The sequence below is a fragment of the Echeneis naucrates genome, chromosome 1, assembly GCF_900963305.1.
Source record: "Echeneis naucrates chromosome 1, fEcheNa1.1, whole genome shotgun sequence".
Taxonomy (NCBI): domain Eukaryota; kingdom Metazoa; phylum Chordata; class Actinopteri; order Carangiformes; family Echeneidae; genus Echeneis; species Echeneis naucrates.
In genome coordinates, this window is record NC_042511.1 from 5,026,405 (window position 1) to 5,132,996 (window position 106,592).

Sequence of the window (106,592 nt, forward strand, 5' to 3'; positions counted from 1 at the left end):
TTTGACTTCTATACTGGAGCACCTGTAAAGAACTGAATTTCCCCAGAGATTTAAGTATCTCTGATTTAGTTGTCTAAAGTCCTGCTATATCATAAAGCTCTCTGTTATGGCCGGAGATGTCAGGTAACTGAACTGCAGTGTTCTGGTTCAGGTCTCTGCAGCAAATTCTGTCCTGAGTTAAAGTTGTGCAGTGACAGTCTGTGGAGGATCAATGCTCCCCTGAGTATCTCTGGACTCGTACAGCTCTAAAAGCTCACAGGTGGACCTCAGTCCATCTCATCAATCTAAATCTCTCATATAGGAAATCTCCCGAGGGACCAAACGACTTTTGTTGATTCCTGAAAAATCTTGATTTTCTGATGCTCTGTGCTCCATTGGTTCACCTTTGGACGATGATGTCATTTTTTAGAGCGACTTGATTGTTTAAAGGGTGGTGCTTCGCCAACATAATCTGCTCTGGAGCAGGTATACGTTAACCTTGATAACATATCCGTCTTTGTGGTACAGGCCCCTGGTCTGAGCAGGATACTGTTATCTATCCACAGATTACAAAATCCTTCTGACAGGAGTCAAGAATGGACAAAAATTACAAGTAAACATGTTGGAGGAGAAAGGTCTTTCTCCTTTCTTTCTTCTCCTTTCTTCACTCTTACAACTTGTGCAGTTTGTGTCTTGTGCCCAGTTTTTGCAGAAATTAGATGCCCATTTACCTCCATCATGTGAGATACTGCCGCCTGGTGGGGCAGAAGGGTATTTTCACTGAAGCTAGCTGAACTGCAGTTGTTGAAATGAAGTCTATCGATGCTCAGCCCGAGCATCGTTAGACTGATGTACAGCAGTGATGCGAAATGTTATCAGAAAAAATAGGAAACATTGACTTTAAGAAGTGATTACTACATTTATTTAACCAACAGAGCTGAAGTGGAATAAGGTAAAATATTCACATCTTTCTTTGTGTTTCACAGAAAACAGTGAGCGTGCTCTGAACTAACAAGACCAAGCTGATATTTGTCTGTCAAACACTTCATGGAGGAGTAGGTCATGTGACATTTTGGTGAGCGTCATGGTGAAGTAAAGGCTACAACACGCCCCAAACAGTTCACTCATGCTCACATGAAGTATGTCTGCAGTTCACCACATCAGAAACACAACAAGCTGCCTCTCAACTGAACATCCCACAAATGACCGAGCCAGTGTGCTGCTTTTGATGAGCCAATCAGTACAGGGGGGTGGGCCTTTGTATAAAAGATCAGATTAAAAGGTCATAGTAAAGAGGTGAATCAAAATCAACTCTTCTGTGACCGTGAGGTTGTGTAAGTGAAATGCACTGACAGCTGTGACAGGCAGGCAGACACCCTAAAGCGCTGGGAGTCTGATGGTCTAAAGATTTGGGGGTCTGAGCGTCTAAAGGTCTGAGGGTGTGAAGGTCTACAGGTCTGGGGGTGTAAGGGTCTACAGGTCTGGGGGTGTGAAGGTCTACAGGTCTGGGGTCTGGGGGTGTGAGGGTCTACAGGTCTGGGGTCTGGGGGTGTGAGGGTCTACAGGACTGGGGGTGTGAGGGTCTACAGGTCTGGGGGTGTGAAGGTCCACAGGTCCAGGGCTCTGAGTGGATTGTGGCTTGTCTGAGTTTGAAGAACTTGATTGTGATCAGGTTAACAGAAAAAGTATTTGTCTCCACGTGTCTGTGTCTATCTACCTGTGCCTGTATGTTTCTGTCCATCTGTATCTGTCTGTGTCCATCTGCATGTCTCTGTCTATCTGTGTCCATCTGCATGTCTCTGTCTGCGTCCATCTGCATGTCTCTGTCTATCTGTGTCCATCTGCATGTCTCTGTCTGCGTCCATCTGCATGTCTCTGTCTATCTGTGTCCATCTGCATGTCTCTCTCTGTTTGTGTAGTTAATCGTGTCTGTGTCTCTGTCTCTCTGTAGCTGTGTGTGTCTGTCTCTACTGTTTGTGTACATCTTCGTGTCTCAGGATCTTGTAGAGGACCCAGTAGAAGATGTTGAAGAAGAGGAAGGCCAAGGGGAATCCGGCCCTGGATACAGTATCAATCTTTTTGGCTCGATCAATGAATATCTTCCTCATCTCCTCTGTCCCTCTTCCTACTGTGCCAGCTGCCACCCCGAGGGCATTCTGAGCAGCGTTTGCTGAGGACCCCTGGATGTTCAAAGCAGTTCCTGTGTTGTTAGCGCTGGCCTTGGATTCCTTACTGTTGCTGGGAGTGGAGGTCACAGCGACTGTGGAGGTCGGCCTGCTCTCCTGCACTTCCCCCTCCTGTGGGTAAGAGAACGGGGGGTTAATTTATTTTTAGATGATGATGACAAGGCCAATACAAAATCAGCACAGGACCTGGAGTCAGTGTCAGAGAGCAGTGCAGATGAGATGGAGGGATGGAACCTCGGGGAGAGCTGAACCAATGAGGACGTGGTGACTGCAAAGACGATTGTCTCAGACCTGAATCTCAAGACTCTGGTCAATTCACTCAATGATGGCCAGACTGGACGAGAGTGCCACAGTCAGGGGCAACTACTACCCCCAGTAAACACCAGCTGATCGATCGATCTGCTGTCACTCCTCCTGAAAAACATTGCCCTTCATCAACCCCACTACATACCTCTTCGTTGTGACATCAAAAGCGGTTGTCGTCTGGTTTTAAGGTTCAGTTTTTCAACATGAATGGACCTTTAGACCATAAGGACTTTTAACATCTACCTTCACACTGCATGGACCTTTATTCTTGATTTTACTGATGTGTTCTCCTTCTTTATTGTCATAACTGTTGAAATGGTTGATACCACTTTCCTTCAGCCCACCCACCATCCCTTAACAGGAAGTCATGCAAGTGACATTGACATAAACACATGCAAACATGCCTGAACACAACCACACACATGAACATACAAACAACACAGGTGTGCTGTGCATTACCCTGTGGTTGCTGGTGTAGATGTTGCTCATAGATCCATTCAGAGGGTCTGGTGGTCTGAGGCCGTTGTCAGTGTTGACACAGCGGAGGGACTCAGCTAGCTCTCCAGGATCAACTGCACCGCCACTGCTCTATGGGCCGGCAGCATGCACAGCACACAGATCAGAGGGAGAACAGACAGCATCCAGAACAGGGTTGGGATGTACTTATTCAGTCAATGAGTGCCATACGTCAGCTACAGTGACTGACAGTGCAGACTGATACATGCTGAAATCAGACAGTTCATTATAATGACTAACTCACCGCTGTACAGGTAGAACCCACCTGTTAAACTGTCCACTAAAGTCATTCTTCCTGTGTAATAAATCATCTGACGTCCATGTAGATACAAGGAGCCAACCTGGTCCAAATATTCTCCATCAACTATCTGACCATAGGACGCCCCTAGTAAGCTTTAATCAGAATGGCTTTGTGAGCTAGATTGTTACCAAAGCAAGCTAGTATAGCAGTCATTGCAGAAAATGGCAGCCATCTTGGAACAGTGGCCATTTTGAATTTCTTTCCCCCAGGTTATTTGCACTAGAGGGAGAAAAGGAAATTTTGGTGCTTAACTGGTGATTCCAGTCCTCTTAGGAACTGACCATTTTTCAGGACTCGCATTAGGACTAGACTTTGTCCAGCTGGACCACCACCTGAAAGTCTGTCAGGTAACAGGTATTTCATATGAAACTGGCCAATTACTTAAATTTTCAGTTCCCATATTTAAGCCGCAGGAAACGTGAAAGTGAGTTGACTGAATGCTGAGTTCATTCATCGCAGTCCACAGAGATCTTCATCATGCACCAACAGCAGACTCATTCTCAGTGTCAATCAAATCAAAAAGGAATTAGCCATGCTGAAGCATGCAGGAGCACAGTGAGTGAAATCTGGAGCTTCAGACGCGAACATGCAGCGACACCTTGGCTCCTCCTTCCTCTCTCATCATGCTGCACTGACCACATGTCACAACACGATGGCAGCCTCAGACCGTGGTGCTCTGCAGCAGCTTGTCCAGGTATGGTCATGTGTTGTGCTGTTTGTGTGTACCTTGCTCTTGTGATGCCGTCTAAACCGCAGCAGCTCCTTGTGTTGTCTCGACACAAAGTTGACAGCAGCATATTCAAGCAGTGCTGAGAACACGAAGAGCAGACACACGGCCATCCAGATGTCTATGGCCTTCACATAGGAGACCTACAGAAATACAGACGAGAGGCCTTTTGACTTTAATGCAAGATGTTCACGCCTTTGATGATGAAGAGCTGTAAACCAAGCATCTACGACAGATTTTATTTAGTCCAGAATAAACACCATCACATTAAAATATTTAAATATACACTATGTTACAGTCAAATAATCTCCCTCTGGAGGTGCTTCACAGGAAACTGACTGCAGCTCTCTTCACAGCCACCGGGGGGAGCTAATAATGTATCTCCACACATGCAAATTGTCTACACAGCTTATCTGTGCAGGGTCACGGTCTGAAGCCGCATCCAAAAATGATATTTTTATATTCTCTGAGCAAATGTCTCTGTAATGTTTAAAGGTCCAGACTTAATATGAAAGGGCCTCAATTTAGAGAAGTCCATATTTTATAATAAAGGTCCATGTCCATGTTCATATTTATATTGAATGTCAACAATTTACACTAAAAGTCCATGTTTATATTAAAGCTCCATTTGTTCACATGTATATTGGATTTACAAATGGCGCTTATTTTAACAGTCATGATTTTAACTTCTCCAGTCCTTTCTTTTTAATACTTGATTTCCATTAGAACAGTGTAGATTTCCATCTCCTCTCAGGCTTCCCTCTTGAGCTCTGGTAATAAGTTGAAGCTTCTCTCTTCAGCAGTATTGTGCTGTTGGGCCAAGGTGTTATCAGGTCACCTGTAAAAAGGTCATGGTCCAGTCGTCGGCCTGAGCTCTGTGGTTGGTAACCACTGACTCAGGACTAAGCAGAGACCCTGACCATAAATGTAAGAACCATAAGCCTATGAACCTGGACGTGGACTCTGATGTGAAGAGCCTTTAACCTTCATTCTATCTAATGATCATCGTGGTTTTAAAGAGAAGTCTGATGTTATTGATGTCTATGGGAAAAATATCCCTCCTTTTCCCTTTATTTAACATTTTCCTAGTGAGTTTATGGTCTCAGTCTCAAGTTTCGAGACTTCAATACAACATGATATTCAAAGTCAAAAGGTGGAGAATAGACCAAAAAGCAGGGGATGCCATTATCAGGCTTCCTGACAGATCAGTCCCAGGTCCAGAGGCCCGCATCATAGTTATAGATAAGGATGATGTTTCTAAGTGCCAGAGCAGTTTAAATTCTGATCCTCGGTCCAGATCTGAATTTGCACTTCCCAAAATCCTCAGTTGTCCACGAAGCTGCTGCTATTTAACATATTATCTCAGGGTTAAAGCTGCCTGACCAACATGCACAAACAAACACACACAAACCCTGCAGCTGTACCACTGAAGTGTGTGGTGTCAAAATGAGGTAACCTCATTCCTTTATGAAATAATGACTTATTTAGACGTGTAACACAGTAGAGTGCAAAGCTCTGTTAGCACTAGAAACATGAGAAACCTCCTAACCTCAAAACACTTACAAACACACATCCACAGACACACACACACTCACACACATACCCTTGTAGCATTGTGGAAGTGTAAGTGTACAGTCTGTGAGAGAGATGAGGGTTATATAACAAAGTGCTCCATGTCTGATCTGTTCTCATGCATATGATATACTGAGGCCTCGCCCTCACACGCATGATGTGTTTTCATCCATACAAACATACACACACACACACATACACACACATGAACCTACTCAGAGCTCACTTAATAATAATACACTGCAGTCCTGGCTCCCAGCTACATGGAGGTTTATCATAAAAACACAAATCAAAACAGAAAAGAAACAACAGCTGAATAAAACAACAAGTGAGTGATGAATAATTCACAGAGCAGCAGTTTGACAATAATGTGTTGTTCAAGGGCAAGACACTGATCTGCTCCGACAGGCCATGCAGTCTGCAGCTCTGGTTGATAAACCTGCATCACCTATGTTTTGGAGCTGTTGTGTTCAAGTGACACTGTGAAACAAGAGGGTGCGAGCTGAGGCGGTGTCAGGGTCCAGGTGGGTGTGGCCGCCTTTCTTTACATCTGCAGAAGTTATAAACCTGTTGAAGTAGAACCAGACCCGTAACAGTAACCCATTATACGGTTAATGTGATAACTCTAACATTAACCTGACGTAACTCTAACCCTAACCTTCATGTTTAGTTATTGTAACGTTAACCTACTCACTCATCTCCCACCGCTTATCTGCTGGAGACAAGCCCAGCTCATGAGGGCAGTTTACATTCTGGACAGGTCGAAAGCCCTTTTCTGGGCCAACAGACAGAGACCAACAAACACTCATCCCTACGTAGAGCTTAAAGAAATCCAAGCTTAATTTCCTTAATTTCATTACAACCAAACATTTGCTCTGCTGTTGTGTTTTACACAGACACTTCCTGGAGTGAAGCTCCTTAGAGACGAGCACTAAAGGGCAGAAAATTAGTCCACTAACAAATGGAGCATTCATTCACTGTAACACCTGCTTTGTATTTGGAAACTTTTTCATCTTTAAATCTCTCTGAGCTTCTTTCATCTCATCATCTAAACCATTAACTTGTCTTTTAGAGTTGATACCTACCAGGCTATTTAAAGGTGTTTTTACTTCTGAACTCGGACAATACTGAATTCTTTGCACTTGGCCCTATAGACCTTAGAGAAGCATTACCTTATCACATAACCACCCTAAACAGCATTACTTTGGCCTTCAGCTCCACTGTTAGTACATTCTTTGAGCAATATTGCGAACATCAGAAATATTCTGTCTCAAGAGAATGCAGAAAAACTAGTGCATTCATTTGGACTTGGTACTTCTACATTGCTTCTCTTTTGCACTTGGATTTCCCAACAATTCTCTAAAAATCCCTCAGTTGAATCATAATGCTGCTGCATGAATATGAACAGGGAATAGAAAAAGACATCAAATTTCTCCTGTGCTAGTTTCTCTGCAATGGCTCCCAGTAAAATTTAGAATACAATTTTAAATCCTTCTGCTGACATACAAAGCTCTGGATGGCCAAGTTCCATCATATCTTGCTCTCTTGCCACAACACCCCCCCGGTGCCTCTCTCCCTCTTTCTCTCTCTGTCCCTCTGTCCCTGTCCGGCTGTCTGTCAAACCAACCAGTCAAGTCAAATGGCATTGACTCCCTAAGTCTGGTTCTGCCCGAGGTTTCTGCCTCTTGAAGTAAATATTTCATTGCCACTGTTGTCAAAAGCTTAATATGATGGCTCTCTTTAACAAATCCAGTTTGGTCTAGACTTAATCTTTATGTAAAGTGCCTGTGATCTAACTCTGTTATGATTTGGTGCTATGTAAATAAGTTTGATTTGATTTATTAAAACATTAAACTAAAACCATTATAAGATTAACTTCAAATTACAATAACATTAAGCTCATTATAACATTACTTGCTTTAACTGGAACTTTAAAATATCTTCTATGGGAACTTGTTTTTATTTATTTATTTATTTTTTCACTGTAATATCACAGACATACACACACCTTCGGCAGGGACGTCCGGGAGCCGGAGCTCTGTGTTGTCATGGTGAGGACGGTGGTGATGCCCAGGGCCACTCTGGCCGGGGCAGCATCCATGTTGATCCAGAAGGAGACCCAGGAAAGGATGACAATGAGCAGAGAGGGGATGTACATCTGGATCAAGTAGTAGCCCATCTGACGCTCCAAGTGGAAGCGTACCTCGATGCAGGTGAATTTACCTGCAGCAGAACCGAGACACATCTCAGTACCATTTAGTTCTTCACCACAGCGATGCTGAGATGATCAATTCATCAGTCAGTGTCATGGCCTGTGTGTTTTACCTGTGTTATAGTGCTTGGTGCAGTATCTGAGGTCTGTGTTCTCATTCAGGATGAACTGAGGTAGAGTCAGACCCTCGGCCACCTGAACAGGCCCGTTCTCCTGCCACTCAAAGATCAGGTCATTCATGGTGTATCCGACTGAAACAGCAACAAAACAACACACCTAAAGAGGGACCTGCACCACAAAGTTGGATTTGGAGTTACTGTGGTAAATTCAGGTTAAATCCTGGGTGTTCTGGGTTTCAGGTCCTATGAAGGTGGATCACTTCTTACTGGGTTTTATCATCACTTTAACTGATGCCATTCGTTTTCTCAAAACTCAAACATGTGTTCAAGGAGTCATGTTTGGGTTAATTGGCGACTCTACATTGTCTGTAGGTCTGAGTGTGAGTGTGAATGGTTGTTTGGCCCTGCGTTGGAGTGGTGACCTGTTCAGAGTGTACCCCGCCCTCACCCAGTGTGAGCTGGGATTGGCTCCAGCAACCCTGTGACCCGGGTTGAAGATGAATGAATGAATGAATAATTACAAGTGATCTTTAATGACAAAGACAGTCACTGTGGGTCAGGTTCATGTTTTTATCATTTAACAACAACCAACTTTTGGAAAGCTTGATTCTAAATGCAAACATCAAACTTCTGCCAACTAGAGCTTTAAACTTCAAAACTTTTCTCTTCAGAGCAAAGTGCGATTCTTCACGTAAAATTTAATGACCAGCCAATTTCTATTCCTAAGGGCTGTTTTCTCCATGTTAAGCCACTTATCGCAGTCACTTTTTCCTGGAACATTCCATGACGTGATGAACGACATGTCACATCATGTGTCTTTCAAAAGCATCTCATCTTTTTCCAGCATGTGTTTTTTGCCAGCTTTTCACCCTATACGCCAACACAAAAAACAAAAAAACTAGCTTTCATCAGATTACTTTATATTTTTGTGCATCCAATCTTGAAATGCTGGCGGTGGCGGTGGAAATGGGGCGGTCTTGACGGACTGGACCCGGGTGGCATAGGCAGGCCTCACTGTGGGGGAAGAAGCCGGAGCTGGAGCGCTACCAGTTGGATCTGGTGATTCCTGCCTCCATGCACTGCTGAGGCTCTGGCACCGTGCTCATTGATAGGCGTTGGACTCATTCCTTCTCTGGAGTTGCCCAAGACGTGACACACCATGTTCGAGCATAAGGAGGCTCATAAGTGTACCTGGCACCAGAGCACCTTCGGCCGACGGCTGACGATCATCAGATCTTAGGTCGTATATTTTGGACACATGGATGAAGAGAGGAGCTGAGCTGTCAACTGATTACCATCTGGTGGTCACTCGGGTCAAGAGGCGGGTCAAGCCTCTGGACTGGGAGTGTTTGGAGGAGGCCTTGAACTCCCACCTCCAGCCTGTGGAGGCTGGGGACATCCTAGGTGCTTTATTTTCTTTTGGGTGAGCGCCCTCTCTCAATCGTTGGCTTGATGGTGTTGTGAAGTTCTTGCAGGGACAGATCCATCTCTGATATCCACTATCTTCCTTGTGTTTGGCAATATGAGCATGTTCATTTCCCTGTAAATTGAGACATTACCGCTGCTTGTGTCTGGAGGAATCTTCAGCACTCTTATGAATATATTCCTCTCCAGTTTTGTCTGAAGTGGGATCAATAAACTCATCTGAATCAAAATCAACCTGCTCTTTCATCTGCAGGAGAGAAAAAAGATAACATGTAATTTAAGTCAGCATGTCAATTTAACATTTTCCATCGGCAGCTGATAAAGGGCATAAAGAATGTTAACCACAGGCATTCATATTTTCTCTGCATTGTGTGTTGCACAGCAGTAGGCTCTTTCCTCCATGGCAAATTCATCTCCACTGTAAATTATTTCTTCTCCTGGATGAATGCCCCTCAAAGCAAATAGACCGAGGTGTGCTTTCCCCTGTTATGACTCTCTTCATTTTGCAATCTGGATGCTTGTGGTCATCATTGACGAGTTGTCCAAGACTGCCATCTTCTGGGGCTGCATCAATACATAAGGAGGGGAAAAATGATTAGGTTGATAAAGTTTAATTACTGATGAAATTACCTATTGTAATTTGCCATTACTGTAATTACTACTGTAATAGCAATTCATGCTAACTTAAAAACCATGTAATTATCATCAGATTTGTCTGCATTCTGGAAAAAAAACTATTGAGCAGGAATGTAACATTTAATGAAAAGTTAGTTAGTATAAGCTGCTCTGCTAATGTCAGGTAGAAGTCCAACTGCTGATTTCACTCTATGACTGACAACACGATGAAGTTGTTTTGTTTTATCAGAAATTATGAAGTTTATTTTAATGTTGACTTAAGCTATCTCATCAGGAGCTGTTACATATGAGCTCTTTTTTTAATGGCACAGTTTTTTGACAACATGCTTAATGTAAATTATTTGAAAAAGAAATAAATCTTAAGTGATGGTATAACTTACCTTTTTCTTGAATACACACTGCCAGTTGAGCTGAATGACAGCGTCTCTGTATCATCAGTACATCCAGGAGATGGTGTAAACCTAACTTACATCAGAATAATTGAACTTCTTATCATGATTCCTCTTCTGTCAATATTTTGATTTGTCACTTGTCCTAACGAATTTTATATCAAAACGTGCCTCTCGGTCCCGATCGGTATGGTATGTATTTTCTCCATCAGATTCGCATTTTTGGTGGCATAAACGGCAAAAAAGCGGCCAAAAGAATGAATGGGTGTCTAGTATGTTTGGGTATTTGTGTGAACTTTGACTATCAAATTTTCTGCCTTTTTTAAACCTGCACTACTTCCCCCTACTTACAGCTAAAGTCTTGTCTATTCATCACAGTTTTCAGCTATTTCATATCTTTTAAACTTTTTGGGCAGCAAATGTTCAAGCATCAAGCTCAATTCTGACAGTTTTTCCATTTATGATGAGTGTGTATTGCACAAATGTTAGTGTTAGAGTGGTGTGTAGTTTCACTTGAGTGGAGAGCTGAGGTGAAAATGATCAGAAAAAATATTAAGAAAAAGAATGAACTGGTGCAAATCAAAATTTCCTTCTGATCGAGATGGATGGGGTATGCCAATGATCTTGAAGGCGAAATGATATCCCCGCTGTGTATCATTTTGGCCACCAGCAGAAGCAAAAGAACAGGATACAGATCCATTTCAAAATGAAACACGAAGTGGTAATTGTTTACTTTGGTAACTTCTACTACTAATGCTTCCTAAAAGTCAGACAATTCTGCACATGTCAAAAACATTTAATCCGTTCAAACAAGAGATTCATGTAAACACACGTCATGATCGGGTCAGTTTTTTTAGTCCATGTAAACAGTAAAGCTCTAATCCAAAATGTAATCAGATTGGAGAAGGGTTAGATAGTTAGAGATAGTTTGTGTCACATAGACATAGACATACAAACACAAAGACAGACACACTAAGACATACAAAGACATAAATACAGATATACATACATACACACACACACACACACACATTGAAGCAGAACAACCTTTCCTCCCCCGGCAATAGTCCCCCGAGTCACTCTAAAAATTTCTAAGAGGAAATTTTCTGTTTATATTTCTTAGCGCATGGAGCATTCATTTCTTTTCTTTTATATATGTACTTAATAAAGATATTTCATACCGTACTTTTTGCTAAGACGTCATTTGATAACAAATTATGTGCCTGTCTTTAGCTAGCAATAAAGGGCTGCTTTAGCTAAACTTTAGCTTTAAGATAAAACCTTCATTATTATTATTATTATTATTGTCATTCAAGTCAGTATAGCTGTAGTCCATCTTTGCAGTCAGCCAAATGATTCTACATGAGCACATGAGCAAAGTGTGTCTTGTGTATGTTCCTGCTTCACCAAGTAATTGGTCATACTGAGCTAACTTCAGGGCAATCTGGGGAAATAAGGACCCAGCTGCTATGTTTGGCCTCTCACAAAGGAAGTGGTTCATCTCAAGTTCAGAGAACAAGATGAAAGGAGGGAAACAAAGACAACAGAGACCCTCTCCTCCCCCTATGATGTTTTTATGTCTTCCTGTTGCCCCAGGTGATGACAGTGTCTGTTACTGGGTGAAATACTGTTTTCATGTCCCATCGGTAGATGAGATGTAATCAGCTGATCGGTCATCATCAATAGCTCCACCCCTGAACACCCGGTTGATAAAGAGACAGATTGGGGGTTCAGACTGATCCAGTACATGCACTCCAGACAAGCCGAGACTCAGGTGATTTAACTTGATAAAACTACATATCTGAGTACAGTGTACTCAGTGTACAGTGATCCAGCATCTGAATGGATAACCTAAAGCTGAGTGGGGATATCGAAGACACCTGTCAGGGGTGTATGATGTCTATATTATGTTTGTGAGTGTGTATAGCAGATGTGTGGGTGTGCAGCAGACGTTTGTATGTGTAGCAGATATGTGCATTAGATGTGTGTGTGTGCTGCAGATGTGTGTGTGTGTTTGTTGATGCCTCTGGGCTGAAGCTGAATAAAACCACCAATGAAGACTCTCCCAGTGTCCTCTGGCCTCAGGGCCCTGCCCACTCAGAGGACACTCATCATCAACGTCATTTAATACGAACGTTTCCTAAAAAAAAACAACCACAGAGAGGAGGGAAGAGGGTGAAAAGAGAGGAAAGGAGAGGATGTTTTTTAAAAAACCCTTTTTTAAACCATTGCACGGAGCAACCTGCACTGTTTGCATCATAACTTTAAGTCAAACACATGAAAATTCACAATCTCATCCCCTACAAAGAACAAAAAGCCCAACAGCCCAGATGTAAGTGACAGCCTAAATATTGTCCTCAGTCAGGCCCTCAGTAGTCCTTCCAAAACCTGTACCGGTCACACACACTACCTTGAGCCCGATTCCTGTACAGCATTTTGGACCCAAAAAAAAAAAAAAAAAAATCCCCTCCAGCTGTCATGATCTATTCCTCTCCCAGATTTTGTGTGTGTCTCTTCCTCTTTCCCTGAGATGGAGCAGGGCAGGCTGCGCCACAGGGGACACACTTGAACCTAATTCTCATCAGTGACAGTATTTCTACCCAGTCGCTGCAGTCACTCATGGTCAGATCAGCCCAACAACCTCGTGAGAACCACCCGGCTCACCTGCTGAGCCTGACCGCACACCCCCAACCTGCCTCTCTCCTCTGGTCTGCACCAGCTATCCACAGAAACCTTCACAGCCTGGCTGCCTGCCTTCCCCACTGCTCACGGAGATCACCTGCCCCTCCACCGTCCTCTCCAGCACCATTCACTGTTCACCAGTACAATAAACATACCACATACCTGTGGCCGGTGTTTTGTGTTTGGGTCCTTATATACTCACACAACACCAAGATGCTGCTTTTCTTAAAAGCTAAAACAGTGTTACCAGCTGAGGACACTGAACAGTGAATAAATGCTCCAGAGTCTCTATCTGAAAACAAAAAACACACACCATTCCCAGCTCCCAATCCATGTGTGCTCTGTATCTGTCCAAAAGCTTTGGTCCACCTTAACTCATTAGCTGGTCCACAGCCCATTCATGAAAGGGACAAGACAACATGCTGATATTTCCAAGAGTGAACAAGCTGAACACCAGTAGATTTGACTTCTTCCTGCTATTTACCGCAAGCAACAAGCCTCAAGTAAGCATCACGGATGAAGCCCCTCACCCCTCTTGAAAGCCATCTGGCAAAACACCTGACCTCTTAGCCGACTTGTCAAAAAGTATTACCTGGTCATGCAAGCAGAACCATTAGCTAAATGGAGAAAAACCAATCAACTGGGACAGAAAACAGTTCAAAACACTCCCAGTCACTTAAAGAAAAGGAAAGAAAAGTCAGCAAAATCATCTGAGATCAGAAATTCAGAACCAGTTTTTTTTTTGGGCGACCCCTGTCCCTCATTGGTAATCACAGTGAGATCCCAAACCAAACCAACCAAAAGATCTGGTGTGCTGTGTGACATCAACTTGAGTCAGGTCACAGGCCACATTGGCTGCACCGACAACGGATGTGCCGGCCAGACAAATGGCAGCTGCCGCTCCAGTGCTTGTGTGCATGCCAGCAGGGCCTCTAGCTGACCAAGACACTCTCCCTGCTTTTCATGCAGACATGCAAAAAGTTTGTTTCCCCACATCTCCACGTTAAAAACTATTTATCTACATACACACTCCTCAGAGACTGCAAAAGCTTTAGTTCAAATCAAATCTGTTTATACAGAGTTGCATCAAGGTACTTTCCATAGAGAGCTGGTCAAGACCAAACTCTTCATGGAGATGTTAGAGATTCAAATAATCCCTCCAAGAACAAGCGCTTTGCAGCAGTGAAAGAAACCTCTGGCAGAACCAGGCTCAGGGACGGCAGCCATCTGCCGATGCTGTTTGCTCTCTCACCTCAATCTGGACATTGATCAGATCAGGTAGCTCACAAAAGAGATGCAGTCAGAAAAACAATGGGAATCAGTGAAAAGAAAAGCGTAAATACAGAGACAAATCCAAATTAAACTATGCAGCTCTTACACATCCACCACAGCCACTCACACTCACAGGGAACAGGAGGAGATGAGGGGTTTGGGGGGAGGTGAGAGGAGGAAAAGGGGAAAAGGAAAGGAGAGGACGACTTGCTTAGACTAATTTACACTCAGGTCGTTCATTAATCATGACATCCCTGGTTCAATCCCCAGAACCTCCACTGTCAGTGAACATAGGTGCTTTTACCACAGTCAGTGAAAATCCTTTGTGTGTATGTGTGTGTGCTGCTTACAGCTCTCCAGCTGCATAATACAGGTCTGAACATCCATGGGGAAATTCTTCAGGTCCATGGGACATGACAGAGTCAAGGTTAGTCTGAAAGAGACAAGACAGAATCAAAAACAGACAGAGTCCCCCTCCACAAGATGAAGACTCCTCTCTCCCCTAGACTAACCCTCCTCTGGGCTCACCCTCCTTTGGACCTGTCCTCTTCCAGATCACCCTCCTTTAGATTACCCCTCTTACGATGCTAACCTCTGGATTCACTGTTCCCTGGAAACTATCTTCCTCTGGAAGCCGTCCTGTAAAATCAATTCCCCCTGGACCTCCCTGCTCCCCAATCCTCTGGAGTCAACCTCCGCTGGACCTACCCTTCTCTGGACTGACTGACGCCCATACTGACCTGATGGAGTACAGGACGTTTCCATTCTTGAATATCCGGAGCAGCTTGTTGTCTGTTGTGACTTCATGGAAGTGCGCTCCTTTCTCATTGGCAAAGAACAAGTCTGGTTTCCATATGGAGTCCAACATAGAGGGATCCAGGTCCAGAGAGTCATCTGGGTACTCAGCATAGGCCAACCTGGGATCATTCCACTGCTGACGCAGGAAGATGTTAACGCGGTAGTCCTGCACACACACAGAGGCATGGACACATTACACACAAAGAGACAGGTCTGTAGAATCAACCTGGGGGCCTCACTTTTAGCAGCTGCTACACACACACACACACACACACGAGGGTTCGAAAGAGACATACGCCACTCCCTATGCAAACGTTATCATTCATAAAACGAACCGGTGATGCACATGATGAAGTGTATAAGTGGAACTTATACATCTCTGTGATAATAAACAGCCAAGCCTGCTGTGTTACAGTATCTGTTCTTTTGCTCATAGTGAGCCATCACTAGTCCATAAACAGACATTCATCTTCAAATGATAAACTAAAGGATTGCATGATTGCTGAGTTAGCTTTATGCCAATGGTAGGATCGGGAAAAATTAAGAGTTTTTTTGATATTATTGTATTTTGTATACCTTTTATTTTAGTTAGCATTTGGCAGATATATGGCAGACACGGAGCCAAGGTCTAAACGTTGAAACCGAGGCCCTGCGTTTATATGCCATGTGCTCCACTCCACCACCAGAGGGATTTGTTCAGGCAGCACAACTGGATCCAGGTTTAGACAGACTGATCCGCCAGAACAGCTGGAATCTTTCCAGCAGGAATTAAGCCAACTAATATGTGTTCAACATGATTAACTATACATATTATCTTTCTGCCTGAAGCCCCTTTACAGTGTAATATAATTCTGTTAAATTCAATCCTGAGGTCTGGGACATCACAGCTGTTCCTGAGCAGAATTATGCTCAGAAACAGCTCGATTCATGTGCTTGATCCAAACCCAAGTGTGATTGTTCCACGTACCTCAGCAGTGCTGGTCAGTGTTCATTTTCTGTATGTAGGCCGGATTGCTTTATAGAATGCACCGCAGTTCACATGGTGCTTATTCCATTTCCATAAACAAAGCTTTCACATCGTTCTATAATAGGATCTCTGGATGTAAATGGCACGGTTCCAATTTTGTAAATGTATTTCTTAAAAGAACAGGTCACCAAAAATGAAAATTCAGTCATCTACTCACCCCTTTGCTGAGAAGAAGTCAAGTGTAGATTATTAACTACATCATTTTTCCAAACAATGCATTTCTACTGTAACCACGGCCAAAACCAAATAAAAATATCCCCCAAAAACATAGTTCTTCATCCCGCTGCTTGGAGGATTTTGAAGAGGTTTTTTGGGGATACTTTTATTCGGTTTTGTCTTCAGTAAGACATTTAAGAGAAATAATCAAGACATAGAAGAGACCAGACACACAGTGATAAGAGCTCTTTTCAGGCTCATACTTATCAGATTTGTCTCATAAAAGTCTCAGATTAATCTCATTTTATTCTCTCTAATTCTCCTTCAAAATAGCCAAGATCAGGGGCATAAAATTATGAAATCTCTGTTTATCCCACTCAAGTATTGGTCAAATGTTTTTCTCAGCTCAACCTCCTTTGTCTTAGTGATGTCTTGTCTCTTTTTAGCTTTTCCTCCGGGTACCCCCTCCCCTCTGCCTGCATCTCCTGGATTTTTCCCCTCCGACCACATTCATTATCCTTGCTATAAAACCCCATTTTGCCACTGACTTTTTGAGTCAATGTTCTGTGTTTGGATCCTCCTTGTTGATTGTAACACACACACACACACACACACACACACACAGTGGATTAAGAGTGAGTTAGAGACTGAGCGAACAAATGGAGAAAGAGTCTAACTGCAGTAAATCTGTTTAACATGGATAGCATGTACAGTCCCAACCTGTCTCTAAGCCCTGTGTAAGGCGCTCCTCCCTCCTCTCAGTGACATAACCCCTTTATCAGAAAACAGTGTTACATTTGCCCATTATACAATCGCTTGACAATATTGATCTCAAAACAGTAATTAGAACTGACACATCAGAACAAGACGCTTCTGGGTTAATTTCCCTTTCTGTGCCCCTGTTGTGTTTCCCTGTTCCTGCATTAACGAAATGCCTGAGGGTGGCCTCGGATGTTTTTTTATCCCTCTAAGTTAGTCCTGTGAAGGACAGATGCTGTCCACATCCAACAGCATCTGGCTTGAACCTTCCTTCACAACCCTGCGAGATAAGTGGTTTAGATAAGTGATGGGTGGATTATAAACCAGTCTTCACAGAAACCTCAGGTGTATGCCAACTCCATATGAGCCAGGTCATGGATGCAGATGTTGTACTTAAAAGGTCAATACAGTGTGAAAGTAGACCTCCACGTGGTCTTTGATCATAAATCAAGTCTAGTTTCTATATTAATACAGTGAAAGCCTCAGTGATTTTAGTCCACAGAGAAATGTTCAGGCAGGTAGCCATAAAATGTAAAAGTAATCACTGCCCTCAGCCATGGCCCCAAGTCCTGCTCACATGGACCCACCATGGAGTGGAGACAGTGGAGTGTTTGAACTTAAATCCGCCATTTTTTTATTGGTTCATTGAAGAACTAATAAGAAGAATGAATCAGATCCACCTCCACCATCATTATCATCATCAATGCTGTCTGTTTGAGATGGGATTTACGGCTCTTAGAAGATCTCTTGGATCCTTTCCTTTCAAAAGGGGGCATTCAAAAGACTGGCTCATTTAATTATTTTCATGAAGCCAGCCTGGGGGCAACTCATTTCATCCAGTAAATAATCACTGCGAGAACGATGGGGTAAGATTTTGATCAGAATCAGTCAAACATAAACATCCCACAAACATATTGATGGGATATCTGAGTTAGATCTTTTCTAAAATATTGATTATAATTTCATTTGCATGTGTGGACTAGATTTTAATGTCCTAGTTGCATTCAGTTCAGAAGTGATCAGACATGATATGAATTCACATGAGTGCCTGTGCAGTGCTTCTGGTAACGCTTCTGGCACTCACGTGATGGCAACGTGGACAACTCACATGACGTCAGGCGATATTTGCCTATGAATTAAGCACTGTACTTTTCCTGCTGCTTCTCCATCTCATGCGTTGGAGGAGCATGGGAAGAGCTTATGTGTGCATCTGTGTGTGAAACACAGCAAAAAAAAAAAAAAAAGAAAAAGAAAAAGAAGGGCCAGCAACTGCAACTCAGTTCCATTCGTTTATGTTTAAGAGCTGTTCAATAGATTCAGTTCATTCGTGAACATCACAACTCTACTGTCCTAACTGTCAGCAACAGGCCAGCTCGCCATCTTCATTATGTGTGGTACGGTTGTGTTATGTGACTGTTGTGTAGATGAGGACAGATGGTGGAGAGCAGACAAAGGTCTTAATCCCTCTCTGACCTTTAGACTCTGAGCTTCACCATGAGAGTTCAAACTTTCGTCACATTTTACATCTCACTTCAGGACTTCAAAGATCTACATAACCTTTAGTACACTTAGAAGCTCCAGCATGGTGGACTCAAATGGTGTCGATGAGCACACTGCCGTAAAGCGAGCTCTGAGGAAGTTTTTTTTGTGTGTGTGTGTATGCGTTTATGTTACACAGTAAAAGCACTGATCCTCCTGTCAACCCCGAGGCAAAGGGAGATTTCTGCTTCACCTGCGACTGCCGGCATGAATACCACCTCTGATGCAATGGAGCTGAGTATCACTGAAACACTTGGGACAATCACTGGAATTATCACAAAGGATTCAGCTGTTTGGGAAGCTAAAAAGGAGGAAACCACACATCTACAGGCGGTCGGCATTTGAGTCACAGACACAGAGAAGCTGATATTGAGGCAGCAGCTATGTACTGCGAAGCTAAGCTAGTATTCCTCAAAGATCAAGTGCCCAACATGCAGTGTTGATGATATTCATAACATTTTACATGATATAACATTAACATTCAACACATTTTCACTTGTATACATGTATAACATTGTAAATGCTGTAAGTTATGGTGTCTTGAATGAGCTTCAGGGAGGAGTAGAACACAGCTAGCCTATGCTGGGTGGTTTCCTAGGCTTGGAGCGTTGGCAGGGAAGAGATTTCTAATGCCCTGCAGGTTAATTAGTGGGGATGGTCCCCTTTACATTATGCTATAATCCTACATCCTACACTCCCAGCCTCCAGTTAACTTATGCTGAACCGCTGGTCTACCTTGAATTACATTGGCAATAAAAATCACTCTCAAATTATCAGCTGTTTTGGTTCCTCGTTTGTCCCGTTTCAGTTTTTCTCAATGCTTGCCCTGATTCACAGCACCTTGACACTGCAGCTAAAAATTACTTAAAAGCAAAAATACCAAAAACAAAACTCAAGACGCATCTTGCTAAACTTCAGTGGGGAGCATCATCTAGTGGAGCTGTCATGCGACCAGACGATGAAAAAGAGATTTGGCGGGATAAGCCTTAACCACTTCTGGTGCAGCCATGTGATGGCTGAATATCCACCCCTCTTCACTTTTGCAGTCAAAACAATTCTAAAATCAGGACAGTCTATTTGCAGCGTCTCTACCTTTGTCCAGTTTAAGTCAGAATAGAGAAACAGAGCTATCTCAGGTCATGCTCACTGCTGCACCTGTCTGCTGTCCCAGACTTCCCAGACTTTGAAACTCTCATTAACAGTAAGCCCATGCCCAACCGTCTAAATAACTGACAAATGACAGGCTAGGTGGGTCTTACTCATTTGTGCAGTTTGGACATTTATTTTATTAACTTTTCTACATGTATAACACGTGTGGTTGGGTATGGATTGGGACAACTCACAGGTTTGGTTCACAGCATTTTTATTTGCTCCTGCAGAAGACAATTTTCAACATGACTTGCCTTCTGGTACCTTTTTCTCCATGCAACACAAACATATTCATCATCATGCTTGTCCCATTACTCAGGTGGGCCTGCTACGGTACAAAATGGCGCCAAGAAAGTTTCACAGAACTTCGAAAAGAATCTCTACCGTACCTCCAACCCTACGGCATGTCAGGAGGAACAAAGGGGCGAAAAGGGCACGTAAATTAGATAAAATTCACAACCAAAACAAAGATTAAAAGGCTGCATTTTTAACTCTGTTACACATGCACTCAACATTTTTCTCAGTTTCTCAGCAATTTGCCCTGAATATAGTGAAAATATGCAGTTTTTGTGACTTTGTGTGTGATTTTATGTGTATCATAAATGTAAGAAAATGGCTTTGTTTGTTCTATAATGGGAAAATGGGGATCCAGTATGATCGCAGTGTTTTTCTACAGAAATCATTGCCTAGTTACTCAAGATGATCCACAGACCTTCTTTTGAGCAGTCACAGCAGCTCAGTTGTATCCGAGAGAAAGCAGAGGTCTTTTCAGCCATATCTCCAAAATTTGGCAACTCTTTTTTATTGGGATGAACATTAAAGAGAAAGAACTCATGTATCTAATGAGTAACAATGAAACGAATCCTACTGCTCTGAGAAATCATTGTGCCCCCCTGAGAAAAGTTTAATGCCCAGCAATGAATTTATTTCTATAGCCAGGTCTGGAGAGCAACCCTGAGCTTCTGGTGATGTAACAGTGGGTGGTCTTGTGAGTAATGACAAAAATGTAGCTCAGGTCAGAGAACTTGTTCTTCTTTCGAGCCATTCAGTAGAAACACATGCCAACTCAAAGCAAGGCTCCTTATCACAGACTACTACAGACATCCTCACACACAAACATGAAAAAATCATATTGGTCTGTAAATAATGAATATCAAATGAAAGCAATATTTTACATTCTGGCAGTCTCATGGCATTTCATGCTTGGCAGGCAAATACAAACGCACACACGCAGAGCGAGTGTCTCCATCAGGAATATCCCAGGGGGGCTGAAAGCTCTTAGACCTGTCACTGTGAAGATCTAACTATTCACCAGCTCAGGAAAGCATTACAGAGATGTTCAATCATTACTGACTCCCACAGAAAGAGTCAGTCAGTCAGAGAGTCAGAAAACTAACCATTACATGGAGACAAACAGGACGTTGTTGGTGTGAGCGGATAGTGCTAACCACTGCTGGGAGCAGAAGCTCAAAACATTTAGTGACAATGGAAATCACAACCGCATCCAGTTCCATCCACTCATGTTTTTATTGCAGAGCGACTACATTTGGTCTGAAGTCACTTACCATGGTGGTTTCAGCAATGGAGCCAAAGCTGTTGATAAAGATGTTACAGGAAACATTGACCGGGGGACCTGTGGCAGAGAAACGTGATGATCAGGTGGGTTAAAAATGTTTCATTCATTCATTCATGTTCTACATATTATCTGTTTCCGGGTGATAAAGGATCCAGGAGCCAAATGGGTGAGGGCTGAATACACAGGTTGCCAGTCTAACACATAGGGACAGAAAGAGACAGACAACCACTCCCACTCACAGTCATTCGTATTGGTAATTTAGAGTTACCAATCAACCTCTTTGGATTGTAGGAGGAAATACAGGGAAAACATTCAAATCCACACAGAAATGCCCCAGGCCCAGGAATCGAACACACAACCTTCTTGCTGTGAATTACACCATTGGGCTATGCGTTTTTACCAGCACTCAGTCGCTCCAGTGAAAGAATGTTTAATTCATAATGAAAAAACCTTTAATCCACTAATAAAAGAGCTATAACTCACAAACAAAGCAATCTTTAATTCACAATTGAAGGAACCTTTATTTCACTAATTATTTATAACAAAGGAATTTTAATCCATCAACAAATGAAACTTTAATTCAGACAAAAGAAAAATTCAGTCATTTGCATATTTCTGTACCGATTGTGCAGCAAACCATGATTTCAAAACCGAACTACATACTGAACTGTGACTTCAGTGTACAGTTAGACCCTCAGTATCCTGATACATTGTTAATAAAACTGAATACTGTAGAAGCAGCAGTGCCATTGGTGCAAAAAACATTTTAAAAAACGAATCAACTATTAATAACTGCGTTCACTTTCAATTAAATCAACAGCGGAAACTCTCAAAAACCTTTCAAAAAGTTTGTGGCATTTTTGCCTGTGATAGTTGCCCCACATGGTTTACACTGTTTCATGTTGTTATCATATATAACATTGTATCTTTCTCCCAGACATTTTGTTGTGTTTACATAAATGTGCATGTGTACATTAAAGTACTAATAGCACCATGTTCCCACGGTCAGATCAAATGTGTCACCTCCTTACAGTGAAAGTCATCAGTCGCGATTGGATCTCTTCCTAGCGTGGCACAAAAGGGAAATGCATTCTTTAACATGTCGCTGTCACACAACCATCCGCTGTCTCACACATCTGTTGACACGCACACTCTTTCTCTCACACATTTTTCACAACTGAGGGGTCATACACGTTTTTATCCCGTTGTGGGGAAATTAATCATATCTTTTACAGCTTTTATCAAAACCTTTGTTCACCAACAAACCAGCCAAACCTAGAAGACATTCAGGCCTTTCTCAAAAATCTAAATCTGCCTCAACTGACTGAAGAACAAAGAAATTTCTTGGATCCCCCGCTGACCACTGATGAACTATTAACTGCATTAGAAAATATGCCTGCAGACAAGGCTCCAGCTCTGGATGGCTTCCCTGCTGAATTTATGAAACATTTCTGGTCAGTGCTGGCGTCTTTATTCCTCAGGTCAGTGCCAGAGATCAAAAACACAGGTTGCATAAGAGCCCAACTGAATATAGCTGCAATTAAATTACTTTTAACCCATAAGAACCCAGACGCATTTCCCCTCAAAGGAAAATTATGGGGAATACACCATAGACTAAGTGGACCACATGGGGGTGGGGGTTGAGTCTTGTTGTATCGCTGTATCCAACACAACACCAGATCGGTGCTCGACTTACTTTTGTCTCGCTAAGTAATAAACAGTAATATGTACATATTATTTACTACACCAGTGTTTAATGTTTCCTTTTCTCACATATTTGGTTGAATATAATTTTTCAATGATCTCACTCATGTCTCTGAAACTTCCCTTACACTGACATTTCTTTATACAGTGTAGATGTTCAGTAAATATATATTTCTAAATACATATTTTCATTTATTTAATTGTAAGCAGGTGCACTGAAGAAATCCCTAGCTATAGATGTTCATGCCACAGCAACCAATCACTAACTAGCTAATATTAGTTATGTGCTAGTTAGTCTTTAGTGCAGTTAACATCAGCTGCCATTATTACATTGTTAGCTACCAATGTAACATACAGATCCCCTAAGCTCATCAATCTTCTGACAGTCGGACTCCGTATTTAGCTAGTTAGCTAATATTAGCATTGACAAATACTGTGGATTTCCTATTGAGCAAGTAGTGCTCTGTTGCTAATAACAGCTAGCTAGCTGTTGGTGTAAAACAGCATTTTATTCAATGTGCTTACATTAAATATACACTATTACAAACTGCTGACGTTGGATTTTGTTTAGCAGTATTTGCACCAAGCCATTTACCAAAAAAGGCAGATTTAATGTTGAAATGTGAAACTGAAATGAATAAAACTTACCTATTATTGACAGGTCTTTCTTTGAAAACGTGAAGAAATCCATGAAAGGTGTCTTATTCTGCATCTCTCATTAACTACATTTTCCACAAATCTCCAGAAATACGTATGAGCAGCAAATCTATGGTCCTAACTTTAGGGGATGCTCGTGAGCAAACATAACCAGGTTTTGTACTCTCGTGGGCCAAGTGAAAAAAATCAATAGGCATATCAAGAGAGGCTTCCAAGCAAGAATAAATAAAATTGGATGTGGAGCCCACCATTTTGGGAACCATCACTGTTGGTACGCTCCTTTGCCTTTGGGCCAACAAAGTGGCAAATATAAGTGCGCGCACACACACACACACACGGACTCACCTTTGAAGTTGGGTCGTATCCTGGCATCATATCCAGACGTCCTCCCCATTAGTTTGTCCAGGAAGTCAGATGGAGACATGGGGGCCTGTCGGGCCCTGGCAGGACTGTCCACCTCTTTACACTGACCCATGCTGTCACAGAGACACAACAGATCACACAGTGAGGGAGGAGAGGGGGCTCTGACATCTGTCAGCCTGTAGCTCTACCTTCTCACCTAATCTGAACTGAACCTGGACGTGAACTCTGCAACGTGAGCCTAATAATGTGAGTGTAACCTCTGACCCTGGAGTGCCATCTTTGCCAGTAGTTGCTGCTAAAACTTTCATGGTAAGATTAAATAAAACATTATGTTTATTAGTCTCTGCGACCCAACTGCGGATAAGCGGATGAAGATGGGTGGATGGATATTTATTAGTGCTTCACCACCAGCACCATGTCTCCTGCCCGTCAAACTGGGTCCAAGAGTGGCGCTCAAATATTCAGAGGAACTGACATGTCTGGGCTGTGATGAAGTTTATTGCATCATCAGCAACAATCCCCAGATCACCACAGAACTACCTTCTCATGACTTCCAAAGGGGGAAGTCATGAGAATGTCTGCCTCTAAACGGTTCAACTTACAGTCCCACTCCAGAGTGGTCAGCTCAGAGCATTTTAACTCAGCTGCTAAGCTGCTTAAACTGCACACACGCACACACCCTGTACTCTGTTCATCCTCTCCTATTGTTCTTCCATGTTTTAAGAGAGCAGAGATGTAGCGTAACATCCACAGCTCATCAATAATGGATGAGCGTTTAATCTGGAACCACCACGTCTGTGCCTATAAAGGAGCGGTCTACTGAGCTTTAATCTGCTGCAACTGCCGCCACTGCAATGGCTTCTGCTGTGGCAACTGCATCTGCTGCTGCAACTGCTGCTGTTGCATTAGTTGCATGAATGCCAGGGACAGGACTCTGGTGTCTGAGGTCAATCAAATCAAATTTATTTATATAGTACCAAATCATAACAAAATTACATCAAGGCACAAACTTGACTCAAGAGCAAGAACTTGGCAGCAGGTGCAAGGAAAAACTTCCTTTAAGGAAGGCAGAACGAGGCTCAAGGGAGGGCACCCATCTGGAACCTTCCAGATGGGTCCATGAAGCCTAATGGATCATATATGGAGACGACTGTAGAGAGCCCATGTCTTCGTCTAAGTGGGTTGGTGGTCACCTGGACAATGAACTTGAATGAGTTGGAAGTGATGTGCCACTCTATGCTGAGCGCTCTTTCCGATATGAGGCAAGCTGAAAACAATTTTTTGATCTTTATCTGTGACATGTTCTTCTTCTGGGATGGAGGCCATCACCCTCTCCTTATTGGAAACAAAACTTATGGAACCTTAACTTGTCCAGGGAGCAAAGTTTCCTCGATTGCTTGATAAGCTAGATGGCTTCCTGCTCAGAGTTGATACTTGTTAGTCGATCGTCTACGCAGAAGTTTCTCTGTATCAAGCGTATGGTGGCTTCATTGAATTGACCTTGCCTTTGTGCCACCAGATGTGTGAGGCACAGCCAGGAGACGAAGCAGTTCAAAACATCCTGTAAAATAAGGGTGTGGTTTCCACATTGCCGCCCTCCCACCATAGGACATGTAAGTAATCCTGGGCTTCTTGTTTCACATGAAACTGTTGAAAGATTCTTTCAATGTCACAAGTCATTGTGATAAAGCGTTTTTCGGAATCTCACAGGACTCCCACCAACGTGTTTGTCCGGTCAGGCCCGGTACGCCACTGTACTTCCCTATGAAAAGGGAGATATACATAACTACCTACAGGAGAGTTGGATGGCTGACCCCTGAGCCCTGACCTTGAGCAACACCCCCAAAAATTCACTGTAATGTGGCCCATTTCAGGATGAAAGTTTCATGCTTCATGGTACCATAAACACCCATGGCTCGAATACTCGCAGAGCCAACACTGCAATGCCTGCAGGCATTTTGGCCTCCCAAACACAGAGTCAGCGTTTACTTGAGTGTTGGAGTACAAGAACTGGAAAAAAAGCTACGTAGAAAGATGGAGGATTGCCTTTACATGTAAAAGGAGAGGCTCACATAAATTCAATGATGGCCTGGAAGGAGTTTGAGTGAGGAGAAAAAGAAAATGCATCTTAGTGTTAGTACCCTAACCAAAGAACTCAGTAAGCAGATACAGGAAAGTTGTACCTAAATCGAAACTGTAGCTGAAGTCTTGCTTTTAACTGCAACCCAAAATATGTCACAAAGGGGTCACAGGGAAACAAGCGATGCAGACAACAGGGGAAATTTCTGGGCTATGTTGGAAGTAATTGGTAACCATGACTCAGTTGTAAAAAAGAAACTGACAGTGCCTTGCAATGCAAAATACACCAGCAATCAAATGGAGAATGAGATTTTGGATACATTAGCATTTCTTCCATTAGGTCCATGAGGTCAAGGAAAGTGGTGTTGTTTTGCTGTAATGGCAGATGAAGCTAAAGACATAAAAAATGAGGAACAGGGGCATCATTTATAAATCTGTGCATAGGATCGTTAATAAAAGTGTACATATGCCCAAAATCCATGGGTAAGATTTTTCTTGGAGGTACACACGTTCTCCCGTCAAGCTTGTTTTTTATAGATCACAACCTTTGCATGGAAAGTGATGTACGCCAGTTTCTGGTTATTGTTGACAGAATCAAAACAGCCCCACAAGCTCATGGCTTTTTTGCAGAGAATATATGCATTTACGTCTGGCTCTTATTTTCACACCAAGTGGCTTAACACACAGAAAGAAATGTATGCTGGGGCACCCAGAGAGCTTCAACGGTTAAGCGACACAAGGTGGGTTTGCCGACATACGGCTTGTCGTACTATACTTGAAAGACTACCTGCCCTTACACGTGCCCTTGAGGAAGTTGCAGCAGAAAATCATGGAGATAGGAGCGCAATGCAAAGGGCCTGCTCGCTCAAACTGACCTGCAGTTCATTGGCCTTTTGGTGACATGCACCAAGGTGAATCCTAATAGAGTAGTCTCTATTATCATTCCCTTCTATTTATGAATGTAACATAGACGACCTCAGACATGAGGTGCACCAAATGAAAAGAGTCCTACAGATTAAAGTCGAGCTCAGGAAAATGATTGAACCTCTTAAAGAGGTATTGCATGAGCTCTTCCGATTGTGTAAAATCGTCATTGCAATACCTGTAAGCATTTCTTCTGTGAACGCAGCTTTTCCAAACTGAAGCTGGTAAAGACATACATTCCACCATTGATGATGACAGACTGAGCAATCTGGGTATTTTGAGTGTGGAGTCCAGGTGAGCAAAGTCCCTGGACATGGAAGACTTTGTAAATCGCTTTAGTGCAAACCACAACAATCGCAAAATACAGCTGTTGTGAGATGAATGATGAGATATTTTATCTGTCAGAGAGAATCCCTCCATTCATGTGTAGTTTTAAGAGAGTTGTACTTAAAGGTTTCATATTTTCTGCCTAAGTATTTAACCTTTGTATGCACTTTGTAATCTAATTTGTATCTGACTTGATTTGACTTTTCTTTCTCTATTGCAACGGTTCTCAAAGTATGGTATGTGCGGTTTAGGTGCCCTAAATACCCCTATATTTTATAGTGAGACATTGCCACCCCAAAATGATCACATAATCATCCTGGCAACCCCACAGAAATTTTTCTGGCTCTGCCACTGCCAATAAAGCACAACGAGGGGTGGAAGATGACTGCCTGACACTCCTGGACACTGTCACTAAAAACATGGACCACTCTCACTCATGCTCCAGAACCAAGAGTTTGGACTAGACCTGCTCTATATTTAGACTGCCTTGGCGTAACTCTGATATGATTTGGTTCTATTTCAATAATTTTTTTTTATTTCAAGTCAGAGTTGACCAAGACAGGACCAAACCAGAACCAAATCAGGACCAAACCAGAACCAAATCAGAATAACACCAGAACCACACAGGCCAAACAGGGGACACACCAGGACCACACCAGTATCACTAATGTTTCACTGTGACCTCTGACCTCAGAGTGACTCAGATCTCCTCCTCTCTGACGGTAACAAACTGATCTTGTTCTATGGGCCTGATATTGGTCTGCAGCTCCTGTAGCGGTTCAGACTAATTAGCTGCTGAATTAACACAAAAATCTGAAACACTACATTGCCCAGGCAGCCCTGGGGTATTTTTGGCATTGCAGCCTAGGACAACTCAGTGCTGTGACAGTGATGGGGTCAACTACTTCCTTTAGCCAAATGTCCATTAACTGCCTGCCCCCAAACATACACAGCCAGGCAGAGCAGCACTTAACTGTGGTTTCAATTCTCTGAATCGGTGAATCAGTGAATAAACAAAACAAAACACACAAAGTTCATGTCAGAGAGTGCATTTGTGTTTGTCAATGTGTGTGTCACTGCCTCACTGGTTTTGCTGCATTTGTTCCTGCTGAAGAATGATTTTAGGGGAGGGATCAGGGTATGGGAGGAGTCCAGCGAAAGGAGGACTCTGAAGGAGGTCAGTTTCAGACATAAGGGAGGAGCCAACATGGGGTAGAGAGGCATCAATGTCAGGAGAGGAGTTGGAAGAAGGACAGGAGTTACACCTGGGTGCTCCTCATTCTGAGATCAGAAAAATACAGGATTGATCCAAGAGACTCTGGCTGTACAAGCAGCTGAAAGCTAGGCCTCCGTATGAAATGATCTGATTGGCTGTGACATCACCCACTGGGGCCAACAGGAGTATCCAATGTAGAGACATGACTCTCCCTGTGGCATGAACATGGTTCAACTACACACGTCCAACAACAGCAACACATGACTAAATACAGCTTTGTTAGAAGACTGTAACCTCCTGACGCATGGAGGCAATACACACACACACACACACACACACACACACACACAGACAAGAGTGTGGTATGATGATGTCAGTGGTTATATAAACTTCACTGAACATCTGCTGGCAAACAGCTGCAGACTATAATGTAGATGGAGCTGCTACGCTCTGAGACCGAAGACCAAGTCTGGTCCAGCTCGGTGAGCCAGATCATGGGCCTGTTTGAATCTGTCCCTTAGCCTTTAAGAAGATTTAATGATCTGAGCTTCATTCTGGAGCTTCTGTCAAAGACTGAAGACATGCATGACTTCCTGCAGGACGCTGTGCCATGAAAAAAAAAAAGGAATAAGGAGGAGACGACTTGCCCCACTCCACTTCCTGGAGTCAACCTCAATTCACAACCACAAACCTGGGGCGGGTGGTCATCATCTGACTGTCAGAGAGTAGCCTTCACACCTGGTCCTGATCCTGATCCTGATCCTGATCCCTCATCCCAATTCTGCATTCCTTGACCTGACTCTGGTCCAGATCATTCACTTTTTGTTTACAGTGGATGTTTTAATCCACCAGTCACACATCAGGTTATTAACTTTATTATTACCATCATCTTCTCCGCCCACCAGCACCACCACCACCACCACCATCATCATCTTTAACCCTTTACATTCCACAGCTAGTTGTTTCTCCTTAAAATTAAGAGTTTATTCATGTTATTGTGGTTAACATAGTTTTTGTCTAAAAAATTATTTAATGTTAGTCCTTGTTTTGTAAGCTTCTCTCTCCTTTTACAGTGAAAATAGTCAAAAACAATTAGCTGAATACATGGAGACTTTTTTAAAAAGGTGTGAATGTGTAAACTACAGTCGGACCTGAACAACAACAGGATAAAGATGTTGTGTTAGTTCAAGTAATATTACATATTTTTCTTTCCTCAACAAATTAAATGGAACTACTGTGATAGTTAAGAATATTCAGTCACCTCATCATTGCCCACACCACTGCAATTTGAATGGATATTCTGCTTAAGAAGAAATAATAATAATAATCTGTCACGTGTTCCCAACAATTCCTCATATTGTAAACATCATCACGTGTCCAGCACCTGTGGCTGCTGACCCATGATGCACCTGTGCAGCTGAGGAGGAGATGGTAGCCTGAAAACCGCCCTTACCTGAGTAACAGCACAAGTTTCCAAGCAAGGAAAAAGGCCGTCACAGAGAGCCTCCTCATCAGCATCATCCTCTCCGTCATCTCTCTCCAGGAGCTCGCAAACCTGCGCTACTTTTTCCAACTCTGAGGCGCAACACAGCGTCGGTGCTCCGGCTGCGGTCACGCGGTCACACGCATCCTTGACCCTCCGGAGTCAGGCAGTCCCGCTAATCCGAAAGACCAGGACCAGGACCGGGACCGGGGACCGGGACCCGCCGCAGCGGGGGCATTGTCGGTGAATCGGTGAGTGCGGCCGCCGGAGTCAGCTCGGCTGGGTCTGCCCTGCCCCCGCCGACACGACTGACAGCCGGCTCAGCCAATCAGCTGTAGCGCCCTGCTGTCCTCCAGCTGAGTTACATTTCAGCTGAAAAGTTCAGTGAGCTGGGTCTCCCTCCATGCATAATTACCCATCCTGCTCGTGTTGAGCTCTCGCTCCATCTGTTTCGTGCTCTCCTTGTCATTCTGCTCCGTTGGGCAGTATCACAGGGGCCCATGTGGCTGCTGTTCCTGCCTGTGGACAAGCCGAGGTCGATGACAGTCTGCCACATGTGGCCAAAGTGGAGGTGGTAAAAGGCGAGAGGCTGTGTTTGAACCGGCAACATCTGGACCCGAACCAGGAACCGAGAGCTGCAGTTCCCCTGACTTTATAGTCATTTGAGGAGGCAGTGAGAGAGTGTGGCCTCTGTCCGGGGTCTCTCACACTGAGCACCTGCCGCCATCTTGTGGCTCTCACATGTAAAGAACATAGTGATGCTCTTTCTGGGACCTGGTCTGGATCCTCACTGTAAAACTGAGGGAACCAACAGGATCACAGACAGACTGAGGATCAGCTCTTGTTTACTTCGCTGGGGGTTGAGGTTGAGGGTCCGGTCTAGTTTCTAGTCTGTACAAAACATATATTATATGGTCACAATAAACACACTGAAACTCCAGGAGGTCTGGGGGTGGAGATATATAAATCATATTTAATATTGCACCTGTATGTGAACTGGGATCTAAATGAAAAATACAGATGGAGGTTGCGGATCTACCAATTTTAGTGGTCAACATCACCCCTGTAATAAGAAGGTCACGGGTTTGATTCCCGGTGGGGGCACCTGAACATGTCTAGGTGAATTGGTGACTAGTAATGACTAGGCCCCCGCCATGGGGGAAAAAAAATATATAGTGGAACCGGAGTAATTCTGAAAAAGCCCTAGGAGCAGCGCTGGATCTCTTATTCCAGATGATTGAACTAAACTAGCAGAGCAAGGAGGTTCAGTTGGCTCGGTATTGATAGTTTCCTTTGGTGCGGACATCAGGAGGACTTTGTTTTTCTCCAACAATGACTGTCCCAAATAATGGCAGCAGAATGTCTCACCTGTCAGGGGGAGGAACCCTGGTTGATCATTCTGATCAGCTTCCTGCAGTCCAGTTGATTCTGCAGCAGCGCGATAATGGTCAGTGAACCCTACAGCCCCAAAGGATGTTCATACTGTCTAACTCAGTATCTGACCTGTTGGACTGCTCTTCTTCAGGTAGTTAAGAACTGTACTGTGTTTACCTGCTCGCTGGAATAATCTGTCTTCAGTGAGTGGAAGCATGAGCATTGTCCTCCTTACAAATTTTCCTGTTGATCTGTCACATCTTTGAGCTGTGCCCCAGTACTTCCCCTGGCCCTGTTCCTCATCTTGTCCACTGGGCCTTTGGGTCCCTATCACTAAACCTCCAATAACACTGAGTCCAGTTACGAACTGGAAAACTACAGGAAAAGCCAGTGAGAGATGGACATACAGCGGGTTTGAGGTGGAGATCTGACTGTGTCCAGAGTAACTACAGTGATATTTCAGAAACACAGAAGAGCGGCATCCAGATGTGGCTTCAGATGTTGTTACTGTTCCCTCCAGTGTGAACAGGTTGATCACAACAAGGTTAAATCCTCTGGTTCCTTTTTCCTCAAAGTCCCCTCCTGGGTCAGATGGGAAGTGTTTCACGTCATCTTGTAGATTTAGTCTTGACCTCCGCCCCTCATGACTCATCTAACTGTTTGTGCCTCAGGTAGGGATCGTATTTCAGTGGGATCTCTGTGGGCATGTCTCAACGCACTAGAGGAGGGAGGGAAAGAAAAATCAAATACGCAGAGTTTGATAATCTCCTGGTCTAGCAGGGAGGTGGATTTCGTCCTGGAACAGCACTGAGGTCAATTTTGTCCAGGACCTGCACTTAGGTGGATTTTATCTTGGACCAGCACTGAGGTAGATTGTATATTGGACCAGCGCTGAGGTGGATTTTTGTACTGAACAAGTAGGGAGATGGATTCCCAGATGGACTCTTGCTCAAAAGCAGGGGAGGTTTACCTCCAGCCACACAAACCTGGCAAAGTGAGTACACAGTGTCAAAGTTCTTAAATTCAGGGGAAGATTTGAACCAGACGGTAAAAGCAGCTGAGAAAAGAGACGCTGTCAGGGTCACATGATAGTGTTGGAAACTTAACAAGTCTGCATGTTGAAACACAGCCTGTTCACCACCACATTCCTGCGCACACTGACAGACAACAATGCTACTGCAAGAGAACACCTACTGCCTGGGTCAGAGCTAAACCTTAGCAGGCAGGTAACAGTCATCTAACATGCAGTCAAGTAACAGGAGGACAGTAAGCTAACAGTTAGCTAAGAGTCAGCCACGTTGGCTAACATGAAGCTAAAAGTCAGGTAAAGGTAAGCTGACAGTCAGTCAGGTGTGTCAGGACACTGAGGAGACCAGGGATTAGATGGTGGCACCTGAACTGAGCTTGGATTGAACCTGCTGTAATGTGAGACACACACAGACGTGTGTAGGATGTTATTCTCATATGTGTGTTCATACTGTCAAACTCAGTATCCGACGTCTTTCCTGAGCTGTTGTTATGAGTTTCTTTGTCCTCCTCCAGAAATGGAAACAAGTGTGGCTGTGTCTGTCCCCCCCCAGCAACAGTGCCGTGGGACGACTGGAGATCCAGGATGTGGGAGGTACAGTACTGTGTGTGATCTGTTGTCTGATCTTGTGTCAGATCCAGTCTACGATCCAGTGTCTGATCTAGCACCAGATCATGCGGTGATCATAGATTTAAAGAAGCAGTTCATGCCTCTGATGCAGATTCTGTTGCCACAGAAACAAGGTGTTTTCAGGGCAAAACATAAAGTTCACACGAACAGGATGATCAGTGTTTGTTCAATGAGTGAACAGTTTATTACCAGAGCAGTGACTCATGTGATATCTAGGACCGGGTAAAGAGGGACACACTTAAAGGAGCCTTTGAACTAGGATAGTCTGGTCTCTGTGAATCAATCAATCAATCAATCAATCAATCAATCAATGATGATGATGGTCAGCAAAATGTCAATGTAAAAAAATATATATTTTAATTTAGTTTTATATGAAAGTGTGTGTGTGACTGAATGAACACCTGGATGAGACCTGATCAGATGCTTCTCATCCTTCATCCCTCCTCCCCTTCTGATGATGCTCCCCCGCCCCCGAAGCTGTGTTCTCAGGGTTACACGTCTCCGACTGCATGTGTGTGTCTGGGGGGAGTGACCTATGAAGCTGGAAAGCCAGTCTCTCTGCGTGTGTGCGTGTGTGTGTTTATGTTTGTGTCTCTGTCTGTCATGTACCCTCAAGCAGGTGGGCGGGAACATGGCACTGGGGTCAGAAGACACCACCAGCCTCTGGGGGACAGGAAGATGAAGGTGGTCCCTCTCTCAGAGCTCATCAGCATTCTCAGACTCCCCCCAAACGCTGAGGCCTGTCCTATGGTGAGCTGGTCTGGTCTGGACTGGTCCTGATAAGCTGTGTATGTTTGAAGCTGCGCCGTTTCTAAAGCGCACGCTGTGTCCTGTGCTGCAGGACAACATGGCAGCCTTCTGTGTGGAGACTCGTGACAGGACCATGGTGTTCGCTGCGCTTAAGGATGACTGCATGGACTGGGTGGAGAAACTGTGTCGCAGCACGTTTCAGGTGAGAGGGAAAGGGAGACTCACCTGTTGCAACAGGCACAGCTTGCATCCAGAGCCTGGTGCTGATGTAATGACAGCTATGCTCTCCTGTGTCAGAGAGGAGGCAGCTCAGGATCCAGTGAGCTCCACATGGAGGAGAACCAGATCTATGCCTCTGCAGAACAAGGTAGTCCTTCAGGTGACTCCTGTCTGTCCATATCTTATATTATAGGTTCATACAGTCAGGTCCATAAATGCACTGAAACTATTTTTAGCCGCTCTGAACACCATCACAATGGATTTGAAATGAAACAATCAAGATGTGCTTTAAGTGCAGACTTTCAGCTTTAATTTGAGTGTATTTACATCCAAATCAAGTGAATGGTGCAGGAATTATAACACTTTTTTAGGGAAGCAAAAGTAATGGATAGTTTGCTGCTCAGCCGTTCTATGGCAAGGCATTTGTTATTCATTTCATACACATTGCAGTGGTGTACAGAGAGGAAATTCTCTCAGTCAACCAATCGGAGGAGAGGAACTGATTGGCTGACTGATCAACCTTCTAACTTTACACCGTAGGGGCTTTAAAATGTTTACATTGTATGTCAGTGTCATGGCACCTGCATCTGAGCCGTTATTGATCATCTAAGATGATGCTGAGTCTCTCTCCTTGTGTTCAGCCTCTGAGTTCTGGGTGGTGGTTCAGAGGACTGAGGCAGCCGTCCGTTGCGGCCTACAGGGCTCATACTGGCTGCAGGTGGGACGAGAGGCACTACTGCTGAGAGAGTCACAAAAAAAGAGCAATGTTAAAGAATGGCCGTATGAGCTGTTGCGCCGTTATGGGAGAGATCAGGTAAGTTTCCCCTGGCTTTAACTGCTTGCACTTAGGTGTTGTGGTCACAGGAGAGCTGTGCTGGTCACATGATCCTGTCTGTTTCCTAATCAGGTGACTTTAACCATTGAAGCAGGAAGACGCTGTGACTCTGGTCCTGGAACGTTCACCTTTGAGACAGAGCAAGCTGAGAAAATATTCTCCCTGATACAGAGCACCATCAAGCGGAAGACATTCAAAGGCTCTCCAAGTAACCATGAGCAGGTGGCAAAGAAAATTAAGGGAGCAAGTCCCTGTTCTCACTCTCCAGTACTCAAGTTGCCTGATGCGGTCGGAGTAGCTGATTTTCTGGGTGGCGGCTTGAGGATGGAGGACAGGAAGTCTCCCATTCTTTTCGAAAAGCGGAGCGTTCACTCACAGCCACCTCCCATCACCCTTATGCCCCTCCCTCTGGTCCCTGAACTGGACAGCCCCTCTGGAGGCTGTCACAGCAACCAATCAGACATTGTCTACGCTAACCCAGCTGACTGCATCCAGTCTGCACCAAAGCTCTCCACAGCTCAGTACATAGATCCTGCAAGCGTGCTTCCTCTGAAACCACCCGTCCCTCTTCAGCCTGGCCCTAACACCCAACGCCCAGACTCAGTGTACTCAGAGGTATATGACAAGCTCAGTCCACGCAGTGCCACACGTGCCCCCATTCAGACCACGCAAGACGAGCCAATCTACACTGAGCCGGAGAGCCAGGACCAAAAGGAGACCCCCAGAAGTGACAGGAAGCTCGACCCCTTCGCACACCTGTATGCTCAGGTCTCTAAGCCAGGTTCATCACCTGGTCGCTCCAAATCTCCAAACTCCACCCCATCCTGCCCCACACCCCCAAGTTCTGTTGGTGGAAACACAACCCCGGTGGACTCAGGCCAATGTCCTGATGATGTCATCTATGAAAACTTGGGCATCATATAGATTGGAAATGAAAATGATCTCCCCCCCTCCACCCACACACACCCCACAACCCCCTACCACATTGATACACTTCCCAGTGTCAAAGATGGATGAATGCTAATGTTGGCTAGCTTGGGTTTAAAGCCTTAAGTTATACTTTAGGATTAGGGGTATTTTTGCTAATTAAAGCGAGCTAGCCATGTCCTTTCATTAGTATTGTTGTCTTGTCATTTCATTACTGATGCTAGCTGGTTTCTTTAACCTTAAGTTACATTTTAACTAACTAGTGCCAGCTAATAGATCCATTGTCATATCCATTGTTAGGTTGTTTCATTCCCAATTCATGTCATATCTGAACTAATGCTGGAGAACCCAGGAGTTCAGTGATGAGCAGAGAGACAGCCAATGATCAGTCGTCGTTTAGTATTGATGACAATACAGAGTTAATTATTTCATGTTAAAAGAATTAATATGTCTGTGGTTGTTCAGCGTTTGTGTGTCTGTACTGTGTGTAACCCTGACCTTCTATGTCTGTGTGTGTGTCAGATATTTCACATTCAGCATGGGAAGAAAATAAAAAATAACAATAAAAACTGTTTTTGTCTTTTTAATTTTGTGTGTGTGTGTGTGTGTGTGTGTGAGTATGAGTGTTTACTTAGTTGTTTTAATTGGGTGTTTCTGTGTTTACTTGTTTGTGCCTTTATCACACTGTGGGGACAATGACATGTAACTACAAGGGGTCACAAATCTCTGTGGTGGGCCAGTATCCTGCTCTCTATGAAATATGAAGTATGAAAAAGGCATACTTCAATGATTTTCTTGAGGACAATAAAATTAACTTAGCATATACATGGAAAATAATAAATAACCTCCAAAACGGAGCTGATGCAACCAGAAATCCCAACTGCTTTCTGACCTCATGTCTGCTCTGACCCTGGGATTCAGGATCAGCAGCTGAAATTGACTGCTTACTTGATGAGACTTTTTGCAAAAGCCACTAATGGAAGTTAGTGACTTCTTCCCTGACACAGAATATTTAATGTTCTGCAAAAGCTTTAAAAACTCCCAGGTAGACAACGGTTTGCCAACCAAAAAACATTCAGACTTAAAAAAATACTGACCCGACTAAGTAAAAGCAAGCAGGGGCAAATGTCTTAAAAAAAAACAAAAACAAGCAAGCAGCCAATGAGTGTAGCTCTACAGGTGATCTGGTCTTGGAGGGAGTTCACTGTGCTGGTTTTGTTCTTTTCTTTATGTCCTATACCGATAAAATCAAAATAGCATCACTAAAAATCAGTGGTGGGAGGGATAAGGTAAAGTGAGCCATGATAACAGAACTCAGCAAGGCTAAGAGTATAGATATACTTTTCTTCCAAGACACTCATAGTACCAGGGATAATGAGGCAGAGTGGAGGATGGAACTTACCTCAGTGTAGGTAGCCGTCCATGTAGTAGATCCGACAACCTTTGAGGTAGAGAAGGGTAGAATCCTGATAGTGCAGGCTACCATCAAGGAGACCCCATTCATTTTCATAAATGATTATGCCAGCAATAACAGCGCTGAGAGGCTGAGACTGTGTGTCAAACTCAAAGATAAAATGAAACAGCTCTGTGTTTATGGTTGGGAGAGAATGAAACTGCACCACTCAGCCTACAGCGGACAGCAACACAGCCAAGCCTCAGCCCTCGTCATCCTCCTCTCTGTCCGGGCTGGCTGCGGAGTGTGACCTCGCTGATGTGTGGATGAGGTTTCACCCTGCGCTCAAACAGTACACGTGGGTGAGGGTCAATGATGGAGAGGTAATGGCAGCCAGAATAGACAGAATCTACATCAACCAAACTCACAACAATAGACTAGCCGGAGCAAAGATCACTCCTGTAGGTTTCTCAGATCATCAGCTGGTGTCTGTAGACCTCTTCCTGACCCAACCTTCTCAGCACTGCCCCTTAGAGCTGAAGATCTTTGAAAATAAAAAATACATTTTGTTTTAATTTTATTGTCTCCGTTGGTATACATTTGCCATGTGATGTTGGGCTTTGTTATTGTTGTTGTTTTAATTCTTTGGAAAGTACATTGTTTTCATCTGTGAAATATTCTTTACTTACATAGTATACATCTAATGTGCAAAAAACCAACGGCAGCACAGAAAACAACGAAGTACAGACTGAAACTGCACTCTGTAACGCATGGCTCCAGTGTGAACACAAGCTAGTTTAGTATTAGCATTACCATTAGCATTAGGGCAACAGAGAGAGAGAGAGAGAGAGAGACGGAGCAGAAGAATTTTCTTTACTTTTAATGGTTAAATTATGACCATTGATGCAAAAACCATGCCACAAACAACAATTAGTCTTTTTTTTTTTTTTTTTACTTTAAATTTCATTCACTTTCATCTTGATAATTCAGGTTATAACCAAACTGCAAGACTATACACAGGCCCACAGGAAGGGGAGTTGGAGCTGGAGGAGGGAGCATGGGAGGGTGGGTGGGGGGTGGAGGGTTGGGACGGATGGGGAGGCAAGGGACAGACAGAGTCACAATGGTCAATAAGTGCACAAAGTATTTTCTTTAGTCAGAGGTTAAAAACACAGACGTTCATCGTCAGGCAATGAAATGATAGAATACTGTAAAAATACTATGAGCAGCCAAGGCCCCCCCCACCCCCGCTCCCACACCCCTCCCCTACCCCTACAGGACACCATGCTGGAGGAGGACCACCCCATAAACCCTCATGGTTAAAATCTGCTGCATTTAAACAACAAGGAGGAATGTTTAAATGTGCTGTCAGCATGACATCATTGTAAGGTTTTGTTGCTAGGCAACATCTATTGGTCGTCATGATGCCCAGAAACGTGAAAGGAGAAGTGAAAAATTATAAAGTAGAAAACCCCTGCTCAGGAGGTGAGGTGCAACAGGAGAGCTGAGTTTGATTCCTGTGTGACCGCAGCAAATTGTGTGACTGTTTGTTGTAATAACCATGATAACTGAGATTGTCTGATGGTGATGAAGAACTTAAATTGATCCAAATCACTAACCAGTTAAGAGAGTATCTGTGGAGGTTTGAGGTCTGAGGTTAGAGGCTCCTGGCTCCTGCTGTCCTGAAGAAGTTTTTGTGTGTTGTTGAAACCTTGAAATCAGCCAATAAAGTCACGCTGTGGAGACACATGACCTCTGATGTCATCATGTGTGTAACTGCAGCTTCGGTGAGAAGCAGAGTCTCAGCAGGAATGACCTGCCTCCTCCAGACTCCACCACCAATAGGAAAGCGGATCCCTGGCCGCTCACCTTGATGGTTTCACATATATGTATATCTGTGCAGAGTTGATGTGGCAGCGCCTCGCACTGGACCACAACAAGAGAACAACACTCTCAGTCACATAACAGCAAAACAGTGTCGGTGACACAAGCTTTTTGGAAATAAAGAGCAAAGAATCACGGCTCAGAGGGATGTGTGTCTGTGTGCGTGTGTGTGTCTGTTGCAGTTTCATTGTGTCACCACCTCCTCCAGCTCATCTCACCTTGAAATCTCTTCTTCTCTGTTCACACTCAGCTCAACACGATTACGCAGAGACAACATCCCTGCTGCTGGTGACAGATCAACAGACCCAGTTCAATCCAACCTGGTTTCATCAGACCATGTTCCCAGTAACTGCCCCCACAGATCCAGGTGACCCCCACCTCCCTCATCTGCTCCACCACCTCACACAAAAAGACAAGGCGACAACAAAGCAACACAGCTCTACCTGATGGCCACAGAAACGTGTGTGTGTGTGTGTGTGTGTGTGTGTATGTGTGTAACCACTGAAATACAGAACACCTATATGAAAATGTAAAAGTGATTTAACCCGATTACCCCTGAACATTAAATAGACACAAACTGTACTGATAGGAACGTGTGAGAAAAAACAGGACACACGTTTAAAGACTTTGTGCTCTTAAGATGTGCTGTGTCTGAGGACAATACAAGTTTATACAAACAAGGGCGTTGGGCGGGGGGCGAGGGGGGGTGTCCCTGTGTCAGCAGCTGTTCAACACATTATCATTATTCAATCAACACTTATTAACTAATGAACATTACATTTAATCTGACTCAGTTGGACAGCAACTGAAGCTGGGCTCCAAATGAGGTCACAGAGGAGGTGGTGGCAGAGGGAGGGGATGAGAGAGGAGGGAAAAGGGCAGGGGAGCAAACCTGCCCTTCTGCACCTGGAATGGGGCGGGGTTGCATGTTTCCTCATATTTCTCTGTAACATCATCAGAAAGTGTGGAAACGACATGACACAGCATGACACCACCGTACAACACCGAGAAAGTCAATGAGTGTGTGCATGTGTTTGTGTGTGTGTGTGTGTGTGTGTGTGTTTGTGGGGTTGTTAAATGATGAACTCACCGCCCCCCCTCCCCCCGCCCACCGCCTCCCCATGTCTACTGCAGATTGTTGGCTGCTGTGTGTCATGTGACCCGCTCTCAGCAGTGTAGCAGATCACGACTGACCCAGACCCAAAGGTGGGTCATCATATTAAAAACAGACATTCCTCTGTTTTGTTTTGTTTTTTTTCTCATTCTCACTCATCTTTATAATTTTTTTGGTTTTGTGTTGACTCACATCTTCTGAGTTTTAGTTTTAACACAGCAACAGATACACAGGAAGTGTTAGCATGGACAACCAGAGCCAATGATCTGCCTCCAACATGAGGATGATGATGGTGTCAGTGTATTCATCATTTCAACTCATGTGCTTGTGTTGTTTTTTCCACTTGTGTTTATGGTGTGTGTGTGTCTGACAGGTATGTGTGTGTGTGTGTGTCGACCATTGTGGCGGTGTGTTTATGTGTAGGCGTTGAGGCGTTCTTTGGAGCGTGTGGAGTGGATGTCATGCAGCTCCTGCTCCTCCTTCGACTTGATGTCCTCGTACTTCTGCATCCGGCTGGCGTCCTTCAAATAGCCCCAGTTGGCAGCCAGAGCCATCAGGAAGTGCACCTAGGGCAGGGGGTCAGGAAGCACACGGAAAAAAAGAGCACAAGATTTGAGCCTCATTACACCTCAAGTAAGGTCAGATCGCTGCTCCTCACACTGCCCTGTCACCTGGCTACCTTTCCCCATTCTCTAAAAGAAATGAAAAGACAAAGGAATTCATTAACAACGGATATGGGGAGTCTCTTTATTGTCTTTATGTCAGCATTGAGCCAAGCCTGGTGGAGGAAACATCTGACATCTGAGGGGCAGATGGAGCCCTCTGTCTGTTTACTGCCTGTCTCAGCCCCCTAACCCTGACCCCTGACTGTTGGTGAACGTTAGGTAAAACCCAGCCAATCGTCCTCCTCCCAGCAGTAGTACTGCAGCCCCAAAGCCAGTCAGATGTGACAGTATTGGCTCTCACCATAGCGATGACAGCAGCTCCTGCTCCCGCCAGCGCACACACAAACAGATGGAAAGTCAAGTCCAGCTGCAACACACACACACACACACGTTTTCAGTTTTTCAGATTTGGTGTTCATGTAGGTGTCAGGTTGTTACGTTTGCATCACCCCCCCCCCCCGCACACACATCCTCCCCACCTCACCTCGTTAGAGTCACACATCTTGACGAACTTCTCAGACCCTGTGCACACCTTCCTCTCCTCAGAGATGGTCACGGCTCCTGGACCACATGGACCAGAACAGCATCAGACAGTGACCACAGGCTGCTGTCTACTCTATACACAAACAGTTTACTCAGTATTTGCAGGAGTCTGATTATAAATGTGGTCAATGTGGAGAACAACATGGTGACAGTGAGTTAACTGCATCAAGCTATATAACACAGGTTACACACACACACTCACATATATATATATATCATATATATCTCATATATATATGAGAGGATCCTCTTCTCTGATGCTCAGTTCCTGAATACAGAATGAGATTTTCTCTTTGGACTAACTTTTTGCATGGCTACTGACTCGTTCTTCATATACTTCTGTATACTTTAAAAAAATATATATTTTTATTTACTTTTATATAATCTTATACTTTGTACACAGAGTGAACTGTGTGTGTGTGTATGTGTAAGTTTCTAATCTAATCACCCACTGGCTGCAGGTGGCATTCTGTCTGACAGAATGATGACATCATTGGTCATGTGATCACTTACCAAACTGGCGCAGGTCCAGGCACAGGTTGGCCTCATCCACCAGACTGATGTTCTGACACATGGACCAGACATTGAAGTATACAAAGACGGGCAGGCTGGTAAACGCTGTCACACCAAGCCAAACCAAGAAGAACAGGTAGGCCATGAACATCAGCTGTAGACACACAAAAAACACAAACATCAGAACTGTGTATGTCAGGTCAGGTGCTTTGAATCAGTGTTGGTATCAGTGAACTTGTCCACATGTCCAGGTTCTGGTGTCATGTGATCTGCTGTGTTTTCTTACAAATGCTGTCAGGCAGCGTCCGCAGGCCGTGATCTTGAACTCTCCATACAGATCCCTGATGGCACCAGTGGTGAAGAAGCCCTCGACCAGCAGCAGGATGCCGAATACAAAGAACCCCGCTGCGAGGCCGTAGATTATGTACTTCAGGATGTCAATACTGTGGCGAACACACAAAAATTTAATTTAAATCAGCTGCAAACTGTATGTAGCACAATGTAAACTGTATGTAAAATGTAGTGTCAGGCATGAGCTTGCCCTATTGCCTCATTTTTTGTCACTTTTCCATTTTTTGTGTGGATTGCGGTTACAAATATGAAGCTAAGCTAAATGTATCTTGCTCCTGCAGACTGTGTGTGGATGATGTCTGCTGCACTTTGGGATCAGTTTTTAACTAAATCACAACCTGATATTTGTTTCAGAAGAGACATTAGAAAACAGTCAAACTTCCTGTGAATCCTGTTCAGACATCATCATCATCAGGATGGACACTCTACACTCTCACTCTACAGCTGCTCAGGTGTGAGAAGAGCCTGAGGGAGTAGCTGCTGCACCTACACTTGGATGAGCAACTCCATCTGCACTGATCCAAACTTTTAAGGCTGTCCCTGGTGGGTTCAAGGTGAAGCAGGAAGTAGATTGTGTCAAAGTCAATACTGTCAATACTGTGTCAATGATTATAATGATTCGACTGTGAGGACGGGAAGATGGACCTCGAAGTATCCATGAGTGTTGCATGGAGGGAGTTTTCCAGAAACAAGAAATGGCTTACAGCTAAAAGCACAGGAGGAGGACAGCGATGAAATCCCCCTGATGGAGCCTCCCTGATACTGTCCAGGAGTCTGACCCTGAGCAGCAGGAAGAGCTTAACACAGCCAGAGAACCGGCGCTAAACCACCAGTCCTTTGGTCTCTGACATATGATGGAGCCTGATCCAGGAATCGGAAGGGGTTTCGGAGACAGAGATCAACAACACAAATCTGTCTGGGACCAGAACAGATGCTGGCAGCTCATGTTAAAAAAGGGTTTCCAAGAGTTAGCGCGGCCTGGGTTTTAACACCTGACCTCAAATGTTATCGCCTGTGTGTGTCCACTCCAGGTTCTCAAATTTCCTCCCACTGTCATGACACTGACATTAGGTGAAATGGTGACTCTCTGGACTGAAGGATGACACTGGTTCTCAACCTGGAGATCAGCCATTTTGGTGGGAGCTAATTATCTGGTTGAGTTGAGAACCACTGGACTGCTATGTCTCTGCCTGGTCATGAAGGATGAGCCCACAGACTCAGATTTCATGTTTACCTCAGGGCAACATTGAGAATTCAAGGGATATGACGTTGTGTTGGTTCCATTACCAGGACTGTTGATATCAGGGCTGTCGGTCATCTGTCTTTACTCTTCAGGCTCTGTGATGGACTGTTTAGCAGGTGTCTGCAAATTGATTTTCTCTGTACTCAGACATTTATTGTGCTAAAACAGCAAATGTTTAATGTGAGACATGAAGATAAAGGGTAAAGTCACTCACATCGTGAACACGTCCAGCATTTCCCCAGGAGCTCTGATCACTTCAAAGTAGTTCTGCAGGATGGTGACGGTGCCACTCAAAGCCTCATGACCACATCCACAAAACAAGGCCACGCCCATATAGAGGAGGATTGTGGCTATGAGAGAGGCCCAGGGCAGACTGCCCACACATCGCTCACAGCACTCCTTACAACCTGAACACAAACAGAGTGTGACAGTGACTTCCACGGATTCCCTACAACCCACACTGAGTCAGAGTCTGATCTGAGACAGCTCTGAGACAGATCTGATCTGAGTCCTATCTGAATCAGATTCTGATCTCAGTCTAAGTCTGATGGCAACACCTACACACACACACACACAGCGGCTCCCACACGTGGGGGATGGGGATGGAGGGGTTAGTGTGTATGTGAGTCATCGCTCTCCTGAAGTTTAATTGACCAGCCTTGTTGCCATGCTAAAAGGGGTGTGGCAGAAGGCTGCTGACCCACTTTGCCTGTAGTGTTGTCATGACAACAGCACAGGGCCTGTAACTGTTACAGTCACACGCAGAAATATCTGTGTGTGTGTGGGTGTGAGTGTGGGTCTGCACACGTGTCTTTGTGGGGTTTTTTTGTGTCCTGAATGTCAGCCATGTTATAATCCTCATCATTTCCATATTTAGGTTTTAAATGCAGCGAAGACCCAATGACCTGATAAAAAGTGGGACAGGTTGTGCACAAAGGTTGTGGGTCTGTATGCGTTACCTCTGTGTATAGATCGAGGTGAGTATATGTGTACACAGTTACCCATCTACATTCTCATCAACTCAAACAGCTGAAACATCTGAGAAGAGCTGATTGTTTATGATTGTTTTTTTGTTTTTTTTTTGTCTGTCTTTACTTTGTCATCGTTATAATTGTTTGCATTTATGCAGAAAGAAAACAGTATAGTTCATGCTGAAAAAAAAAAAAATTGTGAGGTGCTGTATTCATGTCATGTGTGGCATCATGCAGTGGTTACTCCCAGACCTGGACCCCCCCCCCCAAAAACAAACCTGATGCTGTTTTGTATTACCTGTACACTTTTACACGACCCATGGCCTTTGCACTTTATCTGTTATCAGTTTAATGATTGCACTGTTTCTATTGGATTTTGCTTGTAGGAGAAGGAGGAAAATGAGGAAGACGAGGAGAAAGAAGATGAGAAAGAGGAGCCACATGTCGCTTATGGATGGCCAAAATATACCTTTAGACTGTATGGACCTTTAATGTTTGCCTTTAGACTGGATAGGAGATGACAGTGACAAAACAGGGACAGGAACATGTATTGAGAGTTGTCTGAAAAAACAAAAAACAAAACAAACAAACAAACAAACAACAACAAAAAAACAAAACAAACAAGCAAAAAAACACGCAGCCACAATTCATACTTTGGGAGGATCAGGCCCACACCCAGTCTGAAAAACTTAATCTACTGGGCACCATGGATATGGAATTGTTCTCTCTCTTTTCAGTTTGTCATGGGTACAATAATAAACAGGTCAACTATCATTAAAGTACAGTGTACGTGGTTACTACATTAACTGTCTTGGTAAGGTTAAGGAGGCGATTGTGATTTGGGTTAAAATAAGTATTTCCTGAACATCATGCAATCTCTGGCTCTCTTTTGACTGCCAGTATTTTTACAATATTCTGTCATTTCATTGTCTGATGATGGACATCTGTGTTTTTAACCTCTGAAAAATATACTTCATGAACTCCCTGACCATTGAGACATTGTCTGTCTTTCCCTCTTCCTCTGTGTACCCCCCACCAGTCTCCCTTTCTCTTTCCCTCTCTCTTGCTAATCTCCCCTTCCCTCTCACTTTCTTTCACTCACTCATACTCTCTAAGCCTCTCCCTATATCTCTATCTCAGTCTCTCTCTCCCCCTGTGGGTTGTTTACTCTATTTGTATTGACTTCTCTGTCCATGAAGAGTCTTTCCATTAATGGTTATCATAATGAAAAGGCGAGACAAAGAGAGACAGAGAGAGAGAGAGATGCCATCCATCCTCTGCTGCTAGTGTCCTTTCTCTCTATTCAATTAAATTCAACAAGCTTTACTGGCATGAATGTTAGCTGTTATTTCATGTTTTCTTTGAATTGTTATTTTGTGGTACTTTAACAATATTGTCAGTAAGGATCCTCCTGATTCCTCCTCTTCATTATAATAACCACTAACATAAGATCTCAGGTTTTCCTCAGGACTGTGAACTCTTGATCAGGTTCTCTTCAGATTTGTGGACTCTTGATATTGGGATGATATAGTCCAGGTGAAGCTGGGACCTTCCCACTTCTCTGTCTCCAGAAGACAGAAATACCAGGTCCAATTAACTCAGTTCAGATGGTCTCAAGGTTGGGACCAGGAACAGGAGAAACAGTCGAAAAAATTAAATAGGAAGCAGCTTCCCAAAAATGATACAGTTGAACAGTTGATCTCAACTGATATGTGAATAAAGCCTCACAGGAAGCAGACGGAAGGAGTCCCACAGTAACTGGCTGTCCGGATGTAAGGGGCGTGGCTTGGGGGCATATCAGGCGGGCTGCTGATTCCTGGGTAGATAAACTGAGGTTACGGTAAGAAGGGCAAATATGCTCAAGATGAAGACAATTGTCTTCTTCAGTAAGCCATGTCACATGGTCTGAGGTGGCTGGTGTGATTCAACATGGAATCGTGGGACTTTCCTGAGTGAAGATGCACTCATGTTTAATTTCATGTTTCAACATTACAACTCCCGTGAGCCTTGGCCTCTTCTCTTCATCTTCATACAAAGCCTGTTGAATGTGTTGTGCTGAAATGCATGCTGGGAGTTAATATCACCAGTTTGGATTTTTTCTGCACAGACCACACAGATGAACTCTATCTGACACTCCAACAGCCAACACAGAACCTCACCCACTTTGACTGAGATGAGCTTTGATATGATCATCAGAAGATCTTTAAGGGATCGATAAAGGTCTCAAAGATCCCGCAAAAAAAGAAAATTGTTTGATGCAGCAACTCAATTTGCATAGATAGGCAGGAAATAGAAAGGGAAGAAAGCAATTAGATGAAAAAATATTTACAATTTGTAGATAAATATATATATATATACAATGTACATCTCCAAAAGACACAGACGGTGTGTAGCATGACAGTAACGTGTCTGGTGGCTATGGGTTATAATCATGAGGAATCATCAATTCATTAAAGGTCTGTTAATAACCTTTTACTATCACATTAACACCAGGCCAGGCTGAAACTGTCAATCATCAACCTAAAGCCTCACAAGTAAACCTGCAACAACCATTTCACTAGTTAGTCATTTAAATGGTCCTCTGACCAGTCGTCTAACGCTTCCTTTCAGTTCTGGCATGATTCTGGTACCCCCAGCAGATGTGGGCTGGTACCCTGATGGTGACGGGGGTACTAGACCCTGGTTGTTACGGTAACAATAATAAAGCCACATGTCATTGCATTTCTGTTTGGTCTTGTCATCATCACAACATCCACAACATGTTGCTTTGCAACAGATCCAGAAGATGAGGTCACAGTGACAGATGATGTGTGAACTCTTCTCTGACTGATCAGGATAAAAGTATACAGATGAAATGTCAGCCCTTCACACCTTCAGTGTTTCCCCTCTGATTGGATAAAACAGGTTCCCTCCAGAGGAAAACACACATACCTGCCTGTTCACAGTAATGTTGCCATAGAAACAGTGTTAAGAAAGGTAACGGCAAGAAAAAAAAAGCCTTTTTAATTTTCATCAGAAAAACCAGGAAAACAGACTGAGGGTGAGGGACACGCCCATTTTCACAGCTGATACAACAAAAATAATCATATAAATAATGACAATGATACTGACAATAATATGAAATCTTAAAAAAAAAACAAAAAACGGAAGAATTATGAAAATAGAGGAAGAGGAAAAAGGAGGGAATCTACAAAGCAAGATGGCGATGGGAGAGACAATGAGAGCAAGAGAGAAAGACAGAGAGAAGGAGAGAAGAAGAAAATGGAGGGAAAAGGGGAGAGAGTCATGGAGACACCACAAAAAAGGGTGAGACTGAGGGAGGAAGGAGGGGAAAAGGAGAGAATGAGAAGAGAAGAGGAGATGAGGTGATAAGAATTGAAGAGAAGGAAAGGAGGACAGAGGAGGCACGGAGAAGAGATGCATGAAGCGTCAACAATGAGGCCGAACAAAGAAAATCCCAGTAAAGGTATCAATCACTGCTCCACTTCTCCCAATCCTCCTCAGTCTCACCCTCTATTTCAAGGTTTTGCCCCACACGCTCCCTCCCTCCACCTGCCCCACCCCCCATCCCCTCACTGCCACTCCCACCTCCTCCATCTATCCATGCATCCATCCATCTGTCCATCCATCTGCCCATAGAGTCTCCAAAACAACAGCGACCCAGCTCCTCATCCTCACCCTGACAATCTGCTTTGTTCTGCATTCATTCATCCAACCAACACAGTGGGTCCGGTCTAATTCCTGCTCACACACATAAACGGCCCCATCTTTGCTGCATGGGGACAAGATCAGACAAACAGTGTGAAAATGAACTCGTTAAATGTGGCGGCTGAAACGTGAGGCTGTGGTTTGCGCAGGATGTGAATGTTTTCCTCCATCTCTGCCCACAACACACATAAATGAATCCCATGCAAGCAGAATAATGACAGGTCGCTTCATCTACTCAAAGACAGAAAGAACACACTGTCTTACCTTTCTGGCTCTGAGATTCATCCATGTTTTCCTCCATTGTGGCAGCTTCACGTCCCTTTGTCTCTGTTTCGTGTGAAGCTGTTTAAAGCCCCTTGCTAGCTCTCAGCACTGTGTCTGTGTGTGTGTGTGTGTGTGTGTGTGTGTGTGTGTGTGTGAGTGTGTGTGTGTGGGAGGCGTTTTTTTTCCCTCCCTGCAGATGATGGAGACGCAGGGAAGTCCCTATTTCACTGCTCCGCTTTCTCTCCTCTCTCATCAGCTTCAGCCCTGATTTCCTCATATTAGGATGTTTAACTTAAGGACACAAAATAAAAATGTTTATTATCAGTCGGAAAACGGTTTTTGTCTTCATGTCATTATTATTCACTTAGAACTACATGTATTGATCAGCCAAAACATTATGGCTACTGATAGGTGAACTGAATAACCCTGATTGCTGATTGGTTACCATGGTACCTGTCTGTGGGTGAGATACATTTGGTTACCATGGCACCTTTCAGTGGGTAGGACATATCTGGTTACCATGGCACCTTTCAGTGGGTAGGACATATCTGGTTAGCATGGCACCTGTCAGTGGGTGGGATATATCTGGTAACCATGGTACCTGTCAGTGGGTGGGATGTATCAGGCAGCCGGTGAACATTTAATCCTGATGGTCCAGTGTGAGGATGAGAGCGACTTTTGAAAAGGACCAAATTGTGATGTGTAGATGAGCTTCTCCAACACTGCAGCTCTGAGGGATGTTGCTGGTTTGCAGGGGCAGCACATACCAGAAGTGCTCCAAAGAAGGAAAACTGGACACACTGGACCAACAGGGTCGTAGGGACCGAAGGCTGGACTGTGCGCTCTGATCTAAGAGAGGAGCTTCTGTCACTCAAACTCCTGAAAAAAGTTCCTGCTGGTTCTGATAGAAAGGTTGGAGAACACACAGAACATCACAGTCTGTTGTGTACGGGGTTGTGTAGCTGCAGACAAGTCAGGGTGTCCATGCTGTGTCCATGCATGCAGAGGTGGACAGAAACGAAGTAAATTTACTGTACTGTACTTAAGTACAGTTTTTGAGTATCTGTACTTTACTTGAGTATTACTTTTGGGGGATACTTTTACTTTCACTTCACTACATTTGAAGGACATATTGTACTTTTTACTCCACTACATTTGTATTGATGCTCTCTTACTCGCTACTTTTGCACTAGTCTAACATTACTTGTTCATAGTTTTTGTAACACGCACACCTCAGTGTGTGTGTTCCAGGTCACTGTCTCTGTTACCTGACTGCAGCTGGGGCCCTCTCCTCTCCATCTCTTCCTTTCTGATGGAGCTACCAAACTCAGCTGTTTCTGTCAAAGTTAACGTTTTGTGTCGGGCTTTAATCAAAGCGAGGCTAATGGACGTTAGCATTAGAGCTGGACAGTTAGCTTACGTTACAAGCTAACGGTGTGTCAACCGATTTGGTTCCCACCAAATTCCTGTTCCCCTTTACGCTGATTTACTGCTGAGTCGTGCGTAGTTGCTAAGTTACCGTGCGTACTTAAAGAAGAATAGCAAATAGAAACACAGCTGGGTGTATGGAAAGCGAAATGGAAAAAGCCATGTGTAGGTTACCGGTATGGTATTTATTATATAACAAAATAAATCGAGAATGCATTTGTTCAGCCATTCTTTGTCAATCTGTCAAACCTCACTGCCGGATCACTTACACTAGTTAGTCGCTTCGAAATGGACTGCTAGCTAACTGGTTAGCATGCTCGACTGACGGATTGATGACATTATTTTTGACTTATAACTTGTAACTATTGCTTACCGTTCATTTGGAAACGGACGGAGCTCCAGCGAATGACATATTTCTGCTCCTTGGAAACACCCACCGGATAGTGTCCATATTCTTTGGGAAACTGGGTTGGGAATTATGTTATGCCCTGGGTTAGTTCAATGTAAGTGCATGATTTATAGAAAGTCAATGATCCATTCACGAAACACTTAAAATATTTTTTCCCTAAAAGCCTACACATGATCTGTTATCTCTTGCACGACATGCCCAGAAAATAGTCTATAGGTCTACATAACTGTCATTGATCGATTAACCAGTTAAACTGTAGCATATACACAACAAAAATGATATTTATTTACTCATAAAAATTATTAACAAATCAACAGGCGTAGACTCGGAGCTAAGAAGAAGAGGTCACGTGGGGTGCACGTGGGCCATATTCTTAACTGGAACACGTACAGACATGACTACGATGTATAATCCTCACCCTACCTGGATTATTTCTCCATAACGATCGGGTCATTCTACATCATATATCTTGGTCGTATTATTACCTGGTGTTTATCACCACGTTTCTTCTTTAAGTACGCACGGTAACATAGCACCTACGCACGATTCAGCAGTAAATCGGCGTAAAGGGGAACAGGAACTTGGGGGGGAACCGAATCGGTTGACACAACGGCGCTGTTTCTTACCTTACTCTACGTTTCTCGTCCCAGCTTCACCGTCACTACCTTTTTTAAATATATATTTCCTCATAAAATGTCTCTTTATTTTCTAATGCTCTTTTCCTTTCTGATAACCCAACTGATGCTAACCGGACATTTTCCTACCGAACTTCAGACAGAAGACAGCCTGGCATAACAACAGTAACCATGGGGGGCGGGGCTTAGCGACGGATCGGTGGCCAAACCATTTGTTGGGGGGGGGGAAGAAAACAAATAAGAAGCTTATGTAAGGCAGGCCAACTTCATTTATAGCTGGACTATTGTATATGTACCTGGAATAAACCCATGCAAGCACACGGAGAACAAAAACACCTGCACCAACTCCTCCACTTGCCCCCAACATCTGTACCAGCACTAACACCTAGACTTAACCCAACAGGTAGATGTAGACACTGGTCCGGTTTAAATCACCTCAGGGCCTCAGTAGTGGTTTATCAAAAACAACTCACAAGATTTTGGTCAAAATTGATGAATTTAATAGAAAATGAATTTGTACCAGAGGCAAAGTGAAGAGTGAACTTTTCACATTTCTCTCAGAGGTGTATGATTTTCCCTCAGATCCAGTCAGGTCTCTGTCGGAGGGATGTGGATCCACGAGAGGACATTGAAGCAGCTTTTCTACCTGCTGTTTCTCTCATCTCAGGCATTTATCATGTCATCAGAGAGGCTAACCACTTAACCGGCTAACCAGCTTGCTCCTAACTAGCAGCACATATAACAGCTTCCTGGTGAAAGAAAATAGCAGACTTGAGTTCTTAAAAGCATACACTATACATAACAAGAACCACATTTATACTGCAATTAATATTGTTAATATCATTATTATTATTACTCTCATTATTAAACACTAAAACGCAGCCAGGCTTGAAGCGTCAGGCTGACAAGTTCATCTGAAAGAAAGAAATTAAAGTGACATGCAAACGTTCTCTTCATCCTCATCCTCATCCTCATCATCAGTGCAGTATTTTTATTAAAACAAAAGTTTTTCTTCACAGTTTCTTCTCCACCTCACAGGAGTGAGAGCTCCCTATTGGCTCAGGTTTCAGTATCAGCAGCTGCCATTGGCTGAGCATGGAGAGCTCTGATTGGTTCTCAGTCTGTTTGGCACATCCTCCAGTTGGCTTTCTGAACTCTTATGACAACAATATGTGTGTGTGGTACAAAGAAGTGTGTATCAAATGTTTGTGTGCATGTGTGTGTGTGTGTGTGTGGACCTACACAAAGGGATGGGCAGCCTGCAGTCTAACCTGTGGCTCTGGAAGAGTCAAGTGAGTTCTGGAAATATAACCCTGTGATATCTAAGCGATGCCATGTTGTCTCATTGCATGGCTTCAAAAATCAAAGTCCGAGGACCTGGACCATGACTGCTTGGAAAGCCCTTCCAAACTGTTGTGGACCATGAAAGATTTTTACTGTGGGTCACCAGCTGTGTTTGCCCCATTGCTTAGCAACCTGGACAACACAATTTAAGTTCTTTGGTTTTCACAGTTTTGCTATTACTCTTGAACTGAGCTGAAACTTGATCATAACATTGGACAGATATGGCTGCACAACATATCACTGGATATGTTGGACCAGGAAGGTTCCAACATGTGGATCCTTTCTACCTTTTTGAAATGCAGCTTGGAATTGTGATCTTTTTCCGTTAATGTAGAAAATGTATATTTCTAATAACTCTGTTGTTGGTCCCTTGTCAACTGAACACCCAGAGAGAGATGTCCGACAGGGGATAGGATGTTTATTTGTGAGGACATCTATTGTTGTCCTGTTGTCTCTAAACACATTGCCTTCCTATTCTGGTGTGTCTCTCCACTGTAGTGGACTGACCTACAAACATCATTGAATTAGTCCAGGCTCCAGCAGAAAACCAGGATGAGCTCCTGATGTTATGTCTGTATGAGATGTCAGACTAAGGGGACGGCTCATCCAGGGACAGGTGGAAAGTTGTGGCCGTGACTGACGTTGTAGCGCTGGATGTTTGGTACAAATGGAGTCATTTTGCATTTGCTTTAAAGTCAGGCCCCCTGTGACACGGACTGAGATCTGTTTTCTGAAAAGCAACGGGTCAGGCTAATTTTCTGGAGATTCTGTGGTGAATATGAAGAGAAACCTGAACTCAACAGTCTGGGACATCACATCATATCACACCACGCCAAACACTGATGAAGATCAAGTCCAGGTCTCAGGGTGACTCTGAGTGACATATACACACTCATCTGCCCATCCCTATGTCCTGTTAGTGTGTGTGTGTGTGTGTGTGTGTGTGTGTGTTTGTGTGTCATTCCATGCATCTCTTGGTCTGGGAAAAGTCTCTACTAATCAGGGATTTTCAGGCAGGAAACAGGAAAAGAATGTGGAATAATAATAACATTATCATTATCTGCTAATCACACTAACGATGACTTCATGAATGTGGTTTCTCAGGTAGTCATTCCACTAAATTTAATCCGGATTCTGCCCTGACACCCAGGATCCAGATTACATCCCAGGCGAGTGCTGTTATTGCGTTAACGTCAGCATCACGGTGGTCCTACTTTCCTATATAAGAAGTGAACAAACCTCCTAAAAGATGATGAGAGTAGAAAACTGTCCCCTGTGCTTGATTCATGACTTTGTACACAGGCAGCCACCAACACTGATGGTCTGGAGTCTCTGTGGGTGGGTGGGGGGGGGGGGGGGGGCAGGTGTTTGCTGACCAAGTGGTTGGCGGACCACGGTGTCTTTGTAGGCGAGGTGGTGGAGAGCGGGATCAGGAGTCCTCAGAGAACTGGAAGGGCTGAACTCCAGAGTGAAAATGGGGCCGAGCTGAATTGTTGGGAGGGTTGTGTCTTGACTGGCTGTAAGGCACTGACTCAGATGTGGTCAGGAGAGGTCAGTCATGCTGAGGCTCATGGGTAATCCTGGGCGGAGGTAAGCCACTGGGACACGGCCATTCTCACTGGTCGATCCTGTGATGGACAGACGAGCTTTGGAGCGCATCGCATCTGTGAACTTCAGCTGCACAAGGACACAACATGTCGATCGTCAGAGTCACCTTAGTCATAACAGTCATCAGAGTTAGCAGATCCATCATTTATCAAAGTCAGCAGACTTAACTGTCATCAGAGTCGTTACAGTCATCATACTATTGTAGTTTTAAACTCATCTCCTCTGCCTCTTCTTTTAAGTTTTGAGAAAATGGATGCACACAAGCTTTTTATGTCCTGCCTCCCTCACCCTGACCTTCACCCAGTGGGGTCCTCAGGCCCTCGAGCACTCCCTCATTCAGCCCAACACCGTGATGAAGGTCTATCTGAAACACCCTCCTCCTGACCAGGGCTGGACAAGGGTCAGGGGCTGACAGTAAGCCATTAGTAGGGTTGTCTGAGAGGGGTATCAGTCAAAGGTCAAAGGTCGGGTGTTGGTTATTTCATTTTGTATCCTACAGTATCCTACAAGCCCTGTAACTCAAGAATGACTAAAAATCAGAAGTATTTCTGTGAAGCAAACACTGTTTTCACAAGATCAAAGTCAACAGATACCAACGTATGTATAGAGATGGAGAGAGAGAGGCAAAAAAGTTTCCCATTTCCTGACGCCACTGAACGCAGCATGACACACTGTAGCATTATGTAATGAATGAATGAAGAATGCGTTTGAAGCATATTGGGGTGATGGGGGGTGAGGAGGGGTATTGGGGGAGGGTCAAGGGGGGCACCTGATTGTGGCGCAGGATCCTTCTACATCATCTCCTTGTTTAGAGCCTGTTGCTATGGCGACTGATGCTGTTGCAATAGGACTATAGTTAAGTTTACTGAAAGACAGAAGTGCCAGGACGACATGTCTCACTGTACACACACTGAGCACTTTATTAGGAACCCCTGATATAATTATCCACTCAGCCAATCAGATCTCAACTGACTGAAGCTGCAGTTCGATGTCAATGACAGAGGTCAGAGGTCAGACTGGGTGGAGCTCCGGTCACTTGGATAACTGTTCAGTATCTCTGAGTTGTACAACATTCCCCACCTGTGCATGTCCCTTTTTCAGCAGGAAACTGTGAGCCAATTTCACTTCTGTTGCCCACCTGGTGGTGCTGAGCTCTCAGAGTCTCAAACTGGAACCTGAATCCTGAATCTAATACCATAAGGACCAAAGAATTGTGACCAGCAAATGGTTTAAGGGTTGTGTTCCATATGATCTGAGGAAGGTGGTCAGCAGACTCCACTCCAGACACCATATTCACCACTGAAGATGTTTGGATGACATGAGGAGAGAGAAGATGGTCTGAACTTGTGTTCAAGTCACAATCTACTTCCAGTTTACATCAGCCCGCACATGCCACATGTGAGTGAATGTGTTTTCAAGTGTGAAGACTGACAGGCTTTTTGATAAATAGCTGAGATCTTCTGGACAGAGACAGTTTCAAACTTAATAGTGAAGAAGGAGACTGAGCTGCATCCAGTCGGCACTAAGGAGAGACAGAGCCAACTAGCTTTAGCCTGCTAAGTCAAGTGAAGTGTTCTCAACACAGAATAATGAGAACCTGGAATATATTAGATGGTGCTCAGGCCATACAAGGACATTTCTTCTTCCTGTACGAGGACATGATAAGTGCCTAATGCTCCCTGTACGCCCCCCATACCTCTATGAACATGTGCTGTCCCTTGTACTTGGACATAATGTCCCTTCTACCCATATGAGGACATTATATCTGCAAAGGCTGAAGAAAGATGCAATGTCTTCTATGGGTACAAGTATGCAATGCCCCCTCTACCTGTAAGATGGGGTGATGACCCCTCTGTCTGTGTGAAGATGTGATGTCTCCTCAGGTCTGGTCCCCTCTACCAATACTATTGCGTAATTTCGTCTCTACCTGTAAAAGGACATGATGTACCCTTTACCTGTATGAAGACACTATGTCCCCTCTACCTGTAAAGGGACATGACAGCCCCTCTGCATGTACAAGGACATGACATGCCCTCGACCTGAACAAGGACGTAATGTCACTTCTACACGGATGAGGACATTGTTCCACCTGTCAGTCCAAACCACCATCTTTCAAATGAAATGAAACTGCTACTGAAGGTAGAGATTGGCCAAAGAGTCGACCTGCAAAAGAGGATGATTGGCTAGAAAGTGACAAAGGAAAAGGAGAAAGAAGGAACAGACGAAAGAACAGGGACAGAACAAAAAGTTAAAGGAAAAAGGTGGAGGAGGAAGGGGAGGAGAGGACGGACAGTAGGAAGGAAGGAGGAGTGGTCAGGGAAAGGAAGTGAGCAAGTTGGCGAACAAGAGGAGCATCACAGCCATACACAGTCTTGAGCAGAAAATCGGTTTTAATCTTGACTATGGTCTCCATGGTAACCACTGTTCATCAAGGACAGTTCCTGCATTCACATCACATAACTTACTGAAAATCCACCTCTGTGGCTACGGGTGTTTCATCGTTGTGATGTTCATTAACAAAGAGTCTGTAGTGATAAATAGTTATGGTATCACAGCGATCAACATTCAGGTCTGGCATGTTTCACTTTCAAAACAGATACTGTATGTGTATGGATCTACCTTTAGACTTTATGGACCTTTAAACCTTTAGAGAGCCTGATATTCACTAGGATCGGGTTAGGGAGCTTGTCAATGTTCAGCCAGCTAACTCTGTTCTTCTCCTACTGAATTACCGTACGGGACCTTAAAGAAACGCAATCATATTTAACAATAACTTCTGACAAGAAGAGAGGAGACAGAGTCAAACTGACAGCAAGTGAAGATGAAGTCAGTAGGAAAACTTAAAGTTTGCCACTCAAGTCGCTGTGCTCCTCCATAATGTGAATGCAAGTGCTGTTTGACGCCCGAGTTGTTACCAATTTAAAGTCTCAACATTATTTATGACTGTGAGGTGAGGGAAGACGTAGCCATCAATCATCGCTCTCCTACCAGTGTTAGATCTTGACGCTCTCAATGCCGTAAACGTTGTAGCCCTCTTTATAGGTGGCGTAGTTTGGCTGGTGGCTGGGGGACAGCAGGTTGAAGTTGGGGGCGTGTTGAGGAGAAGACAGAGTGTGTGTGTAGTTTCCTGTGTGCTGGGGGGACGACAAGGTGTTGGCTGCCACCTTCATAACAAAAATAAAGTCATTGTTACCACGGCACTGGTTGTGCTGATACTTCAGCTGTGTGACTGTAACTGATTCAACTGACAACAACATGGACACAGAGACAGGGGATGAGAAGAATTCTAGAGGAAATGGAGGTGAAAAGTCTTGTCGTCCATGTCTCAGGAGACGCTGCTCAGCGGCTTTATCTGCCGCACCATAGACAACTCACCAGACCCTATCTTTGGCTTTCCAGCTGCCCTACGTGGATCCCTGATGCCAGGCCAGTGTTAGGTTCCCCTGTATTAGTGAACTGATCCTAGTCTGAACCAAGACACTCTGGGCATCACTATGTCCATGGACTTTCTGTTTTCATTGCTACTGTCACATGCAATTCCAGTTTGTTGTGTATCCTTGGGGAAATGGCATATTTTTCATGTCAGCGACATTTGCCAGGATGTCAGTGGACTACAGTTACGGCCAAAGTGTTTTTGACATGGTAGATCCTACTACTGCCAGACCCCTTCGGCTGGAGTAGTAACCGTGGCTGACTGTCCTCAGGGTACCCTGAACAACACAGAGTGACCAGAATTCAGCGGGGACAACACCTTGAAACCAGAGCTTACACAAATCAGTACCTACTAGAGCAGGCAAAGATCCTCAGGTGGCCTGGAACAGTCTGGACTCAACTAGATCAAGAATCTAGGTAGTCACAGATGAATGTTTAACTGAACTAACCAATCAGGATTTTGTTTTTCTGATCTCGTGATGCATCACACATATTCAACTTCAAATTAGTGAGGATGTCACAACATTAAGAATCTAGACATTAGTAACATTTAGCATAGTTAAATAAAGTTTGTACCTTCATTTTTTTGGCTTCAGAACGACTCTTGTAACAGAACTCCACCAGAGCCACCATCATGGCCAGACCCAGACCACCAACCAGGATGTAGAAGACCCCCGCAACGTTACTGAGAGACAGGGCACTGGTCTTTTCCTAGACACACACACACACACACACACACAAGAGGGTACGTTTAGTAGATTTTTTTTTTTTTTTTTTTTTGTTAACAACTTCAATCACACACAACCAGTGAATGATATGTCACCTGTTACTATGACGAAAACATAAATATGACACAACACTAACTTAAAATATTAAAAACCTTTAGATACACCACTGTTTTCATGTTCTGTCTTTATGAATGTGTTTGCAGGCAGTGCTCATGTGACACAGGTGGCACATTATTATATTCATTAATTGTCAAGAAATATACACATATGAACACAGTCCAATACACACTATCAGTCAAGTGTCAGAATGCCTCAATTTTTCCTGTTGATACTTCCAATAGCTCAGTTTTTCTGTTTTTACATTAAAGGAAAGATCAAATTAATAATACAGTTTAATTCTACATTATATGTGTCATGTCATCCTCCAGATCCAAACCAGGATAAGCCATGAAGTCAGTGTCAGGGTTTCAGGAGAGGAGGTTCTCTCTGAAGATGTGAGTCTTCAGGACTTTGACCAGCATCAGACTCAGTCTGAACACAGATTGGCTGGCTGACAAATGAAGGTGGCAGCATGTCACAGAGACAGCCTGACTGACGAGGTCCCTTTGGGCTTCAGTCAGAGTTAAAGTTCTCTACCTAAGCAGAATCAAGCCAGGACCTTTTTAAAAATTCCGTTTTAAATCCTGAAATGAAACTGAATGTGTCTGGTCCTGAAGTCACTGCAGAGGAAATCGAACATTGTTCATGGAGTTACTGTGACACTGGTGCAGAAGTGGTTTATTATGAAAGCTGGTTTATTATGAAGATCTGACTAACCAGTCTGTCGTACTCCCTTCCCTGTCCTGTCGGCTGAAGCTCTGCCTCCCAAATCCATGAATGCTCATTACCAAGGCAACAACACATATCTGCGGCAATTAGTGCTGTATTTTGTAATTTGTTATTTTCAGTTTCAATGGAAAAATGGGGCAGTTGCAAATTTGGCCAGTATGGAACATACACATTTATATTATGTACAATATGCATCTATGTGTGTCTTGTGTGTTTTTGTTTTTGTGCATTTATGTGTTTCCAGTACCAGTCAAAAGTTTGGACACACTTTCCGGAACAATTTCTATCCAAACATATACATATGCACAATCAGACAGACACACATGTACATGTGTACACAATATGGTTGGATCACAGGTACTATGACATCACCCCCCCCGCAGCACATTGCTGGTGAACACGCTGGGTCTCGTGGAAGATCAACTTTCTCTTGTTGTCTTTTTCTCTCTGAGGTTTGTTGGAACCCGTTCCAGAATAGGTCCAGAAAGCAGATTTGTCATACTGGTGGAGACCACAGGTTCTGAGGTTATAACATTACAGCAGGTGATAATGACTAAGGTCAGGTAAAGATGGAGCTGAACAGAGATCTGAGGGCCACTATAATGTGAACGTCCAACCTGAAGTACTGTGCTACGTTTGGATGGAGATCAGCCACAGCATTATGATCACTTGCCTAAACAGCCCTGATCCTGGCGGTCTGGACGCTGCTAGACCATTGAAGCTGAGCTGAGAGATGTGAGCTGAGACACAGCAGATCCTTGAAGTCCAAGAAATTTTGAGGAGGTGCCTCAATGGATCTTATCCAGACTTGTCGAGCTCATCCCACAGATGCTGGATTGGATTCAGATCTGGGGGAATTTGAAGCCAAATCTGGTTGTTCTTCCTGAACCGTTGTTGCTGTTGTTGTTCTATGAAGGAGGAGACTTGATCTAGAGCAGGTTTAGGTTACGGTTAGTCCCGCATGAATGAAGGACCGGCAGACCGGCAGTTTCCCAGCAGAGCATTGTCCAAAGCGTCATGTTGTCTCCACCAAATGGTCTTCCCATAGTGGTACCATACAAATCGCAGGATCCAGCCTTCACTCCCCATGACCAATGAGCCTGACTCATGACCCCGTGGATCAGTGTTTTCCTTGGACCTCTGTGGGTTGGCCGCTACAGACTCGCACTGTAGGTGTGTGTCTCTAGCAGCCCTGGACTTTGTCCCTCTATAAACTACCCTTTTTTCCCATGTCATTGGTGTCACAATGATGAGCTTATCGTGACTTGCTGAATGATGTCCTGTGACCTAATTTATAAGCTGAACATATCCGATGTGGTCTGGGCTGCTCATGAACTTTGTTGGGAGCATGTCAACAGCGCTGAATGGTTAAGAAGCTGTGTTTACATCTTTCTCTTGGGAATAAGGCTTCAGATAGTTGGATCGATGGCAGCCTCTGAGAAGAAGCGCGTGACTGCAGTGCGCTCTGATTCCAGGAGACCTCTTGTTTCTTCTCACAACAGGTTAGACGTGTGTACTCTAACCTGGGGGTTTCACTGACTTCACTGGCTCTTAACCACAAACAAACACACACACAGACACACTGCAGAATGACTGTAGTCTGAGTGTTTCCCTCACTGACACATGCAGAGTCAGGATTACTGTGCATGTCAACATGAGAACAGACAGTGTGTTGGGTTGATCCACAGAAAATACAACTAACCTTATTGGTGGAGTCCTTGAAGCCACACTCTCCTTTATCGTACCACCACTTGTTTTTCATCTTGTCTAGGGTCCCTTGCTCATTCAGTTTCAATACGGCAAGGTTTACTGGCACTCTTCAATGGGAATAACATAAATAACATCACCATAAATGTTATCTTATGTTATTAGAGGGGCAGCGGTTCTCACACTCTGGTCTAGTGACCAAAAGACAGCCTGCAGCATGTGGCAGCATGGCTTCACACTGGTTCCATGACTGTTGACTGAAAATCACACTGATTGGTTCTTCTGAAGGAGGTGGAGTTCTCTCTCCATCTACTGTCCAATGAGAAATAGTGATGTATTTGAGTTGGGGCTCTTCTGTTTGGCCCCTCAGACAGAGGATGAGAGGTGCTGCATTGAAAAGCCTCAGGCAGCGGCAGCAGTGTTGCCCCAAGGCGGAGCCACATTCTTCATCAACTGTTGCTACCATCTGGTGTGAGGTCACCTGCCCCTGGACACACTTTTGGACATGTCCCTGAAGCCTGCCCTGACCCTGACCCTGACCTCAACCAAACAGGATGCAACATGAGTGAAAGAAGCAGCACAGACTACTCTGCTGGTGCAGGTGATCAGTGACACAGCTGCTGGTGTCACTGCCTGCGTCCATCATTCATATCCATGCTTTAGCTTGGCGAGGGTGACACAGCTGCATCGTTGTCTCTGTGCTGCTTCTTTACACTGTTATTACACACGACAACCCACAGTCACCTTTGTGTGTGTTGTGTACAGGTGTGTGTGTGTGTGTGCGTGTATTAACCTTGCTCTCCCCTCCTCCGCTGCCGCATTCTCCCTTGTCATACCACCACTTGTTTTTCAGTTTGTCCAGCAGTCCCTGCTCGTTCAACTTTAACACCGCCAGGTTCACCGCATTTCTACATGAACACAGTGGCTGTTAGCAGGTCAGGCGTCATGTCGTCTTCCTGCTGGGGGCATGTTAGCAGCATCAACAACACAGCGGCAGCGCTCCCTCCTCCTAGCAGCTACACACGGCTACAGTAGGATTAGCATTAGCGCGTTTGAGGAGCTAGCCTGTGAATGAGCCTCCACACCAGCTCCTGTTGTGGTCCGATTCTTGGCTCAAAAATATAAGTCAACCTTTGGTCTGCTTCCTGTCAGCCATCAGCCCTACATGGACACACCCGGCTGCCCTGCTCACATGAGAGGGTTAACAAGTGGTCATGTGATCAAACAGGAAGCATCTCACAGATGACAAGCTAATTACTTTGGTTAGTTAGTTACAGTGGTTATAGTTGTTTATTTAATGGGGTTAGTTACAGTTGTTAGTTTGGTACTGCAGTTTGCTAAAGTGGTTAGTTTACCATACTTTGGTATTGGAGTTAGTCACTGTGGTTAGTTTTGCAAAAAAGATGCGTAGCAGTAATATTTTGTTTCAGTGTCGAAACATGATGTCAGTGCTATAGTTTATGGATATGGGGGTTTGACAACCTGCTGACAGCTGAACATGGTCAGAGTGATGTCATCAGACCATAGACCCCAACGACCCTTTTGGTCACAATGAAAGGGATGATCTTGGTCACCTGATGTTAAACTCTGATGAGGTGAATCAGGCCCGTCCTGACATCGATGTGACTATAACTTGTAGAGCTGATGGCCGAACAGAACCTCTGAGACCAGCGGTTGTTAACTGTGGCTGCTGGGCAGAAATGATGTCAAGGTGCAGATTCAAAGGGAGAAGGTCAAAGGTCATCTCAAAGTAAGAAAGGCACCACTAAGGGGAGGGCTCTGACCAGGGGCTGGTTGCAGAAAGTTAGCCACTGACTGGTGTTTCTTGGTGCACATGTTAACCGAAGTGTCGCTGGATGTGGTTAAGCTAGCAGCAGGGAACCTGTCCCCTGTGGCCAAAGATAAATACATTCCCTTGTTTCATTCATTTAATCTTAATTTGAAGAAGACCAGTCAAAGGCATAATGAGACCTGTCTCAGTTGTCACAGTATCTGGAGCAGGAGAGGACCTTCCTCCTATAAAATGACATCACAGGTGTAGAGACCTGGGCAGTGTCACTGCAAAGCCATTATGGTGAAGGTCCCACCCCCACCACAGACTCAGGTAGCTCTCTGTGGTGGCCCCAGGAGCCCAAGAGGCAAATACACAATATAACCAAAATATACAAATGTACAGTTCAGATATTGCAGGGTAGCATCTTTAGCTTCTTACCTTCTGATCCCCACAGAGGGAGACCACAAGCCATCAGCCTGTATCACAAAGGCCATATCTGTGTGTTCAGGTAGAAGGCCTCAGTCTGCTCCACATCTGGTTTGATTTGGCTTTGTTAAAGTCACTTGCGTGCCACAGTGAGCTCAGAAAAAAAAAGTTTTGCTCTCTTGACTTCATGACGGTGAATGCAACCTCATTTCTGAATTACTGGTCTATTCTGGTGATACTCTCAGGAGCAGAGCTAAGAGTCAGTCTGACTGAGCTCCGTGCAACCAGCCCAGTAGTTTCTTTTAGCGGGCCATGTTATCATCAGCATCTCAACCAAGAGTCGGGATCCAGCAGGATCAACAGCTAGGAAGTCAACAGATAATGACAGGTCAACTAGTTGCTGATGGTATGAGGGACGTCACCTATTATCCTCAGATGAATGGACGCTAACGTCTATGCCATCGTGTCACCTCAGCACAGATTCTACTAATAATACTGAGTAAGATCAATAATCAATGTTTTGTTTTCACCCATAATTGGCTAAAACACTAATCCTCAGCGGGTCATGAGGAAAGGGGGTCGGAGCCAACTCCAACTGGTATGGGGTGGGAAGCGGCATACACCTGGACAACTATTTCATGGCTCATTGATATATTATGGTGTTGTCACTGAAATATTGGAATATGAAACTTGTGTGAACAGGAGAATTTGAACACAACATGTACATTATAATATGAATCATCATCAAAACACTCTGAGGTCAAGTCATGGCAGGAGCAGAGACATGGTGGTGGTGGGAGGTAGGTTTGTGAGAGCTTTGTAAATTATTGAACCAGGATTTATCATCAGATGAAGAATCATCCTCAGAAACTGAATATGCCTCTGATTCTACCATGTCGCCACTCAGCAGGTTCCAGATCAGACTTAAAGCTCCATGAAGTGATTGTGGACATTGATGATGAAGGTAACCCTGAAAACTAACCCCTGTGGAAGTGGCTGATCTAAGAGGAAGTCCTGATGACTAAAAAACAATCCGTAGGACCCATCCCACTTTACTCCTCCCACCGGGGCTCTGGTCTGCAGAGCTCAGACTTGGACTGGACTGGGGGTGACTTTTGGCCTTTGTTGGTTTTCTTTCATCACATCACGGAGCTTTAACTTTGACAAAAACAGTGCCATTTTTAGAAACATTCAAAAGGAAGTTAATGGGCAATCAGAACCACACAGGACCACACAGAACCAATCACAACCACACAAAATGAATCATAACCACACAGGAGCACGCAGAACCAATCACGACCACACAACTAACCAGAACCACACAGGAGCCCAGAGAATAAATCAAAATCATACAGGACCACAAAGAACCAATCTGAACCACCTAAACACACACACACACACACACACACTGTCCCTCCCCCAGTTGTCACGGCAACCACCACTAGCCATGGGTCAGGGGTGGTCACCATGGAGAGAATACAAACCACAATGATGACATCATCAGGGTAGGTGGATTATTATAACAACGAGTAAGCCACCATGTTCCATTCAGCACACTCACAGACTGCGACAGCCAGCGAGCCCTGGGGCCCGGGGCCAAACTACAATAATCCCCATGGGGACACTTTACTGAGCAGGGCACAGCCGCCGCTCACACACCGGTTGATGACAGCCAGAAACAGGAACTGGCGCCCAACTGGTGTGCCCACTGATTGGGTGGTGTGTGTGGAGGGAGGGGCCGTGGAAGTGAGGGCAGTTCTCTAGGCAGCAGGTTAGTAGTGTGAATGGTACATGGCAGTGCAGGTTGGCTAGCATTGTTATACTGATCCACCCACCTTAATGGGGATCCTTTGGGCGTGGCGATGCCATAGCCCTTGGAGTCCAGGTTCCCGCCCACTTTCATGGTGTCGCAGGGCTTTCTCTGCTCAATGTACTCATTCATGGTGGACTCCAGCAGGTAGGCGTACTTCCCTTTGGACTTTCTGACGCGCAGGACGCCCTCTGATGTCTTCTTGACAAAGACGGAGGGCTCTGCTGATTTCATGTACTGCCACATCTTGTCAAACAGTGCGATTTTAGAGCGCTGAGAACAGAGAGGCGCAGGTCAGACAGAGCTTAAAGATTTCTCAGCTCATCTTCCAACAAACAGAGACTTTCCCTGCAAGTTCAGCTCAACAGGCTGGATGGAAGTGGCAGGAGACACAGTATCAACATCAACACACAGCATGTCTGGAATTCCCAGTGTCATGTCCTTTTGAAGGTGGGGGCCATGCATGAACTGTATTTATACAGCTCAGCTATTTGCTGTTTATTGAGGATTAAATTTAAGATATGGGGTGTGTGTGTGTGTGTGTGTGTATGTGTGTGCCTGGAAAGTGGCCTCATGACCACTACTCTGATCTCCCTCATTATTTCCATGATGTACTCTGAACTGGTCCTTACCCGGAAGAACTCCTTGGTGGATCCGGAGTCCAGGGTCCCGTATGCAATCTCTGTCTGCTTGGCCAGGTCTTCAGCACTCTCAATGGGGGAGACCATCCTCTCCACCGTTAGGAAGGCAGCCAGATTGGCCGTGTATGAGGAGATAATGATCAGGGTGAAGAACCACCAAACCCCCCCCACAATCCGGCCTGACAGAGACCTGCACACACACACACACACACACACACAATACTGCTTATTACAGAGTCTAGCAGATTCACTGATGACCTCTGACCTTTGCGAGAGCATCCTGTGGTTGTGTCACTGGACAGTTCAGACGCTGCTGAAATTTTTTTCTTTTTTTTATAACAATGAATTGAAGTTAGCTGGCACTGTGGCACAGTAGTTAGCAATGTTAGGAGAGATGACATTGGATGGATCCTATGGATCCTTTGTTTCTTGTTTTTATCTTGTGAAGCACCTTGAGCTGCCGCTCGCTTGAAAAGTGCTATACAAATAAAGTCTGATTGATTGATTGAGATAGAAACTTTGTCCATCCTATTCAACCAAAAGTAAATAGAAGAAGGGTTAAAACCAAAAACTTAATTGAAATTAAAATATTACAAAAATTAAATGTGGAGTATTGAATATTAGGTCAGTATCATCCAAATCCCTGTTAATGATCTGATCACTGAAACCTGGCTGCAGCAGGACGAATGTGTTAGTATAAACGAATCTACACCCCCCACTCATGTTAACATTCACATTCCTTGTACCACAGGTCAAGGAGGAGGGGTGGCTGTGATATTTCACTACAGCTTTTTAATCAATCTGAGACCAAACTCTTCTTATTCTCAGTCTCTCCCATTCAAGCTGGAAAATTGAAAAACCAGTTCTGTTACAGTATATTGTCTTCCTGGTCCTTATTCAGAGTTTCTGTCAGAGTTCTCTGAGTTTTTATCTGAACTGAGTTTGCACTCAGCTGTTTCACTATTCATATAGATCAATATTCATATGGATCAGTATTCATACAGCCTTAGTTCTGAATTAATAACTTATTAGACTCAATTGGCTTTTCCCAGCTTGTGATTGAACCTACTCACTGTTTCAATCACACCCTTCAGCTTTTCTTAACATGCAACACTGAAATTGACCAATTAATAATATTTCCTCACAATCATCTTCTTTCCAACCATTACCTAATAACATTTGAGTACAATAATTGCCTGACAAGCATCTGTGAATAAATCTAGCTATAACAGATGTCAATCTGAAAATGCTTTGGCCAAATTTAGGGACAATATTCAGACATCATTTGCTAAACTGGCACAACTGACTGTGTTCAAATGTTGATAATTTTCCCCCCTGAAAAAGAAAGTAATGAAACAGAGGAGGCTGGCACCTTGGTGTAGCAGACGTCATGGTAATTGGAAAGGAAGTGGAAGTTTAGCAATGCAGAAGAATCTCAGCTGGCCTGGAACGAAATCTTACAAATCTATAAAAAAGGTCTCTGCAATGCCAATCTCATATAGCTCACAGTTCCTTATTGTCCCAGTAGGTGACTTCACTCTCTGGATGTAAGTTTACTTATGGCTCCTCAAGTCTATCAGGCAGCATTTCTATGGATCCAACCACTTTCTCGGACTCTCTCGCCCCCATGTCACTCCATGTCTCGACAGTAACTTTGTTTAGTTTGTGGTTTTCCTTCCTGTACTCTTTTTCCCTTTCCCTCATCATTCATTCATTCATTCGTCTTCTACCCCTTATCTGTGATGGAGGCAATCCCAGCTCATATTGGGCGAGGACGGGGTACACCCTGGACAGGTCTTCTGTCCAACGCAGAGTCACCAATCAACCTGAAAATGATGTCCGAACTGGAGGAAACCCAGGCAGGCACGGGGAGAACATGCAAACTCAGCACAGAAAGGGCCCAGGCCGGGAACCAAACCCGCAACCTTCTTATTGAGGGGCAACAGCGCTAACCACTATGTGGCTGTGCTGCCTCTCCCTCATCCTGCACGTGATAATTATTCATCTTAGTTTTTACTGTCATTATTAATCACTAAATAGCTCCTTCTTAGGTATTTTAACTTACTGATGATATTGTGCAATGCGCGTTTAGTGCTATCATTAATTCTCCTGCTGTATGTTTTGTTCGTACTTTTATTGTTTTCTTTCTTCCTCCTCTCGTTCTTTCTCCCTCGCTCATACAGAGAGGGGTCTCTGCATGAACTCAGATGTAAATCCAGCGGAGTTGCAGAGGACTCCGCTTAAGCAGGTCTGTAGGACCAGATCTCTCCGGGAGCATGATGAGGTTCAACCTCAGGTTCACTGAAGGTGCAGTCTAGCACACCATGACCTGAATCTACAGTCTCACCTGCAGTCACAGCAGCTGTGAAGACCAGATCAGCTTTATGAGACGCTTGTCATACCAACCTTGGTGAGATGTCACAGCCTTGTCTCATGAACGCGCCCAGAGAGAACCAGAGTGAGTTAAAGATCCCAAACTCATTGGTGGACTCTGTAGTCAGGGGCAACGCTCCGTCCTCTGGCTCTTCCAAAGTCCACTCATAGGGGCTGAATCTGGACACCTACAGGATGAAATCAGTGTAATCAGTCAGATGTGTTGGGTGCAGATTGTTTTCTTCATGTTGTGATAAAGTGACTCAGCTGTGAATTCAGTCCAGTCCTGAGCCTAAAATCAAACCAACGGTTGGCATTAAAGCATTAAAGCAGCTTTTTGTTAGTTTAGCTCATGTTACAAGGCTAACCTTAGCATCAACAGTCTCACCCACTCACCAGGAAAAGGACGACACTGACTCCTATGTAGGCAAAGACGATGCACATCCAAATCTCGTAAGCCAACGGGTCCAGGAAGGAGAAGACTCCGGGTTTGGACTTCTGTGGCTTTTTGATCATGATGGAGATTCCCAGGGACATGAAGGGTTTGGAGAAATCAATCACTTCCTCCCGGACCAGAGTGATGGTCAGGGGGGCAACTGCTATGTCAGCTTTCTGCAGAGACAGATGGAGGCAGAGCGTGGGACAAGGGTTCCTCCAAGACCAGGTCTAGGCAACAACTTTAGTCCATGAGAGGCTGGGTCCACGTCAGGAGGAGAAACCCTGGGTCTGCTTCATCGCCTTAACTTCACTCAGTAAGATGCACTGATCGAAGAGACTATTATTTTCATCGCAGATGCGCAAAGGATCATTGAATATGCTGGATCTTTGTTTCCAGAAAAACAGAACACATTTTCAGCCTCTAATCTAATCACAGGACCAACCAACCCAAATGGCCTATAAACCAGCCAAAACTAAACCCAGACCCAGTGCCAGCTCCACATGCATTCCAGACCAAGACTCAGTCCAAATTCAGCCCAGTTTTATCATCAGGATGTGGCTTAGGTTTGAAGTCTTACCCCGTAAACCAGCTCTCCGACCATACCATTCCAGATCTTTGTCTCTGCGTCTCTGGCTCCGTATTTGCCATCTCCCACAATCCTTAGCTGGTAGCGTATGCCACAGTGTTTTGCAATCTCTGCAGCCAGGTCAACGCAGTAACCTAGCATCCACAAACACAACCACGCACATGCACACAAATACCAAAACAAAGAGACAAACTGCTGTTGGACATTTTAACATGGGTGTCTATGGGGATGACTTTCTGCTGGATTCTAGTGGTCTGTAGAGGAAATGCAGGATTTAGTTTACACACTAGCACACACTCACACACGCACACTACAGTAGACATACCTTCATAACGGTCATTGTCTTGAAACAGCTCAGCATTTTTCTTCAGCATCACATAAGGAGCCTCCTATACACACACACAACAGATGATATTGGTGGTGGCAATCATCTCCGAATGTAAGAGGGCGAATCAAAATTCTCGTTGTCATTGAGACAGTCAGTTGTGTCTTTATTACCAGTATAGTTGTAACGATGACCGTCTTGTTTTCCATGCCCATGGTGTCATTAGGGTACAGGTCTGACTTCGTTACCACCATCTTATCCACCTCATTCCAGTAACCAATCTATGAACACGCACGCACATAAACACACACACACAGAGGTTATTTTCATGCACACAGTCGGCGTACTGATGTTAGTGAACTGATGGTTACCTTCATCGGTCCGCTGTTCTTCAGTTCCATGACGGTGACAGAGTAGTTTACTCTCTTTCCATACTGGTCAAACTGAATGTTCCCAGTAAGACCATCAACACGCACCTACGCACACACACACACACACACACACACACATGCAATTTTCACACGTGTTACAAGCTCAGATTTGTGACTTCTTTGTGACGGTGGGGTCTAATCAGTGATTACCTGTTTGAGAGCACGTTCAATCTCCACCCCCTGTGCCCACGGCACTGCTGGATTGGCCAGACAGTCCCCATTGTTGCCACGGCGACTCATATCTATCCGCTGCTTGTGAAGGAATCGGAAGGCCTCGGTCATCACGTGGACGGCGTCATAGGTGAGGGCGGAGGTATACTAAAACACAGAAACGTCATCACCTCAGGATCTGGTTCAGCTCTGAGGGGGGCTGACCAGTTTAACTTAAAAAAAAACGCTAACACTGAAGGATCCAGGTCTTACTCTGATCCGTGTGTCGGCTCCAGGATACTCTTTCTCCTCCAGAGCCTCCCAGCGCTGGTCAAACTTTGCAACTACAGGATCATCAAAGTCCACGATCTGAAAGCCGGACACATTCGCTCCTCCATACTGGATCTTAGAGAGGTCACCATCTACGAACCCCTGTGACAACAATAACGCAAGAACTCATGAGATGAATTTGACCTTTAGGAGAGAGAAGTTTTGCGAGATGCTGTGAGATTTGTGAGTGAGATTTGAATCATTACATGGCATCATAGCACTGCTAGATCAGATCAGATAAATAATATCTAGTCCCTTATTTTGATTATATCATCTGATTCCCCGGATTACACAGAAACTAGAATTTAAAATTTCATTTAATATTGAAAAACATCACCAGAGTGGAGGACCTGGAAAGCTTCATCGACACTTACTACCAGCGTTGCGTCATGGAGCTTCCCGCAGACAACCCGGGCCAACAGAAAGAAGATACACAGACACATAGGATCTCATTACCACTGAGGTCTCTCTACTCGAATCCATCAATAAGAAACTGGATCTGCTCAGCTTATTACACCAGGAGATCAAGCATATCAAAGTTAGCCTAGAGTTACTTGGTCCAAATCAACTATATTACCAATAAAAGAGAATGCCTGAGATCCTGCAGACCAAAATCTCCAAATTTCCTTCTCCACAGGCAGCATTGAATACTGGGTATATTTATCTCACCTAAACTATCAGAGCTAGTCCACTTTATCTTTGATCCACTCCTGGAGAAAATCTGTGGTGACCTGGGGTGCTGAAACAATCTTCCTATGTCTCTTATGGAGCATTTAACTACAGTTAAAATGAAAATTTTACCACAAATCAACTATTTATTCTCCATGATAAATAGTGTGAAGGAGGATGGAGGCACCAAATTTCATAAATTGCTACTTGGCAAATCAGCTGCAATATATCACTAAATGGATAAATCCAAAAGCAGATGACAACTCCTGGCTCGAACTTGAACAAGTAGACTGTAACAACATCAGTATTTCTGACCTCCCCTTCATTACCATGACCCCCCAGTGTCACAACTGCTTCAAAAACACAAAGATTGCCTCAGCCCTCTCAGCTTGGTGGAAAGCTCTAGAGAACACAGGTTCCCAACTGGAACCCTGTGTGTTCTCCCCGATCTGGCACAACCCAGACTTTGTAACTAACAAAGTCCCTCTCCATCTCAGCACTTGAGAGCAGAAAGGAATCACCCACCTCCGTGACCTCTTTCAGGAAAAGCTACTTCTGAAACACAGAAGATTGATTTGAGACTTTTGGAATAAGAAATGGAAACTTTCTCCAATACCTTTCGGTGATGAAGACAATCAAGAAGAAAATTGCAACTCTCCAGAGTACCGCGCTGGCCCCAGAATTTGTCATAAACATCACAAAGCTTTCTCAGAAAAAGAAGAAAAACCTCTCTAAAATATATAAGTTACTCTCAAGCACCCATTCTATGCATCTACCGATATCGAAATGGGAAACAGGTCTGTCCCTGTCTGCTGACACAGATCTGCCAAAACACATTTAAAATGGCAAAAAACTACAACTTACAGCTTATCCAGTACAAGGTGCTTCACAGATCACACACAACTCAATGCAAGATATATAGAAAGGGTTTCTCTCACTCTGATATATGCACACAATGCACCCAGAGCACATCAGACTCCTATTTCCACGCTCTCTGGCTCTGTTCTCCTGTGCAGCACTTCTGGTCAGCTGTAACACAGAAACTCTCCTCCACTTTGGACTGCAGAATCCCATTAATCCCTAACTTTTGCCCAATTGGTGACCTAACAACAACCAACTTACCCATCTTTCCCATTCTGTTCTTGCAGCTCTAGCCATCGCCAGGAAAACAATCCTAGTTAACTGGGCCCCTGACCAGACTCTGGTTTGGTGATGGTCAGACTCATTTAGGGAGTGCCCACTTGCCAGCTCATGTTTGGTCACATCATGAAGAATTGATGAATCCGGCCTAAAATGGGCTGCGCTGCTCTTTCATTCCATCACTATGTACCCTATCTGTGACTCGGCTCCTCTTTTGGGACGCCTTCACCTACCTGGACTTTCCACAGATCTCCACAGAAACCCCGTGGACTTTCTTAATCCTGAGTGAGGTGACAGGAAAAGCTCAGCACCCTTCACCCCATCAGTTCCTACCAGCACCACCTGCTTCCCTTCCCCCATCCATCCTTCGGCATCTTCTCTGTCCTTTATTCCCCCTTATATTCACTGAGGTGTAGCACTGCCCTCCCTGCCACACGAAGGTCACTTCACTCATTAAAGATCACAAACTAACTTTCAGGGAGGGCTGCTGATGGTAACACACATGCACACTGAAATAATTAAATATTTAGCTGCAGGACTATAACTGCATCAATCTCATACGATGTTGACACCCTGTGGTGATAATATATGAGGACAAATACAGACAAAAAAAAAAAAAAGAGAGAGAGAATTTGACCTTCTCTTCTTACTGCTGCGGGAGAAAACAGTCAGTGTTGCTAACAAATGTGCTAACTGTTAAACAGCTGCTGAACTGATATCATTGACCTAGTGACTACTGTCTGACTGATCAACGACTGTCACCTGACACCTGATTTAGTGACATGCCCTTAAACCCTCCATCATTTTTCAGCCACAGATATACAGTGTTTCTCGAGGCAGAGCCAGAGAGTTTGACTCACCAGGTTGGCGATGATGTAGTGGTATCCCTTCACATGTCTGCCTATGGTTATCACCTAGAGACAGGGAATGAGGGGTGAGTAACACTAAAACAACAACAAACTGATGTCTCACTCCAAAGGTCTGAGGTGAATCTGAGGACTGGACTGGGGCCTGGGTTACTCTTGGGCCGGAATCAGTCCTCAGAGTCACAGAGTTGTCATAGTCAAAGATTTTCTGGAATCACAGTGTCGTCAGAGTCACAGTGAGTGGCAGAATCTGAATCCCCACCACGAGAGGTGGAGGGTCTTTCTATCATGGTGATGGATGAATGTCATAGAAGAGAATCCACCTGCTCCATGATGTCTTTCACTTTGTCTTGTTCGCAGTCCAGAATGATGCGTCGCTCCTTACGGATCTCCAAGTCCTGAAAGAAAGGTCAGATGTTAACGGGAAAAAGAGAGAGGGAGAGAGACAGCGAGAGATCCCATAATATTTTTTATCATGTGCCAGTCAAGAAATTATGTATAACCATCTACAAGATATTCCGAGACAAGCCCCACATTTCATCATTATTTATCTGCTTCATTCGTGTATTTTCTAGCACACTCAGAGCAGAGCAGAGCAGGTCATCGTCAACAACAAACTGCACTTCTCCTCCAGGGAAACCCAACGACCAGTTTCTGCACTGAACCTGGAGTGCCTCAAAACCTGAGCCTGGCCACATTATATCAAACGTCAAGTGTAATGTGATGTCACAGTATCCTCAACTAGGACCGGCACCTGAACCAGGACCCAGAGCTCATACCTGGAACAAGGAGCGATACGCCTCGTCCTTCCTCTCATCCTTCAAATTTCCTACATTTATGGCTGTGACCACCCACTTCTTCTCTGCTGCAGTGTCCAGGATGACCTGCAGAGTGGACAGACCTACACACACACAGACACACGGATGCACAAACAGACAGACAGACACATAAACACACACACACACACACACTTTGTCCTTGAACACATTCTGTTTCCAGATTTCTTTTTCTCATTTTCCTCAATGGATTGAAGAACAAAGAAAGCTTTTTTCTGATTTTAGAACTAAAACACAGATTTACAACACTAGAAGACAAAGAGAAGTTTAAACTAAAACAAGAAGACTGGGCAAGTTTAAACTAAAGCAGTAGGAAGAAATGCATTTTAATTGAAACATGTGAAGAAGAGACAAGTTCAGTGCTAAATGAGTAGAAGTAAAAACCAGTTTAAGACTAAAACAGTAGAAATTTAGGCTAAAAGGTAAAGGCAAAACGTTTCTGTCTGATTGGGTCATGGTAGTTTCATCAGAACCAATAGCAGCTCCAAGCAGCTCTAAGCAGCAGATATTAGCTCCATCATCTGGAGGAATGGTGATTTCTGCTGGTCTCTGGAGACAGCTGGGACACAAGGTTTCATCAAGCTCACTGATTCAGGCAGGTTACTGTTTTCATTATTTTACCATTGTTTTTGTTCTATATACATATATTTTTTAACTTTAATTGCTACTGCTATTACATTTTACATTTTACTTTTACAGTTTCTGCTTATTTGTTTTGCTGTTTCCACTGTTTCTCATGATGTCACTGATTCAGTTATTAATTTGGCTTTGGTTTAAAATGAGGGGGGCAGACTGAAGGTTTCATGGACCACCAAACCGCCAGCCTTTTCGGTGGTTGTTGAGCTGCTCTCCTCGGCCATAGTCATCCAATCAAATCGAGGTAAAGGCCCCTGACATTAAATGTGGGATATCAGTGACTATTCAACACACCTGAGATCTAGTGTCATTACCTCTGTCACTGTCGTACAGGTACGCAAACTTCTCCCACTTGTAGTACTCCACTAATGACACCAGGGGGCCTTTGATGTCTGGCCTCATCTGGAGAACAAACTGATTCATGCCTTCTGCCGGGAAAGATGGTGTGATGAAGGAGACATGCAGCGTCTCACAGAAGGAGGTGATGGTGTTCACAGACTTCTTGTCGTAGAAGCCAAAGATGGCGTACACACCTCGAGAGAACTGGGAACAAACTTGGAGAGAGAGAAATAGAGAGACAGAATGAAATTGGCCTCAGGTAAGGTGATAAAGGACAACACAGCAACACGTGACCCCACACTACCAGGTCTGGCCTCTGAGTGTTACCTGATACCGGCAGCAGCAGCAGCATCACACCTGTTCTGTGACAGTACAGCCCACCTCTGACCTCTGACCCCTTATCACCCACCCAGTGCAAAGGACGTTTTGGCCCCACTGTTTCCTCTCCCTTGGTGTGATGGACCACACCGACCACCGAGCAGTTTCTGATCATGTAAATAGTGACATAAGTGTGATGTCTCAGGCTGCTATGACAGGCGAGTTCCTCGTTATATGTTAATGTCACATCATTTCCTGTACGCTGAGGGAGGCTCTGTTATATTTAGTCGTCCTACTTCATTGACCTCATTCTTCTTTTCTAGAAATAAACAGTCCAGTTTCTGTGGAGTCCATGTGGATCCAGGACCTGATCCACATGGGTCTAAGATCTGTCCTTGGGGAAGTAGAACTGGGATCAGAATGCTTCGCTGAGTCTGATCCAGATCCTTACTAAACAAATTTTAGTAGTTCTACTAATTTTAGGATCTGGTTTTCCTGGGGAGAGAGAAAGTGGTCTGCTAAAGGTCTGAGTGAGTCAGCAAGGTCATCAGCTCCATGTCATCAGACCTGCAGCAGCTACAGGAAAAAAAAGACCTCTACACCAATCCAGTACACTAAACCTCAGCCTGCCATAACATCACACTTCAATATAGAGATTGGACTGGATTACGTCTTAACCTGGACCTGGAGTGTTTCTAAACCTGGAACCATCAGGCTCAGACTCACAGCAGTTAGTGACGGCGAAGCTGTTGGCCACCTCCAGGTTGTCAATGTGGGGGGTCAGTCTGAAGTCGGCCATTCCAAACTGGACCATACCAACTCTGAACGCACTGTACTCCTGATCTGCCCCCCTTGGAAACAAGCCTCCTGCAGTGGGTGGGGGTATAGGCAAGGCAAGAAGAGAGAGAGATGGGGGGGGGTAAATTTACATGAACCATCATCATCATCATCATCATGTCATGAACTTGAACATGCTGACCGGCTCCTTGGTTTTTACAGTGTGCTCCTCAGACTCTCCATCTGTGTGTTTGACGGCAGATTGGCTTATTACTGGAGCAATGAATCATGGGATAAGTAGGACCGTGTAGGCTCCCACAGGTGGTTCCTTCATGGTAAATAAAGAAACAGCCTACGAGCTTCTGAGCTGGGACACTCTGTCTCTCAGGTGCAGCTTCTGGAGGATGGGACATGGACTGGGACTAAACTCTTCACTCTGAACACTTTAGACAGATACAGTGTTAACACAATACTGTGATGTCACATGACTGGGGCCAAAGTCTGTGGTGAACCACTGCGAGGCTTATATTTTGAAGCAGCGACAGATGTTAATAGCCTAAAAGACGTTAACATTTATTTCTTTCCTTTATTTCACAGAAACAATTTTCTGATTTGTTTTAGATTTTTCTTCCAGATTTAATTAACAAATTGAAACTGACATTCAATGTTTTCTTTTTTTTTTCATTTCTTTGTATTTTACCTTTTTAAAAATGACTGCAAATCTCCACATATTTGGTATCAGCTGATTCTATCTGTGACTCAGGAAAGACTGGTCACTGTAATAGGGCAGAGTAGCTCAGAAAATAAGAAATAAACTAAACACGCAATTAATATTTCCTGATTTTGCAGATAAAAACACTGTAAACCAGAATAAGAGAAGCAGAACACCTGGAGCTGGAGCTGATTTGAAGTTCCAGTCTTTATCTGATCAAGGGTTCTGCCCATCCTCTGAAGCAGTAGTGATGAAAAATCAGCTCCAAGATCTCCTGCTAAAAATATCTTATTGTCCATGTCTCTTTGTCTTCATCCTGTAAACAGGATAAACTCAGACCAACTTCTCCTCACTCTGAGATCAAAACCCCTAACCCTAACCCAACAGGAGCAAATAGAGACGTGACTCCAGACCTCACTATCAACTCTGGACGATGAGAATTCATGGATGAACAAACAGAAGCAGCAAAGCTCCAAAGAGTTAGATTGATCAACATCTGAACTAACCTTATTCATCAGTTTATCCACTGATCTCAATGTCACGTACGGCAAATTAGGGCTGTGAGAAGGAACTGATTCTCCAGTTTAAGGAGCGAAAACAGAAAGAACCATCAGGAGGAATAAAAGCTCTAGAGACCAGCTAATGGAAGAGAGGGAGTAACTTCCCGTGAGATGTGGATGAGGTCCTCCACGATCACAGCCAGACTAACACAGCTAAATAAACTGCCAGAACACAGGAGGGTCAGCGTACGACAGTAAACACCTGGAGCCTGCAAAACCCTCTGGCAACTTAGGAGGCGACTAATGAAATTACACAAAGAAAAGTCAAAGTCAAGCCCTCAACTGGCATACTAGGAAAGTAATTTCAAAATAAGGCAGAAAACCCTAACTAGAGTCCAGAGAGGAAGAATGAACATATCAAAAATGCTTTCATTTAATCCACCTTTTTTTTTGGCATAAATCAATACATTGGAAATTAAAATACAAGGGGTAAATAACAGTTTGTAAATTATTCTTACGTATTAAAATATGAATAAAATCATTACAACCAGACATTTAAATTGTACTTGATTAATTTAATGACACAATCATTTATTTCCTGAATCATTTTTTATTTTGAAAGTTTCAGTCCTGTTTGTCACCACGGCAACAGGCCACACCCCCTGAGATAATCAGTAATGAGTTGTGTCCCAGTTCAGGGTCTCATCCTTCAGAGGCTGCGTTTCACTGTTCCAGTTCAGAGGCTCCTTCATATGTTCTCCTTTTCCTGGGAAACCAAGACTGGATGATTCGCTGCCCAACAAATCCCACAGTTCATCGCACCTTGGTAATGAAAATATTCCAGCAGCAAAGACAAGCAAGAGAGAGCCAGAGGACAACACCGTTTTAATTATTTCAGCTACAAACAACAACAGACAACAATACATATTTGCATGTTCTCCCCGTGCCTGCGTGGGTTTCCTCCCACCATCCAAACAATTGTCTGTAGGTCTGAGTGTGAGCGTGAGTGGTTGTTGGTCTCTGTGTGTCTCTGTGTGTTGGCCCTGTGATGGACTGGAAACCTGTCCAGGGTGACCCCGCCCTCACCCAGTGTGACCCCCCCGCGACCCAGAGTTGGGTAAGCGGTAGAAGATGGATGAATGAATGAAGGAATGAATAAAAGGTGGATGAGTTCTGTGGATTCTAAGCCTTGAACACGACATGGTGATGTCAGACATTAGAGAAAAGGCAGATAAAGATCCAGATGAATATGGAAGTTTATATCTAATGTTAAGATCAATAAAATAATTAGCACTCAACAGTGCAAGAGCTCTATTGGTTCCCTTGGCATTATTATCCTTCTGCCGTTTCGACTACCTTTTTTAGGGAATTTAAAATACCCCAAAACTCAGCATGTTGAGGCTCTGTTAAAAAAAAAAAAAAAAAATGGCTCAGTGGCGCCACCTTGAAAATCAAGAAAACTCATGAAAGAAAATTGGCACACATGTATCATGACAAGCTACACAAAAAGGAGTCAAGTACCCTCACTCAAACAAGAAGTCGGCCATTTTGAAATGTATATTTTTGGCCTGACTTCAATATCATCTCAAGACCATTAAGATGTAAAAATATCAAATACATTTTTGTGCATTGTACCTGTTTGTACATAACATAAAAACAATTCATCAAAATTGGTTAATGTAAATTTACTTTTTATTCAGGAAACACATATCAATGGCCAAAACGTGAAACCTCTCTAATTGGTGGATTTCACTATGGATGATGAGAACAAGAATACTGCTCATATCCAGTCTATCTATGAAAAAAGAGTGCATTTGGCAGATAGGAGGATTTGTATTGGCAGATTTGCCACTTCCAACATAGCAGATATGTTGGCATATTGCAGATATGGCCAAGCCCATTCATCTGGCGTCTGCTTAAGGCCTAGAGTGTTAGTTTTGCTGTGTTTCCATAGCCTTACCTGGAAGTAAAGATCATTTTCATAGCCTACCCTGCTAGGTTAGCACTTGGATGTTTCAAATGTCAATAAATGTTCAAGTGCTGCTTTACACCAAGTATGAGTACGAGTAAGAGTCATTCAGGGTCTGAGTCTGGTTCCTCCGATCCAACCCCCATCCTCCAAAGAACCTTGGCCTCAGCTGCACTCCAAGTGGTGAATCTGGCAGAATGAGGTCAGAAGTCCCCACGTTCCATGTTTGGCCCAAAGCAGGAGGGCCGGTGCTCGCATTAAGGCAATAGCTTCTGTAACTGCAAGTCCAAGCAAGCTCACTGAGCTTCTGCCAGCATAAAAAAGCGCGCTGGTGATAATGGTTCATTCAATCAGGGCATCACGTGGTTCCTTATCTGATTCTTTTCATGAGTGATGGACTGTGATGGAGCAATGCCTGCACTTACGGACATTTTTGTGTGGGGGGTTATATTTACTGGACTTGACCAGGATAACACCCTACATACATGCATATTTGTATTTGTATGCATACAAATATATCAAATTATACAATTAGATTCAGTAGATTCTATTTGACTCCATTAACTCATTGACATTGGCATTCAGTTTTGTTTTGTTTTTTTTTATTTCTGTGTTTTCCCTTTTTAAAAATGTCAGCTAGTCTCCTCATATTAAGAATCATCTGAGTCAAACTGTGTCTCAGTCTTTATTCTGTCAACACGATAAACTCAGACCAACTTCGCCTTACTTTGCGATCCGAAAAATGCAGGATTGAGTAAGTAAAGCAGCAAAGCTCCAGTCAAAGTGATCCAAATATTTTAGTTACCAGGGGTAGTAATACTGATGGTGGACTGGTGACGCACTGATGGACCTGTATTTCCTCCGCCACTTTATTTTTTAAAATTATTATTATTATTAACTTTTAAGTCGCAAATACACTAATGCCACAGCCTGGTGATGACGGCCAGCTAACATTACGTAACACACCGGTAGCTTAATTGGGCCCAGTGCCAACAGATGCTAACATAGGTAAACTAACTGATAGCATTAAGGTAATGTCTACACATTGTGATATATTGCTGACTGCATTTTCAAATGAATTGGGCATCACCTTGCAGCATTTAAGCTGCTATGCATCAACGGGCCACCTCTGGGAGAACATCCCTACAACAGAGCCTTAGCGCTTCTATAAGTTTTATTTATTATTTTATTTACTTTTTACATTCAGTCTTCATTTGACATTGTGTTTGGCTGTGATGTATAGGTTGTAGTGGTTGTAAGGGAAAAGCCATTTTCAATTGGCTAGCCAATAAATAGGTTGTAAAAGTTAAATCTGCATTAAAGTGTCATTTGTTTACGCTGCCGTGGCCCCCCAGAGAGCCTGCCCCCCACATCTGAAAAAAATCCTAGAGGAAGCACTGTGGACTGTTGGAGTTAGGGACTGATGGACTGGTGGTGGACTCACGGTGGATTGGTGGACCAACAGTGGACTAACTGACTGGTGCTTTACTGATGAAATGATGGTGGGCTAATGGACTGATTGTGGACTGATGAGCTGGTAGTCTGGTGGCGGTCTGGTGATGGACTGATGGTGGTTAATGGGTTGGTGGGCTGATGGACTGGTGGTGAACTAATGGACTCTTGTGGACTGATGGACTGGTGGTGGACTGGTGTGGACTAATGGATTGACTGTGAATGGGTGGGTGATGAACAGGCCCCATTTCCTGTCTCTAAGGTGTCACATGAGAAAACAGAATCTGTAAAATACAAAAACAGAGATATTAGCTAATGCTGATCGATGCAACATAACTGAATGAGATGATACAGGAGACAATTAGTTTTAATTTTTATGTGGACAGGAAGTGGCTGCTAACGACTTCCTGTTTGAATGTGTATGATAAATACTTGAGGCAGAGTCTGCGTGACATCAAAACCTTTTTACTCCTTTTGTTTTTTTCATCAGGTCTTGTTGGCATCTGTGTCAGTGTGTTGGCAACAACCTGATGACACAGTGCCAAAATGAAAACCAATAAGCTCTACAGCCACAACAAATACAACAACTTAGAGACAGGAAGTGCGACTTATCCATCACCTACCCATCCACAGCCAATCCATCAGTCCACCAGTCCATCAACTCATCAATCCATAAGTCTACATCAGTCTGTTGTTGTTTTTGTTGTGTGTCTACTATAAGGCTTGTTTGTGTCACAACAAATTTTATCCCCAGTATAAAAAGTGACAATCCAAAAGTTCTCGCAACATTCCCTGGAACCCTCAGAGAAACCGTTGGGAAACACTGCCAGGTAGTTTCCCGGTCAACATGTTCTCAAACTCTGGCTCTACTCACCTATCCAGAACCAACAGAAACCCACACATTGACAAGAGCCACACAACTGTGGTGATGGGCACACTTCCACACTTCCTCAGCTACTGTACTAGATAACGTTAGCATGCTTAGGCCCTGAGCTGAGCTAAGTAGGAACTGCACCTGATTAGCATCAGCACAATGTTGTCATCATAAAGAGCCTGATTATCATTTAGCTGCTAGCAGTGTTAGGGCGGTCCGTGTCACATGACCAGTGGAGACCAGATTCACAGAGACCTGAACCACGTGCTACCACAAACCCACTGTGGCTCTGTTGATGGTGTGAGGATTCACGACGGATTTCCTCTGATAAAATGAAGACGATGGTGATGACGAAGGCTCCTCTGTAGCGCCACAGGAATGTAAAGGTCTGCCGGTGAAATGATTCAGATCAACAAGAAACAAGAAAATCATTTCCACAAAAATCACTCCCACATGAAACTGGGTTTAGTTCTAACCACACGAAATGGAGCCGAGGCCTCGTCTAATTATAGCCTGTCCATGTTTTAGGATGAAGAAGATGAGGATCATGATGATGGAGATGAGGAGGGTGAGGATGCAGCTGGTCCAGACCTGCAGGGTCCTTCTACACGGACCTGCAGGTCCAACTCTGAAGCGCTTCACGTTAATGCTCCCGATTCACCTGCTCCAGCTCAGCAACACCTTCAACGGTGGCACGCGGGCGCGCGCACCACTGCGCCGCTTGTGAGACGCACGCGCCCGCGAGCACAACCACACATATGAAGGATGAGGATGTTGACACAACCGGGCAGGAGGCCTCCTCACCGCAGGCCCGGGCTGGGAGCGGAGACACAACCGTTCACACACGGACGCACGGGGACGACAGCGGCGCCGAGACATGAATGAGGGTCCTACCGATCTGGACGCTCGGGGATCCGCACAACGCCTCGCGCCACAGCAGGGTGACGACAAGCAGCAGCTTCATGATGGCGTGGAGGCTCCTCGCGCGACGCCACGGCAACCTACAGGAACATCGCCTCCATCACACGGCGCGAGCTCATGGCGTGAGTCCAGGCTCGCGCTGAAGCGTCTCCGGCTCTGCGGATGCCCTTCTCCTCTCTCCAGAAATGCGCGTGCCACCTCGGCTGCTGCTGGGCGGGGGCACGCGCCGAGGAGGCACGAGAGGACCCGAGATCAGCCGAGGGCGGGACGCAGCTGCTGCGGGAGCCAGGTGGTTCGGTCCGGAATCTGCCGAGCCGAGATCACGCAACCGTCCACGCTCTCAGCGCGAAATCTGGGCTCTGCTGCGCGCTCACATGATTCATACATGGAAGAGAAATAAGATACGATGACGCATGCTAAAAAAAATAAAGAAATAAAAAAAAATCTCCGGGTCCTGGTTTTCTGTGGGTCAGGATCAGAGTCCGAACCAGGTCACACCCAGCCTGTGTGGGCATTTCACATCTCTGGCCCAGAACATAGTCTCCTTTCTAAAACCACTCTTGCTTCCTGACCCTCGTCCCCCTTCATGGCTGTTCACATGAACTACTCTAAAGCTGCTTTTAGACCAGCTGAGTATTTAATTCTGTTTCTGTCATATAACAGAAAATCACCTCAAAGCACCTCAGAGCTCAAATACACAGGTCACTGTAAAAAAAAAAAACCTGGGGATTTACACTGCTTCAATTAATATTTAGTATTTAATTACCATTTACTAAACAGACCAGTGTCCTGCCAGGAATAAAGCAGGCAGAGTATGTTTGAAGGTCGAAGACGGAGTTGGTGTGCTTCATATTTATTTAATCATATTTTACACTTTTACAGATTTATATCTGGGTCAGTTTGTTTCTAGGTTGGGTGCAAACAGTTTAGTCAATATTCTGCCACATTGTCACTTGATTTGTAACAAAGCTTACCTTGTTTTGTGTTTTGAGCTCCTCTGGCTGATGGGTCCCTCCACAGAAGTGTGTGTTCCTTAGTTGACCTCTCTAGTTTGGGCCCTATTTCCTAACTTTTTTTTTTTTTTTTTTGAGTTACATCTGTTTAAGGTGTCATTTGTTGCGAACTGTTTTGACTTTATTAAATGAAATGTAGCTTTTCCTTTTTAAACCTTTTGCCTTCCTGCTTGGTCCCTGACAGGATGGAAGTGAAGGAGATCCTTGAGTCCCTCCCTTGCAAAACACATAAAAATGCGCATGCGCACACAGACACACACACATACACAAAAACAGACAGGGCTGTATTCAGGAAAAGAGACTTTTATTGACCTTTCCTAAAAAGGGTTCATATTCAGTCTGAGTATCTTTTTGGACCATAGCGGTCTGGGTGGCGAGGGGACAGATTACATCACTCTGGAGAGGTCAAAGCATTGTGGGTATTGGCTGAGCTGCCTAATACCTGTAACACTTCATGGTTAGTGAAGTGAAGAACCCATAGTCCAGCTGTGGTGGCACACAGCTGTCTCTGCCGTGTGTCACAGCTGAGACCACAAGAATGAAAGAACTGCTGCACGATGGACTGAGTGATTCTGGGTCCTCGTTTCAAGTCTGGCCTTTATTTGTGCAGGTGTTGACTGGAAAGTGGAGGATTTCCTGCATGCGAGGCAGAATTATTCCAGAAGTCGAAGCAGCAGCTAGATACAGTTGTGGTCAGAAGTTTACAGTCATCACAGGAATGAGTGGCATATTAATATTAATTATTTCATTGAACTGTTCTTTTTCCAGAGAGGAATGATAATACATCTTCAATGAATTTTAATTTCAACAAGAATTGAATTTATTATGGATTTTCTCTTCTGACCACAACTGAATGTATCCGATTGGGGATTTATCCTGGGCCAGAGGACCAGCCTGTGGATAACACTGTTCTGCACGATGTTATTCAGTTTGTAAGCTGTTGTGGACTTTGAGAGCAGGGCCCGTGCTCACAGAGCTGCTGAGACCAAGTTACCAAGTTACCAAGTTACCAAGTTAGTCCTCAAACGGATGAGCTCGCACAATAACACAATAACACAATAAGATTCACTATACAGCAAGGTCTAGATCTGGACCTTGCTGTTTACATGGCTCTGGGAAACATGAGTTCTTCTGTAACATGGAGCCATGGATCACTTTCTGTTTGTTAAGTAGAACAGTTGTTTAAGAACAGCTGAGCAGCATCGTGAGGTGGCTGCAGCCTTTTGATCAGCTCCGGTCACTGTGAAGTAATGTTTGGATTGACTTTAGCCTGAAGATGCTCTGTGATCACGAGTCCTGGTTTTCATGGGATGAGGGACAATTTGAAATATCTCGATATTATCTGGCAGAATAATGGGGAGTTTGTCATTGTTCACTTTAACATGAAGTGTTAGCAGCGGTCTTAGTCTCAAAGAAAGCAGGCATAGTAGTTCTACAGCGAAGGGCCACAAAGGTTCAGTTTCATGAAGCTCGATCTCACGTTTCAGAGACACACATGCAGTCTTGCCTGAATGTTGCGGTAAGTTTCATCAGGGTGGAGTCAGTGTGAGTCCATGACCCACCCTCAAAGATAAACTGACCAGTAGACCACATTGAAGAAGAGGAAGGAGAAAGGGAAGAGGGCTCTTGCATAGAGGTCAATACGTTTTGCAGCAGCAGGTATCACAGGTTTAGGTGGGGGGGGTTTCTTGTTCGCTTTGTTTTGGGACTTGAGGGCCCCCGACACCTCCACCGGTTTACCATAACAGTCAAAGTTGGACAGTTCAAAGTCCCGAGGTAACGAGCCCACAATGCTGAAGTCGTTGGACCGGAGGTCGGACTTGGAGGTGCAGACCTTCTTACAGCGAGTCTCCACCACCTGCTGACAGAGGAGGAGACACTGGTGTCATCTCTTCATTACTGAGGAGTGAATGAGGATAAAGCTTCAATACCACCGATGTGCTGAGTTATGTACCTGCAGAGTGTTGACGTGTATGGGCGTCCCACCTGTCCCATTCACCGTGTTGGCACTTTTGTCTGCAGGCTTCTTTCCTTCTTGCTCTTTTAGAGCTTTTTCCTTGTTGGCCAATTTGGTTTTCTCCTCCTCAATCAGTTTGGGGCTGTTTAGTAGCACCTGGGGTGGCATTTAAATTATTTGTAATTGAGCTTTTTTGGCATGAACATCAACCAAAGCATGCTCTAAGATAGTCAGAGCACAGAAAGTAATATTTCTTACAAAGTCATAGCGAAAAATGAAACAAATAGATAAGGGGACTCTTTGAGTATTTTTGGATTTTAATCATTTTAATCATAAATCATTTTCATAGATCTTTTTTCTCTTCCCTTTTTCATATATTTCACAGTTTTATAGTACAAAGTCAGCTGTACTTTGATACACTGACATTTCTGAATATGGAATTGTCCTAGAATGAATAAAGTGTTTAAAAGAGCATTTGTGTTCTTTCATCTTTCATTTCTTTCTTCTTTCATCATTCCAAACATAATATTGGGGCAGAGGAATAATTTTAGGCTCTAGCCAGTCATACATATCACACCATAAAGAATTGCTATACACACACATGCAAAATAAAAAAACAAAACAAAACAAGTGGTAGACGCTTTCTATTTCTCCATCTCAAAATCTACAGTTATTATGATCAAAGTTAAATCTTTGCCTCAGGACTTCTCCTGAAGTAAAATATATCTTCAAAGTAGTCTAACAAATTTTAGACTGAACTGCATAGGATATAAAGTAAAGAGAGAGGAAGTGACTGCATGGAGCTGCAGTGTCAGACTGTCCTTTATTTGTAAGTGTGTGTTGGGGGGGGTTACCTGCACTACAGCATATTCCACCAGGGACGAGAAGCCAAACAACAGGCAGGCGATGAGCCAGATGTCAATGGCTTTCACGTAGGAAACCTTGGGCAGCTCTGAGGCCAGAGACATGCTCTCACTGGAGAGAGAGAGCACCGACAGGATACCTGGAGACATGTCCGCAGAGCAACATAGGCTTGGGTTAACTACTGCTGTCTGGAGCTCTCACACATGTTGTCTGACCCCTGTGGCACTGGGGAAGGGTGGTTTTATTGTCTATTTTCCCTTAAGTGGGACCATCATTTCAAATCAGTAACAGTAATACATTTTAATAAACTACAAAACATTAGTAGACTGCAGTAAACAGTAGAAAACTATACAAAATCAATGAGTAGTAAAATAACTGGACGGGAGCAGGAATCACTTTGTACATACATCCCCTGACACCTTTATTTTCTTTTTAGCATGATTCAAACGATAGACTGAAGTACTTAATTATTTTTTTAAATATGTATTTTACGTTGAGCTCGCCATTATTTACTCTTAGGATGTGACACAGGTGTGCAGTATGTTGTATTATATATGCGAATTGGAAACTCACTGACGCCTTTTCAACAAATAGATGGGTGAACTTATTTGAACTGTGTTGAAACTGTAGTAAACTTCTGTAGACTGCAGTAAACTGTAGTGCATTGTGGTTAACAGTTGTATACCGTAGTAAACTGCAGTAAATTGTAATAAACTGTAGTAAACTGCAATAAACAGTCATAAAGTGTTGTAAAAACTCAGTGGAGGAATTGAAGCAAACTTTTTTGATGTGTGACCTTCTGCTGTCACCCCTCTTAGCTCCTGGTCTGTTTTTTGGTTATTGTGACTGACTGTTTGATCATATCAGGGTTAGATACGAGAGCTTCTCACCCAGTGGCACCCTGGCAGCTGAAGCATCAGGGTTTATCCAAAATGACAACCAGGACAAAACCACAATGAGCAGAGTTGGAGCGTAGACCCCCATCAAGTAGAAACCAACCTGTCGGCGCAGCATGAAGATCACCTCCACACAGGTGTAGTACCCTGGAAACACATAAATGTTAGAAGTGAGACACTGACAGAGCACTTTATTTGGAAAAGCCGTTTCGTGATGTTATTATCCACTCCAGGTTCAAGTCCAGGTTCAGCATTACTTAAACTAACTCAGAGTGACTATTAAGGAAGTGGCAGCTCTATTTGATGAGAGAGGTCAGAGGTCAGAGGTCTGGGGAGAGTGCAACGGCAGAGGCTGGTTCCAATACCACTTCCAGTCACCAAGACAAGAAGGTTGAGGCTCCCCAATACTGAAACGCTTACGACTGGAGGCCTTCGCAAGGTAACTTCAGGGTTCACAAAGGTGGCTTACTTTTTACCGGGATACGCTGCCATGGCAATTTATGTAGAGTGCCTAACCTGGCACGGAGGTATAAGCAATTTTCTTGATGAGTGCACTGATGTGGGCGCCAGAATCACGAGAGGAGCTTTCAAGAGAGAGAAAAGTTTGTATCCGAGTTAGCCCGTTTACTCAGTCCAACTTTTGATCTTCAAGACAAGATAAGGCTTTGCTCCACTGGGGTTGGAACTGAAATAATGAAGATAAAATTGTCAAACTAGTGATAAAAAAAAAATCTGAAACATAAATCTAAGCCACACATACAGTAAATGCTATGTGGATGGGATTTAATATTATAATCAAGGTAATCTACACATTGACAGAGTCAGCATTCTTTGCCGTTTCTGGCAGCTGCAGCTGTGTTTCTTTTTTTTTATTGATTGTTAGTCTTCATATTTTCTATTATACTTTGCTCCTCCTTTGTGAAATACGCAGCTCTTTGCATCCTCTCCATTGTGAGCAAACCTCACCCTTTTATGTGAACAAAAACTGATCTAGATGGGGAAACCCTGAGTTTAATTGGTAAGTTGATAATGGGCTTTGTGAGATCTCTTATCGGGATTGTGGAACACAGATCATGAAAACAGATAATGATGTGGAAAATGCTGAGAATTTTTCAGCAATCCAGGCTGTTGCTGGATGTCTAACAGTATAAGGGATATTTCCTGGACTCACTTTGGGATTTGCCCTTTGTTCAGTCCTGGTCTGGAGCTTCAGTCTGAATCTAACAGCTACTACATCAACATACAGTACAGGCCAAAAGTTTGGACACACCTTTTCATTCAAATGAATAGGAAAGTGTGTCCAAACCTTTGGCCTGTACTGTATTACTGAGTCCAGTTCAGGCTCCAGACCTGGATCCAGCCAACAGGATGCAATGCTCTTTTAACATCACGTGTCTCAATGATATGAAGACCAGAGAAACTCTTCCGTGTTAGTGAAGGTGGCATAGAAGTTAGTGCTGTTGCGTCACAACAAGGAGGTTTCATGGTTCGGTTCCCGGCCTCCGGGTACTCCGGTTTCCTCCCACCATCCAAAGACACCGTGTTTAGGTTTATTGGTGACTCTAATTTGCTAGTAGATCTCAGTGAGAGTGGTTGTTTGTCTTCGTCTTTATGTGTGGGCCTTGTGATGGACTGGTGCCCTGTCCTGTCCTCGTGATCCAGAAATGGTTAAGCGCTTGAAGATGAATGAATAAACTTGCAACACTCGCTGTGCCTGCTTCATGATGTTTTGCTCCTGAGGTCAACCTGAGATGGGTTGGTATGACTTACCTGTTCCCTGGTAGTACTTTGTACAGTTTCCATATTTAATATCCTCCTGTTTGATGTCAAACTGAGGCAGAGCGATCTCATCCATCTGGACTGGGTCTGACTGCCACATGAAGACCAGGTCACTGGTGGTGTAGCCGACTGTAACACAGAAAACACTTAAAATGTCAAAAGGTTCACGAATCCAGGTTTAAAATAACAACACAGCTATAAACATCTGTTCTTTGTGTAGACATATTATGGGGTGATGGCATCCTGAGTGAGGCCAAGCCTCAAGTGCATAATACCCATGAAGTGTGTATTTTACTACACTGTCACTTTAGTTTGTGTGGATCTGTTGTTTGTGTCGCTATACTGGGCTGATCAGAGGTCTAAAATGCTGTGCAGTTTAGAGCAACATCTAGTGGTAGTGAGTTTTGTTACCAGGACCTTTAATGATCTGGGGATTGTCACCATCAACATTTACAGTGTTATAATTGTTCCATCAGACACAGACAGATCTGTCTTTATCCTGCCATTCTTCCAACTCTGATTCATCACAGAGGAAATGCCAAGCTAAACTTTATTGCCCCCTTCGGAAAATTTGTCTTGGACTGAACATTGTACCCATAAAAGGTTTACAGGTTACAAAGGCAGTAACAGACAAGCAATAAGAAAATCAAAACAAACAATGCATCACTAGCAGTACCATCAGCAAAAAAAGGTCAGGTCAGTATCACACTTCAGCATTGCACATATCCCATAAGAAAACATTGCATAAACACATGTTGCACATACACACACCCCCTTGACAGGAACACAATACTACTTAAACTAGCAGAATGATAAAACTATCATAGTAAAAAGATTTTATGGGGGTAGGAAGAAAATAGCGTTAAGATGGTTGGCTTTACAGTGGGAGACATCACGTTCAGAGTGTATGTGATGTCAGCTGAATGTGTGTGTGACTGTTTGCGTACTCACAGCTCTCCAGTTGCATCTTACACAGCTGTGTGTCCATTGGGAAGAGTGTGAGATCCAACGGACAAGACAACGTCACTGACAGCCTAAACACACACAGACACAGGGTTAAATAAAGTGCAAATTACAATAACTTCTGTACTCTCTTCCTGAGTGGATTCATTAAATAAATGTTTAAATTTAATAATTAAAAAATGTGCTATACTAATAGTATTTGGGAAGCTTAATGGAATGCTGGTTAGCACTGTTGCCTCACAGAAACAATATTTTGGTTTTGATTCCCGGGCTTGGGGCCTCTCTCCGTTCCATCCCGGTACTTTAGATTCTTCCTCCCACAATCAAATGATATGCAGGTTCATTGGTGACTGTAAATTGCCCTCAGGCAAGAATGAGAGTGTGAAATGGTGTTTATCTTTGTGAGGGCTGGGTTCTCCTGATCCAACCCCTTGCTAGCATCTGACATAACGCCGCATGGCCTCAGCTGACTCGGTCACAGGTTACCTCCACAGTGGAGGGGTCCAGGCTGTACATCCCCCTGTGCCTGCTCCTTCTGCTCTGAGTTTACCTTTTGTTGTACCTCTAATGTTGTTTTTCTTCTTTTTGTGACCATCTGAGCAGAGTTACTTTTGTCACAAAAAAGATTTTCTTCAAAATGATTTTCAATGAAGGCCAAAAATGAAAAGAGAACTAACAGAAACTAAGTGATGATGACTAAAACAAATTTAAATGTGACTGACATTTTTGTCAACAAATAACTAACTAGAGCAAATCTCTTTTTGAGGTGGTGGGGTTTCTTGATTTTAATATTTGCCGTAATAAAGGCTTGTTTTGATTTATAACACTTTGACACCCCCCCCCCCATACCTTTCACACTTCAAGCTGTCTTATCTGATAAAGCTGGAATCTTAAATAAAAAAAAAATGCATCTGTATTGTATGTTTTAATCTTAATACCATTCAATCTTAAAAGGATTATGTTCCCAATGAGTGGAGATCCAAGAGAAACATTTTAAAGAATGCGTCTTTAGTCAACTAAATCTCCCACAGATTTTGTCAGTTTGGTATCTGATCACTAAAACTATCACTGAAACATTTTCAGATGACTAAAATACAGCTAAAATGAAATGGCATTTTTGTCAAAAGACTAATAATAAAAATAAATGAAAACTGCCTTTAAAAATTAACAGTACATCTCAGCCAGATAATGACATAATTTAAACTTTAATATCATTTAAGTTTGAATCAAATTACCTCATACTGATCAAAATGTCTCCGTTTCTGAAGATGAAGAGCAAAATGTTGTCCTGGGTGACATCGTGGAAGTTTGCATTTTTCTCATTGGCAAAAAAAAGGTCTGGTTTCCACAAGCACTGGAACATTTTGGGGTCAACAGTCAGAGCGTCACTTTTAAAGTCAGTGGGAAGTCGTAAACGAGGGTCATTCCACCTCTGACGAAGAAATATGTTCACTCTGTAGTCCTGTAGGAAGACAGGGTGAACTCTGAACACATCACATCACACAGCATTGAAGGTCCAACAGTCTACAAATATAAAAACCACAAAGAGATCTCCTTCGAGAAATCAATGTGTGTGTGTGTGTGTGTGTGTGTGTGTGTGTGTTACCATTGTGGTTTCCTGGATGGACCCAAAGCTGTTAATAAAAATGTTCACCTTGGACTCAACTGGGATACCTGAAATACAGAGAGAGATAGCCGCAGACACACAAACAAACACAAACACGTCAGCAGTGGCTGTTCATCCAAAAACTCATACTTTGATGTAAAACACACACACACACAAGTACAGCATGTGACGTGAGGCTTCACCTTGGAAGTTGGGCCTGATCCTCGGGTCATAGCTGACCATGAGCCGGTTGAGGATGTTGGAGGTGGAGTTAGCGGGAAGCTGGGCCATATCTTCTGGAGACAGCTGCCTGTTCAAAATGACATCAGCTCAAAACAAGAAAGAATCAACAAACTACTGAGACTCTGAAAGGCCCTTAAAAAATGAATTCATCGCCCTGTTGAGCTTGTTCTGTGCTGAGGGATCATTACTGTGACACATGTCTGTCAGGGTGGTGATTTTATTAACTTACGACGGACACACAACTTGCTTTCCTTTCTTCCCCTTCTTGGCGGATTTCCCCTCCTTAGTTGTGCTTGGTTGACAACAAGTCAGCAACAGCAGCAGCAACATCACCGTCCTCAGTCCAGCAGTCATGACGCCTGAAACACACACTAAGGTCGTCTACGGTCAAACAACAACAACCTGGATTAGGCTCCACCCTCAATGTCATTCTCTGATACAACCCAGAGCAGCACCTGTGCCACCAAATGCAGGATATTGGTTGTCTTTGTAACAATAACAACCACATGGGCTGTACCCCAGGCAGAGTAGGTAGATTAGATAGGTAAGATTTTATGTTCCCTTTGAATGGGTGATTTAACCTTTAGGCAGTCTCGAAATTGTTTGCCAACCTCTGGACCAGAATGGGGAATAAAAGTGGAATAGGGTTCTGGAAGATTTGTCTGAAATGGGCGATGCCTTTTTTGGTCCAGGCGTGTAAACAGAGCATTCTTTATGGCTAAGTCCACATTGGGCCAGATTGGGGTGACGTTAAGGAGTGCCAGAGCGGAGTTAGTGATTTTGTGGAATTCCCACCAGGCTGTGGGAGTTGTTAATGAGAAATGTTTTGGATTATTTGGCTGAGGAAAGCTAAGTGAGATATGAATGTCTTCAGTAACTGTTCTTTCTCTAACCATGTGTTGTCTGACTGATTAGGGTACAACCATGTGTGTAGTTTGTACTGAACTGCATCGAGTCAACCTACGGTTTCTGGTTTTCACAGTGTCCAACTTGATTTCGGCATTTTATTTTTCAAAATAATTTGCACATTATTGAGTCAAGAGATTTGAAATTGCTGAGAGTGAACTATTGTGAGTAAGAAGTTAATTTTGGGGAGACCTGTCATTTTAACAGCAGCTATTTGCCTAATATGGGCAGTCGAATAGTGGAGGGTCGTTCAGATTTACCAATTCTGACTGGCTTGGATTAACATTGATGCCCAAATATTTGATGTGATTTTTGCATTTGGGAGTTGGTACTATGAATACTGCCACATCCAAGCCATTACTATAACGGGAGTATGGACTATTTGTTCCAGTAACAGAGTAATCCAAGATGAGGGGAGGGGGGTAAGTGTGGCTGCCGCTGTTGGGGGTGGAGGGGCTGGAATAACCAGTGGTTTGTCCACTGAGATTATTCCTTTTCCCCTTCTTTGATTATGTGTTTTTGGATTGGAAGAGTTGTTTGCATCTATTCATGGTCCCTTTTGGGTATCATTTCATTGTCTGTTCCTTTCAGTTTAGACATCCTCGTGTTAAACCAGTTTCTTCTGTTTGTAGTGCTCAGATTTTGTGATGACTGGACAGGGTCAGTTGTTTTCTCTGCGTCAGACAGTGAATATGATAAAAAGTGATGTTGACGGTATCAGTGGGCAGTTTGAGTTAAATTTTAATGAAGTCCTTAACTTCTCTTTCAGGGTCGTCTGTGGCTGTTCCAGGATGCTGGACAAAACTAAATTATCTCACATTCTTGAAGTTTTTAAATCCAAAGTATAATCTTTCATTGAGATGGTGTTGGCATTTCTCATCTCAAACTGCTTATCCACATCAGGGGCAGCAATCTTAGTAGGGAGGCTCAGACAGTCCTCTGCCCAGCCACCCCACCAGCTCTTATGGGAGGCATTCCCAAACCAGCTGAGGGATGGAGTCTCTCCAGCAGCCTTAGATTTTCCCCACGGTCTACTCCCAGGTGGGCATGCCTGGAAAACCTTCCCTGCGTGGTGTCTGGTAGGCATCCTGGCCAGATACCTGAACCACCTGAACTGGCCACTCTTTATTCAGAGGAACAACATATTCCTATGGATGAAGTTCATTTTGCCCACTTGTATACACAATCTTGCTCTTTCCTTCACTACCTGGAGCTCCTGGCCAAAAGTCAGGGTCAGAACGTAGATGGAGCAATAAATTGAGAGCTTCCCCTTCACCACAACAGAATGATATAGTTTCTGCATTGATGAAGATATTGCCCCAATCCATCTGTCCATCGCCCATTCCATTTTTCCCTCAGTCGTGAACAAGAACCAGAGATACTTGAAGTCCTCAACTTGGGGCAGCATCTTCTCCACAACCTGGAGTGGACACTCCAACCTTCTCCGGCTATCGACTATGGTCTCAGACTTGGAAAGGCTTGTGGTGCCCTGTCCACTACAGTAGGTAGGCACGTAGGGAGGACCTCCCCTCCCCCATGTAGGGCTGGCAGTTTTGTGCTGTGGGCGAGGTGGCTGAGTGGTGGTTGTCACATATTAAAAGAATTGCTGAATTTTCCAAAAATGGGCTGAGATGCTCTCTCAAACTATCACAGTGACCACTTTTTTGACACCTTCCCCTTTCTGGATTCCAACTTCTCCAAGGTTAAACACACTTTTCTGAACTCTCCTAATTTATTTTACACCTGGTAAAAAGAATTAAGACTATGTTGAAATTTATGGGAAACTTGGCATCAACTCAATCTGGACTTTAGAGTGTACTGTAGAGTGCAGTTTTCCATTCCTCACATTTAATCAGACCCTATAAATATCTTCTCCAACTGGATGACCTGATCATCAGTATCTGTCTTCGTCTCTGTGTGCCAGGGTTTCAGTGAACCTTCCCCCTTGCAAAGGATGTATGGACAGTCGTGCAGCTTCATGCTCCTCTTTTAGCAGTGCTGAAATCTTATATAACTGCGTAATTAGTAATTAGTATAATCTAGCAATTGACTTGAACGACCAAGTGACATGATCTAATGGGTCACTTTTTTGTTCCTCTGCAGCCATCCGTCATATAAAATTAACTCATGATTTAAAGTAACTATATTTTTTATAATTTTTATAATTAGATCATTTGAATTTAATTATATAATTATTATATTAAACTAAGGCCTCAATAAGTCCTCGGTGACAGTGACAAAAACTAAACAAACTAAATGCAGCACAGACAAAGCTGCTCAATGTTCCTTGTGCTTTAATCAGTTTTTACATATTTTCAGATTTTCCTCTTTGATGTGCATATTCTGTCTACAGTCACCAGGAACTGAAGCAGGAGGTAGGCTCAATCCATAAAAGTTGACTTTGTCCACTTGGACAGCATACTGCAGGATACAGCCTGGACAGTGGATCGTCCTCCGCGTAGACAAGAGGAGACAGCAGCACAATGACAGGAGGCAAAAGCACGTCTACAGCTGCAGAGTGAAGTGAAGTGTGCAGTGAAATCCAGTGACAGTCACTTGGGCAGTCTTATCAGCCTTCTTCAGAACATCTATCCAGAGGCCGTGCACATCATAGCAGGCCACTTTCACCATGCTGACTGAAGGTAGCGCTCTCCAACGCAGTTCACCCAACGCATGAAATGTGCAGCCAGGGGAGCAAATACTCCAATATCAAGCAGTGTTGCAGGGCTGCACAATCACCCCACCTTGGCTCCTCTGATCACATGTCCCTGCTCCTGATACCATAATAGTTCCCCCCTCTCACAACAAAGACTGTAAACCGCTGGCCTGATGATGCCTCTCAGCAGCTGCAGGACAGTTTTAAAAAACGCCCATTGGGGCATGACCTGAAAGAGTGCACCTAAACTGTACTGCGCTATATCAAACTATGTGTTGGCGGTGCCACAGTGGACAGGTGCATCTGGGGCTACACCAATGAGAAGCCCTGGGTGACGACAGAAGTCAGGACTGTTGAGGGAGAGGAGCAGCATCTTCAGGCTCGGGAATGAGGTTGTCAGAGCCAACCTGAAGAAAGGCATTGGGGAGCCCAAGACAGCATAAAAGAGGAATATTAAGAACCTCTTCAGCAACCACATATGGCAGGTGTGGAAAGAACTCCTGCACGTTACCAACTACAGGTCCAGCAACTTCAGCGCACCTGACAGTGACACCCACTGGTCCCCAGTAGCCACATTGTCACAGTGCAAACACAGGAGATTTGGCCCACTCTGTGGGCAGCGGGCGCATGAAAAGCTGCTGGACCGGATGGGGTGACTGGTTGCTAACGCTAACCTGCCTTCACTGAGCTCTCATTGTGCCAACCACAAGACAACGTCCATAATACTGAACTTTGCAACACACACACATATAAATATGTATACAATACTGTGCATACGTTTTAGGGTGTGAAAGGTGTGAAAAGATAATGTTAAGTAGTAGTGTTTTCAAAGATAAAATAATATTTATAGTTATAATTTTTAGTGCACTGAGCCAAAGAGGGGCAGCACAGCGATATAGTGGGTTCAGCTGTTGCCCCACATAGGAAGGTTGGGGGTTCGGTTCCCAGCCTGGGGCCTTTCTGTGCGGAGTGTGCATGTTCTCCCCCTCCCTGCCTGGGTTTCCTCCCACCGTCCAAAGACATCATGTTTGGGTTCACTGGTCACACTGGTGTCTGTAGGTCTGAGTGTGTGTGTTTGTTGGTCTCTGTCTGTCTCTGTGTGTTGGTCCTGTGATGGACTGGCGACCTGTCCGGGGTGTACACCACCCTCACCCAGTGTGAGCTGGGATTGGCTCCAGCACCCCCCGTAACCCAGAAACGGATAAGCGGTAGAAGAAAAATGAATAAATGAACTTAGTCAGAGAGCTGCTACCTCAAGTTCATTGTTCTTGTGCAATGACAATAAATAGATTTTGATTCTTCAGTGGTATCTACCTGTGCAGTGAAATCTGCCTTTGCCTTGATGTCTGCTAGTGCATTGACATCCAGCTGTGGTACCTGTGTGGTGAAGTCTAAGTGTCTCCACACGTCTGATAAATTTACCTGAACAGTGATGTCTACTTGGCAATGACACTACCTATGCAGTGACATTCACCTGTGCAAAGCAGGTTTGGTGCCAGGGCTGATTTAAACGGCCCATTTTGATGAAGTACTGCAGCTATCTGTTAGATCCAAACTCCACTACACACACACACACAAATACACTGCATGTCTGTGCAGCGCAGCTTGGAGGAGGGTAAGTTACCTCATGCAGAGTCATAGCCAGAGAAAGTGTGTGTGTGTGGTGTGTGGTGCGTGCGTGTGTGTGTGGTGTGTGTATGTGTGGTGGTGGGGGGGTGTTACTGCAGCATTGGACTACAATCTCAGGATACAATGACACAGCGCGCTGACACGCATATACCCACACTCTGTCACACACACACACACACACACACACACACACGTTGCAGGACAACTGTAAAACTGTAGTATTTTTGCCACAGTTTTAATTCTCACACACAAAGACAGAGCTGGATCTGGACGCGCACACAGACACACGCACACAAACACATAAACACACACACACACAAACTGTACCCCACGACTGCAGAAAACAGTAAGAGACAGGCACTGCAGATTTCTTACCTCTGGTTGGATTATGAGTTCTGCTGCATCACAGAGACTGAGACGCTATTCAGGCTACAGTCGGACTGTATGTCCTCTCTGCCCCCCCTCTCCCCTCTCTCCTCTCTCTCTCTCTCTCTCTCTCTCTCTCTCTCCCTCTCTCTCTCTCTCTCGTTCTCTCTCTCGTGCTGTCCTGTGTGGGTCCTTTATCTCCCTCCTCCCTCCTCCCTCCTGTGTCCTGCTCAGAGTTCCTCTCCAGCTGCCCGGGGGAGAAGTAGCACAGTGATGTCACAGACTCAGCCATGGAATTGTCTTCATAATTATAGTGGAGGCACAAATAGGAAGAAGAAATCCACACAACCTTTAGTTGTGCTCGCAGAGTAAAGATGTAGAGAGAGCTCAGGAAAATTAAAGGACTTAGAATTGACTGTTGATAGTTAAACTCCTCTCCCTTCAGTGCGCCTTAGCAAACTCCACCTCCAAACCATTGCTGAGGCACTGACCCTGTGGTGTAATCCAAATACACACCACACTCAAAACACAGTGTAATAACATACAAACAAATATCAGAAACACAACAGAGACCAAAAGTGTGGGTTTGTAGCTGAGCCAGCAACCGGTAAACGGTAACAGGGAATCACATTGTAGTCCACGTAGGAAATTCATTACTTTCATTATAATAACCAATAATATTGGTTTAAAGATCCCAATGAGTTTAATAACTGGAGCAAATGGTTGGAGGTAGCACTCAAGTGTATGAGGAGGATCTTCAGGGGAGGGAAGGCTGTTTGGATCTCACAGATAGCAGACTGAGAAAGGGTTGGGTTCGGGTTAGGCACGTAGCGCGAGCATTCGGGGTGGGTTGCCAGGTTGTCAGGTACGGTAACATATGAAACACAAATCTGACTCTTATCACTTTACACAGTGAAAAAGTAAACTGTTGACTGTGAATAAAGTCACCCAGCTACACTGGGACAGAAACTAGAGGAGCTTTCTGTGAGGAATATGTCGCATCTTCTCTGGATAACTGCTGGATGATGAAGCTTATATACAGGAGTGTGTGACTTTGATTGCACGGTAACTAACGCGGACTATCAAAGGGGAAAATTACAGTTTTTATGCTGTCACACATGGAGTCACTGCTCTGATCTTTGGTCCATGTCTGTTCAGGGCAGCTGATTTGAGGCCACTGACGAGAGCACAAACGTCGCAGTCAGTGATTCTACAGATGCTGATGTGGCGCTCAGAGAATTCATGACCTTGCCTATAACTAGGGTCTTTTTCAGATCTGGGACGTGTTAAAAATAGACTACAGTCCACAGACTGAATCACCTGTCTGACATCTATCTGCTCTGACAGTCTGCACTGTAGGGATTTTACCAGCCCAACATTCAGGCTTTTCTTTTTTTTTTCTACCCTTTGATTTTCAACTTTACATTTTTTTAAAATGTCAACAAGTGTGCGCATATTCAGAATCAGCACAACTTCAGATAGATAGAAAGGTATGGGACCACCTGCACGTTACACCTACCATCTCTGTTCTGTATCATCCCAAAGCTTCTCCGTGGGGTTCAGCTCAGGGGTCGATGAGGTCCAGTTAAGGTGGACCAGAAAAAGCTCACAGAATTTTCCAAGATGTTTTGGTAAGCTGAGGCATTACGATTTCCCTCCAGTGGAAGTAAGGAGTTCTCCTGTCGTTCTTCAGTGGCCTATCTTTGAGTTCGATGTGGAACGTGGTCTCTGTGCAGTCCTTTAAAGGGTTCATGTGCGAGCAGCAAGTGCAGCTCATCTGTGCCTGTTCACTCGCTGATGATCATGTGACTTCAGTCTGAAACTGTCAGCTATCTTATTATTTATTACCAACACCGGGTTATATCACGTCAGTCTGCAGTAACCATGGTTACAAGCTGCCGGAAGTGGTTTGGTCAGGACTTCGGTGAACGATGAAGCGTTCCCTATCAGGTGGCGTACATCTGTGGTTGACAGAGTCTGAGCTCTCCTGCTCTGACTCTGGCGCCATTACTGTGTTTATTAGGCCGGAGTGTCCTGCAGGCGACGGGCTGGATCTCCATCTGGTGTGGGGGGTCTGCAACGCTTCGGGCTGGACAGCCCTGCAGAGAGCAGTGAGAGGAGCTCAGAAGATCATGGAAAATCCATGAGCCGGGACCCTTTTAGCTTGATCTTGAGAGAATACTCGTTGATTGTCTGAATTTTGCAGCTGTAGCAGAAAAACCCCATAAACTGTGAGCCTCGCTGCCATTTGTGCTTCTCCGCTTTCGCAGCTTTCAGAGAAAAGTCTGTTCATATTAACACAAACAGCAACATTGGAGTAAAATATCCATACCACAACAGATTCTAATCCCTCAAAAAACCACGCTGTCACCCAGCTTCCAAGGTGAGGCCTGATGAACGAGTAACATATGACACATCACTGGTGGTTCAGCAGTGACTACAGTCAACGTGACAATTGTTTCTCTGGCGATTGGAGACACACTGGGACATGTTTAAAGACCTGCTATAATGAAGCTGCTGCTGCTTCACACCACATCAAGCAATCTGGTGCCCCTTTCTGCCTGCACTTGTTCACTGCACATCTTTTCTTTTTCTAGTAAGTGGAGTATTGAATCTTAGATCAGGATCATCCAAATCCCTGATAATGATCTGATCACTGATCATGTGGATTTATTCTGTATCACTGAAACCTGGCTGCAGCAGAATGAGTAGGTTAGTATAAATGATGCTACCCACCCCACTCATCTTAACGTTCATATTCCTTTTACCACAGGTCGAGGAGGAGGGGTGGCTGTGATATTTAATTCCACCTTATTAATCAAACTGAGACCAAACTCTGGTTATAGATCTTTTGAAAGCCGTAACCTCAGTCTCTCCCATTCAACCTACTTACTCAAAATTCCTATCAGAGTTCACTGAGTTCATATCAGAATTAGCACTTAGTCCAGATAAAATCATTATAAAGAGCAATTTCAATAGTCACTGTAGATGTTGCCAGTGGGAGCTTTATTTCTATATTCAAGTCATTACTGGACTCATTTGGCTTTGAAATGAATCAATTCATAATATTTCCTCATAGCCTGACCACTACCTAATAACACTTCATAATAATAAAATAATTGGCTTCTGGGAATAAATTCAGGCATAGCTTATTTGAAATTGCTTTGAGGAGAATATTCAGTCATCATTTGCTACAATGCCATGAAGACTTCTCCCCACTGACCTTGTGGATATGCGACCTTACGTCCTCACTGGAAGAGGAATTTTTGTTTATGTTAGTGAAAGACGTATATTTATGTACGGCATACATTCATTCAGTATTTACTTTGAAAATGTTATTTCAAAATGGCTGTGTTTTGCCCATTCCTTAAACTCATTCACTGCAGATGTATATATGCATAAACCCTGCATGTCCACTAGATGGCACTATAACAGTAAAACACACACCTTTTTCACTACCGCTGAGGACCAATGAAGACATTTTATTTGAGGATCATTAAAGACTCAGTAATTAGAAACATTAGAGGCATATTCGACTCAGAAACTAAGGAAACATGTAGTCCATCAGAACCGCAGCTGCACCTTTAGAGACACTTTAAAAGCATCGAGTTGATCATTTCTTATCCTTCTTCGTCCTTGTGTATGTAGAACTAGAGGACTGTAATATCATCATCCTCCTGTGGACCGTGGACCAGGGCAACCTCCTCTGAGCTTCCGGGTTTCGCTCCACTCTTCTCTTCTTCCTCTCCTGAGCCACTTGTTTCCTCCCCATCGTCCCCCTCACTCTGCTTTCTCTCCTCTCCCTCCTCTCCGTTCAATGCCCTCTCCCTTAGATTCTCCCCTTCCATACTGGAGTAGTCATCTGAGGTATCGCTGTCTTCTTCCTTGGCCCCCTTTTCTTCGTTGCTCGCTCCACTGCCTTCTCCCACATCGTCATGCCCCTCTTCTCCTCCTGCTTCATGTCTTTGTGCATTTTCCTCATCATCCCCACGTCCATGCTTTCCCCCTTGCCAGAGGTTGAGCCCCATCTGGTCATCCAGGCTTCTGATTGCACTGCTGCAGCTCTCCCTCAGGCCCACAAATAGCCATATGATGCAGTTGTCCTCACTGGACTGGTGACCCCGCATGGTGTAGATGCAGTACACAATCAGCGCAAGCGCGATGATTGCTATCAAGATCAGGAGGAGTAGTAACTTGAATTCAGACTTCTCGGAAGATGGAGTAGTTAAGACCTTGGCCGATGTTTGAGGGGGGGTTGGTTTTGTGGAAGATGTTTCTGTTGTGAAGGAGGAGGAAGCTGATGATGTTGGTGGTAGAGTGGTGATGTTTGATGTCTGAGGCCATTCAGACGAAGCTGCCGATGAAGATGGAGTGCTAGTTTGGGGGGATCTTTGGTTTGTAGAGTTGGTTGTGCTCCCCACTGAAGTGTCATTTAAGGAGGATCCAGCAACCAGGAGAGTCAGCATAAGGAGGGTCAGAGGAAAGAAGACCTTGGTCGTCATGGTGACTGTAAAGTGACAAAACAAGACAGCAGTCAGAGGAATAGTCTACAGGTGAAGCTGCTCAGAGGACGTGATACGACCGCTTGTCTTGCAAGCTGCTGAGTTAATGGAGTTAATTATTTCCCATGTTGTGCATTGCCATTTTTATAGAAATATAATTTACAATGTTGTGTATAAAAACCTTTAAGATTATTTATAACATTAATCACATTGTCATGGATTCCATTATGTTTCTCTCAGTTTCAGTTTCCTTTTTGAAATTCCTTGTTTCCACAACATGCCAGAAAACAAGCACGCGACAATACAAATTTCCTCCGGCTGCTCCGGTTTCCTCCTTCAGTCCAAGGACATCATGTTTGGGTGTGAGTGTGAGTGGTTGTTGGTCTCTGTCTGTCTCTGTGTGTTGGCCCTGTGATGGACTGGCGACCTGTCCAGGGTGACCCCACCCTCACCCAGGGTGACCTGGGATTGGCTCCAGCACCCCGCTACCCAGAAACGGATAAGTACGGATAACGGATAAGATGAGTTTGCTCTGCATTTTATCTGTATTCATAATAACAGCACGGGGGAATTAACTCCCCGCTGACGAGCCCCTAATGGGGCAGAATGCGCGGCTGTTTACCCCTCCACATTACACTCAATCAGTAAGAAAGGCCACACCCATTTCATGACAGCGTTGCTCACATTTAACTGTGATACTCTGCGTTAAAATATGTGGACTGATGGTATCAAATGTGGATGAAAAATCTATTAACATTGCAGAGAATAACTGGACCTGCTGCGTTTTTTTGGATCGATCCTACAAACAAAGAGTCTGGAAAACTTGTTCTGTTTTAATGATAACATTTTGGTCAGGTTTGAGTTTTTGCCTCACCAGGTTGAAGATATATTGAAACTGCTGCAGAAATGATTTCATTCATTTTTAACTGCCACATTTGTTGTGGTTGTTCTGTGTCAGCTTTCTTTCTATCTTATAATTATGTTTACGTATTGTAGAGATTTGCCTGATTACCGACTGTCCCCCTGCTGAAGGCCTTGTTTTTTTTCCTCTGTGCTTCTTTTAATTCCCCGTTTAGCCACGGTTTATCATTTTGACATATTTGAATCCACTTAGTTAGTATTAGTTTCCATTCTAGTCCTTCACTGATTGCCTCCTGTGAAGAATCCTTGAGCACTTTTAAATGTGCTTCATGAATAAAATCTATTATTGCTATGGTTGGGGGTCATTATAATTTATTAGTATGTATAATGTGTTTTATAATGTTATTTTTAACATTATCTCCAATGTTATGTATTGCATTATTTATAATACTATTTGACTTCTCACAACTGAAAATTGTGTGAATAGTTTTGTAAATATTATTTCTAAAATTATTACTACTATATACATAATGTAAAACATTGGTTAGAGCACTATTTAGAACATTATGTATAATATCATATATATTATATTATTATAATGTGTATCATATTATTAATAACTTTTGTCGTAATTGTACTGTTTTGCAAATGCACACTGTGATTTTGTGAGTATCACAATACGACATCCCATGATCTGACTCTGTTTTACATACCAGGTTGATGTGCTACAGTTCCCTGGTCTGCCCTCGCTCTGAGCTGCATGATGGAGTCAGAAAGAAAAAGTCCCTCTGCTGACCAAACTGGATTAACACAGTCATTTAAGGAGACTCCAGCCGATGGAGATAACAACAAAAGATGACGAAGAAACAAAAACCAATCGACAGAAAGTCAAATTCCATTTTCAACATCTGACAATGATCTGAAAGTTTCTATTTTTCAGTCGATTTAGTAACACAGTAATTAAGGAGCATAACTCAACAGTTCAGGTCATGGATCTAGGTTCTGAGTCCCTCTACAAGACCAGATCCACCAGAGAGCGATGAGGTCTGTCAGAGAGGGGATACACCCACAGACAGACAGTGACTCAGGATGTGGTCGTGTCCCATATATCTGTACAACACAACAGGAAGTGGAGTTTTGCATCTACCTGCAGCTGTGCATCAACTGTCAGTAAGCAGGTTTCTGCTTCACTGCAGAGCTTCGCTGCGTCTTTGGTTCCTGTCCAACGAAAGGCCCCAAACTCACTCACCCAGCTCACACAACGTGTCCAAAGTGGACAATGGTTCGAAGCCTGAGACCTGCATTCTAAGTGATGACCATCGGAGGGAACTCGAAGAATAAACTCATTCATCTTTTACCGCTTTTTTCTTTCAGCTCAGGTAGCTGGAGGGTTCTGGAGTTAGTTGGGTGAGGCCAGGGTCACCCTGAGCAGGTCACCAGTCCACCTCAGGGGCAACACAAAGAGACACACAGGACCAACAACCACTCACACTCACACTCAGACCTACGGACAGTTTAGAGACACTACCTAACCTAAACATGATGTCTTTTTGACTGTGGGAGGAAACCCATGCATGCATGGTGATAACATGCAAACTCACAGAAAGGTCCAGGAATCGAACACCTGACCTTCTTATTGTGGGGAACAACGCTAACCCACTATGCCGCCATCCTGCCTTTAAAGAAGCACACGCTAAGCGTGAACAATTGAACAATGTCCTTACGTCTGCATTGATTTATTAGCTCAGTAAATGTTTTCCTAATAGGTTTACGGTCTCAGTCCATAGTCTTCAAAATAGCATGATGTTAATTTATGGGGTGTGGTTATTATATGGGTGGGCTTACCATGTGACTGACAGTGTACCACCCAATCAGGAGTATTATATCAGCATACCAGAGCCACCCTCTCCTCCAGATTTAGTGTCTACTTGTTTCAAAAACAAACAAGGGTTTCAAACCAGCAGCTCACAGACTGACGGGTGATGTCCTGGCTGATAATTGGGTTGGATGCCTTGTGTTTCAGGTCATGTGACCACAGTGTAGTGGAGGCTCTGACTATAGGACTACAGTTCAGCCGGCGCACAATGATCTTCTGCTTAGTTCAACAGGTGCACACAGTAATGGCCTTTGGTGTAATTTGTTTATTTTTGTGTCATCATGGAGAGGGGTAAAGGGTGTTGATTTCTGTTGTGCTAACTTTTTTAAACATACTGGTCAGCAGGACACCAGAGAAGTGTGCTTCGTTGATCGTTGTGTTATATTGTGAAGCAGTTTATGGCTCACTCGGTGAAAACTGGTGTTGGAATAAACATTCTATTTTCAGAAAATTCTTTAAGACATCCTAAAGACTGAGCCCGAAGTTCATCTGAGGGCTTTGAACATGTCGTGGCCTCATGGCCTGGACACTGACATGGTTACAGGTCCGTGGTGTGTGTGTGTCCGTCTCCTGGTGATTTGACCAGCAGCTCTGTCACATGCTGAAACCATGACCTTTGACCCTTAACCATCAAAATATAATCAGTCCTTCTTTGAGTCCAGGTGAAGTTGTTCCATCTAAAGTATCACCATCACAACAACAAAATGGACAGACGCCGCCGAGGTGAAAAGCGTAAAGAGTAGAGGAGGTTCAGGCGTCTTTGAGATACATTCAGCCTTCTATTCATTATTCAGAAGGCCCTCCATTTAACTTCATCAAACACCTCATGGTGGTTTCATGGGCATAATCAAACTTCAGTTCAAGTAACCTTTAGTATAAATACTTAGAATATATATTTCATCCCATTTCCTTTGAAGTACAGATTGAGGAGGGCGGAGGGCAAAGACAGAGGTAGAAGGATTCTGAAAAATGGAAACATCATCAAGAAAGAAGATAACGGACGAATTTCAGCAGCAGAGGTCTGAAAGGTTTCTTACCTGCTGAGTTGAAGAGCGATGATCGTGTGAAGGAACAGAAAGACAGAAAGTGAAGGAGAGGATGTAAGGAGGATGAGCGGGGGCGGTGTAACAGTCAGAACAGCAGTTGGCGGGTTGTTTTCAAACATACACGCACACATCACTATTGGAATCAAGTTGCAGGAGTTAACCACATGATGGTTCTGTCATCATCCTTCAGGATGCAGAAGCAGCTTCAGCCGTAAACAGAAAGACCAGCAACAGAAAATGAGACCACATGGTGAAAAGTTTCTGTACGTGCAACAGAGCTTTTCATTTTAAATGACTACAAGAGATGTTGAGTCTGCGTTCACATGTAGACAGCTTCAGACTGTAGTCCGGATGGGAGGGTTAGGGTTAGCCTACTGTTAGCCCTAATCTAATAAAAGTCTTTACAGTTAGCCCTAATCTAATAAAAGTCCTTACAGTTAGCCCTAATCTAATAAAAGTCCTTACAGTTAACTGAAATAATATTCTTTTCCCTTTGACTTCCTCTCTGAGCATTTATTTTACAGTAAAACAAGTTGAAATCATTCCTCAGTCATTGACTTCACTCCATTGACTTTATGACATTCAGTCAACTGACTGAGGATACTTATTTTAGACCTCATTGTGTTTATTCCCTGCCTTCTCTCTTTTAGTGTTTTATTATTTATTTCTTTATCACTCTGTCTTAATCTTGTTTTCCAGGCTTCAGTGTTTCCTCGTTTTCTTCCTGGTTGTCTTTTATATCAATTACTCCCTCCCTCTCTCTTTCTCTGCATGTCTTGTAACACTATTGCGTCATTATTTGTATGAAATCTATAAAATAATCATGCTGATTGATAGAAGATGGATGATTATCTTATCATTGCCTGAACTGTGCTTACAGTTAGCAGTTCAGATCTTGTGACCTGAAGAAACCCTATCAGAAATACGTTCTCTCAGTTTTCAAGAGGGAAAGTTGTTTGTGATAACATTTCTAGTTCTGTCTTTTCTGTAGGTGTCCAATGGCAGTTCTAGAGATTATTGAAGTTCCTGTTTGTTTTCATGGGACAGTTGCTGGATCTCGGGGACAAGGAGCAGGTTGGTGACTCTTTGATTCTTCCTGAAAAGGGTGCAGTAAAATGACTGGATGCAAGTTTCCAGAAGGAAGTCTCTGTTATTTTTCATCTGAAGGGTTTCATCTGTTCCTGCCACCATATGTGTCACAGATCTGACCCCAATCTGACCCCATATCTAACCCCTAACCCTAACCCTAAAATCGACTGGGATTCACAATTAATAAACAATAATGATAAGGAGCCTGATCAATTCACATTCATTATTAATTTGATTATAATTTTTAACGTCTCACATTACTGAAAAATGAAGTTTGCCCAAGCGGAGCCAAGCTGGCGGCCGGCAGTACAGAGCAAAGCCAAGCATTGGTATGCAGGAGTGTCCCTTGGAGAGGTGGTCACTCGTGGTCAGCCCATGGAAAGCTGACACTGCTGGGTCATAAATATCTCACCACTCCAAGTGACAGAAGAAGAAGA

At 43.9% G+C, this 106,592-nt stretch overlaps 6 protein-coding genes across 14 annotated transcripts; 1 reads left to right on the plus strand and 5 right to left on the minus strand.

Annotated features, from left to right (window-relative positions):
• Positions 1 to 1,857: 1,857 nt before the first annotated feature.
• Positions 1,858 to 30,362, minus strand: glra3 (glycine receptor, alpha 3). 3 transcript variants are annotated; one of them, XM_029505574.1, is made up of 11 exons: positions 30,050 to 30,362; positions 24,033 to 24,163; positions 21,316 to 21,383; positions 15,063 to 15,286; positions 14,673 to 14,755; positions 7,913 to 8,050; positions 7,596 to 7,810; positions 3,986 to 4,158; positions 2,931 to 3,033; positions 2,241 to 2,276; positions 1,858 to 2,198 (listed from the first exon to the last, which is right to left on the minus strand). In XM_029505574.1, the coding sequence occupies exons 1-11, from the start codon at positions 30,127 to 30,129 to the stop codon at positions 1,947 to 1,949; spliced, it is 1,503 nt and encodes a 500-aa protein (XP_029361434.1). In that variant the 5' UTR covers positions 30,130 to 30,362; the 3' UTR covers positions 1,858 to 1,946. The 3 variants fall into 3 exon arrangements, with proteins under 3 accessions (XP_029361434.1, XP_029361443.1, XP_029361425.1); XM_029505583.1 differs by lacking the exon at positions 2,931 to 3,033 and having other exon boundaries at positions 4,015 to 4,158; XM_029505565.1 differs by having other exon boundaries at positions 1,858 to 2,276; positions 2,931 to 3,059; positions 4,015 to 4,158.
• A 1,814-nt stretch (positions 30,363 to 32,176) lies between these two features.
• LOC115045217 (docking protein 1-like) lies at positions 32,177 to 36,403 on the plus strand. Of its 5 annotated transcripts, none has more exons than XM_029504813.1 (7): positions 32,177 to 32,447; positions 32,996 to 33,074; positions 33,727 to 33,860; positions 33,952 to 34,062; positions 34,158 to 34,239; positions 34,721 to 34,893; positions 34,987 to 36,403. In XM_029504813.1, the coding sequence occupies exons 1-7, from the start codon at positions 32,379 to 32,381 to the stop codon at positions 35,836 to 35,838; spliced, it is 1,500 nt and encodes a 499-aa protein (XP_029360673.1). In that variant the 5' UTR covers positions 32,177 to 32,378; the 3' UTR covers positions 35,839 to 36,403. The 5 variants fall into 5 exon arrangements, with proteins under 5 accessions (XP_029360673.1, XP_029360681.1, XP_029360689.1 ...); XM_029504821.1 differs by having other exon boundaries at positions 33,730 to 33,860; XM_029504829.1 differs by having other exon boundaries at positions 32,178 to 32,447; positions 34,158 to 34,227.
• Positions 36,404 to 40,645: 4,242 nt separating this feature from the next.
• Positions 40,646 to 48,527, minus strand: LOC115045134 (neuronal membrane glycoprotein M6-a-like). The gene is made up of 7 exons (XM_029504657.1): positions 48,491 to 48,527; positions 43,762 to 43,954; positions 42,240 to 42,396; positions 41,954 to 42,107; positions 41,382 to 41,458; positions 41,199 to 41,264; positions 40,646 to 40,798 (listed from the first exon to the last, which is right to left on the minus strand). Exons 1-7 carry the CDS (start codon positions 48,525 to 48,527, stop codon positions 40,646 to 40,648), a joined length of 837 nt encoding a protein of 278 aa, XP_029360517.1.
• A 5,321-nt stretch (positions 48,528 to 53,848) lies between these two features.
• LOC115048686 (glutamate receptor 2-like) lies at positions 53,849 to 81,976 on the minus strand. Of its 2 annotated transcripts, XM_029510797.1 has the most exons (19): positions 81,877 to 81,976; positions 75,425 to 75,565; positions 74,356 to 74,595; positions 73,349 to 73,470; positions 72,893 to 72,967; positions 72,564 to 72,617; positions 69,838 to 69,996; positions 69,565 to 69,732; positions 69,355 to 69,459; positions 69,157 to 69,264; positions 68,984 to 69,047; positions 68,650 to 68,792; positions 68,030 to 68,245; positions 67,667 to 67,821; positions 65,252 to 65,450; positions 64,645 to 64,892; positions 61,403 to 61,517; positions 57,923 to 58,057; positions 53,849 to 53,983 (listed from the first exon to the last, which is right to left on the minus strand). In XM_029510797.1, exons 1-19 carry the CDS (start codon positions 81,944 to 81,946, stop codon positions 53,849 to 53,851), a joined length of 2,652 nt encoding a protein of 883 aa, XP_029366657.1. In that variant the 5' UTR covers positions 81,947 to 81,976. The 2 variants fall into 2 exon arrangements, with proteins under 2 accessions (XP_029366657.1, XP_029367487.1); XM_029511627.1 differs by lacking the exons at positions 53,849 to 53,983; positions 61,403 to 61,517; positions 81,877 to 81,976 and adding exons at positions 56,908 to 57,011; positions 60,605 to 60,719 and having other exon boundaries at positions 57,916 to 58,057; positions 75,425 to 75,527.
• Positions 81,977 to 84,480: 2,504 nt separating this feature from the next.
• Positions 84,481 to 91,578, minus strand: LOC115045117 (glycine receptor subunit beta-like). Its single transcript, XM_029504635.1, has 10 exons — positions 91,454 to 91,578; positions 91,185 to 91,291; positions 90,982 to 91,049; positions 90,611 to 90,837; positions 89,364 to 89,446; positions 88,404 to 88,541; positions 86,628 to 86,780; positions 85,728 to 85,876; positions 84,871 to 85,029; positions 84,481 to 84,774 (listed from the first exon to the last, which is right to left on the minus strand). Exons 1-10 carry the CDS (start codon positions 91,576 to 91,578, stop codon positions 84,481 to 84,483), a joined length of 1,503 nt encoding a protein of 500 aa, XP_029360495.1.
• Positions 91,579 to 100,243: 8,665 nt separating this feature from the next.
• Positions 100,244 to 105,161, minus strand: LOC115047416 (uncharacterized). 2 transcript variants are annotated; one of them, XM_029508339.1, is made up of 2 exons: positions 105,058 to 105,161; positions 100,244 to 101,288 (listed from the first exon to the last, which is right to left on the minus strand). In XM_029508339.1, exon 2 carries the CDS (start codon positions 101,281 to 101,283, stop codon positions 100,432 to 100,434), a length of 852 nt encoding a protein of 283 aa, XP_029364199.1. In that variant the 5' UTR covers positions 101,284 to 101,288; positions 105,058 to 105,161; the 3' UTR covers positions 100,244 to 100,431. The 2 variants fall into 2 exon arrangements, with proteins under 2 accessions (XP_029364199.1, XP_029364191.1); XM_029508331.1 differs by lacking the exon at positions 105,058 to 105,161 and adding an exon at positions 102,858 to 103,095.
• Positions 105,162 to 106,592: the final 1,431 nt, after the last annotated feature.

Excerpts from the sequence above, each read along its gene's own strand:
- glra3 (XM_029505565.1), bottom strand. The coding sequence starts at position 30,129 with ATGACGGAGAGGATGATGCTGATGAGGAGGCTCTCTGTGACGGCCTTT. Across the intron at positions 24,164-30,049 it reads AAACTTGTGCTGTTACTCAG|CATGGGTCAGTGTAAAGAGG; the intron begins GTAAGGGCGGTT and ends TCTCTGTGACAG. Across the intron at positions 15,287-21,315 it reads CCATTGCTGAAACCACCATG|GACTACCGCGTTAACATCTT; the intron begins GTAAGTGACTTC and ends GTGTGTGTGCAG.
- LOC115045217 (XM_029504796.1), top strand. The coding sequence starts at position 33,504 with ATGAACACCTGGATGAGACCTGATCAGATGCTTCTCATCCTTCATCCC. Across the intron at positions 33,861-33,951 it reads ACGCTGAGGCCTGTCCTATG|GACAACATGGCAGCCTTCTG; the intron begins GTGAGCTGGTCT and ends CCTGTGCTGCAG. Across the intron at positions 34,240-34,720 it reads AGAACAAGGTAGTCCTTCAG|CCTCTGAGTTCTGGGTGGTG; the intron begins GTGACTCCTGTC and ends CCTTGTGTTCAG.
- LOC115045134 (XM_029504657.1), bottom strand. The coding sequence starts at position 48,527 with ATGGAGGAAAACATGGATGAATCTCAGAGCCAGAAAG. Across the intron at positions 43,955-48,490 it reads TGAATCTCAGAGCCAGAAAG|GTTGTAAGGAGTGCTGTGAG; the intron begins GTAAGACAGTGT and ends GTTTGTGTTCAG. Across the intron at positions 41,265-41,381 it reads AGATGTGTGACTCTAACGAG|CTGGACTTGACTTTCCATCT; the intron begins GTGAGGTGGGGA and ends TGTGTGTTGCAG.
- LOC115048686 (XM_029510797.1), bottom strand. The coding sequence starts at position 81,946 with ATGAAGCTGCTGCTTGTCGTCACCCTGCTGTGGCGCGAGGCGTTGTGC. Across the intron at positions 69,733-69,837 it reads GAGCCGACACACGGATCAGA|TATACCTCCGCCCTCACCTA; the intron begins GTAAGACCTGGA and ends TCTGTGTTTTAG. Across the intron at positions 61,518-64,644 it reads CCCAAAGGATCCCCATTAAG|AAATGCGGTGAACCTGGCGG; the intron begins GTGGGTGGATCA and ends GTGTTCATGTAG.
- LOC115045117 (XM_029504635.1), bottom strand. The coding sequence starts at position 91,578 with ATGACTGCTGGACTGAGGACGGTGATGTTGCTGCTGCTGTTGCTGACT. Across the intron at positions 91,050-91,184 it reads GATCAGGCCCAACTTCCAAG|GTATCCCAGTTGAGTCCAAG; the intron begins GTGAAGCCTCAC and ends TCTGTATTTCAG. Across the intron at positions 90,838-90,981 it reads CCATCCAGGAAACCACAATG|GACTACAGAGTGAACATATT; the intron begins GTAACACACACA and ends GTCTTCCTACAG.
- LOC115047416 (XM_029508331.1), bottom strand. The coding sequence starts at position 102,906 with ATGCAGCTCAGAGCGAGGGCAGACCAGGGAACTGTAGCACATCAACCT. Across the intron at positions 101,289-102,857 it reads AACTGTAGCACATCAACCTG|TCACCATGACGACCAAGGTC; the intron begins GTATGTAAAACA and ends GTCACTTTACAG.